This window comes from Seriola dumerili, unplaced genomic scaffold (assembly GCF_002260705.1).
Source record: "Seriola dumerili isolate Sdu_G_001 unplaced genomic scaffold, Sdu_1.0 BDQW01000449.1, whole genome shotgun sequence".
Lineage (NCBI taxonomy): Eukaryota > Metazoa > Chordata > Actinopteri > Carangiformes > Carangidae > Seriola > Seriola dumerili.
The window spans coordinates 4,926,129-5,048,360 of NW_019174704.1; the positions used below are offsets into that span (position 1 = coordinate 4,926,129).

At 40.6% G+C, this 122,232-nt stretch overlaps 5 protein-coding genes across 8 annotated transcripts in view; 4 read left to right on the forward strand and 1 right to left on the reverse strand.

Moving 5' to 3' along the window:
• LOC111234501 (glycogen phosphorylase, muscle form-like) overlaps positions 1 to 1,247 on the forward strand; it is a 10,921-nt gene extending 9,674 nt beyond the window's left edge. The window contains exons 18-20 of the mRNA XM_022762634.1: positions 80 to 214; positions 479 to 545; positions 724 to 1,247. Of these exons, the coding sequence (XP_022618355.1) occupies positions 80 to 214; positions 479 to 545; positions 724 to 873 (352 nt within the window). The 3' untranslated portion in view covers positions 874 to 1,247. The remainder of the gene's footprint in view (positions 1 to 79; positions 215 to 478; positions 546 to 723) is intronic.
• Positions 1,248 to 7,778: 6,531 nt separating this feature from the next.
• LOC111234425 (solute carrier family 22 member 6) lies at positions 7,779 to 12,595 on the forward strand. Its single transcript, XM_022762509.1, has 11 exons — positions 7,779 to 8,225; positions 8,324 to 8,833; positions 8,930 to 9,033; positions 9,217 to 9,371; positions 9,572 to 9,740; positions 9,818 to 9,941; positions 10,075 to 10,190; positions 10,290 to 10,504; positions 10,600 to 10,708; positions 11,720 to 11,923; positions 12,084 to 12,595. The coding sequence occupies exons 2-11, from the start codon at positions 8,429 to 8,431 to the stop codon at positions 12,169 to 12,171; spliced, it is 1,689 nt and encodes a 562-aa protein (XP_022618230.1). The 5' UTR covers positions 7,779 to 8,225; positions 8,324 to 8,428; the 3' UTR covers positions 12,172 to 12,595.
• Positions 12,596 to 17,079: 4,484 nt separating this feature from the next.
• On the reverse strand, positions 17,080 to 64,579 carry LOC111234371 (pro-neuregulin-2, membrane-bound isoform-like). Of its 3 annotated transcripts, XM_022762424.1 has the most exons (11): positions 64,412 to 64,579; positions 53,256 to 53,421; positions 51,958 to 52,076; positions 32,955 to 33,075; positions 29,139 to 29,197; positions 25,774 to 25,797; positions 23,820 to 23,922; positions 23,366 to 23,489; positions 23,093 to 23,220; positions 22,636 to 22,857; positions 17,080 to 18,892 (listed from the first exon to the last, which is right to left on the reverse strand). In XM_022762424.1, exons 1-11 carry the CDS (start codon positions 64,497 to 64,499, stop codon positions 18,238 to 18,240), a joined length of 1,809 nt encoding a protein of 602 aa, XP_022618145.1. In that variant the 5' UTR covers positions 64,500 to 64,579; the 3' UTR covers positions 17,080 to 18,237. The 3 variants fall into 3 exon arrangements, with proteins under 3 accessions (XP_022618145.1, XP_022618148.1, XP_022618147.1); XM_022762427.1 differs by lacking the exon at positions 25,774 to 25,797; XM_022762426.1 differs by lacking the exons at positions 25,774 to 25,797; positions 29,139 to 29,197 and adding an exon at positions 29,606 to 29,676.
• A 30,340-nt stretch (positions 64,580 to 94,919) lies between these two features.
• LOC111234492 (transcriptional activator protein Pur-alpha-like) lies at positions 94,920 to 99,238 on the forward strand. Its single transcript, XM_022762614.1, has one exon. It carries the CDS (start codon positions 95,000 to 95,002, stop codon positions 95,855 to 95,857), a length of 858 nt encoding a protein of 285 aa, XP_022618335.1. The 5' UTR covers positions 94,920 to 94,999; the 3' UTR covers positions 95,858 to 99,238.
• A 2,580-nt stretch (positions 99,239 to 101,818) lies between these two features.
• On the forward strand, positions 101,819 to 118,875 carry LOC111234463 (SH2 domain-containing protein 4A-like). 2 transcript variants are annotated; one of them, XM_022762574.1, is made up of 8 exons: positions 101,819 to 101,905; positions 102,686 to 103,251; positions 106,436 to 106,580; positions 108,149 to 108,251; positions 109,141 to 109,179; positions 109,276 to 109,317; positions 110,839 to 111,121; positions 117,645 to 118,875. In XM_022762574.1, the coding sequence occupies exons 2-8, from the start codon at positions 103,065 to 103,067 to the stop codon at positions 117,866 to 117,868; spliced, it is 1,023 nt and encodes a 340-aa protein (XP_022618295.1). In that variant the 5' UTR covers positions 101,819 to 101,905; positions 102,686 to 103,064; the 3' UTR covers positions 117,869 to 118,875. The 2 variants fall into 2 exon arrangements, with proteins under 2 accessions (XP_022618295.1, XP_022618296.1); XM_022762575.1 differs by lacking the exon at positions 101,819 to 101,905 and having other exon boundaries at positions 103,131 to 103,250; positions 106,434 to 106,580.
• Positions 118,876 to 122,232: the final 3,357 nt, after the last annotated feature.

The window sequence follows — 122,232 nt, forward strand, 5'->3', positions numbered from 1 at the left end:
TGGGCTGTTTACTAAAGCAACAAGCGTGTGCTTCTATCCAATCCGAATGTGTCTAATATTTGTTTTTGGTCCTGCTTAGATACCATGCTCAAGAGTATTACAACCGCCTGCCTGAGCTGAAACAGGCTATTGACCAGATTGCTGGAGGCTTCTTTAGCCCAAAGCAGCCTGACCTGTTTAAGGAAATTATCAACATGCTGATGCATCATGACAGGTAAAGGCAAATCTAACATTAGCAGCCTGAGGCACACGCATGCATACACACATACAAATAAGAATGTGTATAAACTTGCAGGCTAGTACAAGAAAAGAAAAGAAAAGAAAAGAAAAACAAAACCACTCATAGTCTTCTGCATTCACACCAACAATCAGCACTACACACAAAAATAGATACACACACATTACATACAATTCACATTGTACAATATACATGTTGTATACATTTTTGCATCAATCACTCACATTATTTTCTCCACAGATTTAAGGTTTTTGCTGACTATGAAGACTATATTAAAAGCCAGGAGAAAGTCAATGCTCTTTACAAGGTATGTTCATTCATAAATAATGGTTCCAAAGGGTGTTTTATGTATCTGCAGGTAATGATTGTAATTTGTGTGGCTACATCACGAGTATCATCACTAATAGAAGGAGACTCAGAGCTAATAATCTTATATATTACTGATCATGTTGATCTCTCGTCAATCATTTTCTTCCTCACATCAGAACCCCAAGGAATGGACCAAGAAGGTGATCTACAACATTGCCGGATGTGGCAAGTTCTCCAGTGATCGCACCATTGCCCAGTACGCTCGCGAGATTTGGGGCATGGAGCCAACGCTTGAGAAACTCGCTGCCCCCGATGACAAGCATTAAACTGTCCACGTGACAGCTAACACCCCAACTTTCCCCCACTTGTATCTCGACACAAACACCTTTTTTTTTTCCTGGTAAAAGCTCCTATAAACCTGCATCCACACACATTAGCATTAAATGCTCCCTGCGATACTACATCACATCTCACACAAAAATCTCCATATTCACAATATCCAGGCTACACACTGGTGTGATAAAATCATTGTGGTTATTGTCAGGGATGGAGAAATGTCTGTTTTGCTGCCGTGACGTGGATGACAAAGCTTTGTGGTGGGCTTTGTGAATTTACTGGTGACAATGTTTTTATTAAAAAAGAAAAAAAAACTCTTATTTCCACTCAGACCCATTCTGAATAAAATTTGTCTTAAATACCACACCTGTATGGGTGACTTTTTTCTCAGTTTCAGGTAAGGCCAGGTATTTCCAGATCATTTATCAAAGTATTGTCAAGTACAGACTAAATATACCCAAAATGCATTTTGTTGCAAGGATAATTATTACTGGGTAATCATTGTATTTTTAAGCATCACACTCAAGCGAGGGCCATTTGAATTATAGCCTAAAACCATTTCAGTGTATTTTGATATTGAAAACTGTGCATTATATTTGGTGTTAATGATTGATTTTGTCAATGTTTTGCAAACAAATCCAAAAAAGTTACAAAAAAGATAAGATATTTTTGTTTGAGAGAGAGAGAGAGAGAGAGAGAGAGAGAGAACTTGAAAACTACTGCCCTTCACCTGACACTCTGTTGACTAATTGACATAATATAATTATATCCTACATCTGCTATGACTATAAAGTACATATGTAGCTTTCAATTTCTCCTTCTTCTCCTTTCTCCAAATGCTATAACAGTTAAAATATATATATATATATATATAATCAAATATAATATAATTTTTTTTCAAATTTTTGTATTTAGTAATCTGATCATTTTCCTCCAAGATGAGTGAGGGTGGCCTGGGATGGAGTCAAATTCCTGGCCTAAAATATTGTTTCAGTCCACCTCTTAATGCATGACTCAAGATATATAAATAATATTTATTATAGTTATTAGTATTGTATTGCATGATCTTATCTTTTCAAAAATGGAAGGGAGTGCAACTCTATTTAGATAGATAGATAAATTAGATTAGTCCACGTCCTTTGGCTTGGATGTTATACAGCCTGATGGCACTGGGAGCAAAGGATCTCCTGAACCTCTCTGTTCTGCAGCGCTGCGAGATGAGACGTTTACTGCCGCTGTAGCTGCTTCTCTGTCCTGCCAGAATGTTGCGGAGAGGGTTGTTGGTATTGTCTAAGATGGCCTCCATCTTACATAGTTTGGAATAAAAAGTATTAGGAAGGTCAGTATTGCTCAGTGGTAGTTAATGACGATATTAAAGCTAAAGGTAGGTAGAAATGTGGAAGTGAAAAGAAAAGAAAAAAAAGAAAACAGCCGCCTTCCTGCAGCCCTCACCTACGTATGCACATGCTTCATGCACGCACGCAACACAAGCAACCCAGCTGCAGCCATGATCCGGTTACCTGTCCTGGAGAAGTACAGCACATTCTCTCCATCTCTGAAAGCTTCATCTATGTTGACACATGTTTATCTCAAGGAACGTGCACAGGCATCTGCATTTGTAGAACAGCCAATAGGGACTTGGCCACGGCTTAGATTTTCTAAAGTCTGAAAATGGAGCTATGAGAAGGTGCAGACGTCTAGTTTGCTCTCAGACCACTTGAATTACAACTTGCTGAAAGGTGATTATGGAATTTTTGTCCATTGACACACACACACACACACACACACACACACACACACACACACACACACACACACGCACAAAGGTGGAAAAACACTAAGAGGAAATAGGCTTATATGTCAGAGTTGTAATTATAGAATGCACGCAATCTACCACAAGGTGCGTGTTTTGTGTTTAAGTCTAATGTGTGGGTTGAAGTAGAGAAAGGGAAGAGTAACGGTTTTTGCGAGCACTTGCATTACAAACTATAGAAAGAGAAGAACCCATTACTGATTTCACCATCTTATTGTCACTGACTCTCTTTTCTGATGGAGATCTGTGAAGGTGAAAGAAGATTCACTATTGGTGTTAAACTTACACATAAAGGTGCAAGTAAGCAATTATCTGTAATTACTTTAAAAGGCGAGTGAAATATGCAACCTGTGAATTTCATTTATTATAATTATATTCATTCATTATTAAATGCAACGTCTCAACCTTGACAATATTATGTGAAATGCTTTAGTCGTGATATGACTGAGTTAAACATGGACTTTTTGTTAGATTTAGTGATCAAATTTTGAAACCCTGGAGAAAATGTCCCTGTCATTGTAAAAACAAGGAAGTTGCCTGTGTAAACATGCTTTTATCTAAAATAAAAAATAGGCCACGCAATTTCACAATTAGCATTATGTTTCCAGTTCTTCTGTAAATTTGTAAAATTTGAGATGAAGCAACTCTGTTCCAGTTTGCTCCAGACAGAGGACAGCATTGATCAAGTTGCAGACTGCCTGAACAAGGTTTTTACGTCAATATTTATTCAATATCTGTTTAAATTTCAGATAAAAAATTAACCTAATTATAGCATTACACTAGCCTAAGGAGAACATTAGCGTACTCTGATGCTGACATCACGTCTCTGATCTCTGAAATAAAACCAGCTGCAAAACGTTTACCACTGAAAAGTTAAATGAAGTTAAATGAAAGACATTTTTGGCGGGATCACAAATGTCTAACGGGTACCAAGTGGGACAGATTAAATGTGGAGCAGAGTTAAATGGGGCAACACAAACAAAAACAAAAAAGAGTGATAAGAATGTTTGATATAGACATGACCCCACATTTCCCTGGATAACAACGCCAGCACAAGACCCAGCAGCAGACAGGACTTTGGCACTGTGTCAGTGAGGGCAGCACTTTTATATACTGCCCTGGTGATGGGATGCAGCCAGAGGCAGTAAAGTAACTCTTAATGCCAACTGTTATTTTGAGCTCTTCCTGACAACACACTGTTATGTTGCACTATAGATCCATCGTGGATCTTAAATCCAAAGCAAAGGATCACAACATCACTGAAAAAAAAAAAAAAAAAAAGTAGCTTTCTAAAAATGTATCACTAAATTGTACTAAAGGTTACTGTGTCCTACAAACTGGATCTCTTAGGAGTCCTTACAGCATTAGTCTGCAAATGCTGGCATTCTGTTACAGACTATTTGCCAGGTTTGGCTGTTCAGACATGCTCCCAGACAAATCAAAATCTATCACTTAACAGCCTAAATAAATGGTGTTAAATTACGTACAAAATGTTTTGCTGGCACAGATAGTTAGCTAAAGGAACCCCTAGTAGGATAATCATGCTTGATCAAATACATTTATGGAACGCAGTTTTTGTCAATGGTTATTTGAATTTATAAAAAATGCATCTGATAGAAGCTGAAATCTTGCCAGAGGCTGAAAACCACCGGAAACGTTCCCATTTGTGGTGCAGTTGGAAAGTTTTTAGAGTTGCCTGTTGGAGGAGCTGTTGATGCCTGAATGAGAAAGGAGAAAAGCCAAAAGGATCTGGTGAGACATAAGTTTCTGTGTGATGTCCAGGACTGTGACTCATGGACAGCACATGCACACCTCTGACTTCACTTTATGCTTCAATGGTACTGTTGATGACAATAAAACATAGCTAACTGTCATGGCGCACACATAAACATGATATCCCCTTGTCGACAATGACAGGAATATTCTGAGGAAGCACTGAAACTGGAGCAGATCGAGTTGTTTTCAAACCCTTATGAGGAACAGTTCGTGTAATATGTGTACAACAAAACAGTGTTTGCATGCAAAGGACAAAAGTCTCCTGTTTTTAAACTCCAGTAACAGAAATCCATATAGACTTGGGATGATGGGGGGTGTGGCGCATCATAAAGAGTGCTATCAACAACCACAGCGGATATGGAGCATATAAATCCATTGTATATAACCATATATTAAAGCTTTGGTGTCTGACACCTCAAACAGAAGTAATGTGTAATTTAGCGTAGTGGACGTCTGAAGCATGTTTATGAGTACTTCTCATAAAATCAGGAAAAGGCATGAAGAATCAAGTTGATACAGCGATTTCCTTCAGCGTGTTTTTAAGCTGTTAAAGTAGGCGTGGTGTCTCCAGGACTGGAAACACCACAGTAGTCATTGGGGTTAACTTCAGTTAGTTCAGTCTGAAGCACGTCAAGGAAATGATCGTTTATATCGAATGGTTATACGGCTAGGTCTGGCAGAAAATGATTTGGTCTTTGAAGGAACTCTCAAATAATACAAGGAACAATGAGGATTCTGCAGAGCGAGATAACTCCCTAATTAGCATCCATTATAATAAATCTTAGTTAAATCAGAAATATGAAACACCACATAAGAAGGAGGCTGGGTTTGCTGAGGGAGCTGCAACAGTAAATGGTGTTGGCAAGGGAGTATGAGAGGAGTAATAGTGAGAAGTGTCAGGAATATACTGTATGTTGAAACCATCCAGTATGATTGCACTCCCTGAACTTACACAATGCCGCATCAAATAAAACATGTATGTAAGCAAATGATTGCAAGTTCTAGCTCTGGATAATTCTTAAACAGTTCTCAGTATCAGAACTTTGGACCTGCACTGCTAATCCCGATCAGACTTTTTTAAAATATTTTTCTTGGCTTTGCAGTGAGACAAGAGGTCAAAGTGTTATGTGTTCACTTGTATTTGTTTCTAACTATTAACAGAGTGAGGAGTACAAAGCATGTATGTAATGTGTCACTGCTGTCAATGTGATTGCAGCATTTTAACTGAGGGTTTAGTGGTGTTATAAATTGTAAGATAACCCCTCTTCTTCAGGGCCTTTCGCTGATTTAAACAAGTTTAAAGTCCAAGCTCGCATAAAACATCCGACAGCTTTAGATAACTGCAGAAGTTAAAAAGGAAACCATCATTTTTAATTGTTTAAATGTCACATTGCTACAATGTAGATTCTTTGTTGCGCCTATAAATAATTTCTTGAAAGAATCTCTTGCAGTATTCAGCCACTTCAGAGCTGAAATTTAGGAATGTCAAGGGTTAAAGGTGAGTTGTTAAATTGAGCCTATGTTTGCAAGCATAATATACTTCACCTCTTGACACCCAATGACTGCTTGACACACAGGCTCAGGTCCCAGTGTGTGGATGAGGCTGCCTGTGTTCCTAGCTAATCATTTCTTTCTTAAGAAGCTATTCACAAAGCTGCTGGGATCAAGTTTTACAAAAAAAAAAAACTGAGATTAACCGTGTGATTGTTTAACATACACAGAGAGAGGTGAGGTTATGGGGTACTGTCGGTCACAAAGGCTCACAGTGAAAAAATCTAGGATTTCTAAAGTTAGGAATGACATGCCCTTTACTCTTTTTTCCTCTATCGAACTGTTTTGTGAATATGGTCTTCACTGTTGTAATCAGTAAAATGTTGGCTAAAGTTTGTAATAAAATTTCAAATATTTCATCTTCTTGTATTTGCTTTCCCCTGCTTGCTGCAACTTTAGCCATATTGTTATACTTGTACAATATAAGGCCATTTAGCAGGCGCTCCACCCTAAATCTTCATTGATGACACGAGTTGCGCACATTTCTGTGTGCTCAAACCAACTGACCAAAGACCATTGAATGAGTGACATTGGTGATTGGTGTCACATCAAACCAATGTGATTGCTTTCGGCTGGTTACTGTACATTCCAGAGCAGATTTCCTAACACTCACTCTCACTTACAAAGCACGACATGAATGGGCGCCTGGATACGACTCAGATCCCATTACATCATTTACCTTGCATGTACGTGTTCTCTTGTTTTCGGTGACTAATTCAAAACCCAGAGTGTGCAAATGTCGTCCAGATCCTAATGTTCTCCTACCTGTAAGAACATCTCCTTCTGTTCTCCTTCTCCTTCTCTTCCATCAAGTCCAGATGTAACTGATCTGTTTTCACCCTGCCCCCTGGTTGGCTGATTTGACATTTCTGTTTCAACCCTCACCCTGTTTCTTCTGTTTTCCACATTTCTGAAAAAGCCCAGAGCTCCCAAGGCCTTTGTATGTGACTTTGTTGGTATCTTTTTTTGATTTCTCCAAAGTTTTTCATATATTCTGTCAGATACCTGCGACTTTAGGGCTCAAACCTGAAATATACCCTGAAAGAGTGGGAATTTAAAAGGACAGATCTTTTGCCCTGACCAGAGTCTCTCACAGCTGAAAAAACTGAAAGTTTATTGTTTTGCTTTGGTGCACCTGCAGCTTCATTCAGCCTGACATCTCATGCTGATCATTACACAAGCGCACACATTCCTCAAAACTAATCGTCAGGACACAAACCAGGCAGATCTTAGTTACATGTACTCTGCAAACACGATACAGCTCTGAGATACTAATCATTACGACAAAATACAAACTTTGGGGAGTAGTGCGGCAGTTCTGATAACTCTCAGTCAGCATAACGTGACTGTCAAACTGTTGTTGAGCGGACGGTCACCACACTGTCACTCATTGACTCCAAACTGTGTTGAATAACATGAAGTGAGGATGAGAGAAGGTCACGGTGTTGAAGTGCATTTATATAGTTGAATATTTATCAGCATCTTTTGCAATTTGTGCCAAAAACTTACTTCTTGTTTTTCTTTTTTCTAATTGGCTTAATCTTGTTTACCTTTAACCCAGTGAACCAATCTCCATGGCGACTTTTGAACAAATCAATAAGGGAACAACTACAAAAACAATGAGAGAAAATGACACGAAAACACTAATAAAACCAAAATTATTTGGTTGACCTCACATGTGTATGCACTGCTCTGCACATGCGCAAACACACTCAGTTACACATATACACACAGATTAAGTAACCAATAAAGGGCAGGGAGTGTGTCTCAGTGCAAAGGGGGAAAAGAGCTGAGCACAGTTCTATGCCCACTCTTGATGCTGGAGGTTACTCGCACTGACACCCTTCAACCAAACATTGTTCCTACACAGCAAGGACTCAGCATTCTACCTCAGTGTTCAGTGAATGACCTGCTAATACCTCAAGAGGTTACATTGCACTTCTAATAATCCAAAGTGCAGAAAAGCCGTTGGAATTTGAGAGGCGATTACACACTTTGACACGCTGCAGCAACAAGACCACTTTTACTTCTTTTGGATTTTTTGGGGGGCTTTTTTAAAAGACCCTCTCTGGAGCACTCTGCCAGGATTTTATTTGAGCATAATGTCATTGTTGTTTTAATGAAGGTGCTGCACTTTGGGAGCCACCATTCTCATTGGATTTTGTACATATTTTATGCAATGAGAGAAGAATAATTCAGTTGGTAAGTATATTTATCATTGACACCTTTAATTTCATACAGTAAGACAAACATAGTCAGTGGTTTGTCATCAACCGATGTTTTCGTCAATATTTCCACAGGTGCTAGAGCAATATATTCCTTTTTACACGTCTAAGTATTTTAAAGGAACCTACCAACATCAGGATCTAGAGCCATTACCATTAAGTCACCTTCTGTGCAAAACTATGGCGTTTGGTGACCTCCTAGAGCAGGTGGGCAGCACAGGACGCTTCCAGATCCTGCATGTGACCCTCCTATGCATACCTGTCCTGATGATGGCCAGTCATAACCTGCTGCAGAACTTTGTGGCTGCAGTGCCGTCTCACTACTGCAGCGCGCACACAAACCTCTCTCAGTCCCAGCTGAGTCCCGAGGAAACGCTGCTGATCACAGTGCCTGTGGACCAGGCAGGGAGGCCGGAGAGGTGCCAGCGTTACGTTGCTCCACAGTGGCACCTCCTGGTTAACAACGGGACCTCCACTTCAGGGGAGCTGGGAGACACTCAGGATGGTTTGGATGTTGACCTGCAGGGGTGCACGGATGGATGGTCCTATAACATGACTGAGATGAGCTCAACGATCATATCTGAGGTACGGCTGCATTTTTCAGTCCTTTTTTTTTTTTTTTTTTTTTTTTCTTGTTGGTGTCTTGTCATGTTTTTTAATTTGAGCAAATCTTTTTGTCAGTGGCATTTGGTGTGTGACATGCGCTCTCTGAAACAAATGGGACAAACAATCTACATGGGCGGTGTGCTTGTGGGAGCTCTTGTCTTTGGAGGTCTGTCAGACAGGTAACATTTAACTTTAAACCCATTTTAACTCATCTTTAAATGAAAACTTGCCTCTTCTTCGTGTAGCGCTGTGCAAATTTGTAACTTGTTTATATATATATGTTATTCAGCAAGTCAAATAACATGATATACAGCGTTCTGGCCTCACTGACCTCACTCTTTGCAAACCTCCCTGGCTCCAAGATATGGTCGACGCATCCTTCTGCTCATCTCTAACCTGCTGATGGCAGTGGCAGGAACATGTGCTGCTTTCTCCAACTCCCTCCCCCTCTTCTGCTTGTTCCGGTTTGGTTGTGGCATGGCTCTTTCTGGCCTGGGACTCAACACCTTCTCGCTCAGTAAGTAAATTAACTGGATGCAGCATGAATGCTAAATGTGAAGTATTGTTCAGTAGAGCCAGATTTGATAATTGCACTTTGGTTATTTGGAGTTAAAAGGATGAAGTCAACGGGCCCGACGCTCATCCCAATATATTGTGATGATAGTGAGGTATTTATCAAACGAAATATTATCAAATATGTGATTCTTTCATTTCAAGTTGTGGAGTGGATCCCCACGCGTGTGCGGACTGTGGTGGGGACAATAACCGGTTACTGTTACACGGTGGGACAGTTGATCCTGGCAGTAATAGCCTACTTCATCCGGGACTGGAGGTGGTTAACCCTCGCTGTGTCATTGCCCTTCTACGTCTTCTTCCTCTTTTCATGGTGAGATGCCGAGTATTGACCTGTGAAGTCAGTGTTACAACTACAACTACCGGTTAATAAACACAAATCTCATACAGGTGGTTTCACGAATCTTCAAGATGGTTAGTCCTGAGTAATAAGTCTGAGCAAGCCATCAAGAACCTTAAAAGTGTGGCCAAATTTAACGGACGCCATGAAGAGGGAGAAAAAATTGACATTAAAGTAAGAAAACATGGTGTGTGTGTGTGTGTGTGTGTGTGTGTGTGTGTGTGTGTGTGTGTGTGTGTATGTAATTGCACCATCTATCCGTGTTTAGAATACATTTGAATTGAGAGAACTGGTTCTTTATGCATAGATGCTGCAGGAGTCCATGAAGAAAGAGATGTCCTGTTCTCAAGGCTCCTACTCGGTCCTGGATCTGTTCCGCACACCCACAATGAGGACAATGACAGTCTGCCTCAGTGCTGTCTGGTACGTTTCCAGCTCATCATGTACAAAAACTCAACAACATGTTTTAAGCAACCATCTATGAAATTGCGATGATACCATGCATGTTCTTTTTGTGCTTAGGTTATCAACCAGCTTTGCCTACTATGGTCTTGCTATGGATCTGCAAAAGTTCGGGGTGGACATCTACTTAATCCAAGTGATCTTTGGAGCTGTTGACATCCCTGCTAAAGTTGTCGTAACTGTGTCTATGAGTTTTATCGGACGGCGTCCGTCACAATGCGGTGCTCTCATTGCGGCTGGAGTCACTATTTTGATCAACGTGCTGGTACCTTATGGTATGTTTGAACACATGCACACATGTAACGGCTGGGTGTTGCACATTCAGTGTGTACATACCACATCATACACTACATACTCCACCTCTGTGCAGATAAACAGACTGTACGCACCTGTCTGGCTGTCTTGGGCAAAGGTTGCCTTGCTGCGTCCTTCAACTGCTGTTACCTTTACTCTGGAGAACTGTATCCAACCATCATTCGGTAAGTAAATTTGTCGAGGAAATGTAGTTCACATGTTTATTCCTGCTTCTATTGAGTGAATCTGAACTCATCTCTGTTTATGAATGAGCCAGATGAGGGTTTCTCTGCTGGACATATATTAGCCTGATAAACACATAGAGCTGCGGGACAATAATACAGACGTCTGGAGCCTGGCTCGTCTTAATTATTCAGAATATTGAGTGCAATTACAACAATTGGACTGCAACTCCAGGAGAACTGCAGTTTATATTTTGACATACTTTGGTCTATTTTGTGTTGAGCAGAAATCACAGGTAGCAACTAATAAAATCCACCAGCACAGTAGTTGATTGCAAACTGCAACAAAGACGGGCTGTGTGGTGTGTATGTTGTTACATACAGCCAGAGATAAAGATTAACAGTGTCAAACAGGATCACCTTCTAATCCCATATGACATGAGTGCTAAACAGTAACAGATCAGTGACGGCTTCGTTACTTATGCTTGTTTATTAACAAGTATGTTTTTTCATAGCCTGATGACGTCATCGAAATAGAGGCTCAGTAAGGTATTAGAAACATCCGTGAGGTTCATGTTCATGGATTTACTCAGGGTCTACTATCAGCAACAGGTCATCATGGTCTGACAAACTGTGTTCTGTGAAATCCGTTTTGTGAATGACATCACAATTGCATTGTCGCATTGCTCACTTACTATGTGTTTGTTTAATTTGACTAAGCCTGACCATTATTTGCTCACTGACAAACAGAAGTGCTGCTGACCTCATGTCTTTGTTTATTATACCGTTCTCTGGAAACTCCAGAGCTGAGTTGTGACACCAAAAAGTAAACCATGTTCAACCATTTAAATGTTCACTTAAATAGTAACTTTAAACCCTCTGACCTTAATGTACTTGCTTTTTGTATTGAATCCACTGAATAACCATCTTCCTCTGTTTTATGCTCCAATCAGTGATTTAAATGGTTCTTATGCCTCTTTGTGGCATGTAATCGTTGTACGTTTTCTCTCTCAGTCAGAATGGCATGGGCTGGGTGTCCATGATGGCTCGTATAGGAGCCATGGTGGCTCCTATGGTGCTCCTCACGGGGGACTACATACCTTGGCTACCAGGTGTAATCTATGGAGGAGCTCCGATCCTCAGTGGGGTGGCTGCAGTATTTCTTCCAGAAACACTTGGCTCACCCCTTCCTGACACAATACAAGATGTGGAGGAAAGGTAAGAGCCTGCTCCAGGAGACAACATGTGTTCCTCTTCTTGTATCTCTGCATGCCCCAAAATCAAAACATTCATTTTGGTAACAGTACACAGGAGGTCTCTAGGTCTGGCATATTTATGGCAGATTTATCCATATTTACATGTTCTATTTTCAACACAGGGGATCTGGGAAAAACTCCAAAACGTCACCAAAGGAAGCAATAATCTTGCAAGACACCCAGGCGAATCTCCTAAAGCAGGCTGCCTGAGGGCAGCTGTATTGTACTCCTGATGTTTTTGCTGCCATGTTAATGAAAGTAGAGTGGGTACTGCTTTTTCTCCAGCCTGTTTATTTGTTTGATTTCCATGAAGAGTATATTGTGTCTTATGACTGCTGCACAAATGTTGCTATGTTATTTTTGGAGAGGTCAATACAGTGAAATGAATAGCTGCAAACAATCAGACCTATGTTTATTTGTTATAAAGTAGCTTTTGGGACTTAAGTCTCACTTTGGGCCAATTGTGTTTTATATTTTAAATATATGTGTAAAAAAAAGAATGATTTCTATATATGATCCTTCTGCCAGTTAAAGACTATGCTTTTACTGGTGTTTTTATAACTTCTTATTCCTTTATATACAACTCTGCATTTGTAAACAAAAACATATTTTCATTAAAATCAACATCTCTTCATTAATGTCTTCTGTGTCTTTCTTCTCTTGTGGTCTGTTAAACCTGTACACAGCATGTTTTGGTATTACGGTCCCATTTGAATGGGCTGAGTCACTGTCAGGTAAATGAACTGAAACAGATGAGGAACCTGTTAGTCAGGGACAAGAAATAAAGGATTTCAATTTAAATGCAGAGAAAACAGCATCACCCAGTGGGAGACAGAAACACAACAGCAACAGCTACAAATAAATTTTAAAAAAGGTAATTTGTCTGTCTCAGTCATTCACTGTCTGGGCCTGATCCTTTGCTTCTGAAATAAAGAAATAAATCAGTAAACCTACAGTATGTCATGTCATGTTTTTCCCTGGGAAAGCATACTTTTTAACCTGACCCTGAGTGTTGATTTATTAAACCTGAGTCTCACAGTCTAACCAATGTCTGCAGGACTTTTAATGGACAAACTAAATCATAGGTATTCATATACATACGGGTGAAAAATTAAAGGAAAAACCAACATGAAGTGTCTTAGTAAGGTGTTGGGCCTCCACATGCCACCAGAACAGCTTCATGCTCCTACAAGTCTCTGGAACTCTACTGGAGGGATGAACACCATTCTTCTGACAGATATTCAATCATTTGATGTTCTGACGATGGAGGTGGAGAGCGCTGTCCAACACGTCGCTTCAAAATCTCCCATAGTTGTTTAACTGGGTTGAGATCTGGTGACCGCAACAAGCCATAGCATAGTAATGACATCATCATTTTGATACTCATCAAACCATTCAGTGACCCCCTCGTGTCCTATGGATTGGGGCATCGTCGTCCTGCAAGAGACCACTCCCATCAGGATAGAAATGTGTCATTACAGGATAAAGGGGATCATTCAGAACAGCTTTGTATTGAATTGCAGTGACCCTTCCCTCTAAAAAAAACATGTGGACCCAAACCATGCCAGCAAAATGCCCCCCACATCATAATAGAGCCACCAGATCCCCCCTCTGTTGGGGTCAAGCATTCAAGCCTGTACCACTCTCTTGGTGTAGACAGAATATGGTGAAGGATGACTCATCTGACCGTATCACTTTTCTTTTCCCACATCTCTGTAGATCAGGGCTGATGGTTTTTGCACCACTGAACTCTCAAATGTGCTTTCATCTTTGTAATGAGGGGTTTATACACTCCAGCCCCACTATGATATCCCTCTCTATGCAGTTTTCGACAAACTGTTCTTGCTGACAGTCTGACCACATCCTGCATTGACAATCTCGGTCACCTGAGGAAGACTTGCTTTTCTGTTTCTCTCCTTGCACATCGCACTAATGCTCGAGCATCACGGTCATCAAACGTGTTCTAACGACCGCAATATATATCCGACCCCATTTACTGATGTCTTTCCTGTAGTTCTAAATGCAGATGTCACTTTAGTCACTGTTTTTATAGAAAGACTTTGTGACTGAAGCTCCTGCCAACTCATGACCTTACAGTGAAGCCCTTTTCAAAGTCACTTAGATATTTTCATCTTGTCGTCTTGATACAAAAGCAGAATAAACTGGGCCTGCTCAGCTCATTTTAATACCCGCCACAGAGCATGATTGGATGTTCACAGAAGCATCTGTGTTCATTGTGTAAATAAATGTGGGCAAAATTCATTGAATGGGATGGTTTCTCACTCCTGAAAGATATAGTGAAGTATAATAAAAGGAGAGGTGAGGATAAGTTTGGATTTGCAGCCGAATTAGACTTTACTTTGAACATCATTCTTCCTGTGATAAGTGCGATGAGAAAATAATTTCACGAATTCAGTTGATTTTTATGTTCATGTTTTCACTTAGTGATGTTTGCCTTTCCCCATCTTCTCCACCACAGAGAAATACCAATTTGAGCCAAAACATATTTTGACAAGTGAAAATTAAAATTGTGTTTGATGGATTTCCACTTGAAATACAGCATGAATAAACTATTAAAAATAACAGTTAATGTAATGTTTAATATGAAAACATTACATTTCTACTGCACTTATGAAGCGCACAAAAATAATGAACTGTCTTTTAAAACTGGAGGAATTTTGCCAGTATTAATATCACATATTTGCTATGATGCATCAGAAGTAAATGTTCAGTCAGCCTTGTTCAGTTTCACTACCAACGGTCTCCCATAAACACCACTGTCATATCTATATGGTGCATTTCTATTAAATGCGAAAATACAACTGGATACAAAGCAATCACATCTTGCAAAGGTTGAACACTTCTGGTTGTGATGGTTTAAGAATCTTGCTGCTGTGACACCATCTAGTGGTGTATTGATGCTAATGCATCAGCTAAACTAAACCATTGGAATATCTACACACAGTGAAAAGGGAAGAGCTATTCTTAAAGTTTTCAAAATCTGCTGGACAAAGCAGCTCTATCGAATCAGTTTGATTGATCAATTGACAATTTGCCATTCAAGATTTTTTTTTTCAATATGCAGTGGGCAATTTTGAAATATTTATCAAATATGCTTTGGTTTTTAAGTGGTCATTATAACATCCATCTGCATAATTGAAGTCATCTGAGGATGGATGATCATAAAGATGTAGATTCAATTCAGGAACACTTAATCAACTAAGATTTTTCCTCTTCATTTGAGGATAGCCTCGTGTGTTTTCCTTTTAAAACAGTTATATAATTTTACAGTGTTCAGCTCTCATGCAGGATGTGTGCTTTTATGTGTGTCTGCCATTTAAGTATGAGTTGTCACTCCTGAGAGTAGAACTACCATCTAAAATAGCTTTGTTATATTTTATAACCCCCAGATTACCATATTAAATAGATCCTATTTCACAATCAGATTTTATGTGTGTACTCCTGAGACACACTGTGTATTGTGTACATTGTGCCAGATGAGTCCAACCTTAAGCCCAGATAAATGATGAATCAAAATGCAGAGCACAGCTTTCTACAGAAATAACTACATCGTAAAATGATATGAATAAAGATTTATTTTCTCATATGAACAGGTGGATTCAGTTTTCATTTTATTTTACAATCTATGACAATCTCGCATTGTTTTTCTTTTTTTTTCTAGCATATTTCAGGAATGACATGGGGAAAGGTTCTTTTTTATTGCTGAATGTTAAATGAAATACACTTTCACTGACTGGAAAAGAATTGTCTGCTGCTTTTTTACCATGCACCCATCTAACCTTGACCACAAGGACATGCAGAGGAGAGGTGTTCAAACATTTCAAGCGAGGGTGGGGTCAGGTGGGGGTGGTGGATGAAGAGGGGGTGAGGTGGAGTGTGTGGTGTGACTCCCGGCTACCTCTCAACCCACATGAGTGTGTGTGTGTGTGTGTGTGTGTGTGTGGGTGGGGGGGGGGGGTCATAAAATTAAACAGAAGAGACTGGCAAGACGTGCCTGGTAGCATCTCAATTGGGTGAGAGGACTGGCAAAGTGAAGGGAGTATCACATTTAAACTAGAGGAGCACTGTCTTTTGCATTTTTCAGACATAAAAAATTAGACCCAGAGGTGAGAAATTCTGAAATATCTGCAAGTGAGGTGTGACCAAGGACCATTCTCTATAACAATACCACTGTGCATTTACCATATAAGAGATAGAATTGCAGATCAATCTTTTTAAGAGTTTTTTAACCAATAACCATGTGATAATTCAGCATTCAGTTGTTTTTTTTTTTTTTTAACGAGGAGTAGAAACATACCAACAGCGATGAAACATCATCAACTGTCCTCTCTCACTGAGTCACTTGTAATGGGTTTGACATTTCTTGAATTATCTTTTAAATATTTACTTTTCCTTCAGCGGAGGACAGAGGGCTTAAATGATTTTGTTTACTTTTAAAAGTATTATCATTTACGGACTAAATTTGAAATGACAAGATCTGTCAACAAGACAAAGCAGTACACAGTACTATTGGAGGAAACACTATTTGGATGCTATTTGACATTACTTGGGAGTGTGCATGTAAAGTGGAGCGGTCTAAACCAAGTGATGAAATCATTCATGGACACAGTCATTCAATGGACATGAGTAAGTGAACAAGAAAGGCTGACAACTTGATAGATGGCTGCATAATGGCTTTAAAAATAACTCATGTAAATATGCATTTATATCACATTATTTCATTCTACACTATAGGCATCACATAGTTTTTTCACACACAACACACTACAGTCACCTCTTAGAAAATGATGTAATCAAACAGCAAAATAGAAAGTTTGCATATTTTTGCATTGTATGATCCTCCAAAGTTTCACAGCTATTTCATTTATATTGTCTAGTATGTTCTGTACTCTTCTCCACTGAGCTGCTTCCACTTGACTTTCCTTCTCTCTGTATGGGAGTGTTCAGGGAACTGGTAGACTGTATGTTAACATTTAGGACCTCATCATCTGAGAACCTTAGTCTTAGGTAGACCTTAAGTAGAGGAAGAGGGTGAAGACGGAGATTTAGGTGGAAGCGGGGGGGTGGGAGGTGGGGGTGGGGTGGGGCATGTGGAAATCCTGAGACACTGTGTGGCCTTTTTACACGAGCCACAAAAACAGAATGGACACAGAAGGATGATGAGGCATGGGATTAGGGTCGGAGTTGAGTGAAAACAGATGCAATCTTTTTGTTTTGCCACCACCTCTGATGGCAGGGGTCACCCTGTGCCAAGCGGCTCAGTGTTTGTTGGCCTCATAACAGGCTAACATGAAGAAAACCTGCTGAGAAATAAAAGGGACTTAACTGGGGCAGGCTGGGAAAGGGGGCAGAATAGCTGTAAACACATCAAGCAATGACCTGCATAACATACAACCCTACAGCAGCCTTACCTGTCCACCTACACTGGGGGTCACTGTTCTGATAAAGCACTATTCCGTGAACCTCTGAGAGACTCTTCTGTCAGCTCTGCTGAGACACCAGTAGACCCACACATTTCATGTCACCACAACAAACAATGAAATTCATCTAACAATCACAAATACATGCAAGCAAACTGACACGCGCGCACACACACGCACGCACAGAGGCATTTACACATGCACACACACGGGCACACACACATTTTCTCTCTCTCTCTCTCTCTCTTTCCCTCGCTCTTTCTCTTGGTAGACATTAGTCAGAGGGCATAAAGGATTTACATTGTATTTATCAGGCGTTCTATTAATTCTCAAATCATAAACCCTACAGGCAAATCATATTAATGTAAACATACACTTTATGTTGTAGTGGTTTATATTGCGTGATATGGAAGGGGTTATGTTCCAGTGGGGCTAGACTCCTCAAAGAATGCAACTTGGAAAGAAAGTAAAACAGGAAACCAGAGAGGAAAAAAAACATAAACGTGTATAAAAAATGAGGCGTCCATATAAGAAAGGCTACAAAAACCTCCACTGGCCCTCTGGCATCGGCATACAGCAAAAGGCACCACAATATTACTCTATTTTTTACGTTGTGAAAAAACTGGCACATCTTTTTATGCTGTAAATCAAAATGTACATATAAATAGAGTTTTCCCTATAAAAAAGTCTTTGCTGTTAACTAGTAGACAACTTTTGCTAAAATGAAAATAAATATTTCATTTGTTTAGAATATCTGTCAGTTATATAAAATAAAAATATTTCTTATAGATGCAGGTCTATACTATATTGATTTTTGTTGGTTCATTTTCACTCTTTAATGGGGTGTATTGTCCGGTTTGGAGCGTGAGTGTGTCAGTCTTGTATGCATGTTCCCATGCCCACTGTGCCGCCCCGATGAGTGAGAAGTCCGACTGTCCACCGGCCTGTAGATGGTGGAGGGCTCGGCATTCATGTTCTGCATACTGAGGAAGGGCGTGCTCTCGCCGTCCTCCTCTGACTCACTATCTGTTAGGCAGCTTCGAGACCCATAGTCCCGAGATGCCTCGTATCCACGTGGGGCCACGTGGCCATTCAGTCTGGATCTCCGCCAGCGTCGGCTACCAGTTCCACTGGACCCACTTCTCTTTGGTTGCTCCCGAGAGGAGAGATACTCCTGGGTGGTCTCATAGTCTTCGTCCTCAGCCAGCCGGTAGGGGCTGGAGGGCAGGCTTCCCCTGCTGTCATTTAGATAGGTACGACGCTGCTGCCGGTAGGGCTCCTGGCACTGGGCATCGTGTAGGGGCACCTGGTAGCGGCGCAGGAGAGGCTGGTCATCCTCCAGAGGGTAGGGGTTGTGGACAGCAGGAGGGAGAGACATGGCATGGCTGGCATTGGGGGATGTGATCTGGAAGGTAGGCACCTGCGGGGGCAATGAGTAATGGAAATCCACTGGCGAGAGGCGGGCTGGTGTCGTCAGGGCTGACACATATCTGTGGTAAATACAGAGGGGAGGAAATAATTAAGTAGAGAACAGCAAAAACAGAGAGAAAGAAAGGGAATGCACAAAAAACAGTTTGAATGTTTCATAGGTAATCTGTTGACTGAATGGACATTCGACCTTCCGTGCCATAAAAAGGTGGAAAAAGGCATTTTCCATACATGGATTTAGCTTAGATTTTCACTTGAGCTGAACTGCTGTAAGATAGGTATCTTTCCCAACTGACTTTTAGTCACAGTGATTATCTGTTTAAGAAAATTCTTCATGATTTTAAGTTCTTTCATTGTACTGAGAGTACGGTTTTTCCCAAATTGAATTCACTTGGTAAGATTACATTTTACTTTCATGAAACTTTTGCAGCAGAGAATCTAAAATACTGTAGTTGGTCATTTTGTGTTACTATATTGCCCTTCACTTCTTCAGAAGTGAAGGGCAGTAATGCAAAATTTATTGTCAACATTGGCAAAAACTTCCTGTGGTGTCCCACAGGGATCTATCCCAGATCCACTTGCTTTGTTAACATTCTTGGGTGATTCTAATATATAAACATAACAGTGGTTGATGCTGATAATTTGCAAAAGCGAATTATTATTGTTATACCCATTGATACTGGTGCTAAAATCTCATATAAACTTAATTTGAATAACCAATTTTAACATTATGTGTTTCTTTTACAATCACCTGGCTATATCTGAGCTTTCATCTAGTTTATGTCAAAGCCCAGCCTGAGGTCCTCAGGCAGGAGCAGCTGGAGCAGCTAAAATGTCTTCCTCAGAACCCCTAGGCTCTGGACCAACCAGCCCAACAACCCAACCCAGTGTCCTACTTTACAACACTTTTAAAAACAGACTTTTTAAAGTCTGGCTTTTCTTTGAACTAATATTTACTCTACCACTTTTTAGCAACACATTGGCGACTTTATCTTTTTTAGCATGTTAGTGTATATGCTGATTACCACTCATGCTTACCTCTGTATAATATACTGTCAGCTATTGAGTTATGTTATGTTGCAATGCCCTTCACCCCCGTTTTAGTTTTTAATGAACTGCTATCAACTCGCATATTAACTGTGGTTGTTACTCTAGGAAGCCTTGTTCAAACATGTGTCCTGAACATGTGGGCACAATTTCGATTGTTAAAACATAAACTCATGGGTATCATCACAGATGTAAAGACACAAGTTTTTCAACAGTCATAATACCATAATCATAAACCAACAAAACATCAATGCCAATAACTTTCAAAGGAAACTTCAATGGCAACTTTCACTGATAGTGAATCATTGTGGGTCTGAGTGTTTGGAATGTCTGTTTATTGCCTTTAGGAAACTACAACAGACCGTGTGAGACACAAGCCTGAGATATTCCCACAACACTGCTGATTCAGCTGATGCAGAAGCTGTCGCCATGATGGAAGAGGCGTTTGTTACCTGGGAAGACTCTGAGGGGATGTTGGTTATGCAATCTGGCTCTGCAAAACAACTCAGTCGCCAAACCCCTATTCATGCAAACATGCTTGCTTCACTGTATGCTGGTATTCTTGATATCTTAAGAGTTCGTAAGTATCTTAGAACACAAAAGAGCAAGGTGTATATTGTCTAGTTAGTTTTTGACAATTTTTTAGGCCCTGGTTATTTGAGTTAAATAAATACATTTATTCAGAGAACTATTATCAACACTGCATAGCACATTCAGTAGTCCTGTGTCTTGTTCTTGTGATTTATATCACATTAGAGTTGACACTATCAATCATGAAGGCAGTTGTAGAGGTCTTAAAATATTTTTTTTAAGATAAGAACAATAAATCACTGGAGGCTTTTGGAATGATTGTTTTCATTTTGGCTCACTTGTTTGTGTGAAGCTGTACACGTGCTGATTTGCATATTAAACACCTCAAGTATGCTTCTTGCAGAAAAAGCCAGCCATGTATCGAGCACAACTTCAGCTCCACAAGTTGTTAATGTGTTACGTTAACTCTACATCCGGTCCTGATTGTGTGTCTGGCAATCCTGAATGTTATGTACTAAAAACATGTTCAGGCAAAAGTCATAAGAGGCATTAGTTGGTTCACCCTTGTGCATCTTTGTTGCAGATTGTCTGAGATCAGTGTTCACACTGATCCACTGGTTGCTTCTGAAGTGCACACCTTTTTCAATAAACGGAACTATTATGTGTTTGACACAGATTTGTTTCTATTTTCACTTTGTTACATGTACTACATACATGTGACCCGCACTTGCACAAAGAATTGTTTTCTATGACAACCCTGAGCAAGAGTTCAGTTACTTGTGTAATGTCACTTGTGTGAGAATGAGAATGTGACCATGTGTTTTCTTCGTTAAAAGCTAATCTCATTGAAACATATCTGCTTTGTGAGATGTTAACGTCTGAATATAATACCAGCCTATCTACTGATCTTATGTGGTTTCGCTGGGCATTTTTTCTTCCTTTCTTCATCATCGTACAGTGCCGTTTCTAATGGTGACCCATCTCACATTGATCAGCTGATGATGAGCACAATCAGTGTTCCATGAAGGAAGACATTAAGGTCAATAGTGATTCAGTCAATTTTAAACAAAATGAGGGCCTATTATATGAAAGAGAAGGGCAGGTTGTCCTCATGTATCGCAACCTTTAGCATTGTTTTTTTTTTCAAAGCTTAAACACAGAGTCTTCGGCAAAGACAGGCTTGCTCTACCGAACTTGGCCATCATTCCCTTCCTTCAAAAAATATGTGTGCTATTGCTGAAAACACCTGACTAACTTTTTTTAGGGGGCTGTGTTGATGCTTGTATAACATGTAACATGTAATTTTACTACTGGAACCAATCCTGCTCTCATAGCCCAAGATTTCCACACAGCTCACTGCTAATGAGTGATGGACACTCAGCTGTGAACTGTGTTGGAATTCATAACATCAGCGGTAAGTAGTGAGAGCATTCTGGGATTTGGGGGTCACTATTGGACGCTATAACAAAACCAGTGAGTGTATCTTAGGTACTTAAAAAAGCAACTTCAGATTCAGGTCATGCATGACATTGAGTACTACTGAAATAGAGAGCATGGGGAAGACCTGAAAGCACATTATTTAGTGAATCAATTGAGCTGTCAACTTCTAGTTCATGTTAAAACAACAGTGCAACATTTTTGGGAAATGTGCTTGTTTGCCATCCTGCCCAGATCACTTGAGAAGATTGATATCTCTGAGCCTTCAGTACAGAAATAGGTGCAGGATAAATAGATGGCTTTGGAGTTGTTGAAAGTCATATTTCTTCACCTCTGACAGAGCTAGCTAACTGCTTCTTTCTGCCTCTACTCTTTGTGCTAAGCAAAGCTAAACACACCCTAGACCTGTCTCTGTGATGCAGAGATGAAATCAATATTTTCTTATGTGACTCTGGGCAAGATGGCAAACATGCATTCCCCAAAATGTCACATTGTTCCTTAAAGAAAATTAAAGGGAACACTTTTGCCAATCAGAATTACATCCTGGCCAGAGAATAACGTTACAGTAGCTGTATGCACAGAGTTCCCATTGAAATAAGCACTGTTTCTCACTCTTGCCTACCTTAGCGTATTTCATCATCATGCCTGCTGAGTGTCAGTTTCCACTGAGTCTCTCAGAGTGCCCTGACTGGCCTCTCGAGGCTGAGAGAGAACCAGCAGAGAGAGGAAACTTCTCAAAATGTTCATGACAAACCCAGAGCCATATCAGCCACGCAGGCCTGTTTCCCACCTGTCGCTGTGCGGAGAGTCTCCCAGCGAGTCGAAGGAGTCCCCATACTGTAGGCCCGGCCGATGGGGGTCAGAGTAACCACAGTGTGCAGCGCGCCGTGCCCGCGCCTCCATGCACGCAGGACTGCTGCATTTACTGGTCCCCACAGATGATGACATCATTCCCGGCGAGTCAGAAAGGATACTGTCAGAGTGTTCCAGGCTCCATGTCCGTTCCTCATGTCTGACAAATAAAAAAGTTAAAAAAGTGTTAACATGCACACACCCCAGCTTGTCCCAGTGTGCTTCACTTTTGAAAAAGGAAGCTTGACAATTGACGCAACTGCTTCCAGAGACTTGGTGTTTAACCAATTAACCAAATCGCTTTCTGTGTGATTCCGTATCTGTATAAAACGATAGAGCTGAATATCCTCTGAGCTACATGTGACAGGGAAAAACACGGCATGGTGCATTCTTACCTGTGAGTCGATGAATGGGCTCGTGTGGAAGAGTTGTGAGATCTGGAAGAGGCATGGCTGGCAGGGAAGGATCCCTCTGTTGCAGGCCGTATGACTCGTTCAGTTGCAGGGACATTCTTTGATATGTACTGTGTCAGGCCAAAAAAAAAAGAAAAAAAAGAATAATGGATTTGGCAGATGGACAATTGTGAAAAAAGGAGAAGCTTTAAACCATTTGGTGTACATCTGTGTGCGTATACATTAATAACGTCACAAATACTTTCAGAAACTCACATCTGCCATGGGGATTTCCTCTGGGCCTGGTCCTGGGTGATTGGGTCCGTTAGCTAGGTTACGATTGGGATGTTCTGGACACATGTTTTGTCGCAGATGATTGTGCATCTTCTTTCTTTGTTTCCTGTTGAACAAATATCGGTCACTCTCTCTCTTATTATTGTGGTTAACTTGAATACATGCATAAGCAGTGATTTAACATTATGTTTTATTACTTGATGCAACAACTAGATTAACTGTTAAACCTATAAATATGTCTAATAATATAGAAAGACCACATTTTAAGACAGTAAACACAAGAACCTATTAGACCCACCTATACTGCACCATACAGGCAGCTTCAGTTTACACTACAATGTTATTTTCAATAAAAATGCAGGTGGTAATAGAAATCTGAAAGCAAAGTCTAGATGTTCAAAAATCAAGAGCTGATCCATTTATCAGCAGGACTTACTTGGTTTTACAGTAGGCAACCACACACACGATGCCCACCACCAACAGAGCCACACAAATACCCGTGATTGTCAGGACTCTCTTCTGGTAGAGTTCCTCTGCCTCTGTCAACATCACACCCACAAATACACAGACGCATGCACACGCACGCACGCACAGACACACGCACAGACACACGCACACACACACACACACACACACACACACACACACACACACACACAGTGCACAGTGAGAGAAATAACAGGAAAAAAAATCAGTCTCTTGAAGGTAAACGTTCCCACTTTTTCACTGTACATCTACATTTCTTTCTTTTTTTTTTTGGACTAAATCCTGAGCAGTATGAAGCGTCATCTTCCCTTCCCTGACAACTCACTTCACAGTCAAGCCTCTCCTCTCGCATAATCACAAATACAACAGATGCCGTTGCTCCCTGTGCTGCAGTAAGGCGGCGTAGGTGGGGGCAGGGGCTCAGCAGTAGTTAGACTAATCTATTAAGCAACTGTATTTCTCTAAAAATCATCTGAGTAACTTCAAATCATATATGATATCATAATGGTTGAGGCTTATAATTGATGATCATTAGAAGCTGCAAACTGTGCAGTATTGCATCAATGCAATGGAATGCGTGTGAATTGGAAATGTGCCGTGTTTGATATGATTCTTTGACTCTAATGTTGTATTACTCATCCTATCATGGTGCAGATGTCTTCATCTACTCAGGGATTTAGTAAGCTCAATGATTTTATGTTACAGTAATTCATGAAATAAGTGAATTTTCAAATGAAATATCATTAAATATGAAACTGGAGAAATCTTGACTGATGCTGATGCCTTTTCTAGAGAAGAGCTTCTGTGAGGTTGAGGTAGACTCTTGGTTTCCCCAGGGGAAAATGATGGAGCTAAGAGGTAGTGTGGTCCCTGATAAATAATGTAACAAGAAAGAATTGAATTTGTACAACTACTTCCATCTGAGGTTTCCTCCTTTCATTCACCAGCAGCCATTTTACATCGACCTGCCAGTTTGTGTCAAGTTTCTGATGCCATAAATAAATCACTGAAGTGAGTTTATTTATAGCAGCAAACTAAATGTAATATTTTACCAATATTGTTTTAGCTACTGATTATGATTTTTCAACGGAGGAAATGATACTGCTGTTGGTGTAGCAGCACAATGTCCTCATGGTCCAGGACAGAAATGCACTTGTATAATAACATGATCTCTGAAAAGACGCCTCTAGCCTTTATTTTACACTCTCAACCGCTAAAGCACTTTTCTGGAAAAGGTAGCAGAAAGCAAGATGGATGGAAATAGCGGCAGAAAGAAGGAAAACATGACTGTAGTTTCTAAATATAGCATTGCATGCTCACATCACAGCATCTACTCCTGGAAGGATAATTCAAACCAGTAAAACAGATACTATATTTTATACTTCAAAGTTACATTTCAGCTATACTAACGACAGGGTGCAAGAAATATGGACACGATCACACATAAATAAAAAGAAAGATGGCATATCAAGACAAACACTAAAAGCATGAGACTAAAGGGATCAGACAGGTAGAGTTGAGAATTGAGGAAAGACATCTGGTAGATACAAACATGATATATCATGCTTGTTACAGATGGGATGAGGGGGGAAAAAAAATCAGTAGAAAAAGGAAAGTATGCTCAGTTAAACTTAGTTAATAGTTCTACTTTTCCATCACACACGTATGAGAGGTGCAGGTCATTACATCCATGTTAATGATGCTTGATGGAGGATCAGTTGCAGTGACTGAGGGGTTTGTCATTCTAATGAGTTATGGTATGATTGGTCGAGAGATCGATCGGTTAATTGAGGGACGATATGATTTAAAGTTCACACCACAGACGAAACGGGAGCATGTCAAAACGAAGGACGTCTATTTAGGAGCTATGCTAGGACTGAGAATCAAAATGGATTGTTCCATACCCATAAATTCAATCCCAAGATGCTCTGCCAGTGCAGAGGGTTGACAGTTGGAAGAAAAGAAAAAAAAAAAAGGAAAAAAAAGACCAGATTAAGAAAGTGGCACCTTCTAACATGTAGTGGAGCAAACAAAAATAGGCATTACAGCAACTGAGACAACATACAATTGTCAGTTATTGTCAGAACGACAAGGTCAGTAACATCAAAGACGAGACACCAGAACACGCTTACAGCATGCAACACACACTTCAAACCACACTACGCAAACCTAGATGACTACACAACTACAGTTGTTCACACATTTTTGGATTTACATATATATACATGTATATATATATATATAGAATATATTGTAATCAAGCTACAACAGTTCTGGAGTTCGGCTCTGGATGTTGTATGTACTGTATGTCTCAACACAGTCCAGTGTTATTGTTGCTTTTGATAGTGATAGTGGTTTCAGGTTTGCAGAAGGCGCTACTTCGTTACATGACAAACAAAATCTCCTAATGGAAATAGGACATATTAGGTGCATAGAAACTTAATTATTACTACTGTATCAGGAAAATATGCGTCATCCACTGAGATTACCTGTGCTTTCAGTTTTCTGTCTTCTAAAAAATGCTCACTGTCAGTTCCCAAACACGCCCATCACATGAACAGGCAAGTTAAAAAAGATTTGTTTGTGTACAGTATCTGACTAATCACACTGAATAACTGAATAAGAAGAATTATAGTTGGACTTCCTATTATATAGCAAAGTGAGGCCATAGGGAGGCTGCACCAACCAGCTGAATCCATATCTCTGGCAGCTCACTTGCTTTACTTGGGTTGAAGCGAGTCCCAGCTGTTCTTATGACAACATGCTCTTGTTAAGCCAAACCCTTATGGCTGAGGAGCTGAAGCCATCCTCCTTCTCTTTGGTATCTCCTGGGGATGGGAGGCGCCCCTCCAGGAGGCGGGTCTGTGAGTATGGAATGGACGTGTGTGCACACATGTGCCTGCTCTTTGAGAGAAAATTTGATGTATTCTCCTTAATTGAGAGTAGAAAATGTGAAATATTCGAGAAGCCATTAATAGCTGTTGTGTAGCGTTGAAAAAAAAAAAACACAAAAAAAACCTTATGGTGTAGCTGTAATGCTCACTTTAAAGTCGACATTTAACACATCTATCATGCTGGCTCCTGATTTCTACTGTGGATCTGCATTTTTGAAACTCCAAGAGGTTAACAGCTATATGCAAAAGAACAATATTACATCCTACACGTGGGCTTAATATTCTCTATTTGAAATGAAGGCTTTTAATTAAGTTTAGAACGTTAACATGTATGAATACATCTTGTCGCCCCCATTGGTTTCATTAAATGGCACTGTTTTCACTCTCCTTCACTTTTAAATTTGATTTCTTGACTACAAATAGCCAGGCCTTTGATTTTAACATACAAGCATGTAAACCAAGTAATCAAAGCTTGGTCTTTGTTCGTGTGGCTAGATGAGAACTGGAAATAAATGCTGTCCTTGATGCAGTCGCACAGCTGCGCTGAAGTTATACAGAATGCAGAAATGCAGGAGTGAGTGCAGGAAAAAGAGCTCCCACACACCACTGTCTACTCTGCCAAAAAAGCAAGTAATTTCAGCACAGTGCATTACAACTTAATGCGAGATGAAATTACTCGTAGTTAAGAAGGGGGTTTTTCGCATTGTACTTTGAGCCAACATACAACAAACAGTATGTGTATGTGTAAGCTCTACAAGTCAGATTACAGGATGAGACTCAACTCCAAAAGCAGATGCAGTGACTTTATAACTGTAATGCGATGTTGAATTGTAACCACATGAGCTTGTGAACACATGAAGCTGACTAACATGCAGTAGGACAGCAGAGGATTCTTTGCTATTGTTATACCGACATGAATTATTCTATATTATTATATTATTCTATATTATTATACAGTATCTTTAACTTTGTATATGTTTTCCTCAGAGAACCAAGTCCAAGCTATGTGAAATCTCTGTTGTTTATGTTCCATTAATCTCAGGTCACTCACTACTTTCAATAGCACTTGAGACACTTTAGAAGTAATCAACCAACAGGTGACACTGAGGTGTGAATAATTAAGACTGCAGTAACAAGTGAATAATCAGAATAAACGTAATTCCAGAGCGCGTGGATGGTTTTCAAAGTGAAAAACCTGAAGGGCAAGATCTATCAAGCCGATCAAGTAGTTCTCCACAAACCTTCGTTTAATCTCGGTATAAATCTGCTGTTGATGGATGTGTTTGCTGATGTTGCCGTGTAGGGTGGTGCAGGGTTGACTTCTCTTACCCCAGGCTAGCAAAGATGTTTGACACGGCACACTAGTATAGCATGTGAACTCTACTCGCAGGAAATCTGCTGTGAGAGCACCATTTTGTTGCTGCATCTGAAGCAATGTGTGTTAACAACAAATGCAATTTGCTGAATGTTCTAGTGTGGACTTAACAATGTTCAGTGTGCAAGTCAAAAAAAAAAACCGACATCTTTTATTTAACAGCTTGAGGTGATTCCATGTCTAGCTTGTAAGTGCATGTATATTGTAGTTTAAAGCAACTGTGACCCAGCAAGTGAGAACAGTAGCATTTAAAACTTTTGCTGTAAATGATTAGACCTTTGGGGAATCCTTAATTATCTATTACAATTATCTTTAAAAACAGTGGCTAAGTGGAATTTCGTCATGTTGGCTCATGTGTGATCTACATACTAGCTGTTAAAATGATTCATATACAAGTTCATAACAATATTTATGAAGAAAGTATGAGCTTTAGCTAATCAGATCGTTTCAAGTGGCCCTCAAAAGATTGTGTTTTTTGTGTGAAGCTGGTGCACCACCTAACAGAGTGAATTATCTGTCATGCCTATTTGTTAATGCTAATTGTTCAGGCCTGCCTTTCCATCCATGGATCAGCTATAATAAATCATACACACATGCTGGTGTTTGTTGCAAATTGCATAAACAAGCATCATCAGTAAGTGAGCCAAAGTTAAGGTATTAGTAACTGCTCCCTTTAGACAGTGTTGGTACATGCAGCTGACTGTGTGCAAATCTACCTCCACAAAGCAACTAAATTCACCCACTATTTGTTGCTATCAGGTTCACTAGAAGCTTGTATTCTGGGAGTACACATGCACTAAAGGGCACACACTATCACATGCAGAACAAACACAGCAACAGACTCCACTAAACTATGCCAGCTTGTGAATGAGTCATCAGAGGAGGTACAGACACAACTATTAGGTAATAACAGGAAATGAATGCAGTCTTTTCTACACCCAGCATGCACGCATGACACAAGGACAGTCTGACAGAGTGACAGAAGAGGAAATTGACATACGGTAGAAACTGGCCATAACGTAGGTTTGACAGCGATCACCAGTAAAGTCATTTGGACACCTGATGGAAAGAAACAAAGCCACAGGAAGAGAGGGACGAGATGGGTGGTGGATGAGTGAGAAAGAGGAAGAAAACAGAAAGAGGGAGAGAGGGAAAGGGTGGAGTGAAAAGGAGAGTATGCGTAAGGAAAAGTGAGGAGGGAGGGTGGGGGGTAGGGAGGGAGAAAGAGAGGCAGAGAGACACAGAATTAGAACAACAGCACAACTACGGACAGCAGAAGCAGAGTGTTCCCATGGATGACACCACCGTGTACATGGTGTAGTGCACAGCTCATTGCGTGTTGACCTGAGAAGGAGAAAGAGGAGGAGAAAGAGGAAAAGAACTGGGGACGGGGCAGCAGGAGTCCACAGAGGTAATCCAGTGACAACTGTGTCTCTGTTCTCAGCTGCTCATATCAAGTGAACATACTTGGATTGGGCATGACCAACCGCCGTGGTTCAGTCTGTAAGCATCGTGGGCCAAAGTATCCAGCCGGACATCTGGGAAGGAGCGGACAAGTGTTATGAAAAGAAAAACACAGGAAGTGAGGTGCACTGTAAATATCATGGATTTACACCCCTCCACACATATTGTTACAAGTCACAGTGAAGCGATATGGACACAGCAAAAAAAAAGAAAAGAAAAGTAAAAACACAGAAAACGGAGATGACCACAGTGATAATGTGTTCATTAACACACCAAATCCTGAACAAAAATACTTTACTGAGATAGAGATTTTTATTTTTAAGTGTAGGCAACAAACGATCATTATTTATTTATTTTTTTTAAAAGTGAAAAGGAAAACTATAGAAATAAATAAAAATACATAAAATGAGCAGGTGAGTAAAATGCAAGTTTACAAAAACAGGTTTCAAATGATGATATAAAAGGCTGGTAATATAACGGCTTCAGGGCCTCTGACAGCAAAGGGGGATGAGAGAGGAGCGACGTTCATGAGTATATGGACAAAAATGTGGAATGTAGCTGGGGATAAACCGTGCACTGCTTTGTAGGTGATCAATAAATCAATCCTAGGGAGCCTGTGCAGCAAAGCTGAAAATGGGGTAATGTGGTTTCTTTTCTTGGTGCCTGTTGGGAGCCTGGTAGCTGTGGTCATAACCTGCAAATGAGACAGTTTTATAACCGATACTAGAGGAGAGTGAGGTAAAGTAGTGAAATCAAGAGGAAATAAAAGTCTGAATTTATATTTCCAGTTATAAAAGAGACATAATTTGAATGTGTGGATACAGTATTTCTGAATGGAAAAAACAGCATTGGACAACTCTGTTTACTTGTGCTTTGAAACATTAGTCAGAGTGGAGGTTTCTGACATGTAGCTTTATATTTTTGTAACTGAAGACGGACTGCTGTATTATCACCATCAGCTGTGTTGGGCCAAACCATACTTCCTCATTACAATCCCATTAGGATAAGCAGTTGGTCTTTTAGGGGCACCAACATTCCACTCACGCTCACAACTAGACCACCAATCCAACAAAGGTCATTGCTCATGATTACTGGTTTCACACAACACAACACATAATTCCTCATCCTGAGTGATGGTGTTTAACTGGGGGATAGCACCACCTAGACCAAGGAAACTTGGCTGAAAGAAGAAAGAAATGAACTGTCACTACATAATTTAAAAATCAGATGAGCGTGCAAATATCCACCATGGTGCAGCTGCAAACTCTATTATGACTCTTTTATCTTTAGTTTAAAACAGGGGAAATAAATCATTGTCAGCATTCATTAGTCTTTGACTAAAAATACACATGTAACATTTAGTTTTACCATGTGTGGAGACCTGAAGCAGGACCTGTACTTGAGAATACTCTCCATACTATATAGAGAGTAGACTTACACAAGCCATACCTTTCTTTTTTTTACCTCTTAAATCCTAGAGATGATTTGGTCAAATTTCTAATAAAAATTCCCATTGCACCTTGTTAGTAATCCTGCTTCTATTCTATTTTCCCTTAAAATACAGACTGCTAGAGTGCTTTTATTAACTTTAATAAAGAAGGAACTATTAGTCGATTAATCAATTAGTCATTGGACAGCAAGTTAATCTGCAACTACTAATCGTGTTTGTCATTTTCCAAACAAAAACTTTATGTTTCTGCTTAACATAAAAAGGACAATTGATATAAACAGTTACCTACAGTGTATATTGTATTTTTGACTGATAAATTTACTTTACTTTAGTGAGTAAGTTACTTTGGGTCATTTATTAACCTTACCTTTCCCCAAAACAAAGTTTATACCTCAAAGTGAAGGAGCCGGACATAAAAGTAGGGCTAGCTGTCTGCAGGACTTGTTTAGCCAGTGAGTAATACCCACTGAAGCCTGGCCTATATTGAATGAGATGGCTGTGGGGCAACAAATCCCTGCAGGCCTTCACTGCATTATCCAACTTTTCTGGACCCATGCCCCAGCCGTGAGTGAATTAGCTGCAGCAATTGAGTTATTGCTGCCTCCAATTTGTACACAGCGTATTGAACGGCTGTTGCAGCCATGTCCTCATTGCTTGTCGAGCATTCTTCCCTGGGCCAACTGGGCACAGAAGCCCGGCCAATGTTTCAGCTCTATATCAAACCAGCCAAAGGACTTATGCTATACTGACATATGGTCCAACAGAACATGCAACATAATATTTGACAACCATGACACGAGATAATGTGCACGTTTTGTGTTATGATATACTATTAGCTTTTACTGGTTGTAACAGTTGCAGCCTCTCGAAACGGTTTTGTGCTGAATAAATCATGATTACGGCTGAAGTTAATGATTATTTTCATGATCGATTAGTCTGATTATTATTTCTTGACTAAGGGATAGAATGTAAGAAAATATTATTATTTTTTAAATCTAAACTTAAAAGTTGACATATTGAAATTCCTTGTTTTGTCGTACATATACTCCAAAACGCAAAGACATTCAGTTTATTCTGATATACGACAACCAGCCAATATTCACATTTGAGAAGCTGGATCCAGTAAATGTTTGTCTCTTTAATTTTCTAAGATCGACTCTCTAAACTCTAAACACAAACGTCAGCGTTTCGAAAAACAGAAAAAAAAACAAGAAAGAAAACTGTTTATTTTACATGTTAACTTCTCCTGAACATCTTCCCAAATAATGTTTCTTGAACTTGAGTCTAACACAAACTAAAATGTAAATGTCAAAGATAAAAAAAAGAAAGAAAAAAAGGTTGTTTCTGTGATAATGTCAACCCGTTCTCTTCTTGAAAAGCAGAGATACACGGTTCCTCCAGCGCACTTTACACATGGGTCTTGATCTCCTCTGCCAAGGACCTCAAATGTAAGCAATGATTCTATTTACCTCATTGGGGGCCTCTAACAGGCATAAATATTTGCTCACTACTAAACCAGTGACTCATGACATTTTGAAAGGGCTTTTAATGTGCAGCCCTCATGTACACTAAACATGACTTAAAAGGATGAGCAAACCACCGCCTCACTCCATTATTAGTGTTAAAATACACAACAGGTGGGTAGTTAGGCAGAGTGGCAGCATTTTCCTGTGATGTGTTGCTGCTGCCGCTGAAAGAAAGAAGAATGGCGATCGAGTGCTATCAGGAAAATAAACAGCAGGATAAAAAAATTATAGTCAGATGTTGAGGAATATTATTAAAAAATAAAGACTTCATGAAAGGAGTTTTTAAACTGTGGGTCAAGGAATCTTTAAAGAAGAGAAGTTGACAAAGAAAATTCAATATTCTCAGTAAATCCCACAAACAGACGAGATAACTCACTTGCAGGAGAGCTGATTTACACCGTCTATGAAGTAACAGTCGCCGCCATTCACACAGTAGGCCTTCTCTGTGTCGTTGCATCTTCTGGTGTGGCCTGAGCCTGGAGATAGCGTTGTGGTTACTGAGAGAAAACAGAGAGAAAATAAAAAAACTATTACCGCCAGCTTTGATCATCTTTATCTTAATTCATCTTTTTTGTGCATGTGTGTCAATTTTACTCTATTAATAGCCCCAGTAAGTTGAGTAAACTGTTATTTCAAAATAAAACTGAAGGAAACAACATGATATTTGGAGTTTTATCTAATATGAACATGGTTGTCATTTTTATCAGTATGATAGTCTTGTATCTCAACAAGTATTCTCAGCTTTACTCATATTATACACTTGTATTTTCATGAGGACTCTTAGTTTTCCATCCACAAATGTAATTGTGTCTCTAAGCAGTGTTGACACTATCTCAAGAAGTTCTATGAGCAAAGATAAATATTTCCCTGACATAGCGTAGGAGTTGTTTATGCGTTGACTCAGGTCCTTGGAATGGCCCAAAATGTCATGTATCTGCACTTAATCCCCCCGACTGAATAGATATATGTTTGGGTTGAAGTCTGCTTATCAGGACGAAAGCAGGGACGTTTGAAGGAAGACGAGTGCTGAGAGAGGTGCACAGTGGCAGGATTGGGCTTGAGAAGGGAGGAGTGTGCTTTACCATGTCAGATGCTGACACGTGATTGCAACTGTATACCTGCTGTCAGATGCTATTAGCACCTTAGCAGAATGTGACAGTTTGTTGGGAGGAACAGAGAAGTTTCCAATTGGAAGTCCTCTACAACTACAATACAAAAGCTTCGGCAGCCTGATACTCATGTCATGCAGGATGTTGTGACAAGACATTGCCCTAGGATTTTATTCAGCTAGGCCACGGGCTCTGACATATAGTAGGCTGTTTGCCACCACTACAAGATTTCACAACTCTCGTTTGTTGCTGAAGAAGCCAGCTCGGCTCCCTCCTGTAGCTGGAGAAGTGTGCTCTGCTTCATTCAGAAGCACATGTCCGGCTTAGCTACAACAACAGAGGTTCATTCCCATGCTAGTTAGGATAATAAAGCAAACAGATGACATCAGTCTGCGCTTCACTTGCCACTATTAGTCTGTGAAGAACATGATAAGTCAGCACTTTGCAAATTACAAACACAGTATTATGACTAAATCTAAAAGTGTTATATTTTGGTTTAGTTTAGTAGCCAAAGAATATATCTACAGCTGGTTTACTCTGATGAGACGTGCCGATATGAGTAATATTTATAACAGAAATGTTTGTGTAAAACAGCATATTGCATATTTAGATTCAGAAATAAGCTGTCATGTTATTTTTCCATTTATTTTATTATTGTTCTATCCAATGTTTCCAACACAGCAGCGATCCGCTGTCACAGCTCGAACTTTTCCAAAACTAGTTTACCAGTTAATCAGAACTACCTCTTTGTCACACCTGACCTCTCACTTGGAGCGCTGGCATGTAAAACACCTCGTAAAAAGATCAGACAAAGCTGTCAGGAAGAGGGAACCTCAAAACATTGTAAAAACCTCTTATGCTCAAAATAGAAACCTTGTGCAGTCTTCAACTGTGAAACACGCAGAACAAAAGGCGGCAATACAGGCCTCATGAATCTCTATCTACGACAGCAAGCCTACCCCAGAACGCACTGGTGGTAGGGAGGGGAACGTCCTGGACAGCTCATCAGTCCTCCGCAGAGCGCGGGCTAACACACAGGCAATCACACTCACACATAATCTCCAGTCCACCTGGCTTACATGTGGGCGGACTGTGGGTGGAAAACAGACGACCCGGAGAAAACCCACACAAGGAGGTGGAGAACATGTAAACTTCACACAGAAAGGATCAAGGCTGGACCTGTTCTGCTGTCAAAGTTTATAAGGCTACTGCTCTTTGTACCAAATCCGCTTCACTGCACTCACTTCTTTTTTTTTTTTTACTCATTCTCATCATATTCAGTCAAAAATATAACGTTTATGCTCTTTTTGAGAATACAGAACCTACTTTTGTTTTTTTTAAGGTCACAGATTCCTTTCAGACTCCATGGGCATTTCACATTTCTGTGATCCATTAAACACTCAACAGGTCACCAACTACACTTTCCTGACCAGATTTGCATGAAATCTGGTTTTTAAATAATCTGGAACCACATTAAGATGCAATACTTTCAATGAGAAAAATAACATTTTTTATTATCATTTTTTATGGCCCGCGAGCATGCACGGGTTTGTTTTCTGAAAATTCAATGGCCAGATTAAGGCTTCAAAAAATTTTGGTATTGTGGAAATCAGTGATAAAACATTTTAAAATGGATTTGTTTGTGATATTTTTCTCAACTGTGCTCATCAAATGTGCCAAGTGATTATTAGACTAATTTAAACAAACAGGAATGAGGTCAATTTAATAATATCCCAATCCATCACTGTAAATTAGACTTAAATCCTCATTTGGGTGATGAAATGTTAAGTCTGCACATCAATATAGGACAATTAACTACAGTTTGTGAAAAAAAAAAAACTTAGAGCTGTGGACTTGGTTTTAGGCCCAACCAGCTGTAGCACCAGTCTCCACAAGTCGTTTTGTGATGCCATCCAGTTGAAGGCACGCAGGTGGAGAGCCTACGCATTCTCCCTCAGCAGGCAAGGTCCATTTGCCTAAACCACAAACACCACCTGCCTGTATTCAAAAGCTTCTGGGTGGAGCAGAAACACATTCCTGTGAACATTATTTCCCCCTCAATGCAGTAAAAAAAAGATAAAATAGTGGCTTTTTCTTGGGTAATTCAATGCACTCTGTGGGAAGTCTCACACACTGACAGTATCAAGCTCTCATGATATAGTGCAAGTATCTGTATCCATTCATTTGTAAATCTTCTCTACTGACATCTCGGCAAAGATCTAGTAACACAACAAACAATACTGAAACAATGAAGGTGTTCTTTACGGGAGCTCCCAGCTCCTCGGTTAAATGCCAACAGTATACCTCTGCTTTAAAATATGTCCAAGGATTTTATGTGGACATTTTTATATTTAATATTTTTATATATAACATGTATATAGCATTTATGATGTCACGCAGGCATGGAGGTACCCAAAAACTTTCACAACAACCAGACTTTGTTTTCCCAAATCAGTTACTTGAAGCAACATTCAAGTAACTGCTGCAACTCACTTTCAGTGGCTTTAAAGATGGCATGCATCCCAAAACTAACAGAAACAATCCATTTGGGAACATTTATTGGCCTGCAGTCATCAACTGACATCCAATCTATGACACTGCACAGTTAAGTGTCCCAATTTTCTTCTCCTCTCCTCCTTCTCTATGCTGTCCTCCCTCCTTTCTTTTGTGTCCTCCAATTACTCCCCCATAGCAGAAACGCTAACACAGAGGAGTGAAAAAAAGTTCTGGTTTCAGAACGTCTTGTACAAACTTAGTTTCAGTCTTTGTTCCAAGCTTAGAAATACTTTTCTTTAACTTTAATTATAAAGCATATATGTACATTGACAACACAATCTTATAATGCAACTTGCTGGACATGACAGCATACAGGACCTGTAGAGTGAACACAATTCAAAGAAATGTCTATATTTTCATGGCTAGAGTCTGGTTAATGAAACATATTAGACACACACTGAAAACTTGAAGGCACCAGGAACTATATCAGCAAGTAGAGATTCAACCACTCTGGTTATTATGTCAAGCTTAAAGTTTAAAGTGTGGCTACTTTGATTCAAACAGCTGGCGGCCAAAGCGAGGGAACTGCAACTAAGCTGATGCACTGAGCATCTATAAATCACACATGTGCACCCACTTCAGATTTTATAATAAACTTGTAAACCTTGACGAAAGTATGTAAAAACCCGCTGAGCGGCAGTAAAACATCCGGGCAGGACCCTGAGATGCCACAGAACCTTCTGTACGAGAGTCAGTTGATGCTTCTCATCTTCATCTGCAGCCAGTGGCAGTGTCAAGCTGAATGCCCATGTGCTCATAATAAATACTGTAACTGGCCTCTGTATGTTGTTGTGAACAACCGATAGTTCAGGATGAACTTAAGTGCATGTGTCAGCAGGAAATTTAAAAACTGTATGAATGTATTTCCATCATCAATTATGCTTTTAGTCATTATTGTGCAACCCCGTCTTCCAGCGATTATGTTTATATACTACTACAGTAACCTCTGACACCAAATACGCTTGGAAATATATGGTTAAAAAATGATTGTAGCATTCATGAGGCTTTCATATCAATGTGGTTTAGTCAAGGGGTCAAGACATCATTTAAAAGTAATGGAAACTGGGATTAGAGAGTTGTCCATTTCTGGTTGGATTATGCACTATGCACCAAGCGTCTCTTAGAGTTGAGAGTACAACAAGTAAAAACCTTTCTGCAGAATCAATATTATCGTGTAAAAACGTGAAGGCCATATACTGATCTAAATACCTAATCTCTGCATTTGAAGTAGTCGTGCATGCTTGTGTTTTCATTCAGTAAAGGGAGTAAACTAAAGCTTTCTCATTCCCCCATCCCCTGTGATAGTTTGACAGAAAAAGGCTGGAGTCTCACCATGTTCATAATCTAACAAAGGACGAACAGCATGAAACAGCATGAGTTAAAGAGACCCACAGAGCGTCATTCAGTCTTACTGCACACGACAAACAGGAAAATTAAAAGAATGACAGCTATCACGGGTAGTAGTTTGCTCACTTATTGGAAAACCCATACAAGGAGAGCTACATACAGACTCTGTTGCAGTGATGAAACAAGAGCAGGGTTTTCTTCCTGAGGTGATCTGGTTCAGCCAATACAGTGTTTACTCAGGCTGCAACACATGTTTACTCCAGATTAAAACTAATGACAACCGAAAAAATTTATTGACATGGTTAAAGATACGCATATAAACAACAGAGAAGCATCTCATTTAGGGTTGTACGATGTGGATACAAAATGATATTCAAATTATTCTACTAGTGCGGTTGTAATGCAGCTTAAAAGATAACCTTTTAAAACAACACTGTCTCCAACTGAATGTGACAAACCCAAAAGCATGCCAATGCATTTTGTCCTTTGATAAGATATGATGACATAAGAATAAACTGGTGCAGAATTTTACAAAAAAATCATCCAGGTCTTAAACAAACATTGTCAAGGATGAACAAGGATTACATACGTAACCACTGACTCTGATCTTGAGTAGTAAAAGTATGTCTTTTCACAATCTGTGTTTGACTGTATGTGGTCTGTGTCATTTGATTGGCTTTATAATGGCCAGAGGATAATGTTTTAATAACGTCATTCTTTAAATATTGTATTTGTTTAAAATGTTTGATTGCATTAATTTGTGTAAGTTGTGCAGTTGTGTAAATATACAAAATAAGGTAGGGTACTTAATGTGATGACATCAGTTTTATATGTTGACCTGCTTTTGTATTATACAAGACTGTTTTATACAAGCCAGCCATTGTTTTATGGATAGTGTTGAATCCAAACGGCTGATCTGAAGTGAACTCATGTGTAATCATCCAGCGAAGCTGCTGTGAACAGACCACAGCAATTCCTGTTGGCAGTTGGTAAAATAACACGTGTAGTGAATGCTGTACGTGTTCATCATTGCCATGTAGAGCAGCTGCTCAGACATGTTAGAGTGATGTGTTTTTGCATGTGTCTAATAAACAAAAAAAAAACCTTAGAAAGTGAATGTATGTATGTATCAGTAATATATATTGGTTTCATTGCATATTGCAATCCTCATAAAAACCAGGCAATATCTTACAAACCAATCAAGACATATTCTGTCACTTGAGAGCTCCTCTGTTCCACCTGCCCCAGTTAGCCCTGTCAACTGAAGGACTGTTTTCTCTCTATAGTGTTTGAAGTGATAATTAAAGGACAACAGTTGGCAGCATTATTAGCAAAAATAACTTTGTCTTATTTAGAAAGTAACGGTTTTGTTCAAACTCCCCTTTTGTGTGTGTGTGTTTTTTTTATCGGTTGTCATCATCTTTCTAGAGACAGCACTTTTATCTGCATCTTTCCCCAAGTGGCAGGACGGTAATGTGGAGGCTAAAAATGGTTGAAAAAAGAGAAACCTTAGACTGACATGGACATTTTCTACTTACCTTCCATTGCATGAATCCATTAATTAAAATCTTTACATGTAACAGAGAATGCATAGATACCTACATCTAAATGACTCAACTTCCATCAATTTGTTCTGGTGCATTTCTTTGCCTTGCCATATGGTGCTGTCTGTCTACAGTCACGCAGCACAATCCCCCCACCTCACAAAGGGGGGACCAGAGTTCAGGTGTATTCGTCAAGGTTGACTCTGCTTTCCTGGCTTGATGTTGGAGACAAATTCCTTTAACCTAAGGAGGAGATCAGCTGCTCTGCTATACAGAGTTAGGAGCAGAGTTCGTTTATCTACACTTATGTGGCCAGGGTTTAGTTAAGTTTGCTTGGTTTTTTAACCTCGGGTTTCAACTTTCCTGGGTCCTGTAGCCCAGGGGCTGAATCTGAGTTGGACCAGAAGAGAGGTTCCTTCTGGGTTAGTGAGAGCCACAGTGTTTAGCCATCAGCCCCTGCCACTGACTTTGATTAATCCTTCATGGCCCAAGAACTGAAAAGAAAAGCTGGGGGTGCAAGCAGGACCATCTGGAAACCTTCATAAACATGCCTGTCTTTCCACGCTCTCCAAAGGATTCTAGGAAAATCGTAAAAATGAAAAGAGAGGTCCCTATTGCACAGTTTTTTCCTCTTGAGGCACCCTGTGCATATGCAGCAAACAAAAAAGCGCTCACACTGAATCTAGCCCTCACAACCCAGCCTGAGACGCCAAATTGTGTAATGAAATACATTTTCAATTGGCCTGTCTGTGGAGCAGAGTTATACACATGTCCACCTAATTTATGACAAATGTTGATAATTTACTTCAGCTTGGCTTAATCTTTTTCACTTCTGCACTGCAATTGAACAGCGAAGCCATCTCAAAACACAAGACAGAATCTGATTCTGTGCAGGGAGAAAGCCAAGGCAGTTTTTCAGCCAGTGGTGGATCGGTTCCATCTGGACTTTGTTATGGCTTTGTGTTTTCACTCTTAAAAGCAATGTTATCAAGATAAAAAGTATAAATTATGTAGCCTATTTGGGAGTTTGTCAGTGAGCAAGAACAGTCTGCACACCAGGTCCATCTCTGACAGCAATATGTTTCTGCAGTGAAGCTTGTTAGATAGGGACGTGAAGGTCACAAAAATTTACATTCTCATCTAACAACCTACCAGCCATTTAAATGTATAATTATGTTACAAAGGTAAACTAACCTTTTATAGACTCCGATACTTGCAAATCTCCAATAAATAAATATTAAGAAAAATAATAGTTGGGTGGTAGTGTGTCAACAGGTGGCACCATACTGAAATACCACACAGGGGCTTTAACTCGTTGTTTTATCACATCAGGTAAATTATCATCACAATTTAAAACAAGGAGAAAAATTAAAGCCAGGCCATTAAAATCATATGGGAAAGTGATAAATGTCATAAGTACAGACCCTTCAGAAGACACATAAAGAGGTTGGTATCTGTAATAGCTCTGCCACCCAGACATGCATTTCCACAAGTAAGTTTTATGTACCAGAAAAAAGCTGGTACCCTCCCCACCCCCTCCCCCACCCCCATCCTCTTCCCTCACCTCCCCTCACCTCCCGACTCAGGGCAGGGAATGTCTGACATGTCTCCTGTTACTGCTGGGACCGAGATCTTTTATCTCTCTACTGGAGGGCAATTCATATTGCATGCATTCTTGCTACATTTGTGTGTACTGTATTATGTTCCTTTCTGCGAAGTCTGTCTCTTCTACAGTGAATGCATAAACAAGATAAACAGATAAAAAAAAAAGTACAAAAGACCAAATTGGGATGTGCGGTTTTGGTTGAATATGAAGTTGCTGACAGCCGGGTCTGATCTGCTCAAAGAGGATGTGTGGTGAAGATGATCCCTGCATGATGGAAAAGAAAAAAATTATTTATTTGTGGTTTTTAGCTTTTTATATTGTAGGAGTAGCGATACTGAATAGTAGTATTGTAGTTCTACAGAAACTGCAGCCAATAACAAAGCAAGATAAACCTTGCTTGCAGAGCAAAAATTTGCTTTTATATTCATGAAAGACTGATACTTTTTTATTTGGATTTTGCTGATTAAATAATAAACGGCGTACAATACATGTTTTCATTTTCAGATTTAGAGCCCCAACATATTTTGACAGGAGCTCAAGTCCAGACAAATGTAGCAGCCATGAAAGAAAGAAAGAGAAAAATCTGAAACAAATAAGAATAAAGGCCAAAAAAAAAAAGAAGAGATGGAAGACTGAGTAATACAAGAAAGAGGAGGGTTGAGAAAAGAAGATTTGTTGACAGGATCTTAACTTGGAAAATATTTCAGCTTGCCAAAGCCAACACAAAACAAGCACGCACCTACTTCCACACGTACAGTATAGCCACACCCAATCAATGGCAATATCCAGCATCTGTGACTTCGAGCGTTTTGTACAAAGTTCAAAGTGAGCGAGAGAGATTTCATGTCAAATACCCAAATAGGAATTAAATTACTATTTACTGTAGGTAGGACGCACGAAAGAACCTATTATGAATGAAAGTGCACTTAAAGCTTTTTTTCAATAGAAAATTATCCACAATTCAAACACCTTCAGCATGAAACAGGAATGTTTAGAAATGAACAAAATGGAGCCTGCCAGGAACATTAATCTACCACCCACTCTCCAGCAAGACTGCCACTGCCACAACCAGTGTGTCTTCTTTTATATTCTTGTCTCCTCTTACCATTTTTCAGTCACATAGCTGATATGCCTGGTCTTGCCTGCCTCAATCATCTCAGCACTGAAGTGAAATCAAAGAGCAGCCCAGTGTGCGATTGCACAACAGCTGCTCATGCACAGCAAAGAAGCACAGTGCACTTAGGAAGGGCAGGGTATGGTGCGGGTGCAGAAACGTGTGCTGGTATGGCTGCTGGCAGCCATCACTATGTGTGCAGTTGGCAACAAAGTGACACATGGTGTTTTCCGCGGCACCGTTCCAGACAGGGTTGCTTCCTGCTCTGTCTTTTCAGAAGCAGCTCAGGCTCAGCGTGGTGTTCCAGCTGCTGCTGTTGCATCCTTGTTTTGAGTCTGAGGATGCCTGTTGCTTTCATTTTTTTTTTTTTTTTTTTTTACTCTGACCTGAGAAACTATTGTTTACTGCATCTTTCCTGACTGGTATGTATAGCCACTACAGTCACAGGTGAACAGTGAAAGGTGAGGAGGAGCAATCTCTGCAGAAGACCTTCAGTGATACTGTGAATTTACTCCTGCAGGGAATTGTGCTTGGAAATAAATTCAATTCAAATCACTGATCCATTCTGGTAAAAAGGAAAATCAACCACATATCTCTGGGACATTTAGTCATCCACCATAGAGCCACTTTACCTGGTACCATCTTTTGTCTGAGCTCACCTGACAGACAGCAGCACTGGTTGTAAAAGTTGCAGAGGCAAATTTGTGCGGAATAGGAGTTCCTTCACATCTCCTGTCATTGGTCACAAGAGGAGAGCTCTTGCACTTCCACATTTTTAATCTGGATGAATTGTAATATTTGAGGCATGTTAGTGCTGAAAAAGAAAAACTACAGTGATTGATGAAAATGTCATCAATCAAATCACAACACACATGACCATAGGGAAAATGTATGCTATAGGATACAGATGTTAGGACACCAGAAGCAGCAAATGTTTCTGGTTTGAAAAAGACAGAAGAAAAAAAGTAAGAGCCAGCAGGGTAGAAAACCTAAGAATGGGCTGGCTACTTACAGAAACTTAAATGTCATCAATAACCATATATTGTAATCAATGTAATCAATATATTACTAGATAATTTAATCACTTTAAAAGGACAAGATGAGAAGTATCCATGCGTCTTCATTGTCCTTCATCTTCAACAGCTGGCTCTCATTCCTGAGAAAGGGCAGACTTTGCAACCTTGTACCAGATAGAAGACATATACCACACAGGTCCTTATTTGGGTCTGGTGCTCACAGCTACAGTAGTGGCCAGCTGCTAAAGGTTTTCCCACTGCTTTTCCCCAAAAGCCAGAGAGCACAGTCTGCTTGTATGTGTGTGCTGCAGCCCTCCTTCACTCTTATATACACACACACCACCCACACTCGCTGTACGTTCTGAAAACAGGCGATGGAGCACTGCTGTTTTGTTAGGCTGCCGGCCCTTTGTATACTAAAGGATGAGTTCACAGTGAGTGTATCAGTGATTAAAGGGGGACCTGTTCCATCCACGGTTCACACCTGCACACTCCAAAAGGAAATGGCTTCCACCCTGATGACGGCAACTCCACGTCCGCCACTCATACACAATCCCAAGGAAAGAACTTACTCACCCCACACAAACATGATGTGATGAACATGGTTGCAAAATCACCAACAAAAGGAAGAAGCGTGATGGAGTAATGGGAGGTTTAGGATGAGAGACAGCTGTGGCAACCAAACTATAGTACTGCGCCCCTGTGCTTTAAGCGGTGGAATGGTAAGTATATGTTCCTCTTGTGCTCAAAGAAAACTTTAAAAAGTCCAAAGACACCCAGGATTGCTCACATCCTATTCTGAAAAATGCAAAGTAATAGGAGGAACAGGGATTTTGTTTGATGTGGGTGAACAATAGTGTACTCACAGACCTATTTTCAGTCTGCTGGCTCTGCTCACTGGACTTCCAAGCAACTGCAAATTATTACTGACTCAGTACAAGCAAGCCTTTCTGACGCTTAATGCATAATCATTTTGAGGCAATAATTTTTGCTCTTTGAAAGTATTAACAAACACCGCAGTGCTTCTCAGTGATTCAGAACGTTAAAACAGAATCCTGCACAGTCACCCATGGCTGGGGTCACCAGCAGGAAGAAAGACCACCAGGACAGCTGAGGAGGCCTGAAAGGGAATCTTTTATTATGCTATGAAATTAAGTCTCAGATAGGTTTTGTCCCGGGCCCTGGAAGAGTTAACAAAGCCCTGCACACAGCAAAACCTCATGTCACCTCCTGCTCACATCACTCAGCTTTTCAAGTGTAACAGCTGCTTCCTTCCACACACATAGCAATATCCTCACTCATTCACACTGAGGGCTTAAGTGTCCCACATAACACAGTGAGATTACTGGATATCCTAAGAAGTGAGATGCGTTCTGATTTTCAATAACTTAGTTGTTTTTGCAAAGATTTGATTGAGTGCGGCCACTTATCGCATTGGATCGACGGGATTAAAGTGAATTAAGAGAGCAAGCATAGCTTTGAGAAACTTTTCTAAGTCGTTTTATTTCATATTTTTTACTCATTTTTCTCTGATACTGATAATGATCAGATTCAACAGCTGCCTCTCCTCTGACACATTAGCACATACACATCAAAGCCAGTAACTCATACCATGCATAGCCGTTGTCAAAAAGCAATGAATTGCTGACATATTAGGGAGCTGATTCATGTTTTATGTTTCAGCAAGGCTAACATTACTCGTCTGCTGTCAGATTGACCCGAGGTTGTTGGAGTTGAAGGACTGTTCCCGTTGCTGTGTCAGAAAACATGCAAATACATCTGAAGACTGATGATTTGAATAAGTGTTCACAAACGTGCCTCGTAGCAGTTGCAGAGGTTTAACTCTGGGATACGTATTAAGTGTCATCAGATATAATTATTACGCGTATAATCAAAACATACATGCCCGGGCTGAAATGCTTTTGAAAATATGTACACAGAGATGCCAAAAGAGCTGCTAAAACATGAAGGTGTTTTTTTCCCCTTACAGTAACCTAGTTGCTGTCTCATGCTAGGATTTCTGTTGAAGTGTCCCATAAAGTTACATAACAGTCATCATTTGTTGTCATGATTTATTGTTCCTCTGGATGATACTGGATGCGTAGGGGTCAGGTCTTCCTCACAGCTTTTGGTGTATGTATATACTGAATCCATCTGTAACACGATGGCTCAGTGATGCCGCATGAGAGCATGATGTGTGCTTACGATGCCGTGGGTGTTCATCCGCTCGTGACATAAACTCTTCCATTTACTCTGGATCTTCCCACTGTACCGGATGCAGCGCCCACTAATACAGAAAGGCCCTAACACTAAACAAAAACAAGACGCAGTGTGGGTGAAGTGACGATTCTGTGACTGCCTCGAAAACTAAACATTATTGTAGGTGAACTTCAAAGCAAGGTCTAAACTCTTGACACGCTGCAGCTGTCATCAAGATGTGATGTCAGACAGAATAATAGAGTCTCATAAAACTTTAACATAGAGTGTGAAAATAATTCATAATAATTAAATTGGGCAGTTGCTCAAATGATGGTTTAAAATTTTGACCTTTATATTTCAGTTATTTTCAACTTCTCCACTCACTTGTTTGTGCTATGGGAAGCTGGTGGAACAACATAGATCCTGACTTTTACAACTTTGGTAACTTTTTAAGATACTTTGATGTTTTAAGGATAAAATCAGGATCAGTTCCTTAAATTAATGTTGATTTGAAAAGGCACACGTTCAGCATTTCAAAATCACAGTGTCCATGCACAGTGGTTCATGCCGAGTGTGTCTTTTAGATTGCAACATCCTATTCGCTCAACAGAGTCTTAACTGGATCCTGATTTTGTGATCAAACCCGCCAACTGACACGACCTGAGACTCTGGTGCAATCAGACAGCCACCTCAGAGGAATGTCTTTCCAGACCCCAGGACTGAGGATAATTTTGAAGAAGTGGGCATGACTAACAGCACAGAGGCTTGATCCACAGAACCTGACAAGCTGTTCTCCAGTGGGCTGTAAATACAGAACGCTTGGCAGATGTGAAGGCCTGTTCCTCTCAGACATGGCTGCTGCTGCTGCTGCTGCTGCTGTTGCTTACCCACACCAATCAATACAATTGACTGGCTTACAGATGCTCCACATCCAGCCAGTGCCACAACTAACATCCTTTAGCGTCATTAGAGATGAGTTTATCTTGTCGCTTGCGTAGTAGGAGTGAGTAAGTTTTGTTTTTCCTATTCGTACCAAAGAGAGACATCGAAGGAAGTTGTTGTTTATCTAGTTCAAAGTAGCACTTACTGTAATGTTTCACTTACGTAGGACAGATATCAAGACTTACTGGAAGAAAACAGAAAAAAAGCTGTGGTTTTTTTTTGCTTTTGTTTTTGCAGTTGACACTGATAAAATAGACTTTTTGTTAAGTTAGGTCCAGGATGCCAGGAGTTTAAAACATCTGCTTTAACACCTGAGCTTAGATTGAAATAGTAAAATGCAGGGTAGCTGTGTCCCCTAAATGCACAAATATATGCAGAGTGATTTTATGACATTTTTGGTAATGACCAATTAATGAATTATTAAAAGTGCATTTCCTGGTTCTTTATCACTTTCAGATGTTTTTCTGTTGTTCGTCTGATTTTCAGGCATACTTTGGGTCTCTCGATACAGTGACTCTATAGTGCCACATCACAACTAATCAGAAACATCCTTTTATTTTGTTAAGGTATCTGCACACCTGGTAAAGACTATATCTCAAGAAACTGACATCATAGAGTTGCTGAGGTGCTAACATGTTGTCTTGTCCACTCAGTGGACAGTTATTAGTTAAGCATTATTTTTGTGGCGAGGGAGATGACTGTGTTTCACTTCAGGATGAGGAGTGAAAACATGTAAAGGTATGGGCACGTGTGTGTGTGTGTCTGTGTGTGTGTGTGTGTGTGTGTGTGTGTGTGTGTGTGGGCCTGTGTGCGTGCATGCGCGAAATTGTTGCTGGTGGGCCCCAGCATGACTGCTGAGGAGCAATCATATGTTCAGCTGTGATTTCCATCAACACATTCCTGGACGCTCACACACTCTCTCAGTGGAGCTGTGCACAGCACCCCCCAAGGATGTGACCTGCAGCCTGCAGACACATGGCTGCCTCACAAGCGCTTATCACAACACAGCAGCCTGTAGGATAATGGGAGGCCTTAATCTGAAGCCACGTGGAGCCAAGCAAACTTTGACTAGTGTTGCTCTTTCACATTGGCCTTATAGAAAACAGTTGATGATATACTACACCGTTCTGCAGAAGGCCAGCAGGCCTTACCATGCCAGGCTGATTACAGGGTAGAGGTCAAACCACATGGACAACAAATGGTCCCTGGTCCTCTACACTGGGGGTTGGGTATAAGGCTGAAAACACCACTCTGGAAAAGGCAGCAATTGTTACAGAAACTCTTAAAAGCACATATGATATTCCAGACCACCAGGAGACACAAACTCACACACATGCACACATGTATACTGCAATGCATTCTGTCACAATGGCAAAATACAAACAATAAAACATGAAGGAAAATCTCTGGAAAGAATTTTAAAAATTGCTCTGCTGATTGATCTCATGTTTCAAAACTCCAAAGCAGCTAAAATGCACCCAAAGAGAAGGAGAGAGTATTAAATGAGTCTTAAGGCTGAAACATTGATAACAAGCAACTTAAACATTCAACTCAGCAGAACTACCAACCATTTGTGCTGAATAATTATACATTAACTGGCACTTAATCAGCTGACGGTTTGTGTTTCTCTTCCACTGGTCAAACAAAAAGACATGAGCAAAATCCCCACACAGGTCCAATCATTCAACACTATTGGCAAACTGCATGGCTGGAATGAAGCCACAACGTGCTGCGTTCTTTAAAATGCATGAGGGGTTCACTTTGAGTTTAGGTTCAGCCCTGAACACACTGGTTATTTTTTCCCACCCAAGGCAATTTGCACACCACGCTCCGCATCTCGGCTCAGAGTTACAAGGGTGTCACATTTGTCTTGCTACACAAATATTGATATGGGTTGGCTTGGTTGAGTAATGACCAGATGTTTTATGTAGTATCAATAATAAGGGTTTACATGTTGTTGTTTTTTGTTTTTTTATGGCAAGCGGCAGTGATTCTTCCTTACATGATATATAATGCACTAAATTGAGCTACTGCTTTTTTATGTATGGAATGTTTAGGTGACTCCAATGAAATCACACCTCAGGGCTACGTGTCAGGTTTGTCTGACACTCCTTGTGTAATTGATACTATACATACATCAACTCAAACCGCCTGTGTTCAAACTCGTTGATAGGAGAACTACAGGTTCACTGTTTAAAAACTTAGTAACAATCCACAACAATGCAGATGCAAAGAAAGAGCTTTTTTTGCATTTACTCTGAGAAAATATCAAGTAAATTAATTGCTACCCTCACTCACCCAACACCAACACTATGAGGCAAATGAATGACTGGCAGTGCAGGAGTCTGTGTGAGCTGCTGAGCTGGGTTGTGGTGGCCTGTATTCACCATGTGGTGGAGCTGAGTGATGGTTTCCCAAAGTCTGCCTTCACCAGAACACACATCAGGCAGGCACAGCCATGTGCTACATTGTACCTCACTGACAGGGTAAGAGTGATGCTCCTGTGCCAAGCTGCTTTTTGACTTTATTATCTGTCATCGTTAGCCTTCACTTTCTGTCGTGCAAGTCAGCGTGAGCGCCGATATTTCCACTGATTGCATTTTCCTCAGGGACCTCACACTGATAAAGCACGTTCTGTGTTAGCATGCTTGCATGCTAGATACTGTCAGTGGTTACAACACAGGTATGCACAGCCATGCCCTAGCACCTGACTGTAGACATCAAATACAGTAGGAAGGTGCCTCGGACGAAGCTAGCAAGCACTAACTGCATTCTAAAATGGGTGTGAAAGTCTCCTCTGCAACACAGCAGGCTCTTGTCTTCCTCCTCTTCATACTTTTCTCTCTCTCTCTCTCTCTTCCTCACAAATGTGTTTCTCTTTCCTCTTGCTGTATACCCTTCTCGGTCTCTCTCCTAATGTCTTTGTCTGCTTTCTGTCATGAATTTCCTGAATTTGTATTTTTTTCCCCCCCTTTATCCACGCTCTCTTCTTCTTTTGCTCTCTCTGTCCATCTACATCTGCACCCCTCCCCTCGCTCTCCCTCCCTAGAAGGCACACATACACAGATAATACTGCGGCTACATGCTGCTTCGGCAACATACTGCAGCAGGCAAGCATACTCCACTGCAGCCCTTTAACACAATAGCCATTTCTCTTATGACCTTAGGACGAAAAGCAGCTCTTGGTCTAAATGAATTACACTTCCTCTGCATCAAAATCAAGCAAATAGCACATTTGGTTCAAACACAGGTTTTTAAATCCAACCTGTTTCATAGGCAGAGGAAGCCCATTATTGTCACAAACATTCACTGCACATGGCATATGTCTTTTTTTCCCCAGCATCTGCCCATTTCAGTCTTTCATCAGCATATGATAATCACAGCAACATGCGCTGTTTGCTGCCATTTCCTTTTATTGACGTATGTAGTTTCGGTGAAGCCCTCCCCATGCCTATGGACATACCACCCCTGATTCGCCCTGTCTTGCCTTCTCCCCTGAAGCATGACGGAACTAGGCGTGCTGCTGTAACACAATGGGACTTTTTTATTGAACAGTGAACAAACACATTCGCACATACACAAACAAAAAACACACAGAGACAGACATCTAGTGATCATGGCACATGATACGACATACAATGATGCCATTGTTTGAATATACCAGGAGTGATTTAAATAAATGTCAGCGCTGACAGACGGCCACACAAAGAACATATAGAGATGCGTTTACACAGACACATACACAAAAAAATTTGCAAATGTGAATGCACATACTGTGGGGTCCAAAAGTCTGGGATTCATGGGAAAGTATGCACATATGCACATACGTGTATATTTTTGCAATGGGCACAAATAAACACATGTGCTTTGACATCCGCTTTAACTATTAGCACCCAAAGGTATCCCATACATTTGCACCAGATGTAGGGATATCATGTTTTAGGCTACTTTTTCTAAAACAGTGTGTGCCATAAGTGAAAACACTGTCTAGTGCACCGTATCATTGCTCAGTCAGGTTTTATCCATTGTGGCTACTGTACGTCTCAGACCACTTGTTCATTGCTTTGTAATATTAGATTTTCTTTGATATTGTTGTATTACCAGCACTTTTGCCTGCTAAGATCATCATATAGAGTTTCATGGGCCACTAGTCACATGTTTTCAAGCCTTCATTAAACAGTCAGGCAAACAGGTGCTACCACCAGGGATTCCCCCGACCTTTGCAGGGTGTGGAGCACAATCTAACCTATTTTATTTAATTGCCATTAAACATGATTGTTAATTAGTGATTACTCTTCATCAAATGATTTTTTCATGAATGTGAACACAGTATGTCTTGGAATCTTGTGTCACTGACCCTCTAAATGTTGCAAATATATCTTTGCACTGGAATAAAGCCAAGTGTCACAACAAGCATGCATTACAAGTCACACGATCTGGCTATAAAACTCCACTGAAGCTTTTTACATATCAGGAAAAAAAAAGTCCATGTGCAGCCCCATTTAAATCCAAGATGGATGACTTCTTTTCTGAACAATTGTTTGCTGGAAATCAAACTTACACGTTGGAACCACTGGGATTCGCTGTGTTTTCAAACACAATGGGCCCTTTCATTATCTGAAAAGAGCTGCTACACTAATAATGCAGCCCAGCTTAGGTCTGTTAACTGTAAACAATAGCACTAAAAGGTGGCCTTGACAAATGTAAAGAGAGAAGGGGGAGTGATTATTGTGCCTGAATGTGAATACAAGGACACTGAGTGATGGCTAAACTCCAGTCCCTCCCTTTTCCTCACCAGCTATGCCTCTCATGCCAGTGTGGGATGTCTACAGAAATCATCCTGCTGTCGAGGTCGGCAATGAGAATGAGAGTATCTTCTCTGAAGTGAGGCATGAGGAACCTTCCTTGGTGCCACATTATTTTTAACTCACTGATTCTCCACAAACAGTGAATATATGAATCTATGTGGTTCACCTGCAATAGCATGAATACAAATATGTCATCACGCATGTTAAGTTTCATTAAAAACCACTCTCTGCACCGACTCTGTTAAACATCACAGCCCCTTGCCTGCACAGTATCAAAGTCATTTGACATTATTCAGCAGTCTTCAGATACAACAGCCAGGTGAACTCAATATGCCAGTAGGAAGTGGCAGTTCCTCAAGCACATCAAGCGCTTTCTGACCCATGCGTGCCAGACAACCTGCCGTACAGTTCTTTGACAGTCCAGCACCAGATAACATCAAGTCCTTGCTTGAAAAGAGGCAGAAGTAAAGCTACGTGAATTGTATCAGTTGTGTGAGGTCCTTATAGATATATTTTTTCATACTGGCTTCATCCACTCAGACAACAAGCTACCCACAGCAGCCACACACTCACGACCCGCACTGCTTGGAACAAACACAAACTCACCACCCCACCAAATGGAAACAGCTGTTATCAAAACTCTTTCATCTGCTACAGTACTTTGCAAAACTCAGCAATGCACACGCACCACTACTGAACAAGCCTGTTAGATTCTATCACACACTCTGAAGATTTACACACGTTTTACAATATATTCATATTCTGTCGAGCTATGTTTTAGATTTTATACTCTATGGTCTGCTGCTTTTGTTGTGTGCTAGTGACGGGCAAAGCCACTGTGCAGTGTAGTTTTGTGGGATTTTAAACCGCCAGCAGATTGCAGTGAATGAAAAACTGAGAGCTCACACCATACATTGCATTTAAATTCCATCCACGTCCAAGTACAATGTATTATTCCACTGATTAATGGGCCACAGCCATGTGTGGACAGTTGTTCTTCATGCATGTTACCATTGTTACATGCCTGTTTGCGATGGCTCCTCTGGATCTCTCAATTGGCAAGAGAACAATCATAACAGCAACAACAACGCCAGTACATCTGTGCCACTTCACTTGTTGCTTAGGAGTCAGTACTCACTGCTTTGGACGTTAACAGTGCCAGTGGAGTTGTCCTTTCCCAGCGGGTTCTCCACCACACATGTGTAATTCCCAGAATCCTCCAGTTTTGCTCTGCTGATCTGGACTTTGGAGTTTTTCCTGTGGGAGACAACACTCACACAGCTGAGTCAGGGGAATCGGGACAGGGAGGAAATAGCATGTAAAACGCAACAAGTGGAAACATGGGAGAAAGAGAGGCAGACGACAGGGCAAGCAGCAGCATGGCAACTTACTCTCAGGCCAAATTTGATGGGAGAAAAATGCGAACAAAAAGAAAGAACAGGACCAAGTGTTACAGCTACCTAGCATATCATTAAAGAGGTTCAACTGGCAGCCTCTGTTGTCATAAGGGATAATTACAGGATGAAAAGTTTGAAAAGTTTTCTCTCTCCCTTTTTTGCCTTAAGTATGTGATGATTAGCCATACTGACTAAGAGAGAGTGGAACAGGACCATGGATGTATTATGTGAGCTGGACACCGCTCAGCCTTGCTGCTAATTTACCCCAGTGGCTGACTGTGGCACTGCAATAAAAAATACCTTGCAGCCCAAAAAGCATTTTTCCCAATATACCACTATCATTAAAGAGAAAACTTTTGATTGGACGCCTCAAACTGCAAACAAGGTCCATTATAATGCTTAGTGTTATTAATTGTTTAAGTATAAAAGAAAAGCACATTTTTGTTGTCATATGAGGTCATCCCAGAGAGCAACTGACAGAGAAAACTATTTGAATGAATGGGCACCCTCTTGTATCCACTTCTGATAATACATCCATAGAACAGGGACAAAACAGGAAGTAACAATTGTGTGAGATACTGTGCATTTTCACCTGGTTTTATTCTTGTGATTTAATCCTAAAATGATTGTAATGTCAGTTGTATACACTATAATGTCTAAGCTAAAGTTAGCAAACATTGGCCACTGTTTGTACTTCATGAGCCAAACCTTTATTAGTCATAACTGGTGAGTTGAGGGTGGATGTGCTTTATTGCCTCTAACTTGTTATGTGTGTGAGAACATAACACAGGCATAAGGAGGGATGATAAATTGACTTGATTCAAAATAAGCCATTGCTCGACATTTCAATGAAGGAATAAGCTTTTATAAAGCCAAGTGTTAAATAAATGTTTTCATTCAATTTCTGTACTGATGTTGATTTTTCAATGACTTTCAAACTGCACTTGGTAATAACAACAATGCTTTGTCTCTTGAGTGTCTACTTTTCATGTTACACTGCTTGTGTTACGTTTACAGGACATGGGTCGTTTGTACTTACTGGCTGTTCCTTATTTTGACTTTTTTGTTTTTCTTCAGCTCGTTGCCATCTTTGAACCATCTGTAGGTGGGGAGAGGGTTCCCTGTGGCCTCACACTTTACTATGAGCTTTTTCCCCTCGTCCACTATTATTGGATTCTTCATCGGTTTTAACTTTGGAGCCGCAGCTAAAAAAGAGAGAAGGAGAAAAACCCAATGTTATTAACCAATACAGGTACAAACATGATTATAGTTTGGTTAACACTGTTCATTTATTCATGTATGTTTTAGGAAAAACAGTGAAACAAAGAAGAACGGAGAGAGAGCAATAGAGCCAATCTTCATCTCTATGGACTGAGCCAACAACTCTCTCATGTGACCACCAGATGTTGTTACAAGAGACATTATCAACTTTGCCTCAGACTAATAAACAGGCTGAATTTCACTGTGGCTTTGTTGCTATAAAAACACCTGAAGCAATATTCAGCATCCACCAGCTGATGAACAAAACCCGCAACAACAAACTCATGTGCAATTAATGGCAATCAGTTAATATTTTAAACTGTAGCCTTTATTACATGTGATGTTTGAGGAAAAATAATCATCTTGGTATATTCTGTCATTTCTTTTATTACACACACACACACACAAAATTTAAATATGAAAAATGAGCTTCGTCCAAACACACACATACATGTACATAGAACACACACTCACACAAATACTTGCCAGCTGACAGCTGCACACATGTTTAGGAGAAGACTCATCCAGGGCGGAGCAAGACAGAAGGGGTGAACAAGGGTCAACCAGGGGCTGGCCAAGATGCCCCTCTCCCTCTCTCTCCCTGTCTCTCTTACACACAAACACACACTCTCTCTCTCCATGTGTAACATTTATAATTTCATGCATATGCTGAACTGTGCAGTCCTGCAAATTACAGCTGTTTGACATGCCTCTAAAGGATGAAAGCAGAATGAAGACAAACAAAGCATGACAAGCAAAATGAAGTGTACTGTACATAGGTAACGACTTCAATTAAACATTGAGATAGAGGTGCACCAAAATTATCCCCCGTCGTCCTCATTTTTTGAGACTGTCCTACTTCACTGACCTAGTAAAGGCGACATGTCTGCACAGAAAGAAAAACCTTAATGATGCTGCATTTTTCATTTTCTTTGTGGATTTAAGTGGATTGATGGATTTGGGATACAGTTAGGTTTACATCAAAAAAAAACACTTGAAGTTTTGCTAGTGACAATGTGAGGTGTTCCTACAATTTGAACGAATTTTGAAAACACCACCCTTTTTTTTTTACTGCAGAGGTCACTGTTGTTTATTACTGATCCTAACTTGGCTCACTATCAGCTACATACACGAGAATTCACACATGAACAGCAGCCCTTTCTGAAACTCTGTAAACCCCGCAGATGTGGACATTGAAGAGCCCTACAGCAAAAAAGTACTCTGTGAGTATGTTCTGTGTCTGGCAGTGTGTCCTCTAGTCTACATGCTGACACTGAAGCTCTGCTCTGCCACCTCTGGTCACTAGGCACGAATACTCCTAATAGGTGCCAGAGGTCAAAGCTCTCAGTTCCAGCCATGGATCTCTCTGAAAAGTACACAGCGTACATGAAGTCTACCATCATCCATCCTTGTATGCCCATTTTTTTTGTCTCACTTAAATGTCTGATGCCCAGAAGATGTGGATGTTGTCCAAATTATTTTAGAAATATATACTATTAATGTAATTAGCTTGATTTGTATAGTAATCTTACAGTGATTGTTCGCAGCACTTTAGACCTTGGATGTTCACTAGTATTTTTTTCCCACTTAAGTAATGACATTGATTGTTTAAATCTATGACTTGAGCAGCATCAATTTGCCTTATTTAAAGGGCACCAATGACAAGTTTTGAAATACAAAGGCAATTCACATCATAAGCAGGAATTATTTCAGGATACTGAATACCACATATACTAAGATAGTCTGTCTGACTGACATACACTTTGTTCTGATTTCCACTGGAATCACAGATAACAAAATGTCAAATTTAAAATAGCCCACAAACAACATAGATCAATGGAAAAACAAGTATTTTTAGTTCAATAGCAGCTATTTGTTACTAAAATTACTCTGTGGCTTGTAAGACAGTGGACTTTTATCTGTGAACAGCTTCCTGTTGGAAAATGTGAGTGATGATATTCATGGCATTTGGAAAATAAAGATTCTAATACAAGGAGGATGTGCTGTTGTACTGTGGTGCTTAGTCTCCATAATGAGCTTATTCTCAAGATGGATCTTTGTGCTGCAATTGTTATAGCAGTTAGTTGAAGATTTTACTGTCCCAAAAGGGTTTGGGACAATAAAGACAAGGCATAAATGAGGTTTTGTTATAACATTGTATAGACCGAACATGTACTATATATGGCCATTTCAAATCAACTCTGCGAGTGGTGTGGCTTAATCAATAGCCTCCGGCAAGACCATATACTGAACATGAGACCCCTGATGTTCCAGATGTTCTTCATTAAAAATGTTCTGTTGTTTAACAAATGTAATGTACCATATGGGATTTGATGTTAAATAAAGATCAGACTGCACAATGCCCTATGGTCTAGTGATCCCCCTAATTTTCACATTACACTGGTTAATGGAAAATTTCCAGCACTGTTTCAGTTGCACTGTACGTACTGACTCAGTTTTGTAACTACATGGCACATTGAAGAATATTATAACATATGCACATGTGCCATGTTTGATAAGCAGCTTCATCATACATTTTCATTAACTGTACGAATGTAATTTGGCAAGAAAAGTTTTTTGGACTGTAATTAGAAAAACAGATTTTTCAGTGCTTACAGAACAGAACAGTCAGCATGAGTCCGTGGTCCCAAGTCTGTACAAGTGAACTACTGTACATGATTTCCATACACACTCAGCTTTGCCAGACTCAGCCCAGCACACTGCCTGAGGAAATCCTTGTCAGTCATAGTCAAGAGAACAGCAGGAATGAAGCTGCACCATAAAGAAGAATGTTTAGTACTTCGCCTGGACACAGGTTCGTCCTTGCCAAGCAAATTAAACAAACTTTGTCCTTGCCTGGAAAAGTTACAGAAACACAGTACTGCACTTCTCATCAGCCCAGTAAGCCAGATGTGTAAGAGGGTCTGCTCCATCTACAGGATACAGTCCTAATGAAGACACAGGAGTCCATCACACACTGTAGCTTCAGGATACAGATGTTTAACATCATTCTGCACAGGGATTAGTCGTCACATTCATGTTAAACAATGTCTGTAATCTTTCCAGCTCTTTTATCTGTGTCACACAAAATGAATTAACAACAAATGCCTCGAGAATCTATAAACTTGTAGAAATCACAAAATAACATACTCTGACAGCTTAGGCAGTGATATACAACAGTTGCTCATGTTTGAAATGACAAATGAGCCTCATCCAATGACAGCTTCATGGACACAACTTAAGTGCAGTACAATCAAGTCAACTGTACTTGACATAAAGCATGTTAATCTAACTTACTCACAGTTCATGTTTTCCAACAAGAAAATAAAGAGTCATTATCACTGGAAATAAAATAATTTCTTAGAGACAAATGGTTATCTCATTTTCCATTACACCAGTGGAAAAAGTGTCAGGCAGCAATGATAAACCCCTGCCTCAACAACAGCCTGATTCTCTCTTTTTGAAGCGGAGGGGCAGCTGCAGACATGGACTATAAAAACCAAATTTGAGAATAGAAGCCTATCCGGTGTGTCAACAGCTCATGCCTTGAGTAACAGTTGGAAACCTCAGCCCAGAGAGAGGTTCAAAAACAAAGTAATTTGATGAATTAACAATGCACTGCTCATATTATTGAGTTAACATTTCTGTTTTACTTCCAGGAGCTTAGAAAAGGAATCTGAGGCATGCCTTTGTGTTTCCCTTCTAGACAAAGTATCCCTGATTACTCTGGTGTTATGTCACTTCACTGCACGTTGTCAAAAGACAAATTACATGGTGAGACAGCTAGAGAAAAGGGTTTTGCATGTGGGAATGGTCTTCAGACACTGCATACTAGTCACTGTAACACAACATCTGTTCGAAAAGATCATTTCAACAGCCTCCCACCAGAGCCAATACACTTTCACCAAATAATTATCTGGTACATTGTTTATATATGACTCAAAATGCTCTACTTCTCGCTCACTAAACTCAATAGACATGCTGTTAATAATGCTACTTTTCAAATGGATTAGTTTATTTTATGTTTCTCTGTGATAGTAAAATGAATAAAGAACTGCATGTCAAACTTTAATCATTTACTACCAACCATCCAGACAACCAAGGAGTTTTGTTCTATAAGACTGTTCTTGAATTGAGACTTTGCTTCATTATGATTTTAGTTAATGAGTTAATGATTTTATAACTTTTCATGTATAATAATTTTACTTGCAGTCCATCACTGACATGCGATGCAAATCTGATGATCATAGTTTCTGCACACGTCAATTCTTCATAGCTGGCACAAAGGCAGAGTAAATATAAACACAATGCACAGACTGGTTTTCTCTGTATGTCAATTGAAAAATGCTGGCTAACTCCATTTGTTTTTTCTTTTTGTTTCTTTTTTCCTTTTGTTTTAATTTTGTTTGGTTGCATAGTGAAAAGCACAAAATCACCACAGCGCCTCTTTGCAGCTGTTTCATTAGTTTTGCAAAAAGGATGGATAGAAACTGATGTCATTTGCAATAAAAGTTCAAAAGACACTGAAGTGATGGTGGAATTTAAACAATTACTGTCTGACATGGTTGTCTACGCCCATGTGGCAAAAATCCATCATAAATGCTACTACTCTGGGCGAATTAGGAAGTGTCCAAATGATTCATATTTGCAACAAGCAGCAGAGCTGGCCTCCATTTATGGTTTGATGCCCTCAACATATTGGAGCCAATATGTTGACCAGTATGGTTTTGCACGAAACATTGTGTAGATGTCTGCAGTACTGCATAAGAGCCTCTATGCTCTGCAATACAACATGCTGCCAATTAATAGAGAGTTGATTTTGTGGTAGTTTCTCACTTTTAGATTTTTGGCTGTATGGTTTCAGTTTAAACCACAGTGTCAGTCAGACCTATGACCACCATGCAGTGATAAAACTACAAACATGGAGAGCCAAAACTGAGTCCAGAGTCATCTGTTCATAATTTATCAGCAACACTATTTCATTCCAATTTATAAGATAAAATTTCAAAGTTTTCAATGCAAACTGTCACACTGAAATAAAAGATGTAAAATAAGATACTTTTGTGAAACTTACTATAGTAGAAACTCATCTCCAAGTCTTAGCTACAACGTTTTAGTTTCTGTTACATTACTCTTTTGCAATAATGTGATTTCTGAAGAACAGTGCATTTCTGTTGATGATGTTTATGTTCAGGAAGTTCATTTTGTTAACTGTAAACTGGTGTGTTGAATGTTCCAACTGTGGCAGCCACATGATGGACAAAGAAAAATGAATTGACAACAAAAATTGATTAACAACTACAGATTTGTCCTCTAACAGATATTTTTTATATTAACTGTTTTAATGTGGAAGGGTTGGTAATACTACCAATTCCACTGAGAATCGCCACCCCAGTATATAACTCTACACAGCCTACAGCTACTCTAGAGCTCTGCATTTTGGTTTGGCTCATCCCATGGTTGGGTTCTTCTGTTAGCAGACGTTCCCAACACACAAATTCACACGCCCTGGATTTCCATTACCTGCCCATGCCTAAAGTGGCGATGAGACAACGTTAAATACAGGTTGGTGCAGAGAGAGATATATAATCAGGGCAAACCAGATCAAATACTGTATTATACTTTAATAGTTGTGGACAGAGAAGTGTCCAATGAGATGCCCATGTTATTCTGTTTCTGATAGATGCATAATAGCCTCTCAGACTGACACAGTAAGTTGGGTCAAACATCTTATGTCTTCCCAAACTGAGCCACTGACATTGGTCAACACACATCTACAGTATATTAGGGATGGGGGTCTTGCTCAATACTGCTGTTATTTATGTACTGCCTGAATAATTTACACAGAAAAAAACAAAAAGAGAGACAGACGTAGGGCTAGGGAAATCATGCACAAATGGGCACATCAAAGACTACAAATGATGCTTTTTTTTTCTCTTGGTAAAGTAAAGTAACTAAATATGCAAGCAAGTGGGACACTTACAACGTAATTTACACTGTAACGAACACAGTCTCCTAGAAATTAGATTTACATACAACTAATTTGCAGCAACAGATATGCTTTGAAGTAAAGGTAAATCAGACTTGGTTACGTTTCCTATGAACATTGTGAGGCAATCTTAATTAACGTATTTGGTAAATTGCAAAAATATTTATCCCAAATGTATCAGTAAAATTTTCAGAGACCAAATTATTGTTTTCTGCAAAAATATCTGCTCTTACAGTATAATATCCACTTGTAGTGACTACGGCATTATTAAACTTTTTTGTGGTTAGCTTACACAGGGACTATTTACATTTGACCAAAACTACAATCTCTCCCTAACATTAACCAAAGTGCTATCGCTGCCTAACCCTAACCACAGACGGGACTGTGCGAAACTCGTTCTCTGGTGTGACGGTTGTTGACTTTGTACACCGGCTGTCCACCCCAACCACCTTCTACCAACTATCACACTTCATAAATGTAGCGCTTTAAATGATTTAAAAAAAATAAAAAAACCAAACAAAAAAAACATTGCCTCTGAACGTGATCCATTTGCGATTACGTGACTACATAATTACAACATAAGTGGGAATACAATTTTGCATTATACAAATGTAAATTTTCCAGGAGACAGGGTTGTGCCATGACATGACATGGAAGCTCTTTGGTGAACCAGTAATTTCAAAATATTCATCTGAAGATTGCTTTCAAATTATAAGTTTTCTTTGAGAACCACCCTTCAAAAGACCTGTCTTTGCTTGGCAATTATATGGTTCTGATTAGCCATGTTTTGAGATTATCATTGATAGTGAACTTAGAAGAAACAATAGGGTCTTGTCTATGCACAAATGTCCTGGTGTTTTATAGGCTTTTTACCACTGTATGTATAGGTCAGTTGTTTAAAGAGTGAGGTTTTATTAGTTGCCTGTCTGATTTGTTTTCCTCTTTCAAGTTGTTGCTAGTAGCAGCACACCAAAAAGCAATTTTGTAAGAGCAATTATATGGAGCACGATCACACCAAAATTGGAAACTGAGGTTGTCTGAGGCTTCAACACCACCTCCCCTGACTACTGGTGTCTATAAACAGTTTGTTGCTAAATAATCTAAGTAGCTCTATTTCAAAGGTGTGGTAGCTGTTAGGTCATGATAAAAATGATCTCTCACACAATGAAGGAGCTAACTCTTTACTTCCGTAACTAATTATTATCACCCTTACAATGCAAGCAAACCCATTCAAACAGAAAGCAACTTGTTGTGTTTTGGCTTGATATAAATTAGAATGGATGGTAGAAGTTTGTGAATTATAATGTATAATCAATGGCAAAATTTGGTCAGGCAGACTGTACAGGGATTTCTAGCTACTACTTGAAAAAAGATAAAACATACATTCATATTGCATTGCATTGATGAAAGATTTGATGAAATGCCTGTAGCATTTTGCTCTTCTTGTCTTATTCATATTATTCATATGAAAGATTAGAAAGTTGCACAGGTTTTCCCTCTCTTGAGTGTCTTCTCTTGCCAAAAAGGAACAAAATTTTGGCTCAGAAGTCTTTGGCCTGTTTCATTAGAAAAGTCATGCAACATTCTTTAAAGAGTGTCAACTTTCAGCCACAATACACATAGCTTTCAAAAAAAGAGACGTGAAAGGAAATCATCATGTAACATTACAGCAGGGGTATACCCTAAATCAACACTTTGAAATACTTTCTGGTCCAAATGCTGAAGACGTCACAGCCAATGAAAAGGCAATTATGGCTGAGAAATACCTGCTGTTAGGTAATCTCCTTAAATAAATGTGCAGAACTGAATTTTCAGAGAAGGCACACAAGACGATACTGTCCTCTGTGATGTCGGTGATGGTTGACTTACAGTAAACAGCCTCAAAAGATCACTCATGGCTATATTCCATGAATTACATTTTTACACACCTCATCCACACAAGCACATCTACACATGCACGCACAGATAGTACTTTGTATAATGCATTATCCACAATGCAGCATACTGTTGCACTGATGCATTAAAGGTTGAGCTGAATTAACATCTTGAAAAAGTTGAAATAAATTTCAATGGCATTTCAATAATACATTTATAAGACAGCCATACATGCAGCCACAACTACAGGAAATGAAAAAAAATATATGAAAGAGTCCTCCAATCTGAATGGCCCCCCTGATACGACCCATGGGAGCGTCTCATGAAATAGCACCCCCACGGTGGAAAGCGCACCGCACCTTCACCATCATGGTTCCAATAATAAACATGCGGTTAAGTTAATGGAACAGTCACAAGTTTAGGCACAACAGCAGCTTAGATAGGGTTTAAGGCAAGATCATGATTTAAGCTACAACAAGTACTGAAGTATTATATAGGTTGTTGTCATGGTTACAACATTAAACATGTAGTAATGTGGAACAGCCATGGTAAAAGGAAACAACGATGACTATTGGTTTGAAATGGTAATCATACAACAGTCCCCTGTGTCAAAATCCATCCATCCACCCAAACTTTGTCCTAATGTGGACTTTGTCGCTCTTTATACTGCATCACCCGATTTTTGCTCCCATCGTAATTAGCATGGGCGCTAAGGGTCACCTGTAAGTCGTAAAAAGACACTTACAGAGAGGAATCGTAGGGTTGTTTTTTAGTGGAGGAAAATCTCAAAAAGAATCAGTTGTGCCTATGGAAGCTCTGAGACCATCCGTGGATCCAGCAAACTGTTAAACACAAACCTGATCATAAGTTCTTTTTGGTTTCCTCTACGTAGACCCTCACATGTCAAAATGCAACTCTAAGGAAACTTTTTGTGCGACAAACATGAAAATTGTATTAAACTATCGCATATATTTTGGTGGATATATATGGACTGCCATAATACAGAAAGTCAGGCGCTAATCTACAGTTGTCTGTTGGAGCATATTTCACGACATGTTGCCCTGATGAGATAGCATACCAGCGAAGCAAGTTAGCTAGCTAAAGGTTCTTTGATTTTCTGTTGAAGTAAGCAGACAACAAGGAAGCTAGCATACTGTTCTGATGCTGTATACAGTTCTACAACTTTACTTCATTTGTAATTAATACGTAGATCACACAAAGCTGCACATCTGGTTGTACAGACTTGTTTTGACATTTGCAAATGATGACTTCTTTTGAACATGATTTATTGATAAACCACATCCTCTATGAAATCATGTCACTTATGGAAAATTACAAGCTGGCAACATTTATTAAAGAACATGATCAGTCTGAAATAATGAGTAGAAGATTCTCCCTTTCTCTTTCTATCATGGATGACCCATTTTGGAGTGTCAGGCACAGACCACACCTGATGTGGTGCATGTACCAGTAGTGCAGACACAAGAAGCATCACCCATGAGCATGTCTTAATTTTGACCTACTTTGAAAGCTCGATTTCACAATGGATAAGCACATAGTTTCGCACAGGTTACCCATTTACCCAGTTTTGTCACAAATCAATAAGAGATCTAATTTTCGTAGGGGAAAATGATGATTAAAGATTAGATTCTCATGCTCTTGTACATTTAAAACTGACACGAACAACAGCAGCAAAGACCTACAGTTACAACTTTTAATGCATATTGATTAAATTCAAGGCATAGACTGGCATGGTTGATTTTCGTGAAAAGCAGAGAAGATAAACCAGAATATGTTCATGACACGCAGCTCTTTTCTATGTGTACAGCAGCTGTACTTGTTGATTAACAAAGATGCCAAAAAACATTCTGCAAGCACTCTTTGTCCAGCGTAGTTTGGGGAGCTGTTTATCTTACGTGTTTATAGATCACAATCAAACTTGGAATGAGGATCAGTAATTATTTATATATTCAAGTTTGTATGGGTAATAAAACAAGAAAATTGACCACAAATGCCAAAATCAACAACAGTAGCACATGTAAACTGAAAAAGAAGCCATTTATATAACTACAAGGCCTACAAAGCATCTTCTATCAAAACAAAAAATCTTTGCTAAACCCAGTCTCTTGGGTTATCTGCTGGAAGCTGACCAGAATGACATCAGCAGGTACAAAATGGCTACCAACATGAAGAGATGCTGTCTAAGATACAGTATCTGATCAAACCAAAAATCAAACATAGTGGCTTCAGCAATATTTATGGTATTGTCCTCAAAGTGTCACTGAAACGGGGGTTGGGCTTCCCCATGACCTGAGGTCAAACTACAGTGACATGCTGCAGCTTGTAGGATCCACCACTGAGCAAGCACATTGCTACGTAAGTGACTGGGAGACAAGTAGCTCCCATGCTTTTCCAATGTCAAAGTAGCTTCCAGCAAAAACACATACACACAGGCATTTATGCTGGATGACTAACCACAGACTCAGAATTAAGATAAACTTTGTAGCAACTCCTCAATTATTAATACAGTCATATAGTCCCTGGTGAAATGATATATTCTCATATACAAACATCACTTTAATGATAAAACAGTAAAAGAAAAGCTAACTTTTTTTTTTTTCCAAACCTGTAATATGTGGCGGAGCATTTGTGAAGATGTGATCATGCGATAAATTAACGAAAACCTTTAAATCACAGTTATTATCACAGTCGTTAGTTTTCAGAGGGCTCTTAATACAACTGTACTTTGGCTCAGTGAGGTTCTTGCCTTTAAAGTTTTTGTTGATTGTGTACACACATCACATTTGACTTCCCTGCGATTCCAAAGTGCTGGCAAAGCCAGATGTGCCTCTACACGCTGTCCACATTAGAAGACCAATACATGTGACAACCTGGCAGCAAGCTTTGACAAGCCAAGGGGATACTTACTTGCTTGGTCCCACACTTCCGTAACACAGTATCACAAACTTAATCTCACTTTTTTTTCTCTCCAAGTCTCTCTCTCTCTCACACACATAAATACACACATAAATGTATATGTTACACAGAAACCACCTTTAATTTACTTTTACCTTTAGTGGGATCGGCCTCTTTCTCCTTTTGTCCTTTCCTAACCCCCTTCTTTTTCCCTTTCTTATCTTTCCTCTTGCTCTCCGTCATGCTGTCAGAACAAAGTAAATCCTCTCAGGAAAAGACAGAGAAAAAAAAACAGGTAGTCCTGTTGGGAACGTGTGGCAAGTGGGCACCACCAGACTCTGAGTCTGTTAGAGCGTCTCTCCTCCTATATAGACTCACACCAATCAAGTACAGCAAGGAACCACCTACTCACAGCAGGGCAGAGGGAGAGAGAGGGAGAGGAAGGGAGGGAGAGGGAGAGAGAGGGAGGGAGGGAGGGAGCAGGGAGAAAAATAGGGAGAGAAAGGTAGAGAGGCACTGCTCAAGAAACTAAGAGGGGAAAAGTGAGAGAATACAGAGGGAGGGAGGGAAGAAAGAGGGAGGGGAGCCAGCAAGGCATTTCCCATTGCTTTAAGGCAATCAACTGTTCCCTTACTGGATCTATCAGATAAGCAGTGGCTCTGTCCTCAGTTACGGCTGCGGGGCCACAACTGAGGACAGAGAGAGACTGGTCCCAAGGAGTCCACAAAAAAATCTGAAGCTGGCCCAGTCATGCTCCGTGGCCCTGCTTGTAGCCAACTCTGTTTCCTCTCCCCCGTGAGCATCTTCTCCTTTGTAATGGCCCATGCAAAAGTGGAGCGAGACCAGTTAAGTTGTCCCCTCTGCACTGCTGACCCCACCCAGATAATTCAGGCAGAGACCTGCCCTTGCCAGGTTGATGTCGGGGTCCCAAAACACTTCACATCTGGTTCAGATTTCCTGGGCACAGATTCTGTGGATATGTGTAGGAGAGTGGTGTGTGAGGTGCAGAATTTCAGATCACAATCTGTGACAGACTGCTTCTTGCAAAATTACACAAAATCATCTCTGGCTTCCCTAGCTGCTCCCCTTCCTCACCTCTTTTGTCTGTCAGTTCCCCCCTCAGCACTACAGGCAAGTTCCAGCATGTCTGTGGTTGTATCTCTCTCTCACACTTATCAGTGTTAGCCAGGTTTCATCAATGTCCACGCAGCAGTAAGGATTTATAACCATTACAACAAGCTTTTATATAAGCTTTGTTATACTTGCAATAAAAAGCAATATGATAAAAATCCATTATTTTTCATTCTGAAAGGTGAGAGGGCAGGTCACCTTTCCTTCAGCTTTTTCAATGTATTCAGACAGTTTCAAAGCACAGAGGAAAATAGGGCAAGGAGAGACACATGAGATAAAGGTAGGACAGCACTGAGTACAGAATGACGCCCTGCCTGGCTTTAATACAATAAGAGGATATTCTACTCATCTGTGCGAAACAATATCTAATGCAAACATTACTTCAACAACAACGCTGCGGCTAATCTGTTTATCTTCATTTGACATAGCCAAAACTTTAACTACATGATGATCGCAGTATTATTTTATATCACAGTAGGGTTTTCTAATTTCATGCTGACTGAACTTCACTGTCCTCCTAAGTGGCAAGAAAATAAAATACGTTGAGACAACAGCAGAGCGACTCTCAGTGAAACTCGTCTTTTAAAAAAAAAGAAGAATCAGTAGATGAGTCATCTGCAGGGCCCTCCCGAGGTTTTTCTCACTCCAGCCCTCAGAGGATTCTTGACGTTACTTGGGAGGAGGCGTCAGCACCAGGGATTGGAAGGGGCAGCAGAAGGGTCGTGTCTTAACAGGTCAGCGCACTCAATAGCCTAAGTCTCATCTGTGGGTAACAAGACTGAAGAGGTCAAACCAAGGCCAAGGTTTGACACGTCAATCAGGTCCAGTGTAGTGCTTTTCCTAGTTCAGAAATGAACTGCTCTTTCCTCTCGCCTGCCCTCCCAGAGGTTGTTCTCGATGATCTAATCTGTCAGCAGAGGTAAGTGAGGACTGGCAGGGGCTACGGCGTGTCAGAGAGCTGCTGCCCTACCGCCCTATCTCCCCCCCAATCTCAACACTCACTTCCTCCCCTACTACTCTACAAGATGAGACTCGCTCCCAGGCCTGTGAGTCTGTGGGTGGGCATGTAGTTTATGTATGTGTCAGAAAGGTGAGTAGGCCTATTTGTGACGTCAGGACAAAAGAAATGTGACTTTCGGGTTGATGGGATTTAGATTTAGAACAAGATGTGGTCGTTTTTCTGTGCTTCTCACAACATTCTCTCACAGTGCTCCTTCAAGATCCCGCGATTGTCTTCAAGACAACCCTGTCTCCAAAAAAATTACGCCACTATACAACTAAACTGCGACAACAAATTCGTAATTTCAGGGTGGATTATGTTCAGACGCAATACGCTTTTTGTCTGACTGGAGCGCTACATTCATCAACTGCAGCGGAGTTGCCAGGAGGTGGCTGGGGGGGACGGATGTTGAACAAAGTCCACGACTGTCACAGCAGAGACTGGGGTTTGCGTCCAGAGTCCCGTCTGTGGTTAGGTTTAGGCAACAAAAGCGCTTCGGTTAAGATTAGCGAAAGAGCGTGGTTTTGGTTACATGTAAATTAACATGTTCTGTCTGAAGTCATTGTGAACATTTTCTGTATTAAACCAGACCATAAACTTTCCCTAACCTCAACCACGTGCTGTGAGTGCCTAAACATAACCATAAAAACGTTTAATAATGCTGTAATCACTGGATGTTGTATAGCAAGATCGGATATTGTGGGACACATACGTTGTTTGTGAACATTTTACTGACACAGCTGGTGTGTTGAAGTATTTGCGTTTGTGTAGATTAACAACATTTACTCACTCTGTTAATTGAAAATGTAAGTCGGTCACAATAACTTTGAGTATAAAACATATTTGCTGTCGCAGCTTAGTTACATAGAAACTGAAATTTTAGGACACAGGGTTGCTCCAAGCAGAGCCACACAAGATACAAAGCAGTGAAATATAAGAGTAGCTGATATGAGTAATGGGGGTATATGGCACATAACTGTAGGAGCATTGGCACTTTGGGAATAGGGTGAACATGTGAAGCACTTGTCTCAAAGTTTTGGCAAACTTGTTGAATTGTGACCAAATTTGAAAATTTGCAGTCTATCAATATGGAAGCAAAAATGTTAGAGTTTTATGATCACTACTTTCCACAACTGTGTCCAACTTGCCAGTGTTCCATAAAACAAGGATATGCAAAATTGCATGCAAACACACACAAAAAGGGAACGGAGAGAGCGTAATAGTAGACTGCGCAATGTAGGAAAATTAGGTTGTATATTTGTCCACAAGTTTGTGCGATGAGCTCTGAACAAGGCTGAGCTGCTCTATATGAGATTGTAGGGTACAACAAGAGTCTGAAATGAACTCCATTTTTCACACCCAGGCACAAATATGGTCACGGACGTGTGCATCTAAATCTCCTTCTCTTTTTTCTAGTCTCCTCGAAAGCATCTGCTGTTTTTCAACAGCCGTGGGCCGTCCTTGGATCAGGGTCTGGAGGTGGAGGGGCACAGTGGGCCAGTGTGGGAGGAGCATGACTTGAAGAGCACATCCAAAAAAAAAAAAAAAAAAAAATGGAGCCAACCCCTAAAAGTTTTGACATGGATCCTTTGTATGCCCTGCTCATAAATGCTTCACAGGCCCCATCTCCGCCTGCCTCCTAATCCCTCCTCACTGCTCCCAGAAAAGACAGCTTTCCTGTATGATGGAGTTGAGCAGCTCTCTCCTAACAACAGCATACCTGCACATCATCACATTGATACTGCTCAGCAGCTCAACAGCACTCCTGCCCTTTCACAGGCACAAGAGTTTATCTTTTTTAGACATAATGGCTTTAAACAGCCATTAGGTTATGTTGTTTACATCTGCCTGCTTTTTTGCCAACAAAGTGTATATGGGTGTGGGGGGACTTAAAGTAGGGGATAGTGCCTGCTTTTAACACACATGTGTAGTCTTTACCCTCAGAGGTGAGGCAAGGGCAGGGAGGGAGAGAGAGGACGCAGAGAAACAGGAACGAAAGAGGATAAATGGTAAGAAAGGGAGCAGGGAAAGAGAGAGGGAAGGGGAGGACAATAGGTAAAAAGTGCAAAAGAGTGAAAATAATGTCCTCTTCATCAGATGACAGTAAACAGCCCCACCTGCTGATATTCACCTTTTAACAAGGCATCTGCTCCCTCAGCTGACCATGCACTGAGGTGTGTTGTTGGAACAACACAGGCAGGCTGACTGATTACTGAAACAAAAACCTGCTCATCCAGCCGTAGTGTGTGTTGTAGTACAGACCAAGGAGATTGCGTAAAATGCACGTTTCTGAGCAGAAATATAATTTGCTTGATGCTGCCAGTCTTGCTGCTTTCCATGTGTGTTCATGGTGTATGTACAAGTGGCTTTCTGTACGAATGACGGACAAAAGATGAGAAGCATGTGACGAGACACTGAAGACTTATGTCACTGGGTGGGCTGGTGAAGCCCCCTTAAGGGGAGACACGACACAAATCAATGTCAGTGACATCTGGAGGCCTGAGGAAGGGGCTATTTTCTCAAGGTCAGCTGTGCCAAGGTCAACTGAGATTCCCGATCTGAATGTTACTAATGACTCTGCACAGCAACAGCTGAGATCAGGATCACAGAAAGAGACTAGAAATCACAGGCACTGCCTCATTTATTTAATCGAGCAAATGGATGGATGAATTTAAATCAAATATGACTTTTTGGTATTTACAGAGAGCTGCTAAAAATCAAGGAGAAACAGCAAGAAAGAATTTAAGTGTTAAACAAGGAAGTGATCCTGGGTGGATTCAGCTCTTTGACGTTTCCGCAGCACATAGCTGTCACCATGGTAACCACAGTCTTAAGGGTAGCAACTAGAGTATGTGAGAGAGAGAGAGATGTGGAAGGGCGGAGTGAGGATGAGAGACAGGGGGAGAGAAACAAGAGAGGATGCAAGCGAGAAAGTAGGCGATAATGTGTAAGAAATACAGTGGGAAGACGAGTGAGAGAGGCAGCAATAAAAGAAAGGTAAGACAGGAGAGCAACGAAGACAGAGCGAAACTGAGAAACAGAGAGTGAAACAAAGAAACACAGTGAGGTATCCACTGAGCAGCTGCAGCCTGGCCACTGTATCGCTCCAGAAGAGAGATGTCCATGAGTAAGCCTGTGCCAAGCCTGCTGGGAAGCACTGCAGTAGCATCTCAGAGAGGGAGAGATGACAAACATCAGCACTGAGCATGCTCCACTCTCAAGGCCACTGAGAAAATGAGATTTCAGCTCTTTAGCCTCTCAGTTTGTTCAGTTCTCCAGCTCTATTCCAGCCTCCATCTGTCACTATCCAGGTTTCATGAGCACAACACACCACCAGTGCCTATCTCTCTGCTTCTGACGTGGCCCCGCACCGGCTTAAATCTGACTGATGTGTCTGATAACTGATTGATCTAATGGTAAGGGGCATCTTCCCCCACTTAAGGCCAGGCTGATTCATATTGTGACAGGTTTGATTGGGGCTGAGAGGAACAAGACATGAGCATAGCAACTCATCAGCCAATGGGGCATGATACTGCAATGACAGGCCGGCACCACAGCAGCCTTGCACACGCCACAGCCCTGTTGCCAGATGTGATCTCCAAACTCTTACTGATCGTCTTCCTCACCTGGACGGCTGCCAGAGCTGCACTGGAGAATGACAGCCATACATTTGTGCAAGACCTACAATTAAGCTGAGGTTGATTTATAATTTTTTTTTTTGCTTTTTCTGCTTGTTCTGCAGGCAGACAGACAGACAGACAGACAGACAGACAGACAGACAGACAGACAGACAGACAGACAGACACACCCACGCAGAGTTACAATTCTGTGCTTTTCCTTGTTTGATGAGTGAAAATGAATGCCTCTCTTTGGCATCAGTCATGGTGATGTGATAACGTGTGTTGTCATGTGTGTGTGAGAGAGACAAAGTTTGCATGCACTAAATGTATTGTATGTATGTGTGTGTGTGTGTGCGTGTGTGTGTGCGTGTGTTTGTGTGTGTGTGTGCATGTGTGTGTGTATGTGTGTGTCAATTGCCACTCAACTTCCATTGTGGCTGAAGTACTGAACACTGTAAAATAATTTTCTGCTTGCTGATAACATTGGTGATATGACATCTTCACTTTCTATATCTTTCTACTCTGATAACAAATAGCCTCTCCATTGGACAATAATAGCTCATTGCTATGATACTAAAATAGTACAAATATTTTTAATGACAGATGCTGTCTGAGCATGACTTTGATGATCCTCTTAAACAAAAATCTGCTCTATCTTCTTAAGGCTGCCTGATTGAATCTCTCTATCTCTCTTTGCCTCTGTATTTTTCCTCTTTTAAAACATATTTATTTTTTTGGAGTCTCTGCGTCTCTGCCTGTCTCTCTCTGCCTGTCTCCCTCCCTTCTGTCTAAGGGAGAGATAAAGAGGTTTGTGTGACTGTGAGCAGATTGACTTGAAGATAGAGGCTGGAAGCAGATCTCTTCCACCTCCTCATTCTGCTCTTTCTCTCCTGCTCTCACCCAGATGAATAGACAAACAGTCTCCCACATGCTCTCACAGTTTATCAAACACACACCCACATAGAACCAGGTCTTCACGCAAACACATATGTGTGCTCTCACCAGAGAGAGCAACACACACTCAATCTAAGTGTCCTCGGGCCGACAAAGTATACACTGTCACACTCAAATACAAACATACCCCCTCAAACACGCACATACGCATACGCATACAAACACACAGGTGCATCCACATGTAAATAGAAGAAGCACATGGGTCAATAAATGCGTTCAAAATGGATCTGTTTTCCACTCATGGTGTACGTAATACAAACCATTTCCCTGTAAAAAAAAGCGTACTTCATTTACAAAATGGACTGTTAAGACACCACATCTGAAACACAGCATAAAACCAGGCTTGTTGTTTTTTTCCATTACGCACATTTTTCACTCTAAAACCAACTGACTAAACTTTTTATATCTATATTTTATATCTAACATGGAATTCATGTATATAATTTGGAATGTTGGAAAAAATATATCATAACAAATTATCATTATTATTAATCAAACTAATAATCCATTAACAGAATGAGTCTCACTGATTCTGTCTGTACTGTTCATAAACTTCATCTCAGAAAAGATTAAAAATGATTCCCAAACCTTAATGATTTTTTTTCTTTGAGCAAACTGCAATGGTCCATAAACATTTCAATATTATATGGATTATGTGGATTAAAATGATTGAATGATAAATGTCACTTCGGTTTAAATGAATCCATCAATTAACTTGTCACGCATGGTGAAAAATCAACTTTAAACTGCAGAAATGTAAATTGACACAAGGGAAAACACGGGAAGGTTGTGTTCTTATCAGCAACTGCCCCCCACCACATTCAAAAACATACGTGCATCCGCTCTCTGCTTTGCATTCTTCGCATCAAATCAAATTCCTTTTGCGCTCTGCACTTGTCCTTTATCTCCAGAATGTGCTTTTAGAGCAACACAAACATGTCACAATGAGGACAGTGTGAGGAGTTTCACACAGAGTGAAACCAGCTTCTTGGTCAAATCATTTGCATTTCTGTTTTTGCCTCTCGTGGCTGAGCTTGAGCTTATCAAGAGGCTTTCTTATCTCTTTGTTTGTTTTTCACCAATGTAGGCTTTTCCTGGAAAACAGGCCACTACGCATGTGTAAGCTTAGATCATGCTTTGGCGGCATAAGCCCACATCAAGGCGGTCTCAAATTGAGTGAACTTGATAAGTGGGCAAGAGAGTGGTCCCAGTTGACAGTGCCAGGATGCCCTCACACTGTGCTCTGGCAAGCCAGAAATGGCTGACAGGAAGCCAGGACTGTGGTAGGTCATCTTAGAGCGACAGAATGACGGCACAAGCCCACAGAACCTTCTCCACCCCTCTAAAAGCAGTTGAATCTATCGCCAAGCGCACCGGTGACGAACAACACACGTACTAAGAAGGAGGTCAAAGCTAGCTAAAGCTGTAATAGTTCTAAATAGGCAAGCCACCACCAGTATGAGCAGCTTAGTGAAGGAGGCGCAGTACTAAAGCTTTAGCCTAAAATCTAATAGTTGCGTTTTAGCCAACAGAGTATTAATTGTTGCTCAAAAAGCCATGTAGTAATAATATAACACTAAACTATGTTTGTATGTATAAAGATGAAGTGCTAAGACAGAGGAGCACAGGATAGTGGCAACTTGCTGACTGCAGGGCAAAACTGAGGGCAGCTGACCAATAGTTCTATCTGAATGGCGTTTTGACAGGAAAATATGAGATGGCGCCCTTTGTATTATTTTTCAGGTACATTTTGTGTTGTTTTGTAACACTGGCTTGCCTACAGTGGTTTTCTGGCCCATGGCCATTTGCAGCATGATAAATGCCAGCTTGCAAGCCTAATGTCATGGAGAAAACAAGGGAATGAAAAGAAACATGCCTAGACAATGCGTAGCAAAAGTACACATCCCAACAGATGTGATGGAGAAAAAGCGGAAACGGGGCTACAGGGCTCACACTACGGGGACTTTCTGTAACACTGATCTTACTGGCTCTTACAAGTACAACAGACCTCTGTGAGGAATGTTGCTTTCTCATTTAGGGTAAAATAACCCCCAGAGTTAAGGGGTATCAATATCACAAGGGAGATATATTCCTCTTTTGTCTGCATTTGCTGCAGTGAGGTGATGGTTAGTGTGCTGGTCTGTGGGCCAGCTGGGACACATCTCAGTTCACCCGTGTGCACACACACACACACACAAGCACCCACACACACACAAACACACGCACATACTGAAGCTTGCTCTATGCTGCTCACTATCTTTCAACAACAAGCTGAGCAGGGACCAGACGGAAAGAGGTCCTATTTGTGCAGGAAGATAAATACACTTCTGCACCCAGTCCTGTCCCCTCCAGATTAGAGCAACACAATAATGAGCAGGAGCACTGGTGGAAGGTCAGAAGAAAGCAAGGGTAAAGGATAGAGTAACAGCCTACTACCAAAACACACACCCCCGCACGCATACATGCAAGAGTAATCACAGACAGGCACGCAGGGTTTATCTTTAATTATCAGGGCTTAATATTTAATAATTCTCAACAAAAATTTTTCCCTTGTACTGTATTTCACATGTGAATCCAGCCATTGAAGTGTGTTATTTATGAAGTTAAAATATGTCTCTAATGAATATGAATAAAAACCCCCTGTGGGGATTTACTATCTTTTGCTATCTTTCCCAAAATCATTCACTCTGGAAAAGCTCCAGGACTTTACAACTTGATGGCGTCACAGTTTTTTTAAACACAGACAGCACGCAAGAGTCACTGTGAGAGTGGGTGTGAGGTATCTGGTCATCGTACAATGGGATGACGGTGGACCGAAATGTGTCTAAATATCCACATACATACTGTAAATATTCAGGAATGCGTGTGTCGAGTTGTTTACAAGGGATTCTTCTGTGAGTCAGCACTGTCATAATCTTTTATCAGCTCCTCCTCTGTGTTGCATTCAGGATGGTAACACTCAAGCACAGGCCACAGAATTAGGAAATTCATCTCCACTCTGACATGAACGTGTGCTTTCTCTAACTCTGCTGAGACAAACCTCTGCGTCAAAGCAGGAGACCCCTTCACTGTTGAGGGGGAAACATGATTTCTCCTTGGTCCACTTCCAAACACTGCTAACAAGCCATTCCTTTCTGTTTAAAGTCTTTTCATGTTAAGACACACATCAATCCACACCTACAACATACCTGAGGAAACAAACCTTCTCTCAGGATATGTGCTGTGTGTGTGGGGTGAACATGGCCGGACACGTCCCTTAAACACACCGGGAGGCGCCCAGCGGGAGTGCCGGCAGCCCCTCTTTTCAACACTTCAGCACGCTGCACACAAACACAGTTGCCCTTCCCATGGTCCTTTTGTTCCCTATCGTTTTGTTGAAGTTCCTGTCATGGACACTGTCAGCTTTCTCTGGACATTTATAACAGACAGTTATATTACACTTTTAGACAAAAACTCACTTCAATGTATGATTTTTTTTTTTTTTTTGGACTAAACGGCACTAATCACACTTGAATCAATGCATAAAAGCAGACAAACTTCAGAAGCTAGCCATCTTACAACCAACGCAGGGAAACATGCATATGCTTGCCAACACAGAATTATAGCAAATGCACTTTACAGAAATTCATACAATTACCCAAAGAATAACACACCTAAGCACTGGAAGGCATCTACACTGAGCTGGGAAGAAATTTACTTAAATTGCTTGAATTCCTATGACACTCAACTTGATACAGATGCACAGAACTGGAAGAGACTATGTTTAAGTTTACGTATGTTTTAAAAAAGGTTGTAAAGGAACTACATAGTTTTGTCACTGTCAGTCAAAGCTCATTCTCCCGTGTTATAACAGCAAACTTTACGACCATGGCATGACCTAAAAAAAAAAAAAACGCCAAGAAGATTGTGGTTTGGGCCATGATGTAACACAACATGCTCAAATCTACAGAAAAAACCAGGAGAGGACTAGGAACTGGTGCATGATGAGAATGAAGTGGCGGCCTGGGGCCTATAGTAAATGAATGCCAGAGAGAGAGTCTGCAGTGAAAGGTTATCTCCTCACACTGTCCTTCAGTGTCATGCTGCTTCCTGAAAATCTACCTGACACCTTGGTGAGGTGACGCTGCAATGAAGAAGCACCCAGAGGTACAAATATATACACACATACCCACATGTATGTGTGTATATATACTGTATATATATTTGTATATAACACTGCTAAATGTGATCTGGAAACCCAGTGAAGTTGAGTAATTATTAGCTGCAGTGATTCTGCTTGCAACTTTGGCAATCTTTGTTGGCCTTTCACATTGGAGTGATGAGACATTTATACTTTCAACTTCCAGCTAAAACATGTTGCCTTGTTTTTGAGAACATCATGGTATTTTCATAATAATAATAATAATAAGTATTGCTTTCGTGCTGTTTTTCCACACTGTATTTCACTTGCAATGACAGAAATTGTAACATTGCTCAAATTGTAATCCCCCATCAGGTCATTACTTGACACTGGCAACAAAACAATACACATATTTTTAAAAATCTGCTGTGACACTGTCTATAAATAAACTGTAGCTGAGGTTGACATTTAAGACCTTAAGCTGTTTACACAAACTTTTGATGCCCTGTGATTGAGGATCCCTGTTGTCATCTATAAACCTGTTTATGGAATATTATGGAATGTGTTTTCTTGGTGCTACGCCCACAGCTAAAAAGATCTACAAGTGAAAGAGCATCGAAATTTGTGCCCGCCAGCTTCACCCTCCCTCCTTGGACTGAGCAATAGTAGGTTACTTCTACACCAACATGCCAAAACAATGTTGATCTCAACAGTAATTTGTGCGATCCTGACACTCCTGACAACAAGCCTGATGTTACAGGCAATTATAGTGTTCCTAAAAAGTATCTATCAAATGTGAATCCAACCCTGTGTCAGTTTGGTTCTGCAGAGACAACAAGCACCACAAGTGGGAAGAAAAATATTTTACATGCCACAGTAACCAGTTTAATATTGGACGGAGCCAAGCAGCTTATTCAGGTTTCAGATCATTGAAAAATGAGCTTACCTGGGTTTCTCAGAGTTATGCCATTTACATGCATTGATCCAGAGCTGGATTACTGGACTAAACAGGGTTAATAATGGAGCTGTCAATAGATGTAAACAGAGCCTAATGCATATGGAACAAGGCTAATAGCCCTGCAACAATTTATTGGCATCTTTTTTCTTCCAAGTATTAGTCAATCTCTTGGCCACATATACTGTATATGTACTGCAAATTTAATATTGCTCTCTGAACATAAGCTACGCCAAAACAGACACGCAATGATGTTTGATTAATGATGGTGAATGATTGAATTCTGCAACATAAAGATATCTTTTTTCTATACACCGACAGGTGTTGTACAGTAGCGTATGCTTAGTTTTCATATTTACTAATGACTGATGCGTATTTTTTACTCTGGCCCCTCTGGCCATTCTGGTTCAATGCTGATACTATTTGTTGCTTTAAAGGGTTAATTTTGTCGTCAACCTTTCATGCTGTGCACTGAAAAAAAAAAGCTTTAAATATTTAATTACATGCACTGGCTGCAGCCTGTGAAGGAGGAGTATTGCAGCCCAAGATAGCTGCAAATTACTGAATGATTCAAGACAGAGTAAACTTAACCTGCCTTCACAAAGCAGGAGGACACAAGTGATAAAGAGCAGGCCAATATAAACGCATTAAACAGTGGTATCGGGTGTGAAAAATCAATAGGCCAAATTATAAAGCAGTTTCTTTCCCTGAGTTTTTGTGTGCTTCATTTCACTGTGGATTGTCCTTCATGATTTGTCTGTAGTGATATTTAAACTTGGTATGTAGCTTCTATTGTTCAGAACTACTTCTGATTAAGAAAAAGAAAACTGTACTCCCATGTTTGTAATGCATCAGTTTTATCTTCTATGTTTTATTTAAAAGTCACTGATTCTTTGTTTTTTGGGACTATCCAGCACTGGGGGCAGACATGGATGTTTTAATCCACACAGCTGCTCAGAGTTAATAATGGGCAGCTTTTCGACCACGGTCAAACACTGTACATGATTGCTTCTCCCTGAGGGCACGCCATTATGGTCACTTTGGTCACAAACACATCCACTTAGAACTGACTGCAGTACTAACAGCATAGGTCTAACTCTGGAAAGATGGCTTCCTCCTCTGAACAAAGTAAAATCCAAATGGCAGTGACTTTCACAGTTGTTATCCTGTACATATCCCCCAGACTGTGCAGTGACTGTGGGCTTTTGAGTGTTTTTGACACAGCTCCAGCCACAGGGGCAGGGAGTCTAACAACTGCTGTGACATTCCCAACGGACTCATCCCTTTCAACTTTTCGGTGTTTGTCCTGCTTCCTGATCCTGATCATATACTGCCTCATTGTGGTGAAGGCAACATTCTTCAGGAAAGGCTGAGAGGCAGGATATAAACTGCAATGTTTTACTGCTGTTCTGTTTAGTAGGACGTTTACTGTAAGTTCCTCTTTTTCATCTCAGTTATACTGTAGTTGTAGTAAGTCTACAGTTATAGTAAGTATATATAAGTTTGCATGTTACTGCACAAACAGCAGTTTGCTGCTGGGCAGTAACAGCAACAAATAGAGACAAATGGACACAGCCAAAAATAATTTAACTATATAAAAGATGAAAAAAAAATTTCATCAGTGTATACCAGTTATCTCCTTTCTATAACTCGCAAAATATCTATCATTACAGTGTTGCTTCCTTGCAATTACAACAAGTGAAACTGTGTGACTGTGTTTCCCTCTGTTTCCTGTTCAATTTACTGTTGCGATTTAAGGAACAAATGCTATCTCTAAATAAAGTTTAATGCATTAGATATTCTAGAAATATATACACCTCAGTTATTGAGCAAATGCTAATGTGTAATATGTGTGATGGAACAGCTCATAGCAGGAATCAAATATCCAAACAACCATCCAGTAATGAAGCTAAATACCACAATATTCATTATATTTAATATCTTAGTAACATGGTAATGTAATTAAAATAGAAATAAATATATAAAATAAATAAATACATAAATAAAATAGTCACTGACTGGGCTCCAGTTATGGCCTATTATTCATTAATTTGATATAAGGAAAATTCTTCACTCAGAACTAGTGGATGTACCAAATTTTGATCACATGGCTTAATACTGACAATGTAGGAAAAATTGAAAATGCATTTCTGCCATAAACCCATAAAACATAAATTTGTGTGTCCTCTCTGTAAATAGTAACATTCTGTACCAAATAGTTTTGCTGATCCAAAAGCAGCTTTCATCCCATTTTATGAATTCAAGCCAGAGATTAATGGAGATTATTGGTTGTGACATTATGTACTAATTGTAAAACTAATCTGCATTCACACCACCGGCAGCCGACCCAATCCTGCTCCTCCGTCTGATGGCTGATTTTAGACAGCAGTGCTGTAGGTGATGCATGTGTCAATGATTTTAGAAACAAGATGAGTGTTATATATAAAACACAAATGTTTCCATATGTATAAAAAGAAAATGGTGTCTCGCTTTTCAAGTTTGTTGCAATGCAAATGCATGTGTGTGAGTCTGGCTCTCATGCAGCAGAACTTGCAATGACCTGATAAAATATCCACCACCTAATGACGCTAATAATAACTTGTTAGATATAAATACAAAATAATAAATATTGGTTATCAATACAAACTGAAAATACTGCAAGATGATAAAACATGTTTTAAATGCACAACGCTTATTTTGACATTTCTGTCATATTTTAGCAAATCAGGTTATAACTAAGAAAACTAACAATCTGTTCCTTTTTCTACCACCTCTGCTGACATGCCAGTTTGCTGGCTGCTACTTGCCAGACCTCCCCAGTCTCAACATCTAACAAATAACTTTAATTCTTTCAAAATCTCACTGAAACAATTTGCAGTTATGTGGAGCATATGATTAATTTGATATAAAATCACAATCCTTAAACTGCATTACACTGTAGACTTGTTCTCATAGTTCTTATCCAGCTGAACTTAGAGTAAGCCCATTATTCTCCATGAGCCCAGACATAATTCTGTATTACAGCATGGAAATTTATAATCATCCAAAGCATTGCTTTGGTGTGTGTGAAATCAAAGGGCATGTTAAACAGACATTCAAAACTGTGGAAAGTATAGTATCTGTCACAGTAGAGTGGGTAAACCGCTCATGAAGAACTTAATTGGTAGTATTTTAGTTTTGTGGTGCAGCACAATAAAGTTAGAATTAGGAGGTGATAACAACTTAGTTTTGTGTCGTGTCCAGAACTTTTCTGCCTCACACACAGCTCTGTAGTTAATCCATCAGAAGTGGAACTTTTCAAGAGTATGTACAGTATAATCCAAGGTTTTTGGTTTACTGTAGTCTATCAAAACACAACTTTGTTTTGACCCTCACATTTTGTAAGTCTTTTAGGAGTGTAATCCTGAAAATCTCCATGCAACCAATTCCTGGTCCTTGGAATACTCGAAACTCAATATGAACATTGGAGCCACATAACTAATGTTAAAATGACAATGAAATACGTATTACTTTTTTTCAAAACAAACAAACATGGAAACAATCACTGATGAATCTCAGTTTTTTTTCTATTGTCACTTAATTTTCTTAAATTTGGATGTCGGCAGGATAACTATAGAACGTTGTCACACTCCAATGTTTGTGATCTCATCTGTGACATTATTACATTTTGGATCTATTCGTCAGAGGTTGGCAAGTGTGAAATGCCGGACAAGCTGCTTAGACCTCTCTTGAGGCAGACATTTTGTGTCACTAATAGCCTTAATAATGGCTGCATTCCATTTAGGTGAGCATGTGCCCTGATGTTGTGCATTCTGGCTTATCACACCTGAGCTTGTCACATTATGACAAGTCAAACTGTAACAGATATTACGTCAGGTAATGTGGGATGCCAGCGAGTCCTCATCACAACACATACTTGAAGTTACCGGACATGCAGGCACTCGATTGGCAATGATTTGGAAAATACTTGTGTCCAGAACTGGTAAATTTAGCTAGTTTTCTGTTTGAAGTTTTCTGTTCTCTCTTGCATCATTTTATTAGTGTCAAGTAGAACTACGGCTTGTTATAATAACTATTGTGCTGTTAGTTAATTATTTTGCATTAACTACAGATATGTCTGCCCTAATTAAATATGTCGCTAATGGTTAACAATCTTTAAACCACAGGGAGTTTGAAAATATTTCACACACTGGATGCACACCATCATGTAAACCTGGCCAGCACCAAACAGCAGACAGTTAGCGACTAGCTAAATAATGAAGACCTATCCTGCAAGCTAAAAACCCAAATATCAGAGTCAATTTTTGCAGCACTTTGTACAGACCAAAACAAACATGAAAGAAGGGTGGATATTGGAGTTACAGCCACAAGGTATCCAGAAATACAACTCCAAATGAATGCTAATATTGCTAGGTGTTAACAGGGTGTATAGGGCAACTGTCTGTTAACACATACTGTATCTAAAAGTGCTAAGTAAAAGGCAACTAAAAGCCAGTGGGACTTTTTTGAGGACATTTTGGCATCCAGAAAGGCTTCTTCAGATCTAACTAACTGGTGACCTGAATGACAGAATCTTCATAGACATACTGTTTTCTAACATGAAAGCTTTAACAAGCAGATAATATGTCAGGTTTATGTGTTTGTTAGCTTGTTCCTCTGCACCAAAGCAAAAACAAACCATTTAAGTAAATTTAAACTCTCGAGGATTCAGTTCAATTGTGCTCTTTCCAAATTATTGAAATCAAATGTATCTGTAAATCCAACATTGCAACACCTCTTTTGTGAAGATTATGCCAAAGATGTTGTGAGCTTATGTTTAACCACACTCAAAAATCCAATGAAATCAAACACAGGAGGTGAGTTATTCCAACAACAGCTAACATTCACCAGCTTATTGTCATAAGCTATTTGTATGTTGTAAAGTTACAGCTTTGCAAGTAAAATTCCAAAAATTGTGTGTGGAAAAAAATATGGAAGAACATACATTTCTGTAACAAAAATCTCTCCCTTGGTGTAATATAAAATTGTAACTGAAGTAGCTATGCTATGCTGACAAAATATAGCCTATATAGGGAGGTTAGTTATAACAGTGACAGACCACTTAACTAACTGCATAGACCTACAGTAGACTAGATCTTCTTAACAAAACACATGGATTTCCCTTAAATATTGCAGGGTTGTATTAGTTTAGCAGTAGATGCTACACACATAATGGGACTGTATGGCATCTGCATTTTTTCCATGTATTTGTTTACATACAGTTTACAGTTTGAGGATGAAATATTAAGACAAATAATTATACTCTATGTGCTTTCAGTCCAGTTAAGAAAATATGATCCAAAACATTTCTGAATTACTACATGCATAATGTTTTTGAAGCCTGGACTCATGCAGTTTGGAAGGACTGCTGAATGTAAAGTGCTTCAAAGAAAACGCTGAGACGACCAAAGCTGGAGCAGAACAGGAATTTGAATTCCTTGCTCCTGTATTAGTCATCTAACCTCAACAGACATGCATCATTCTTAAAGAGCATCACAGTGCTTTACAGAATAAATGAATCAGCTGACACTGTAGTAAACTCGACAAAGTATTGGCCGACACAATACTACTACTAGGCAACATATTCAACTCAAGACTTTGAAAAGACAGATGCTGCTTTTGTTTTTTACTCAGGTGTACACACTTTGTGGTACGACACTGGGCAGTGACAACCACAAACATCTCCCTGATTTGACATTTTTAAGGGGTAAAGCCCAGTGACTGAAAGGAACCAAGCTTGCCTCCCTCTCATCACACATCTGCTTTGTAACAGCTGTACTCCGCAAACAGGTATCAACTCCTGAATCAGTAAACCTCGACTCTACCGTGAAAGCTGGTCTGTCACTGCAGAATTGTGACATTTGTAGACACAAAAGATAGACACCCCAGATGCTCACACTGTCATAATAATAGCTTGTAAAATTCTGTCTTTAGAAATGTGGAGAACGAGTCTGACTGATTGTGAGAAAGTGCCTAATAGGACAGGAAAATGAGCAGCCAATTACTGAAAATGGCCATGCCCTTTTTTCATACATCTTATAAATATACATCAAGCTATCTTGTCAGAGTAGAGTAGCCGAGCGGAGATTGAGCAGGGCAGAAATTCTACATAAATAACCCAGTGAAGATAGAAAACAGTCCCCACTAACATAGAGTATAACCTCCATCGAACAACTCATGCTTCCAGCTGGTCAGTCTCATTAGCCTGCACCTCTGCCCTGGGCTAGAGACACTACAGCACTGACAGTTGAAAACACTTCAATCATCCTTATCTAAACAAACACACACATCCTGTACATGACAGTAAATGAGCACCTTTGTCACAATCAACAACTGTTTGCTGAATTGCCCTTCAGGGTGCTATTAGGATATAATGACCAACCTGTAGATGCATGTTGATTCATACAGCCGCCACGCAGACTTGTAGGGTAGGTGCAGAACCCAGTAGCCATCAGCAACTGTCATTCATGTTCTATGTCTAGCTCTTCTGAGGAACCCTCTCAATTCACAGAAGGACGCATAGCTCGGGGCAAAATTCTGCCTGTCTACCACCTCAACGCAGCAGCTGCGACCTGCATACAGTAGGACTTCACAGTGACAGATTAGTGATCGAGTGTGCATTCATAACAACACTGTTACATTAATTTACTTCAGAGAAATACATGGCCTTAATGTGCAATAAATAAACACTCCCACAAGTGAAAATGATTTGCATGTTTGTTAATTACAAGTATGAAGGCGGTATAAGGGCGATGTGTTACTCCTCGACTCAGACGACCTTTTTTTGTGCATAAGTGTTGCACCGATTTGCACTGTCTTTTACTGATACAATGCTCCCACCAGTCTGCATACACCCACACACATGCACACACAAAATGAAATTATGAGGGGCTCTTTCATGGAGTCGGTGGATAGACAAAAAGCCAGGGGCCTCACCTACCACATTTGTTTCACTATACAGACTTTTGATTTAGGCTGAGCTATGAGCGACAAAAAAAACTATTGTTAGGCTAAACTAAAAGGCAGATGTGACATACTTGAAATTACAGTTCCGCACTACAGCAATGTCTGACTCCATTCCAACTGAAAACATATCCACTCTAATTTTCTGTTCTGTCATCTAATCTCATACCCTTACTTGATTTTAAAAAAGCAATACATGGTATATAACACAGCACATGATCAACAAAGTTTCTGTCCTAAAAAAAGCACTCAATGTCTGAAATTATCATATTTCATTTATGATGAATGAATCAAAGCATGAATGTAGGGAAGTTGTCCTCCTAGTTCAGTACTTCCATACCAATCCTACTGACTACACTTACGAGCACTTTATTAGGAACACCTGTACACCTGCTTATTCATGCAATTCTCCAAACAGCCAATCATGTGGCAGCGATGCAACGCAGAAAACCGTGTAGGTACAGGTCAGGGGCTTCAGTTAAATGTTCACATCAAACATCAAGAATGAGGAAAAATTGTGATCTTAGCGACTCTGACTGTGGGCATGATTGCCAGGTTTGAGTATTTCTGAAAATGCTACACACAACAGTCTCTAAAGTTTACTCAGAATGCAAAACAAAAAAACATCCAGTGAGCAGCATCTCTGCGGACGGCAATAACTTGTTGATGAGAGAGGTCAGAGGAGACTGGCTGGACCGGTTGGAGCTGACAGATGGCTAGGGTAATACAGATAACCACTCTTTACAACTTATGAGCAGAAAACAATCTCAGAGTGAACGTGTTGAACCTGGAGGCGGATGGCCTACAACAGCAGAAGACTTTGCGTTCCAATCCTGTCAGCCAAGAAGTTAGATCTGAGGCTGCAGTGGGCACAGACTCACCACAACTGGACAGTTGAAGACTGGAAAAACGTTGCCTGGTCTGATGAATTAGGTGTCAACAGCATGAATCAAGGGACCCAACCTGCTTTGTGTCAACAGCTCAGGCTGCTGGTGGTGGCGTAACAGTGTGGTAATTCCAGTCAATCATCATTTCAATGCAAAAGCCTATATGAGTGTTGTTGTTGTTGACCATGTACATCCGTTTATGGCCACAATTTACCATCTTCTAATGGCTACCTCCAGCATATTAATGCACCATATCACAAAGCAAAAGTCGTCTCAAAGCGGTTTCATGAACATAACTATGGGTTCAGTGCACCTCAATGGCCAACCCAGTCAGCAGAGCTGAATCCAATAGAACACCTTTGGGATGTGGTAGAACAGGAGACTGACAGCATAAATGTGCATCTGACAAATCTGCAGAAATTATGTGATGCAGTCATTAACATGGACATGAATCTCAAATGAATGTTTCCAACATCTTGTGGAATCCATGCCATTGAGAATTTAGGCCGTTCTGAGAGCAAAGGGAGGAACTATCCAGTATTAGTATGGTGTTCCTGCTAAAGTGCTCATTGAGTGTATACTAAACAAGATAAAAAGAGGACATAAAAAAGAGGAAACAGAAGGTGTGCACTGAGGAATAGGTCATAGAACTTATAATGTCATTTCAGGTGGCTGCAGTTATATCGCATCTGGTCCACCGTGAAACAAATATATGAAATATGCATGTGCCCGGACTACATGTTATGGCAAACTTCCTCTTAAAGGTGACAATGTTTTTGTCATCATCAGTGACTTGCCACAAAACAGCAATGGACTTCCAGGAAACACTTGCTGCCATGTGTTAATGCTGAGATACAGTACTTGCCTGAGAGGTTTATAGTCTGTACAACACTCAGTATTTTCTTTACAGTACAATAATGTCAGAGACAATATTGCAGTTTCAACCAAATACGATACGATTGGCTTGTGACACTGGCAGCAAGAGTGAGGAGAGATTTGATAACAGATCATGAGCCTGTGTTTGCTGTATGTTTCTGTTGATGCATGTTGATGCAAATCTATGTCAGAAAAACAGTATGTCAGAACTCCCAGCTGACTGAGTCCTGAGGAAAGGGTGCAGGTGGTAAGCACTGTTTTTCAGGCAGCCCTTAGGAACCAGTAGACAACAACTACATCACTTTGAGAGCTGTGGAGTACGTACATTCAGTCCCCTGGTTCACACATGTGGGAGCTTGTGTCCCTCTGAGAGAGGGATTTAAAGCAAGTTTAGGATGTGTGCTAAGTGGGCCTGGACCCAGACAAAGCTGCATATGCAGCAATTCGAGGTTCAAGATTAGGACATAAAGGCCAATGATATAGATGGACTGATACAATGTTGATGAACTTAATATGAGGGAAAGAAGCCCTCAATAGAACATTGTTGATCTTGTGTCAGCTCAAGGGGACAAGAGGATGTCAAGGGACTGACTGTTTGTCTGTCTGAATGAAAGGCTATGTTGAAAGTGGCATGATTGGGGAGGAGAGAGGGTCAGAAAAGAATCAATTACACTGAGTAAGAATCACCTCAACTACAATGGCCTACCAGACCAACATTAGCTATGTTGTTGGGTACTTTGAACTAAATAAAAGACAGCTAAAGAGGCCCAGGAAGCGGGCGTGGCAACTCTCTCAGGTAACACAGTGAAGTGGCCATGCCAGTTTGATCACATCACTGATAAGCTTTGCTAAGTGGCAGAAGAATTGACGGGGGATGTTTGGGCTGTTCAAGAAACTCAAGAGGTAATAAGGTCCATTTTGTGTAACCTCTCTAATGGGATGATGAGTTTAAAAGCCAGAGTGAGTGTGGCAAAATCAGGGAGAGAGGGGAGCATTTGTGTCTCACGAGTACAGGGTAAGAGGATTTAAGAAGGCAGCAGTACAGGGCACACATCATGTTCCAGGCCACAACACTTGAGTGGAAGTACAAGTGTGTGTGACATGTTTATTATTTTATGTGTGATATATGCTCTAATTGGCTCAACACATTCAAAGTATGGAAGATGAGCAGCATCTTAATTTGAAGTTATGCTGGAGGCTGACCAGCATGGGACATTAGTTGTAGACACAAGTAAAGGAGTGGCTCTGTGACAAGCACTGAGAGGTGTTTAAGATCCAGTTACAGACACTGACACTACTTAATAATTAAAGTAGTACAGATTCATTTACCCTAGTGAAGACTAGGAAAACGCTCTGTGGCATTTGAGCTGTTTGGCTCTCACACATACAGTGACAGTACACCCCCCAAATTCTGTCACCAAACAATGCACAGTTTTGTAGCAAAAACATGTGTGTTGGTGCATCCATGCACACATGCACATGACTTGATGTATTTGTGTGCAGCCTACTGCACCAACATCAGTGCAACAGTATGCTGCATTGTACTTACTCAGTAAGTTGCATAGCCTATTCAATATAATCAGCCTTGATTTTCATTTGTGAAATCTTACAACAAGCCATGTGGGAGAGGGAGAGAGAGTAAGAGAGTATTGTCCATTGAAACACTGTAAATCCATTTGAATATTATCAGTGAGAATTAATATACTAAGAAATAAATAAATAACGCCTTACTACACATAAAATGTGCCTGATGTGATTAAAATCACTCCCTGAGGGCGACATCTACTGACCAAAATACATTCCTGAACTTCTTGTGCATGAATCTAAAAAAGAAAAACCCTAAAGTGATGGGTGGTAAAGTTGATATTGGATATTTTCAACAACAACCTCATTGATTCCAGCTACGGACTAAAACACAGAGTGCTAGTCTTCTGCCTGCACTGAGCATGGATGTGCTATACAGGACAGGACGATAGGCTATGCCAAAGTGTAGAGTATTAAAGCATTAAAGCAGGGCGTGAGCCTAAATATAGCCAAGGAACCAGTTTGCTTAGGGCACACGTGATACCAGTGATACAGGCCGCTGTCCCTGGTCCTGAAATTGTACCGGGTCCATGAAATGCATGTGTTCAATGTTCATATAAGAAGCTGCAACATTTTTGTAAAACTGAAATCTACACATTAAGCTGGGGAAGTACAAGATGCATTGCCTTAAGTACGAAGAAGCTTTAAAGTGTAATGCGGGTTTGCAGGTTGCAGATAGTTCGATACACAGAAACTGCAATTCCTCACAAGCAACAGTGCGAGGCGCATGTCTGATGCAGTTCAGGGGAGAGAGAATGGGAGAGAGAAAGCGAGAAAGAGAGTTTGATTGATCATGTGGGCTATGGGAGCCTGCGAGAGTTGTCGAAAATTGCTGCATAGACGCCCCTTAGGCACCTATCTGGTACCCACTGACTCCAAACCATGCTGTGGCCATAATAACCACAATTCACCAGAGCGCCTGTTACCAAAAGCCTTAAGCCGGGGGCTGTTAACAGACCGTTCATTCTTCCGGGTTGGACTTCACCGGTAATCCACAATACATTAACTTACCGCAGTCCTCACACAAGATCTTCCCAACATCCTTTTTAAGGTTCTTTCCACTCGTGTCCAGAGGCGCAAACGATGCCTTGAAAACCAAGGGCTCGTCAGTGGGGTCCATGAAAAAAATGTACTTGTGGTTCTTCTTCACTTTGGTGCACGGAGCCTCAGATCCAAATTCCCCCACGGTGACGAGCTGTTCTCGCTCCAGACCCCCACTGTTTAGGGGCCAAACATCCAGCACTTTGACATTCACACGGTACGGCTCCGCGGAGACGTTCACAGGCGTAGACTGCACCTTGCCCTCGATCACCACGGCGGATTTGTAAGCCTGGTCCTGCAGGGAATTCAAACTCGGGGAGTAGCAGGCGAATGAGACCCCGATGACCAGCATGGATAAATGTACTGAATCAAGCCTCATGCCGCCTGCTTTGGCTCGGTGGTCGCTGGTCGCGTTGCGGCAGGGCTCTCTCGGCTGCGGGGCGATGGCGATGGAGCTGGGTTGAATGAAGAGACAGCAAGTAGGCTCCAGTAGCACGGCAGCGCGGCAGACCTTGCATAAGTGTCCATGCCATCGGGATCCGCTGCTTTTTCGAGTGATTTTCAGTGGGTAAAGAGCAGCTTTGAAACGGGGAAACCGCGGGATGATGCTGGGTTTCAAATCCAGTCACTGCTTTCGGCTAATAATAAGGCATTGTAGATACGCTAAGCAAGGAATTGGCGGATTCTCCCCCCAGAAGATGCCCCCTATGCTGCCATAGTAGCCTTAACTGCAAGACGACGCCACTCTTATCTTTGCCCAAAAATTGCAGTGGTGGGGTACCGCTATGGTGGTTTTCTGTATCATCTGCAGCGGAGGGAAAAGACGCAAAATGCTGCAGTGAAGCACAAGTTTGGTAGTCCGCTCGCAAAACAAAAGCCACGTTTTATTCCAAAAAATAAAACAGCATTTCTGATCGGCAGCTATAACGCTAATACGCCGCCTTCCACCGCGGCTCTCTCTCCGCCTCCCCCACTAGCCACAGACGGAGAGAAAATAATGCCGATTGCCAAGGGGCTCCGTCAACAAAAACGCAGGATTGGAGCACTGAGATACAGGCAACCGATGGACCAAAAGGTCGATCTCCTCACTCCCTAAACCCAGTTACTGTGTGTCAATCACTCCATGGTGTTTTATCAGCGTTGATCTCACGTTATAACGAAACAAACGAAATCCTAAATCCATGACTGTCCCTCCTCAAAATCGCATCTTACTGTAGCCAAGGCATTACTCCAAACGAAATAGGTTCACATTGAAAAATGCAGCCGCATATACTCCGGTGGGCCTAGAGAAATCATATGGCTGCGATGACTAAGGCTGCGAAAGCATTTCAGATTCTTCAAGAGACTGTTTTGAATGAGTTTTGCGTCTCATCCCATTAAGTCATGCCCTGTATTCAGGTCACATTCGCTGCTCTGCCTCTGAAAAAACTGATGTTGAAGCACCGCATCAAATCCATACAGCTAAAACAGCTGCAATATTGGGGTCCAAAGCAGAAAAAAATATATTTGATTCACTTTGGATGGAGAAAATTCGGTAAAAGTATTGCTTCCCTGTGTTTTTTATACAAATATAATATGTGTTCACATGATAAGGCCGCTCTGAGAGAGCACTTTGACAGACAGAATTCAACATAGGAATATTAACAGGTTTGATCATCATCAAGAGCGATGTATTAGGTCAAGTTATGGCAGTGATGGTTTGGCTTGATTTAGCCTAAATACCAAATAGAATGCGGATACAGGGATGTTGTAGTGACAGTATTCACAAAGAGCGACATCTGCTGACCACAGTGCATTTATGAGCTATCTGACACATACTTGCTGTAAATGCTGCTGTAAAACAAACAGCAACAGTACTAACTTAGAAAAAAAGATGGGTACCAGATTTGAATTCTGTCCAAATATATATGGACGTGGGCTGGAATAATCATGTTATCACTGGCCTGCAGTTCAGGCCAATAACTGCTTATATATTGAATTATGCTAAAACAAGGAGCACGTGAGTCTCAGATCAAACAAAGCCATCCCCACACATGTAGCCCCTACTTATGTTTTCTTTTACGTGCCTGTCCTGCAGAGCTCACACAGACCTGGCTGCTCTCCGTGGTGCTGAAATTTTACAAGGGCTGTAAATTAAGCCTATAGAGAGCTGATGTCAGACACGGGTATTAAGCCAGTTATTATTACTGTGTGAATTACAGTACTCTTCACGTGACTGCTAGGGTAATGTGCTTTTTAAACACCACCCTTGATTCCAACACAGAACAGACGCACATGGGTTATGTGCATAAATGTAACATTTATTCCCTGAAAGATTCAACCATGCTGTAAAGTGAGACCAAGTAAGTTGTTGTAAGTTGTAAGTTGTGTTGATAGTAGCAATGCTAACTTACTTCTTTAGATGCTGCCCTCCATTTCAGTTCAACCGAAATGTTGCCCTACCTGTTACCACCAGAAGGCAAAGCTGTAATTCCTCAATTCCACCAAGGGGAGGCGCACGTCCACTGAGTTTCCACAGTGCGTGTTGACATCAGAGGTGAAACGTGCGGCGTTGAACTTGTGCGTGTGTCGCTCTCCGTGCCACGACTCGCCGTTTCTTGTCCATCTTGTGAAGCAAGCAGAAGCAGTCCGCTGTGCTGTCATCAAAGGCCTCCGAGCATATTCACATGTGTCTTCTGCCTTGTCTCGTCTCCTGCGGCACGCCGTCGAGGCTGTAAGGCGCTCTGCCTGCAGACAGAGCGGGGTAAGGTAGGTAGGTTTATGGGATCTGGCTTGGTGGAATGACGCTTTATTTACATTTGCCATTCGGATTGTGACTGTTGTCCTGCAGCATTTTAAGTGTCCCAACGTGCAGTCAAGCATGTGTCATTGCTCCGTAGAGTTCCTGCAGGAGCATAACATGCAGCATACGGCCGTGCGTCTGATCTGAAATACTAACTGTGCTGCATTTGGAGCGGCGCCGCAGCATTCCTGTGTTGGGATGTAGGACAAAACTTTGTGAGGTGATCACAGCTGCGGCCTTTTACAAACTGCGACAACACCTCTCACAGGCTGATATCTGCGGTGGACGTGGCTTCGGCATCAGAGTAGAAGTGCTTCTTCTTATTCACATTCATGAGTAGAAAAAAATTGGTCTTAAAAATAGGACAAGTAGCTACTGATTGATGAGACATTCATTAAATTGACAGGTTGTTTGTGGTCTATCGGAGAAGCTGACAAACCACCGCATACAGACGGGGTCTAGCCTGTTAGAAGGACAGACATGTAACGTGTCCTGTGGAGAGAATCGGGAAAAGAGAGTCGATGAAATATTAAACTGGGATTTTTTTTCCTTAATGGGCTATTGAGGCCCAGAGAAGAAAGAATATTAGACACCCTACGCAGGTTACAAAGAAAATTTATATCGAACACCAAAAAACAAGAACTCGTCTAAATTTCAATATATATAGTTCTATAGGAATTACCTGCCTATTTTCCAGACTCGTGTCTACCACATATCTCCTCCTGGTTGAGGAGAACAACAAAGAAAGAGCGCTTTGTTAAAGCAGCAATAGAAACACAAAGCATGGACTCAGATCAATTAAACGAGAAATTAAGTAATGAAGCTGCAAGGGAAGTTTACTATGTTGAAGACAAACTCCTTGCATACATTTCTGCATAAAAAGCCTCTGCAGACATACATCATGTTGGACATCAGATTATATAGGATATATATAGCCTTTTTTTTACATTTGACATTTATTTAAAAAAAAATGTTTGACCCATTTCTGCTTAAGTGAATGTTGTCTTGTCTTATTTAGATCACTAATTGATGATTGCTGTGGAGCTGATCAGGAGGCCGTGCGACCAGTTAGGGAATAAAATCAGGGCATGTTTGAATGCTTTTATATAACAAATCTAAACGGAGATCAGGGTTCTATAAGACAGCTAAAAGAAAAAAAATCGACTAAACTACGGTCATGCCTTTAGTTTCATCACTTAGTTTAACTTCAGTTGAGGACATGGAGTTAAACTAAATGTGCAGAGGCCCAAACCTTATTTTCGACTCTTTTTTATTTTTTCTAGCCTACGTCACTTATTTCGTAGCATATTTATTAGAACATTATAATTATCGTATAGGCTTTTATCAGCAATTCATTAAAATATATTTTACCTCTGTAATAAGATGTTTATTTACTTAATTTTATAGCTTGTCCTTTGTCCTAATAAATCCGAACATAAAATATAAATAATTAGTTCACCTCTGCCTTTCATCAGCATTCTTACTTGATATCATATACTATACTCGTCCACTGGATATTGTTTCATTATGTTATATTCTAATTAATGTAAGGATTATTTCAGTGCTGTACTCAATGAATTGTAGAAAGATTTATTTATTTATTTGTGTATTTAGAAAAAAAGGTTAGTCAGTATTTTGAATTTATATAAGTGCAAAGCAACATTTGACATCTAAAAACAATTTAAATAATATGTGTCTTTCACTGTGTGATAATAATCGAGTCATAAGTATCTATAAATAAAAAGGCATTTATGAAAGATGACAGATTTGAGATGTTTTAGTTGCTGGGATAGACTGCCTTAGTATTCTATTGAACTCCACTAAGGCCTTCAAACAGCCTTTAAGACGCATACACTTTTATTTCTTAGTAATTCTGTCAATGTGATATATTTCTTTTCCTTTATGAATAAAAATAAAATAACATTTTGCATGTTGAAACAAAAAAATGTCACAAATCAAGTTAAATAATTGGCCCATCCATCATTAGTACAATAATTGACTTGTTTTAAAGCTAAATAAAATTTTGAAGATGATTGCTCAGTCTTTTAAGATGAATATTTGTTAACTGAATAACGAATATTGACTGAAAGAATTGTAAATGACCGTCCAATCTAAACAGAGTTAAGCTGATGGTCATCCCGTTTAAGCTACAGCAATTTTAAACGCTTACACACATTCACACACACTAATAATCTTCAAGCTATCCCCACCTAGATATATAGCCTAGTTGCGGTCCGATGTAGGTCTAGTAAGGTGTTTCACAACGCTGAAAATATATGTAGAATTCTCATATATTAATGTGGACCTTTTATGGCATTCTCTCATTAATTTTTTTATTCGACTTTTCTGACTGCATTTATTACCCCCATCAGCGTGTGAAGGAATGACTGAATTACAAGAAACGTCTTACAGTTTTTCACATGCATACAAACTGCTGGTTTAATGACTCACATAAAAGTCTGGCTTCATTCTTCCTGCAATTTAAAAAATAGAACAATAGCTTCATTTATCATTTTCTTATAGTATAGACCATAATTTCCCAGAAACGCTAGTTATTTGAAAGAAGTATTAAAACGCTCAGACATGGTGTGTGATGTGCAGGGCTTCATACATAGCAACAGGAAATAGACGCAAACGAATTTGGGCTATATGTTAAAAGTTGTGCTAGATTTAAAATATATAGGCCATAGCCTATGCTTTGAGTGAAAGGTCTGCGCAATCAAATTTGTTTCCAGATGGACCAGAAGGAAGATTTATTACTGTGGATAAAGTAGCCTATCGCCAGCACGGGGACAGTATTTGCAGAAGTGATCAATAACAGGTAAATGTGGTGTATAGGCTTTGAAATGTTTTTTTGTTTGTTTGTTTTTTTTATAGCAGAAATACATTGACAACTACAATACTATAATTTCATTTTCAACTTCAGATTTCAGATGAGAGATGTTTAAAGGCCTATTTGTAAACTCGGTCTAATAGGTAGGCCTAGTTGGCCTAAATTTAAACATGGGGATGTTCTGGTCTCTTCATACAATGCCTGTCTATGCCGTAGCCTATAAACGTCTAATTATAGATATTATTTGCATGCAGGTCTATCACAACACAGACTTTAGATTAGTCAACTAGTGCATGGCATATTGCTTTGAAAAAAAGCAGCTCATACACAATAAACACCCCTTGTTGTTATATGCGACGGTAGCATGCAGTCAGTCAAGAGACAGGCCCATGAGCAGCAGCCACTCTACCGCAGCACAGTGCTTTGGACGCCTGAGTTAGATCCGGTTAGAAAGACACATGTAAAACAGCCTGGTGACTCCCCTGACAAAGTCGCAACTTAGATGACGCTAGAGATAACTAGTGAATAATGACTTGACTTGCTAACTTAGCCACAGCAAGGCCAAAGATTTAAAAAAAATAAAAAATAAAAATAAAAAAAAGCTACTGTTCCTTTTGTGCCTCTCGTGAGCGCAGTCGCGTTTGGCTACAAGCACAAGGTAGCCTGCCCAGGTGGTGTTTTATAATTTGGCGGAACGGAGTGTTTGGAACATGTTTGGACCAATGAGCGAACGGATGGAGTGACTTTAAGAGTTACACACGTTTTGATTCACTTTTTGCTTCTGAAATGACTCTAAGCTGGCCACAGCTACAGTTCACCGAAGGAAGAAACTATTCACTGTTACCCGTCCTCACGGTGAGTAATTATATGCTGCTAAAAATATGGATATTTGTTTATCTTTTAATCCAACTAGAGGTACGCAAACTTTGCCATCACATCAATTAGCTAACACAATGTTGGGATGTAGCCTAATCTTTGCATACCTAAATGCAGTTCCTAAAACTATTACCATAGGTTAATGGTCACTGTCTGCCCTTATCCCGACATGTTTTGACAATACTGCACCACACTGCCATGCCTGGAAAGTAAAACCGAATTAAAGTTGTGAAAAAACAAACTCTAATGTTTAATAAATAAATGGGGTGATGTTGGTTAATTCACACATGAAGTGTCAATTTTTTTAAAATAAATTGTTGAAATGAATTATAATGCCCTGTGTTTTCAGTGTATCTCATTGATTGCCTTAAAGCTGATAGGGGTTAAGTAGACTCGTTTAACCAGGATCTGGTCATACAGGTGGACAAAGAAACTATCACTTCACTCACCGGTCTTATTATTTATGTTATTTTATTACATTTATATTTAATTTGTTTATGAGGCCTAATGACTAAGATGCGAAAGGACAGGTTTAAGAATTAGACTGGAGGGACATGATTGCCATGACCGGATTTTCTTATGACTTGCAAATGAATGATTTTGGCCCAATTTTGGATGCGCATACAAAACTCTTAAACTTCAAATAAGCTGTAAGGTCAGGTTACCACAAGTCATTATTTGCAAAAATCGTTAGCACGTTAAATTTATACAGAGACATGCCATAGCTATTAACTAGTGCTACTTTGAAAGGATAAGTATTTTCCCATCTTATGTTAAAACAGAGGGCAAGCTAGGGTCTTTCCAGGTAGCAAAAAACACCTAAATTTTCAGAGGCCGTGTCAACAAGTCGAAACTTAACCAGAGTGTGGGGGGAATGTGTTTTTTCCGAGCAATCGATAGTTTCGTTTCAATATTATCATGTCAGCTCATGACCTGAAGGAGAAAATACACCTTCCTCCCTCTGCATTAACGTCTCCCTCGTTTTTATACATCTCTGTGTAGATCTCGCGAGAGCTCCGGCGTTGGCTGTGGCTGGCCGTGGCTTTGCAGCAGACAGAGGGAGAAGGCAGGCAGGCAGCATCATGGCGGACAGAGACAGTGGAAGTGAGCAGGGAGGAGCAGCCACGGGCCCAGGCTTCGGTTCCATGCACCTAGCGACAGGAGGGGCGGGCTCGGCTTCCGGGCTCCAGCATGAGACACAAGAGCTAGCGTCGAAGCGAGTTGACATCCAAAACAAACGCTTCTATTTGGACGTTAAGCAGAACGCGAAAGGCCGCTTCTTAAAGATAGCAGAAGTCGGGGCCGGTGGAAACAAGAGCCGCCTCACTCTCTCCATGTCTGTGGCGGTCGAGTTCCGTGACTACTTGGGGGACTTCATCGAACATTATGCCCAGTTGGGTCCAAGCAACCCGGGAATGGTACAAGACGAGCCTAGGCGAGCACTCAAAAGCGAGTTCTTGGTCCGAGAAAATCGGAAATACTACATGGATCTGAAAGAGAACCAGAGGGGACGGTTTCTGAGGATTCGACAGACCGTTAACCGGGGGCCCGGTTTGGGATCCACGCAAGGCCAGACGATTGCACTGCCTGCCCAGGGACTTATTGAGTTTCGTGACGCTTTGGCTAAACTTATTGACGATTACGGTGTAGAGGACGAACCTGCAGAGTTGCCCGAAGGGTCATCATTGACTGTGGACAACAAACGGTTTTTCTTCGACGTCGGATCCAATAAGTATGGTGTGTTCATGAGGGTAAGCGAGGTGAAGCCAACGTACCGCAACTCAATTACGGTGCCCTACAAAGTGTGGTCCAAATTTGGGAATACTTTCTGTAAATATGCCGAGGAGATGAAGAAGATCCAGGAGAAACAGCGGGAGAAAAGGGCATGCGAGCTGCAGCAACAAGAGGAGATGCAGGCGGACGATGGAGACGAGGATTGATATAGAGAGCAAAAACATGCAAGAGTAATGAAAATAACAAGAGAAATATAATTAAAACTCTACTGTATAAAGAAAGAAATCTAAAGATTTAACTGTAATGGTTTAACTCCAAGGGAGCATCACCCACAATATAAGAAACCTCCACAACCTGACAGTTATGACATGTTGTCACTCATCGCTGGATGTTACCCCACTTATCCACCATTAATACAGTTAACAGGCTGCTAAACAAAGTAATAACATTATATTTGAACATTGTTTCCTACTTGACAAACAATATTGAACTGAGTGTTTATTTCCCTTATTAACAGAAAACTTTTGTACCAGTTAAAGCTATTGTAAAAAAGTGTTTGCAATGTTCAAATGGAATTATTGCCGAGTTCCGATGAAAAAACGTTTCCTTTTCATGTGAGCTAATGACTTCAGCACAAATCAGATATTTTAATTTTTAAACCAAAATTCAAAAACTTTGTAAAAGGTTGTCACATGTACTTGCCATCCTATTTACCTTTACCTGTGAGTAGAGATGTGTTTACACATAAATCATATGAGGGCTAGGCCTGCTTCGGAAACTGGTTAGATGTCATGCAGTATAAAAAGGAATATAGGCATTTTTCATGAAATGAAATAAGTGCTCTATTTGTTGTGCAATATGCATTGCATAAAAATCAAATATATATTGAACTGGTCAATGGATCTTGACATGATGACATTTGCCAGAGGCATTCAAAGAAATATTAATATTGTAATTTTTTTTCAGTTGAAATTGTTGCCATGCAGATGGATATATTATAGACTACCTTTGTGTCTCGTTGTTAATGCAATGTGTTCATTTTAAAGGTACTAAATGTGTATTTGATAGAGGAAATGCAGTGACAACATGTAGCAAATGGCCTGATTTGCAGATTACTTTACAAGAGAAACACCCCACACATACTGTGTTGATTGGCTCAGTGGTCTGAAAAGAAGAGGCAAAATTCAGCAGAGCTTCATTGGTTACTACACCTGAAACAGAACAACATTTTATGATCTTGTTCAGTCATAAAAATCTAAATGGTGCCAAGGAGTGCTGTTGCTGCATGTTAATCTGCACTAAGATTTCGTTGGTCTCCCAAAATATTGGCTCAAGGACCCTCCTATATGTATCTTTATCTGCCTATATTGTGCAAATCTCAAGTTTGAGTACTGAGTGATTCCATCCAAGGCTTGGTGTATTTGTAGTGGAAGTTGCTTTCAGAGCGCGATTGTAAAAGGAGCGATCTTGTGAACTGTAATTACAATATCACCATCACACTATGAGGAGGGACACTGAGGAGCACTGCTGGATAAGCCAAGGTGAAGAAAGTTCAATTCACCTGTTGATGAACCGCCAGTTGTGTCAATGGATGTGCCCATCCCTACAAGTTAAAGATCTGAAGGTGTGAAGTTCAGTGGGGCTACTTTGGATACATACTCATAGCTCTACTTTATATTTGTAAGCCCAAATATCTACCTGGGGTGATGAGATTCTGTTTTGGTCTAATTGTAAATATTTGGGCTGCCACACGGAAAACAACTGGTTCTAATCCAGTTCAGTCGCATCTCATAGATGTGTGATAGCAGTTTTATAAACTCTGTCAGTAAACTCCAGAGAAACTGGCAACAATCAGATAATGTCAGATTTACCTCAGCATTGAATTAAATGATTGCTCCCATGTTTAGATTGACTGGAAACCAGCAAACTAGACTGTCCTTGACCACCTATTTTTGGAGCCTCTGGTATAGCCTAAATGATACGTGATTGGGAGCATCCTCTTCAGCATATAAACAACCTGGTGCCTTACACACTCCGCATGCTTACACGCTGGCCTGGTGCTTTGGATCGCAGTTTGGCTTCTTTTTGTTATTGTTTCCTCTTTATTTCTTCCATTTTTGTGTCTCAGCCCCCTTGTGTGCTAGCGCACGACTCGTGGTGCTAAAAGGGTTTGTTACAAACTCTTCAGAAAAATAGGAGCAGAATTCTTAACTTTTTTCTGCTACCTTCCTTCTTCCCTAACTTCATTGCCATCCCCATTTCCCAGCCATCCAGGTATCGGCCTACATGTAAACATGGAAGGGGGTGGTCACCTAGATGCAAGATGATGCAGAAGAGTTGGCTCTTCACTAACCAAGCACATTAGCAGGAAGAGCAGGGGCTGATTGGGAACATTGGTAGTGGCCTGAAATTATGTAAATTGTTGTTGGAAAGCCCCCCTTGAAATGCTCGTTGTATGGCTTGGGTAGTTATGTGTAAGTTGTAAGTCGCTCAATTAATGGGGAGTAGCAAGCATGTCTTGTTTTGTTTTTTGTTTTACGTAGTTTTACCTTTTCAGCATTATTCCACATTATTTGTAATTTTGGAATGTTTTCGCCCACAAAAAATATATCTATTTTTTCTGTGCAACATTTCATCACTGTGTGCAATATCGTATGTGCCAATGGTGGCAATATATGTATATCAATTAAATATATGATTACTATTTGAAAGCATGTGGCTGAATTCCATGTTTATTTCTCATGAAGGAGTTGTATGCCTTTATTTGCACTCAAAGCTCCATCCTGGAGGAAAATATAGTAAACCAAGGTCTTAGCAGCCTGTTGGGTCAAGAAGTTCACATAAGTACTTTAACTTGAAATAGAACAATGTCACTGTAAGTATGCCTATCCCTAGGAAAAGGGTAAACTTGGCTTATGGGTTGTTGAAGGTAGACTATAAACACAGTGGAGTTTTTGTGAAAAGGAAAATTTAAGAAACAGTGAAATCTCCATTTTAGCTCTAAGCTAAGAAAAGGTGCTTCAGTCCAATCCTCATTAAGGTGTATGGTGAACTGTCTTCAGTGGTTGTTGTGTGTAGCACTTTGCTTTCCCAGGTTAATGAAATGCCTGACCAATACTTGTTTAAAATGATTTCAACAAAGAATGTCGTTCTCTCTTATGTTGCCTCTTTTTTTAAAAAGAGGGTATTTGATTTGCTCATTTGGTTTTGATGCATTAAATATAATTTATGTACATTTGACAAATTTTAAAATAAATTTAATTTACCCATGAGGGAAAATCTGCATTCAAAATGTATGTGTTTTTCATGTTTCATTTCTTGTTGGAAAAAAAAACTTCCAAAATGTCTACAGTTCACTGATGAAAAGTATGTTTAATTTTGATGTAGTGTTGTCTAAAATGTCTAACTCTACATTTGCAATGATACTAATTACTTAAGCTTAATTTTACAGCCTTTAAAATGCAAACTTTGCAATGACAAGTACCCGATGACTCATGTCTTCTTAGAGATTTTTACATTAGTACTGTATGTGTAATACCAGGCTGTAAAATAAAGCATTACTTTCGTCTCAAAAAACCCTGACTATGCAATTTGTGATCATCTTTATGTCATGATTGCTCTTCTGTGAGCTTTGCTGATCATGAAACACTACAGGAATGAGAGCTTATTGATCATGACCCACCAGAACGTGCATGTCTTTTAAGTTTTGTCACAGCTTGCAAATAGTTCTTTTTTGATATGCTTTAAAATGTAAGCAGGTTTTGGATTACTTCTTAATACATTACATTATTACTTTTATAGCTATTTTGAAGTTGCATGGATTTGTAGTCACGAGTTAGATGTCTAGTTTAATGCATGTTAATAAAAAGGTATACCATAAAAGATGTTAATTATTGTAAATATTGAAAACAGTCCAAACGATATCATTCACCAGATCATCAGAAGCCTCAGCATTGTTTCTGCCTTTAAAAAGTTTTTATGACATGAGGAGATCTTGCCAGGGCCATCAACGTTGAGAGGATTTGTATTACTCTTAACTGTCCTGTACTTTCTCCTTGACTATCTACCAGAGAAAACCACATTAGAAAAATGTGAATATACATAAGGATGACTTAATGACTAAATCTCCAGGGAGGTCAGACTGCAGGGTCTGGACATGCTCAAACAAATTTTGCAGAAAATGTTTATGTTTAGGCTTTGTTGTGAAATAGATAGTTTCCCAGTTTCTTGGCACCCATGTTGGCCAGGAAGAAGGGTAAAAAAAATGAAGGAGATGTGCTACACTGAGATGGACTCAAACCCAGAAGCCAACTCAGACTCTGACTTTGCTCTTCATCCAAGAACCAGAACAAGTGCAAAGCATCAGAACTGATGATAAATTGTATGTAGTCAAACCAACACTATTTGTGAAAGCGCAATGTATTCTATATAAATCCTTTCATTTTCATGCATGACAGTTTGCCAGTCATGCTACTTAGAAGCACAATGGCAATAATTGCTTACAAGAATGCTGCTAGGGAAGCTAATATAACAGGTTTATTCGGGTCCAGCTGCCAGGCTGCTAGCCGAGAGAAAACTACTTGATCACATTCATTTCTTAATTGCTGATGCAACATGGTCACCGTCACCTGAGCACTCCCTGCCAGCAATGGATATTATAAAAAACCTGTTTCAATATACAACATTCGACCGCTTTTGAATGAGCGTATGCATGCATGTTTATTTGTGGGGTGGTGTTGCTGAGCTTTACAAAGCCAAGAGGTGGCAGCATATGTTTGCAAATGCTGCCTTCGCTTTAACATTGCTTTCATTTTTATTCAACTTTGTAATTTGGTGCTGTTAAATAGGCTTTAGTGGTGACGTAATTCATAGCAGGCTCCTCTGATTTTGGTCACTAGGGGGTGCTCTTTACCTAAAAATGATGATTCACTAAGAGAGAGAGTTGCAGAGGAGACCCAGAGCAGAAAAACGCCTTAGCCCTTAATGTGGTAGAATTGACCACAGACAAGGTAGTAGTAAACATCTATTTATATAAATGCCACAAGGAACATGGGCAGTTTAACAGAGCTTCTACATACAATTTAGAATCACTACATGCCTTTTAGGCCACAATTTATATTTTATTGTTAGAACTTTTGCTTAATAGGTTAAAATAAACAGCCCTGGAGCAAAATGTTAACATTTGCACCACCTGGGATCATGTTTTGATGTCACAGTAACTGGCAAGATTATGATTAAGACATCATTCAAATTTCTTAAGTAAAAAGTCATCATTTAAAGGAAGAACACACAAGAATATGTGTGTACAGCATGTATAATATCTCTGCCATATATCAGATGGCTGAGGATAAGGTAATGACATACATTTCTTGTTACTTTTCCATACTATCAAATTTAAGCAATAATTATTTAAGTACATAAAGGCAGTGCGCATCAAGGAGGCGTCTGATCGGTCTAAAATTCATTCTGCAGCATTACAACGACCCTAAATATATAACCAGAGTCATAAAGAACCATCTTCATGTGACTAAGAATAACGAGGAGTCCTGAACGAAATGACATGGCCACCACAGATCCCTAACTTCGGCATCATTGAGTTAGTATGGGATTACATGAAGAGAAAGAAGACACTGAGACAGTCTCAATCCACTAACAAGCACCTTGAAAAATTGTGCACAGTTGTGGCTAAGAGAACTGCTGCTGATTTAAAGGCAAAGTTTTTTCTGTTTACTGCTTTTTGTAGGAAGTTCATCGCAGTATTTTTGAAAGCAACCTCACTTTACTTTTAGTGCCTAAACCTTATGCATGGCACTGTATATGTATAAAGGAACAACTGCAGGTTATGTCTATTTAAGAATTAATGTCCCATTTTTGTACTAACTTTATTTTTGCATTCACTGTTGATGAAGAGTTTTGTGCGTGGAACTTTAAAGTCTAGGTTTAGGATTTTTCTCTCTCTCGTTTTGTCTCTCTCTTTCTCACTTTTTTTTTTACAGCATCTTTAATGTGTGATGTCAACTTCCTGAATTGCTCTCTTCCCGGTTTTTAAATGAAATGTGTCTGTGTGTGTGTGTGTGTTTGTGGGAGTGTGTCAGAGAGAGACTGAGGGAGAGGGAGGGAGGGAGATTATGGAATGCTGTGATGTCATCAGCTCAGTCACACACACACACAAAGACAAGGAGGACCCACAGGCGCTCTGACTCTCTCAGCTTAGTTAGCATACTCTGCTGTGGAGCGGCTGTCTACATCCCACTGTGAGTACTTCAGCAAATTCTACCCTTCTCTTACAACTCCCTTTTCTTTTGTATCACTTCCTTTCTCTCCTCACTTCCCCCCTTTTCCCGGGTTTCCTTCTCTGCACCCTACAGTGTGTTTAGCAGACACCAATCTGTGTTACACCAGTGAGATACTTCTCAGTCTGAGACAAGCTTTCTTTCCCTCCAAGTGCTGCATATGTGGTAGCCATTGTTTAACGACCCACTGTGATTGGAGGAGTCCATTTCAATCCCCTTGTAAGAGAAACCGGCTCACGGTGTCCTGGGCTATGACCCAGTGTCTGTGTGTGTGTGTGTGTGTGTGTGTGTGTGTGTGTGTGTGTGTGTGTGTGTGTGTGTGTGTGTGTGTGTGTCTTTTTTTTCTCTTACAACCTGAAACTGACCACGTTAAAACGAAGCCGCTATCTCATGGGATTATGGGGGAGAAAGGAACATGGGTTTGGGAAGGGATGTGTGCTAGGGAGGGGAAGGAGGGAGGGGTGGGCCACTGATGACAGAAACAGTCCCATTCCTTTGGAATCTCCTCCCATTTTGAGTCAGTGTCTCTGTCAGTTTAGAAACAGGGTTTGGGCTCTTCCGTATTCATGAAGGGAAGGGCAAGATAACCGACTGAAACTGAATTTCCAAAGAAGCAAAGTTTCTGATTTGATGAGAGAAAGGTGGTAGAAACATATAGAATATTGTAATCTTCAGGACACAACATACATAACCTTCTAAATGTTTGTTCAAAATGTTCTCTTTGTTTTTTTCTTTTTGTAGATTGTCCCAGTGATGACCTCCAAAGTCAAAGGAAACTGATATGTTAGTAGGGTGGGGAAACTGTCAGCACAACACAGAAAGGAAACAGGATTTTGTCTGTGTGAGTGTGTGTGTGAGTGAAGTGAGTGCATGTATGTGTGAGATTGTACAGTATGTACAACAGCCTGTGTGAGAATGAGCCTTGATTCATGAAGAAGGGTTTATTAGGGTAAATAAGATTGACTTGATGCTAAAGAAGCCGTGAAAGTCTTCGTCTGACGACATGAGACTATAAAACAACACTGTCCACTTCAAGAAGCTGCTGGTCAAAGCACAGCACCTCCTCCCTCTGACTGCTTTGCCAGGTGGTACCAAGTAAACCCACCATTCCGGCACCAACATGCTGCAGCAGATTTTACAGGACATGTACATTGACCCTGATGTGCTGAACGCTCTTAATGAAGACCAAAAAAAGACTCTGTTCCTGAAAATGCGTCAGGAGCAGGTGCGGCGCTGGAAAGAGCGGGAGGAAAAGCTAGAGAGAGAAGGGGGGGATGCAGATTGCAAGCGAACAAAGCCAAAAAAAGGTAACCATGCCAACGCATCACCACCACCACCACCACCACCACCTCACCTTTGTTAACTTTTCTTCTTCCTGTTTATCTAGTGTGACAGGGTACAGCTTCAGGTTTTTCAAGCATACTGACCGTCACACTTTTAAACAAAGCTTTTGACAGAAAACCATCTGTTCCCCTTTTAAGGATTACACGATGAATCCTTTCAGTCGAGATGTTTGCTTAGTGTGCTATGAATTACCTAATAGAGAGTTTTGAAGCTTGAGAAGCACAGTGCAGAAGCATGTGTGCATTGGCTGTGACAGACATCCAATGCTGCTGGATATAATAAAGCTGCTGCAGCTCATGTTTCCCGTCATCTCAACAGCTGTTTGCTAACACAGGCACAGCGTTTACCTGAAGTCCATGTGGCAAGTTTAAAGTTTCCTAAAATACAAACTTGGGCTAACAAACACCAGCTGCTCCATATTAATGTGTTTTGGAAATTGAGACTTGGAACAAGGATAGTACCTACATGCTGAATGATATAGAGACACAAACCAAAGACCATTTACACTTCACTAATATGAAGTTCTATTTATATCTCAAACTCTAAATAATTACAGCAGATTGATGATGCTGTTGAGTGAATGATAACATCACACTCACAGAGGATGTTAACATTTACACAAGCAAAGCAAAGAAAATGTCAGGATAAAATGGTATTCACTATGAGTGTATTGTAAGAGACATGGCTTAATAGTGCTAAAGAACTGCGAGTATGATAGGTCATCCAGGAAATGTTAAAGATTATGTATGTAGTCATGAATGTGAGGTATGTGGTAGTGTGTGTTCACACAAGTTTTCCTCTCAGGTGCTCACTTAGATCACTTTGTTCCCAGTCACATAACAAAATGTGAGCCTAAGACAACAGAGAAGAATATTTACTGGGTCACAGATGTCACTCATGTCTGGAATATGTGTTTGAAGGAAAATAATTAGCAGATGAAATGCAGGGGTAATGTGAATGGGTTTATCAGGAACTGGCTCCTGCTCAAAGGCAACAGTTGGAGTAACCAGTGTACATGCAGCAATCTAACTAACCAAAACAACAAGAAACTCAAGAGGCTGCAAGTCTGTCCTGAAACTGGTTTAGCGCATACTACAGCATCTTGCCTGTCTGCATTTTCTTTGGTGGTAGTGAGTCCTAGTGTGAGAAATAGATGGTATAATGACTTTGACATAATAAATTGCTTTACATAATATATTTTTATAATGAATTTTTATATTCCCAAGAAAGCCTTCTAGATGAAACCCACTGGAATATGATAAAGCCCATCAACATTACACTGCAGTTGGTGCATTAACTCTGATTGACATAGTAATGTGATCTTGGATAATAACAAAGCACTTACTATCAGCTGTGGTGCAGAGTGAGGGAACAGTGCTCTTTCTATCTCTTAATGACCAATGCAGCTGTCCTTAGGAGGCTGGATGGAGACTGCAGGCTGTGATCACATGGTCCCAACTGTTCTCCACACAGGCAATGCATCTGTAGTGCAGAGGAAATGGTGGATAGTTAGTGTTTCTGTGTAAAAATAGGAAGTGAGTCAGGACTCAATCCTTCAAACAATTAGTACAGGGCAAAACAGGAAGCATGCAGGAAATGTATGTGTTTGAAAAACAAAAATTTTTTGACTTTATCAGGATGGCCTTGTGGGAGAGCTCACATGCTAAGTTTGTTTTTATGCATAGAATGAGCCAGCGTCTCTCTCAGCTGTTGTTAACAGCTCAGCCTTTAGCCTTGTCTGATCATGGGAGTTTTGCTGTGGTTAGGCTGACCTTATTGTAACTGGTGTTTATGTACTATATAACTATATCCTGACCTAATTGTGTGCATGTGTTTATGTTGTAGGCAGACTGGTGACATTCACATGAGGCAGAGAAACAAACTGTATAACTCAGTGTAGAGTTTCTGTAACTTTTATATAACTTTTTTTGATAAGTAAGCTTTGTCTTGTTCTTCAGATATGGAAAACCCATTTCCTCTCATTTTCGAAACATTATCTGTTCATTTTGATGAAGCAGTGCACCACACTCCTTCAAGCTGCTTTTGAAATTGTGTTTTAACAATGTCTTTTATAGTAGGACCTTTGGCATACGCAAACACAATTAATATGATGTCTTCTAATTGTCTCCTACACCTGATAGTGTTGTTGTGGTGAAGTGGTCAGCTTGTTTACCAAAATATGTGATGGCTGCTGTCTTTTCATAGTCCTCCTGGTATGCCCTGCTGGAATGTGATCCACAGGGCAGGCTGGCAAAACCAGTTCACTATGAAAGTATGTTATTCTGTTTCCCACCCAACAAGCTCTCACCCTCTGAGCCTGCGTCAGCTGGGTTATCGCTATAAAGTAGCTTCTCTGTGCTCCCAGACAAAGTCACAAGGCAGAAACATGTTTGTATGTGTGTGAGCGTGTGTGCCTTTGTGCTTCTAAGCTTATGAAGACAATGTCCTAACAAAGACAGACAGATAATTAGAAGTCAAGAGAGCATGTGACACAAGATCTCATTTATTGATATTTCTTAGGGTAGGAATTTGGGCTGGGTTTAAGGCAGGAATTAAAAGATTATTTCATGTATATACATACATATTTATCTGTGTGTGTGTGTGTGTGTGTGTGTGTTTGCAGGGATAGGCCAGCAGGACAGGGGTTTTCCCTGTCAACTCTGTTTATATCATCTATACAAAGGTGCTGTCTCATACATTTGCGAAGTGCTGCTTGGGCACCAGCTGTTGCTCCTGGCTACCTGTCTATCTATGAATCTGAAAAGCAGCATCAACTTATCAGATGCTGATGAGCTGACAGTTTCCCTTCAGAATGACCAGAGCTACAACTGATTAACTCAGAGATCTGGAATACTTATCAATACATTATTTTGAAAATGGTTGTTTACAAACTATAACTGGTATTTCAAAATCCTGAGAAGGTGAAGGAAAGTACAATTTCTAATATTTGACAAAACTGAGCAATGTTTGGCCAATGACTGAAAATGATACAAATTACATTTTTTTTTAAATGCTATGATTAAGTATGTCTTTTCTGCAAAAATATTGAGTGACTGATGTTTGAATTTAGAACCACTTTCAAATGTTCACATAGTGTTTCAATAGCCTGTTAACTCATAGTTTGCATTTGTGTGTTGTTTCCTGCAGCCAACAGTAAGAATGTGAGCTGGTTGCTTGGCCGGGATGGAGATGTGGCGGTCATTGTGATCGGGGAGATGGATGAGCTGAGCTCCAAATTCATCTGCTCAGGATTTGGAGAAAAGAAGGCGCCGAGTCTTCAGAACAACACATAGTAATACACTTTTGTAATATACCAGCAGTGACTTGTGAGATTACAGACTATTAGTGTTGTTTAGAAGAAGGGGTTATCAGGGGTTTCTGTTGTTAATTTTACTATGACATAGAATTATGCATAGGTGACAAATTAAAAGAAAAACCAACATAAAGTGTCTAAGTAAGGAGTGTAAGTAGTAAAAAAAACCATACCAGCAAAATGTACCCCACAGCATAACAGACACCGCATCCCCTCATTGTTAGGGTCAAAAATTCAGGCCTGCAGCATTCTCTAAGTATACACCACACCATGCACTCCCCCAAATTGTGGATAATATGGTGAAAGATGACCTATCTCACTATATAAGTTTTTTCCCACACATCTATAGACCAGTGCCTATGGGTGTTTCTGCACCACTGAACTCTCCAATGTGCATTCATCTTTGTTATTAGGGATTTATGTGGTGCAACCCTACTGTAATATCCCTCTCTAGATGTAATTAATGTACTATTCTTGCTGATGTAGTCAGATAACAACCTGCTTTGACATTCTCAGTAACCTTTGGAAAGTTAGTGAGAAACCTAAAAAAAAAGGTTTCTCCACTCATTTATTCAAGTTTTTCTTATAATATGTCACCTGTCTGTATACTGTGCTGTAGACGGACGTAACCTCCGTGACGTCACCTATTGGTTTCTGAGGAGCGCTTGGGCTCCCCACCGTCGCCATCTTGACAGTGCCAAACTCCGCCTAAATCCCGGCTAATCCAAAACAAGGCAAAGAGGTGGGGCGTGTGCGGCGCCGAGCCTTTGGTACATGCCGGTTTAATAACCTTGCAAGCAAAAGCTCCCGTTAGCATCGTTAGCAAAGCTGTGCGCCTGGGCGTCTTGCTGGAAGGCTAACCCACGGCTAATGTATTTACTTGCTAATTAGCTAGTACACGAGCTAAGCTAACAAGTCGGGTATGGTGAGCACATATGTCAATACTTGCTAATTAGTGCTAACACATAAATAAAATAATACTGTAACTCACCTCAGTTAACAGGAGCACGGACTTCCTTATGTTATGTTAGTCAATTAACCGCACAACAAACATATTTGTCTGATATTTGCATGGAAAATCCTCCAAAAGGCACCAACGACATAGTGACTAAAACTACCAGAAGTGACGCCGAGCAGACAGCTAGCTGCTACACACAGAGCGGCTAGCCAACTCTCACGGCACCCACCTGTCACCAAAAGCGGCCACGCCTTCAATTATGCATTATTATAGCCGTAATAAAATTTAAACAGGTGAGTTATATAAAAATTCACCCATCGAACAATTGTCATGAAGGGGAAAATTTGCTATAGAGACCAACCCCGTTTTTTTGTGCCAGGTTGTACACATATTTATTTCTTCAGTAAAGTTGGGCATTTTAACATGGGAGCCATGAGGATTGACTCGCCTTTGGAGCCAGTTACAAGTGGCCATTCGAGGAACTGCAATCTTTGGCACTTCCGTGTTGGCGTCATTTTTCAGCCCTGGAGTTTGCCTCTTGGACTGTATATGTAAAGAGGTATGACATGTGTCTCATTATGTTTCACAGCCTTCAAACTATCTTGAAGAGCAGAAAAACCACAGAACCTGTCAGAAATGAGAGAGAGAACCTTCCTCCTAAAACACAATCTGGAATCTCACTGAATTTAAAGGTGTGTAGCTGTTTGATAGATTCCATACTTTTATTTATGTTTTTTTCATGTGAAATTATTGTCTCCTTGGTTAGGTATAATTTTATCAAACAAAGAGATTCACTTGTCTGTGCGATCAGCTTGTATCAGTCTCCTGTCATATCCCTTTGTGCTGTCACCTTCACTTCCTAACTGATTCATTGTCTCATCCCCTCAATTGAACCCCTCCATCTCTAACATAACATTTCCATCACTTCATTTCCACTTCTCTTACCTGCAGTGCAATTTGTGAAAACTATCAGTTAGGCTGTTGAGCATAGCTGGTGACAATCAATCTCCCCCATTTTAGATTTATCTAGCTCTAATTTTAGCCTTTTTCTGTCAAAATAGGCACTCAGAGAAGATCATTTCCAGGGTTGTGATATATTTGGGTGTGTGCGTTTGTGTGCGCAGTTGGCAGTGTGTGAGCTGTTGATTTTGGAGCTGGAGGGGTGTGTGTGTGGGGGGGGGGGGGCTCCTTTTTTCACGCTATCTTAAAAAGAGATTTGCTGCGTTGTCATGGCAACCTTGCACACATTGAGCCAGAGCAAGCCGGGGTGGATGGTCTCATCTGGCCTGACCACGACGGTGCTCTGAGCTGAATCTGCAAGCTGCTTACTCAGTGGAAATAACTAGCACCCTGGCTAGTCACTGGTTTTCCCGCAGTCACATTACCACACCCCCTGCACGAATATGTTTTCAAATACTTATCATTTGCTATATTCTTTTATTTGACTAACTCTTCCCCAACTCTTAAACTCTTGCTCTCTTTTCCCTGCTCATTCCAAGCTCATACTGAACTGACTCAAAGTTAAGGAGGATGACGTGTCACCTCTAGTATCATCTAACATGGCACTGTCTCTCCCAACAGGGGAAATGTGAGGAGACAAGCACTTCACTCCCTCTGCCGGTGAGTTCAAGCAACTGCATGCTATAATTGAGCCCTGTGCTCTCGGGTTGCATCATGGCCTGTAACACTCATGTAATGTCTCTGTTAAACCCACAGGTGTCAGTGAGTGAGCATTCATCACTTCCAGCAGCAGAAAAGGTATTTGTGAATTAAAGTCATTTTTGAAGATTGTTGGTTTGTATTGTTCCTGCAGTTCAGTTAGGGCTTTCAAAATGTTTTATTGCTTTTCGTATGAATTAGAGATTTTTTTTAAGGCAAAGAACAGTTTATTTTCTAGTGCCATCTGCACTGACCAACACATTTTAAAACACAGCCTCAAATATCCCAGCAGGGTGTGATTTACAACACAGGGATCCACTCCTCAGCTTCTTGAAATGTGGCTTTAGAGTGCCGACGTGTTTTTTCATGGCAGTCCCACCACCCTCTGTGAGTAACAGGAAATGGTGGTTAGGCCAGCTGTCCCCTCACTCCGAGCCTCTGTGCAGATCATCTTTCTCCCAGCATTCTCCCTCTCCGTGCGCTGTCACGTCTGAGCTGCCGCACCCCTCATAGCTCTCTCTGGGGAACAGCTGAACTGAACTGTCCTCCCACTGGCTCCATCATCGCTCCAGCCTTGGGTTGTCGGGGGAGTGTGTGCTCTATCTCCTCTCTCTTTCTTCCTCTTTCTGTGTTTATGTGCCCGTGAGTGTGTGTGAGTGTGTGTGTGTGTGTGTGTGTGTCTGTGTGTGTGTGTGTGTGTCTGTGTGTGTGTGTGTGTGTCTGTGTGTGTGTGTGTGTGTCTGTGTGTGTGTGTGTGTGTGTGTGTGTGTATGCAGGTGACACGCGCTGCGACAACAGCTGAATCACAGAAGCAAGGCAGGATTTCTGGACTGCCCTAGAACAGATGGTTGATGAACTTGATCAGGGAATTAAAACGCCAGAGATAGAGAATGCGTCAGTCGCAGATGGATGGGATTGTGGGATAGTCTCCTGAGGTTTGGGCGCGTGAGCTCTCCTCTGTTCTCTGGTTTTCCCTCCTCTTTGCCACAGAAGGAAATGTCTCTCCCTCACTTCTTGTATCTACACCAGACACTCTATATTACAGGCCCCAACACATCTCTGGCCAACCCATGCTGATGTGGCAATGAACATTCACACCTTTGGAGGTTTGGACAGTCTGACAGCCAAGAATTCACAATCTAAGCCCCCCCCCTCCCTTTACAAGATTCATTATTTTGTTCAATGCCTTGTTTGTAGATTGAATGATTTCTTCCTGGAAACAGGAAGGGTCTGGTTTGTTGCTGCAGATGTAGCGGTGGCTGTTGCTAGCGCTGCTGCAGGTTTTCTCCAGTTGATTTAGAGAGGGAAGGAGTGAGTCTGATAGAGGAGGAGATTGAGATTGCTGATTAAGAAGGCGTAAGATCAGAAGGGAAGATTAGCAAGGCAGCTTGATTTCCAAGTCACCTTATAATTTTCTCTCCGCACATCCTTAAACTCTTAATCAGTGGTCATAGTTCTGTGTGTTTCATTATGGTGCAGTGTAGTCACTGGAGAACTGTAATTTGGTGAATCATTTATCCAATGATTTAATCAAACATGACAGTAATTCCACTGTATGTGAATTAGCTGTCAACACTGATCGCACTCGTCTGTCCTTTTTTGTCACTCTTCCCTCTGCAGCCCGAGCTGAAGTCAGCCAGTGCGACTGTGGACAAGTCAGTTCCCCAGCCCTCCATCTGCTCCAGGCCTCCCGTGAGAGTTAGCCCTGTCAACGTGAGACCAGCTTCAGCAAATGCGGCACCAGGCTCTGTCAACACGAGACCCGGGCTCACAAATCTGAGGCTGGCCACTGCTGCGCCGTACTCTTCCCCCAGCAGTACAGTCAAAATAGACTCTGGAACCACCAAGAGGGTCCTGTGCTCACAGGAACCTCGGAAGCCCCAGGAATCACAGGGTGGGAACGGTGAGTGAGCATAGCATCATGGGTAAGGGTACATGTTAGGTCAAAATAAATAAATAAATGTATTTTTATAGACATGTTCATAAAATTTTTTGTCCATTTCACGAGGGAGTATTTATTCCAGTCCCCGCTGTCTTTCTCTTGTTGGCTAATTAAGAGAGATACATGAACAGCAATATTAACGGTGTCATCATGGATAAACACAGCTAATGGAGACGTCGCCTGAAATTTGCATATGCATAATTCTTACTGTATAACTTCTGTTATGTTTTTGAGCGAGATAGACTGGACACAGGCGCAGACACAGACATGGGTTGAAAATTAAGTCATTGGCGTTGTAGATCACTTACAAGAAAATCACACACAAGCCACTGAGCCAACAAGAGAACCCTTTTCAACTGCTTCTTCTCTTCTCTGAGAGTAATAATGGCTGTGGAGAGCTGAGCACAACCAGTCTGAACAAAGTTCATACTAGATGGGCTTCTCAGTGCTGCAGCAAGGAAGAAGGATTTATTTCCCCAAACCTAATGTGCTCGCCAAATAGTGCCTCAGCCCGCTGGAATCTTTATGGACTGGCAGAGTAAAAAGAGGCCAGTCTAGAGGGGAAAAAGCTTATATGACTGGGATTTGTGTGGTTGTACCACATCGCCCCGGCACACCTGCCTGTTCGGTAGCTTCTCTATTGTCATGGGTGTATGTTAGAAGTGGCATTGCCAGTAAACACTCTAGATCGATTGCGGTGCATGGTTAAATAACCAAATCAAATTTGATGTTAGAGAACAGACTGATATAATATGCAACACTGGTCCTTCAGAGCAATATTACATGATAACTTGATTTAAATGCAAGCCAAAATGAGTAATAGAAGACTAAAATAACTCTGTCTATAAAAGTCATATTTTTAGTTACTGTTAATATTTAACTATTAAAGTGAAAATAGTTATAGTTATTTGGCATAATTTAGTGTGTACTTTATTCCAAAACCATAGTATAATGGAACCCTTCATTCGCTTTATATTAAATGGTGGGTTAACAGTATCAGATCATTTTACAGAAATAAAATATCTTTGTAGCACTTCTTATTTTTCCGCTAGTTTAGTTTAGTAACATATATAATACCAAATGGATGATTTTGACATTGTTTAGGATACACACAAAGAGTTGCATGAGAAATTACTCCATCAGTTTACTTTTTGAACTATTGGATCTTTATTAGAGTTTGTACTGTTCTAACACTGTGTTAGAGCAGGTATTTGCCATGATGGCAAACTAGTTTTTATATTTTATTAATTTTTTCACAAACCAGTGAGATGTTGTATCTGTCTTTTTGTTCCTCTCTTTGTGTCTGTTATGCGGTCTGTGCTACTTGCATATCTCTACCTATGTCTATACAGATGTTCACTGTGTAGACGGAAGGGATATTTTCAGACTTGGAAGTTTTTTTTTTCATAACAGATATCTTGGGCTTGGACATGAATATGATTGCCACTAGGTCTTACAGTATGTTCTGCAGATGACAAGAGTGAATCTTGTTTGAACTATCGTTGTGATTCCTAGACTTCCTGCCTGAGCACAGCACCAAATTTCATGAATTGACTAACACTCATTCACCATACAGTGACCCAGTTATGCAGAAAAATGGAAAGTGTAAGGGTGAAATTAGCACCATCCAGTGGAAAACAGTGATACTGTAGAAAAAAAGTCTAGTTGGATAGAAAACCTCATCATCTCCATAAGGTCCCTCTGCTGGAAAAATGCTCATCCTACATCTAAGTTAGGGAACACGATCATGCATATACACTTTACCCTGCAACATGTCCATGAGTTTTCTCAGTTCGGAAACAGCAGAGAACCTTACAAGCAAAGTCAAATTTCTCCTCCAGGGTTTGAACATTTGGGGGGAAGAATTCAAGAAAACTGTATTTATTTATTTACTTATTCATTTTATTCCTTTAAACGCTGATTGTGAGAGTTTGATCAGGCCAATGCCATGTGTTACTGTAGTTTGAAGTGAATGCAGAATTATGGAAATTGAGAGTTAAATTGTGATAATGTGAATCTCCCGTTATAATGACACAATGAGAGACAGTAGCCTACCTGAAGGATGACTGTCTGTTGTTTTTTTTTCCTCCCTCTCTTTACTGTCTGGTTCATTCTGAACATTCCTGGCAGTTCCATGTAGATTTTGGAGGCCGGGCTAATCTCTCCAAAAGCCAGACACAGGAAGGCTAACAAGCTCTTAATAATGTCATGAAGAGACAAAAATCCTGGAAATCATTTTGAAACCACGTTCGCGGCTTATTACCTGAACTGAACGCTGAATGTCAGAATCAAACCACGTTTTAAGAGAATTTCTGCTCCTATTCTGTCAAGTAAAAAAAAAAAAAGTCTGTTTGGAGGCGTGTGCGGTGAGCTCAGATCTTTTAACTGACCAAATGACCAAAAAACCTGGATATGAAAAAGAAAACAAAAAACAAAAGATATAATTCCAATAAATTGAGGTTGCACAGGCGTTTGTGTGTGTGCCTGCGCCCACATTAGTGACTGGATATGAGATCAGTGGGCAATGCCAGGGCAGCAAATAACAGGCGAATGGAGGGAAGAGGAAAGAAAGGGAAAGGGAAGGGAAAGGAACAGCTGGTGTGGTGGGAGTTGAGGTGGGCTGAACACAGTGCTGAATAAATGTGTCTTGACTCTGGACAAAAAAATACTGACAGAGTGTCTGTTCTTGACAATGGCAGGAAGCTCGGTCCGGAGGGGGGGGGGCAGACTAGGATAAGGCTCAAGCCTCAGCTGTTTTCTTTTGAATGTGGTTAATGACGAGGATTCCTGCATCCTGTGAGCAGCAAGTGTGGCCCACGCAACACTTGTAGAAGATGAACTTAATAATCTGCTGTCGTGCATTTAGCCGTTGAAGATAAACTAAACCTCCCGACTTAAGAATTCAAGACGTTGTACATAAGATTGAACAGTAGCGCATGACAAATACTAATAGTTGTTTTTTGTGTGTGTCACCAGAGAGGATAGGGTAAAAGGTATTACCAAACAAACTGTATCAAGTTCTGAATATTGTCAAGATGTAGTTGTCACATCTCATGAAAACAACAAGTAGGGATGAGTAATCTCAAATTTGGGAAAGTGATGTGAGACTTTTTCGCATGGGACAGAATCAGCTTTTAATCTTATCTGAAGTTATTTTTGCTGTTTGAAATACAGGATTCAAGATAGATTAGCTTAAGAAAGGATTACACTTGCTTTTAATATTAAAATGTATTATTTGTCTAAGGATATTTGGATAATTACAAAACAGATGAAAATCAGATTTAGAAAATATTACAGTATAGAATCAAAAATCTGTGTAAACAGCTCATTTAAAAATTACCTTCTGAATGGCAACCACTGTCCACTAGTAGTAGTTTAATTAGTTACTCTGTGTAAATGATCTGATAATTACCACCCCTTTTTCTTTTTTCTCTTCAGTTTCTACTACCTGAAGCATTTTCTGTGCTGTCAAAGTCAAGAGACCCTAATTTAGAGCAAACTGGAAAGATTAAAATTGTCTTTTAGCAGGAAATAATTTGGGAATGAGGGGGAAGAAATTTTGCATTTATATTGATTCATATAATTCTACTCTATCCACAAAACCAGATATTTTTTTTTTATTGAAAATTGTTAGAAACTGAACATGATGGCAGCTAACTTGGATAATATGTTAAAAGTTGTGGGTCGTCCGCATAAAAATGAAAGTGAGCGACATGAGAAATGTTTCAGATAACCGGGGGAGTGTGTAGAGTCGGTGTAAGAGTCTGCAACTGAACCTAGAGATGCAGAAATGTGTGTTGCGTTAGCGTGTGTCATGATCTGAGCATGAGTGCATGAGCATGAAAGCGTATCAAACTCCAGCAGCTGGCGGTGTATGAGATAATGTGTATGCGTGTGTGTGTGTGTGTGTGTGTGTTTGTGTGTGTTCATGTTTATAAACCCTTCTCTGTCTGTCGGTCGGCTTTCCTCTCCTCTCTCTTCACCTTCAGAGGGAAGGACACACATTCCAGCACTGCTTCCCGACTCTAGCCCTGGGCGACGCTCAGCCAGAGCTGATAAGTGACAGGGGCCCCAGCCCCCACACAGAAGCCCCCCACCCCCCCAACACACACACACACACACACACACACCTCCTCTCCTCCCTGCCCTTCAGTCCACAGACGTGCTGCTCGGGAATTCTGCCCTCTGCCCCACTTCTGTCCCCCCACCTCCCCACCCCAGCAGCCCCCCGCCCTCCTCCTCTCTTTCTGCCAGAGAGACGTGGAGGTCTTTAAAGAGATAGATTGGTCTTTAATTTTTGTGCTAGCCTGGTCAGTGACACTGCTTCCCGCCCCCTCCTCTTTGTCCTCCCTGTACATTTACGAGCTGGACTGAGATGCGAGGAGTGGCGTCCGAAAGCTCAGATGGGAGATTAATCAATCCTGACGACGAGCGCTTTAATGCAGAGATTCTCTTTCGTTTTAATAGGTGTTTTTGCAGGTAGCTTTAATGATTGTTTCTGCTGACGGAGCTAAGAGTGCAGCTGCTGAGGAGAGTTACAGGCAGAAAGGCGTTGGGTTTGAGCATTTTTTTAGGTGTGTTAAGACAGGTTAGTCAGGTTCCTGTGGGAAGGTTTTACTTCAGTTGCTCTCAAAAGATTCAAATAGGTATATATATTTGTATTAGTTCTTTACAACAGTCCATGCCCATAATACCAGTTCTCCCTGTCCTTTCTATCTCTGTCTCTCTATTAAGCATTCCACTCAGACCTGCACCAAGGCTCTGAGCTCAAAAAACTCTCTGACCATGAGTGTGTGTGTGTCTGTGTCTGTGTGTGCACTCGGTGCGTGCCTGAATGTGTGTTAGCCTCAATTGCTGGAGCCTATCCAAGGTTTCCGTGGTGACCACACAACACAACGAGACAATCAGAGGCAAGCCCACGCAGCGCAGCGAGAGGACATTAACGCAGGAACCGCGGGTCAGGGGGCAGAGGAAGGCAGGGCAAGACAGAGGGAGAGGAAGATGAGGAGGAAGGTAGGTGTTAGAGCCACAGAGAGAGGGGCGGGAGAGAGTGAGGGCGAGGAGAGAAAGGAGAGTAAACAACAATAAACAATAACACCACCTTAAAGGCTACTTTGGGTCTCTCCCTTTCATGCCTGCAAGACATCAAGAGCTCTAAAGGTTTCCTGGCCCCAGGAGTGCCTGTGTGGTTTTGGCTGTACCCCACCTCTGTGTGTGTGACTCTGTGCTGTGCCGTGGTGTTAGTCAGAGATGGCTGCATGCGTGACTGAATCCATGAGCAGGAGGGCTGTGCGAGGGTGCATGCTTGTGTGTGTGTGTGTGTGTGTGTGTGTGTGTGTGTGTGTGTGTGTGTGTGTGTGTGTGTGTGTGTGTGTGTGAACATGCATGGACCTGAATGAAACGTGAGATTGTGTGTGTGTCTTTTGAAATTCAACTGTTAGAAACTGTGTGCACGTTTGTGCCTGTTTTTACTTTACTTTGTGTGTGTGTGTGTGTGTGTGTGTGTGTGTGTGTGTGTGTGTGTGTGTGTGTGTGTGTGTGTGTGTGTGTGCGCGCGTCTTCAGCCGTGCACGCGGGTGCTCTCACATATCTCTGTCCCCCGGGGATGACGCTAAAAATATGTGGCTCCTCAAGCCTTCTGGTGTCTGAGCAGCGTCTGTCTGCTCTCCATTGCCGTCCCTGTGGCCCTCCCTCCCCTCCGTTACTCCTGTTCCCTCCATTCCTCCCTCAATTACACCCTCTTCCAACACAGTACATCAGCAAGCACACACACACACACACACACCAACTACACCCAGCTGTGTCCCTACTTCCACTGAGGATGACCTCTGCTCAGCCAGAGTGGGATAAAGGGAGGCGAATGAAAAAGGGGGGAAAAAAAGGTAGAAAAGACTGAAGAAAGATCGAGGCACAATATTTGGAGAGGGGAAATGATCAGGTAGTGTAGAAGAAGACTGAATTCCTGCTTTTACAACAGTAGCACACAAGGGTTGTACGTCTAATTCTCATTACTAATTATTTTACCGATTTTCACTGAAAAGATAAAAGAGATTTTCACCTTGATTTTATGTTCTCAAAAGGACACGTTTCCTGATGCAACAAGACACTGATCAATGTAGTTTACAGTAAACAAGGTCGCCTTGTGACAGGTGTGGCCCAGAAAGTCATCTAATCATACAGAGTGAAAAGAAAAATTGAGAGGAAATTTGACAATACAGTTTGTGGTAGATACAGAGTGAAACACTTAGAAAATGAGACTGCGCATGATAAATAATAAACCTCAATAACAATAAGTTACAAATTAAATACATGAATTTATATTAAGCATTAAATACAGTGCATTATACACCCAGTTTTGAAATATTCACAATAAACACTCCTATTCCATTTTAGTTTTTAATGCCCATGCATGGCAGGCAGATTGTTGGAGCTCTTAAGGAAATCTCATCCTCTCTTTTGTTTTTTTTTTTATTTTTTTTTATAGATGTTGGTGCATCAGAAGTGTCTCGGAGGGCGGCCTCAGAGGAGGCCGGGTCATCAGGGAGCGCGCCAACCTGCGCAGGGCGTGGCAGGGTGGCTCAGCTGATGAAAACCTTCAGCGCTGAAAGCGCTACGACCCCCTCACAGACCCCCTCTCGCGGCATCAAGCCTCCTCTCCCCACCAAGCCAGGCCACTTGCGTCTAACGACCACACCTACTGTCAGGTAATCCATACACACCGATGCACAGATGCCCACCCGGTTTCACGCATCCACGTCATTCAAAGAAAGCCAAACTGGACAATACCGGACATGTATTGTGAAGCATCATAAAGCATAATGGGATGGAGAACTGTAAATGTGTCCCAGAGAAATGGTAATGCTCACAGTGTTGCTATCACTCCCAAAGTTTAGCAGTGGAAATGCTTGAACGTAATGGTTCTTTTATTTTTGATGCTGCAGTACTGTAAACACTCTTTGTGGGGAAGAAATTCCAAAGCAATTGATTGCAATTGAATATTTGTTTTGTTTAACAAACAATTCTTCTACCTTTTATGTATTTGCCAGGGAATTGATGACTATCACATGTATTCACTTGTTGCTGATTCTTTCCACTTTGTGTAACATGTGGAAAAATACACCCTCATTCTCACACACAGTTTTTAGTCCAATTCACAAAGCCTGTGCACACAATATTGTTTACTTACAAATTCCTTTATTTTCATCTATTATGAGACAGTTTGCATTTGCGCGTGTCAGTGTTTCTCTTTTAATTTCTGTCTTCTTGAATGAAAGAATGGGCTTGGGCAGGCAGAATGGGGTGAAATAAGGTACAGTAGGGTCCTCCTTCATCTTGCTGTCTTCTCCCTGGGAATAGTGTAGGGTTGTTTATTTGTCACAATGCAATGTATGTCTCCCTCTGCCACCTGGCAGGAGCCTCACTGCGACCTGTTGTGGACCAATGACAGTGCCAAATGCCTCATCTGTCACTCCCAGTGGATCAAATCCTGGCAAGTTAGACAGTAGCTGCCAAATTATCCAGCTCTTACTCTTCCCCAGTTTTTTTCAGTTCTATTTTAGAGATTTGTGGTTGCATTTTGTTGTTTGTTTTTTTTTTTGTTTTTTTACATTTTCTATAGGGAGAAAGATGTTTTGTAATGGGATATTTAACGCTTCTACAGTGCTCACTTGTAAAATGAGAGGCATCTTTATCATTGATGTCAAGTTTGTATGGTGAAATCAAAGAAACAATAAAATTGTATAAATTTTACATCTTGTATCTCAAAAAATCAACTTTTTTTTGTGTAGTTTCTCTCTCTCACTCTTTCTGTCTCTGACTTCTATCCGTCATAATTCCAAACTGAAGTAAAACATCTTTCTCCTGTCTTGTAGCTTACAGAGGGCAAACATTTTAAAATCAACCATCCGGAACAATATTATAATCCTTTCAACCGCTGTGATCACCTTTGCATACCAACCCACAACACTGAGATGCTGCACAATTTGCAGATAGTTATATAGTTATATGCACCTTTTGAATGTGCTTCATCAGCCCCCCACCCTTCACCCGCCCCCCTCCCAAAGCTTGCTATTACTGCGCTCAGACAGTTCTTGCTTAATTTCCAGCAAAACAGCTCCCCGAGCTTGTAAATGGCATTTAAATATTTGCCGATGCTAAAATTGTGTGGCATATTTTCACATTTGTATCTGGGATTTCCATTGCAGATTGCATTAAATGTTTGGCAGCTGGCTAATCTGTTTAAAGAAAATCTCCACTGTAACAAATAAAAGCAACAGCGTTGTATGAACTGATGCATCACTCAGTGACTTATGATGAAGCGATAAGTGCCCCATGCTGCTGTACATAATCTTCATTAACAAAATGAAGACATCATGTAGTCTTTGCTTGTCACGGCAGAATAAAGTCAATTTCATGAAATGCAGTTATGGGTGTTGGAGAAAAAGTACCTATCTCATAGGAGCTATAGGATATGATATATAATTGAAAAATCATACATTTCCTACTTGTGAATGGCTTTTCAAAGGAGATAAGATCCATACGCATGCACAAACACACATTATTGCACACGTGTCCACTCTGTTGTATGGAAACACGGAGAGTATGGTGGTGTTTCATTGCACTACAATGGTAACAGTAGACCTGCCATGTAATACACTTACACAGTGCAGTAGGGTGCAGGATTCACTCCATTCTCTACAGGGGACATTATGTAAGTCTGCATGTAGCATGTGTTAACAGAACAGGCTGTTGCAACAATAGTCAATTGTGTGGTAGTTTCTTAGGAGTTCAGACGACAGCAATTTATCTAGACTCTTTTCTCAACAGGCTGCATTCACAAACTCACACACTTGTACTATCACCATCGCAGTGTTTTTCTTTTGAGCAAGCCTTCACAAGCATCATTACCAGTTATGTTTTGGTCGGGCTGAATGGGTGAGTATTCTATATCTGGAACCAGATGTGCCTCCACTTGACCCACAGTTCACATCCTAAAAGAGATTCCTTTTTGGCTGTTGTTGTTTTCAATTCATTCATTTCATTAAAAGCACCTCGCAGAGACAAACTGCTCCCTTTATGAATGCAGTGTTTGTTGTATTGCAGTTTTTCAACAATTCTGTTTAAAACACCACTTACCTGATGTATGAAGATTAGCTGTGCACTGAAGTCATCCTCATGTTTCATACAAAAGATCCTATTCAACATGATATACAGTATGATGGACTACTCGAGATAGCAGTATATATATTATTATATTATTATAAACTCCCAGGAAATAGTGAAAACTCGCAGTAGAACCGCTCAATAGCTGTATAAAAATGAAACAAAATTATATATCAAAAATATTTTTTAAATGCTGGATCTAAAACATGTTGATGGTCGATGTAACGAGGGGTAAAAGTGTGTCATGTTCACTTCTCCAGTTCACATTTCCCAGCTGGGGAAACATATCTTAAAGTCAGGCTGGAAACAGTTTTATAACCATTACATTGCTGCCACTCAATATAGTCTCTTGGTGGAGAACAGCTAAAACCTCACTTGTATTACATTTAAAAAATCCTAACACCATGGCATGCGTAAAGTCATTACTTTCTTTGAGTGAAACGCGTATGTACCTAAAGCATAAGCAAAGACACAATGGTTAATTCTTTCTAAATGCCCTGTCAAAGCCTCTTTTGATCCAGTTGAAAAAGACCAGCAAAGCTACTCTTGACCCAGTCTCTGTGTCGTTTCACAGACAAAGTGATAAGACTCTGGAGGCAAAGCATGCGTTGAAAACAATGCACTGCTGTCCAAATACACATGGATCTTGTTGTATCCGTGTGGGCCCACACAGAGGTAGGCACCAGTGTCACTGTCAGACAGATGTTCACTTGTAAAAAAAGGTTTAACAAACAAGGCAGCAGGGAGCCCACATACCTACAGCACACATATACATGTACTGTTTACAGTCAAACTTACAGAAGGCTACTCATGTTGAAGATTCACAGCATAGCACAAGGTGACACGCATAAGGCTGAACTTCTGTGCACATGCTGGTGCTTGTGCAATGTGAAAAAATGAAAAAATGCTGTAGCACGCGACTGTGCGATGCCGCCTGGATCTCTGTCTCCCAATAAGCCCAACAATGGCTGTGGCTGTTCTCTGATGAGCAGAGACATCGTCGGGCAGTTTCCAGGAGATATCTGTGGCGAGTCCCTTGGTATGCCCACCCCACGCCGCCACCCCCCCCACCCCTTCTGCCCCACACACTTCTCCTCTTCATCCACCGAGCCTGGCCACTGCTGTCGTCAGGGCCCTCCGACGGGAGATAAAAAAGAGGCTGTTGTTGTCTCCTTGCAGGAGAGATGGACGCCTGTTTCTCTCTCTCTCTTTTTTTTTTCCTGCCTCACTCGCTTCACACCCACAGAAGGGGAAGTGAAGAGGGAAGAGAGAAAAAAAAAAGTGTGGAGGAAAGAAAGAAAGCTATACTGCGTGCTGTGGTGTTCTACCACACCACCTCATGCCTCCCCCCCCCCCCCCTCCGCCCCCCTGGTTCCACAGCCTACCTAGCCCCATCCAAGCTACCCCCAGTAGAGAGAGAGAGAGAGAGAGAGAGAGAGGAGAGGAGGGAGGGGGGCCAGGGCCATGTGATACGGAGAGCATGCGGGCACAGCTTCACCCCCAGGCAGAATGAACGGGGGCCTGCTGTGTCTCTCCTGCATGATTAATCTGGCTGAGGGGCAGGAGGACTGCCACAGCCCTGCCTGCATTAACTCCCTACTCTCCAGTCTGCATGAACACACACACAAACTAACACACCAGCGGTAGACCGATGGTCAGACACAGGTTGATGTACACCACTAGTACTGTGTGTGTGTTTTGCTAGTAAAGAATAGTGGCTGGCGCTGAAGTGGATTCCTATTGAGGTATCAGATTCTGGCCCCATTAAGTTTAACTGTATACTTGTCTTTTGCCAAGGGCAGCGTCTCGCTGTCGTTTATGCACTGACACGACACTAATCCTTCTGCATGTCGCCAAACTGTAAAGAGCACCTTGATGTGAGGCCGTTCAATAGTGTTGGTTTCTGGGTA

Bases quoted from the DNA above. Each gene is read 5' to 3' on its own strand.
- LOC111234425 (XM_022762509.1), top strand. From the start codon at position 8,429: ATGGCGTTTGGTGACCTCCTAGAGCAGGTGGGCAGCACAGGACGCTTC. The intron at 9,741-9,817 runs GTGAGATGCCGA...AATCTCATACAG, and splicing joins GTCTTCTTCCTCTTTTCATG to GTGGTTTCACGAATCTTCAA. The intron at 10,505-10,599 runs GTATGTTTGAAC...ACCTCTGTGCAG, and splicing joins CAACGTGCTGGTACCTTATG to ATAAACAGACTGTACGCACC.
- LOC111234463 (XM_022762574.1), top strand. From the start codon at position 103,065: ATGCTGCAGCAGATTTTACAGGACATGTACATTGACCCTGATGTGCTG. The intron at 103,252-106,435 runs GTAACCATGCCA...TGTTTCCTGCAG, and splicing joins GCGAACAAAGCCAAAAAAAG to CCAACAGTAAGAATGTGAGC. The intron at 111,122-117,644 runs GTGAGTGAGCAT...TTTTTTTTATAG, and splicing joins GGAATCACAGGGTGGGAACG to ATGTTGGTGCATCAGAAGTG.
- LOC111234492 (XM_022762614.1), top strand. From the start codon at position 95,000: ATGGCGGACAGAGACAGTGGAAGTGAGCAGGGAGGAGCAGCCACGGGC.
- LOC111234371 (XM_022762424.1), bottom strand. From the start codon at position 64,499: ATGACGGAGAGCAAGAGGAAAGATAAGAAAGGGAAAAAGAAGGGGGTT. The intron at 33,076-51,957 runs GTGAGTACTGAC...GTTTTCTCTCAG, and splicing joins CACTGTTAACGTCCAAAGCA to TAACCACAACGCTATCTCCA. The intron at 22,858-23,092 runs GTAAGAATGCAC...TTTATTTGTCAG, and splicing joins GCCCATTCATCGACTCACAG to ACATGAGGAACGGACATGGA.